Source organism: Medicago truncatula, chromosome 3 (assembly GCF_003473485.1).
Source record: "Medicago truncatula cultivar Jemalong A17 chromosome 3, MtrunA17r5.0-ANR, whole genome shotgun sequence".
In the NCBI taxonomy this organism is placed as follows: Eukaryota; Viridiplantae; Streptophyta; class Magnoliopsida; order Fabales; family Fabaceae; genus Medicago; species Medicago truncatula.
The window spans coordinates 44,549,490-44,693,668 of record NC_053044.1 but is presented as its reverse complement, the minus strand read 5'-3'; the positions used below and the strand labels follow the sequence as shown (position 1 = coordinate 44,693,668).

General features: G+C 32.2%; 9 protein-coding genes and 1 non-coding gene across 14 annotated transcripts; 4 read left to right on the top strand and 6 right to left on the bottom strand.

Moving 5' to 3' along the window:
- Positions 1-3,469: 3,469 nt before the first annotated feature.
- Positions 3,470-3,541, top strand: TRNAH-GUG (transfer RNA histidin (anticodon GUG)). The gene has a single exon. It is a non-coding gene; the product is annotated as a tRNA-His (tRNA).
- Positions 3,542-6,615: 3,074 nt separating this feature from the next.
- On the bottom strand, positions 6,616-11,445 carry LOC11425187 (mitochondrial carrier protein MTM1). 2 transcript variants are annotated; one of them, XM_003602143.4, is made up of 10 exons: positions 11,043-11,445; positions 10,660-10,749; positions 9,845-9,973; positions 9,659-9,718; positions 9,388-9,558; positions 8,725-8,827; positions 8,010-8,101; positions 7,777-7,929; positions 7,520-7,578; positions 6,616-7,234 (listed from the first exon to the last, which is right to left on the bottom strand). In XM_003602143.4, the coding sequence occupies exons 1-10, from the start codon at positions 11,235-11,237 to the stop codon at positions 7,102-7,104; spliced, it is 1,185 nt and encodes a 394-aa protein (XP_003602191.1). In that variant the 5' UTR covers positions 11,238-11,445; the 3' UTR covers positions 6,616-7,101. The 2 variants fall into 2 exon arrangements, with proteins under 2 accessions (XP_003602191.1, XP_024633365.1); XM_024777597.2 differs by lacking the exons at positions 10,660-10,749; positions 11,043-11,445 and adding an exon at positions 10,432-10,510.
- A 29,017-nt stretch (positions 11,446-40,462) lies between these two features.
- On the bottom strand, positions 40,463-42,381 carry LOC11418481 (pathogenesis-related genes transcriptional activator PTI6). The gene has a single exon (XM_003602138.4). It carries the CDS (start codon positions 41,859-41,861, stop codon positions 40,794-40,796), a length of 1,068 nt encoding a protein of 355 aa, XP_003602186.1. The 5' UTR covers positions 41,862-42,381; the 3' UTR covers positions 40,463-40,793.
- Positions 42,382-73,318: 30,937 nt separating this feature from the next.
- On the top strand, positions 73,319-77,894 carry LOC11427828 (myosin IC heavy chain). Its single transcript, XM_003602129.4, has 4 exons — positions 73,319-73,570; positions 74,115-74,433; positions 77,112-77,170; positions 77,350-77,894. The coding sequence occupies exons 1-4, from the start codon at positions 73,468-73,470 to the stop codon at positions 77,379-77,381; spliced, it is 513 nt and encodes a 170-aa protein (XP_003602177.1). The 5' UTR covers positions 73,319-73,467; the 3' UTR covers positions 77,382-77,894.
- Positions 77,895-78,562: 668 nt separating this feature from the next.
- LOC25489776 (probable inactive receptor kinase At4g23740) lies at positions 78,563-80,632 on the bottom strand. Its single transcript, XM_013605948.3, has 2 exons — positions 80,206-80,632; positions 78,563-79,533 (listed from the first exon to the last, which is right to left on the bottom strand). The coding sequence occupies exons 1-2, from the start codon at positions 80,630-80,632 to the stop codon at positions 78,917-78,919; spliced, it is 1,044 nt and encodes a 347-aa protein (XP_013461402.1). The 3' UTR covers positions 78,563-78,916.
- A 1,762-nt stretch (positions 80,633-82,394) lies between these two features.
- LOC11414335 (probable inactive receptor kinase At4g23740) lies at positions 82,395-86,162 on the bottom strand. Of its 2 annotated transcripts, XM_003602128.4 has the most exons (3): positions 85,964-86,162; positions 84,093-85,418; positions 82,395-83,438 (listed from the first exon to the last, which is right to left on the bottom strand). In XM_003602128.4, exons 2-3 carry the CDS (start codon positions 85,312-85,314, stop codon positions 82,810-82,812), a joined length of 1,851 nt encoding a protein of 616 aa, XP_003602176.2. In that variant the 5' UTR covers positions 85,315-85,418; positions 85,964-86,162; the 3' UTR covers positions 82,395-82,809. The 2 variants fall into 2 exon arrangements, with proteins under 2 accessions (XP_003602176.2, XP_039687597.1); XM_039831663.1 differs by lacking the exon at positions 85,964-86,162 and having other exon boundaries at positions 84,093-85,513.
- Positions 86,163-90,120: 3,958 nt separating this feature from the next.
- On the top strand, positions 90,121-94,816 carry LOC112420408 (uncharacterized). The gene is made up of 4 exons (XM_024779568.2): positions 90,121-90,282; positions 90,648-90,698; positions 91,997-93,628; positions 94,165-94,816. Coding segments are annotated over exons 2-4 (2,043 nt in total). The 5' UTR covers positions 90,121-90,282; positions 90,648-90,697; the 3' UTR covers positions 94,575-94,816.
- A 1,547-nt stretch (positions 94,817-96,363) lies between these two features.
- Positions 96,364-99,441, top strand: LOC11422212 (uncharacterized). Of its 2 annotated transcripts, none has more exons than XM_013605944.3 (5): positions 96,364-96,640; positions 96,718-96,767; positions 97,019-97,186; positions 97,392-97,493; positions 98,972-99,441. In XM_013605944.3, the coding sequence occupies exons 1-5, from the start codon at positions 96,487-96,489 to the stop codon at positions 99,104-99,106; spliced, it is 609 nt and encodes a 202-aa protein (XP_013461398.1). In that variant the 5' UTR covers positions 96,364-96,486; the 3' UTR covers positions 99,107-99,441. The 2 variants fall into 2 exon arrangements, with proteins under 2 accessions (XP_013461398.1, XP_003602173.1); XM_003602125.4 differs by having other exon boundaries at positions 96,368-96,640; positions 96,715-96,767.
- Positions 99,442-117,757: 18,316 nt separating this feature from the next.
- On the bottom strand, positions 117,758-124,615 carry LOC11411516 (hydroxyproline O-galactosyltransferase HPGT1). 2 transcript variants are annotated; one of them, XM_013605940.3, is made up of 12 exons: positions 124,390-124,615; positions 124,250-124,313; positions 123,252-123,301; positions 122,916-123,109; positions 122,282-122,339; positions 122,095-122,167; positions 121,430-121,553; positions 119,265-119,352; positions 119,128-119,178; positions 118,642-118,713; positions 118,455-118,567; positions 117,758-118,249 (listed from the first exon to the last, which is right to left on the bottom strand). In XM_013605940.3, the coding sequence occupies exons 1-12, from the start codon at positions 124,500-124,502 to the stop codon at positions 118,227-118,229; spliced, it is 1,023 nt and encodes a 340-aa protein (XP_013461394.1). In that variant the 5' UTR covers positions 124,503-124,615; the 3' UTR covers positions 117,758-118,226. The 2 variants fall into 2 exon arrangements, with proteins under 2 accessions (XP_013461394.1, XP_003602169.2); XM_003602121.4 differs by having other exon boundaries at positions 122,282-122,345; positions 124,390-124,614.
- Positions 124,616-133,273: 8,658 nt separating this feature from the next.
- On the bottom strand, positions 133,274-134,572 carry LOC11414826 (protein MKS1). Its single transcript, XM_003602104.4, has one exon. It carries the CDS (start codon positions 134,192-134,194, stop codon positions 133,448-133,450), a length of 747 nt encoding a protein of 248 aa, XP_003602152.2. The 5' UTR covers positions 134,195-134,572; the 3' UTR covers positions 133,274-133,447.
- Positions 134,573-144,179: the final 9,607 nt, after the last annotated feature.

Sequence of the window (144,179 nt, the reverse complement as noted above, 5' to 3'; positions counted from 1 at the left end):
TTGTTTCACATTTTTCACCTAAAATCCACATGTTTTTTTTTACTGAATTTTAGAGTTGTATCTAAGTGTGCTACAGATCTACATATTTTACCTTTTCTGAAAGAACAATCCACCGATAATGGGTTTTCTTATTCCAAATTAGACCTATAAACTGCAGATCTGAAATAAAAACTCTTAATTTGATCGATGTCCATGAATTTCATTGCAAGCTGATAGTTTCACATATCTATTCTCAATGAAATTCGGGTTTAGTTGTGCTAACAATCAATAGAAGATTATAACAAATTTATATCTATCATTTTTCAATTATTTTAGAATAATGGACGATAAAAAAAATTGAAAATGATGGGCACATTCGGCTACAATGTAGGTCATGAACGTTGCAATGCTTACGGCAACCGCTATCCATGAATGTTGCTCAAATTTTATGTTATATATTTAAATACGTACATAATTTCAAAAAAAAAAATACTAATTGCTTTAATATTGTGTATATTATTTAATATAAACAATGTAATTTAGGCCACCCATAATGAATGTAAAAAAAAAAAATTAAAGAAAAAAATTATTTTATGTCACATACAATAGTACACATGATTTAATTAATTTACTGCCACACGTTATTGATATTTTTAATCAAATTTTGAAAATTTATTACATCCTTCTCTAATTCAATTTAATATGACAGCATTCTATGAGATCAATTTAGTTCGAATTTTTTTATTGAAATCAATAAGCCCAAACCAAACTGATAAGGCACATGAATTCATACAAAAAATAAATTAAAACAAACAAATGCTAAATTATTATTTAATTAATTGGTGGGATAGGAATTTTTGTTACACAATGTCCAACAAGTTGCAACAATTACCACTTCTTCAATCTCAGCCATTCAATTAAAATACTATTAAATCTATGGTTGTAAAGGACACTTTCCCATCATGGAAAAAAGAATCATTTCCCATACTAAACGTTACCCAAAATACTCCCCTCTAAAATTCTTAAAAAACCCACATTTATTTAAATAACAAACACGAGATTTCTCTAGTCACCTTAGATACATTCTCGTTTACGTTTCCTCTCACCTCTTTCCTAACAACAACATGAAATAATTTTAGTCACCACTTTTGAAATCCACCGTAAACTTTCGACGATCTTCTCTTTCATAATCCACGATAACATATTCCAAATCAAGATTCAATAGGCCAATCATTCTTTCCTTTTCCATTAAATGCGGTACTTTGACTGTAACTTATTTTAATTTGTTCAACCCTTTTCTATATTTGAAGTTGTTTTGAACTTGTATGCATAAATGTTTATGTTAATTGTTCTTTATGATAATGTGTTCACATTTTCATTTATTTTTAAATTGGTTGTTTTTATGCATATAACGTGTTTGTAGAAATGCAAGCTTGTTTTTTACCATATGAATTACAAGTTTTAAGTCTTGTATGTGAGCAAATTATAGAATGTTATCACTGTATTTTGTGTTCAATGTTATACGGATGCATACAACGTGTTTGTAGAAATGCAATCTTGATTTTTAACGTACGAATTATAAGTTTTATGTCATATATGTGAGCAGAAAATCACTATATTTTGTGTCCAAAGTTGGCTAAAGAAAACCTGTCATTGGGGGGTGTTCGTAGGTGGGCTTGGGAAACCCAAAACCAAATCAAATAGGGTACTTCGATTTGGGTGAGGTAAAATAACCACTTGTCATACTATTGGGTGGGTTTGGGCAATCCCACTAATTTTTGGGTTGGGTTGGATTGGGTAATGGGTTATCCAAGTTATTTTTCTATTTTTTTAATATTAAATGATTAAATGACATGTCCTCATAATTTTGTTTTAAAATAGTATTCTACTTTTTAATTTTCTTAAAAAGAATGTTTAACTTATTTTACTATAATTTTATGCATCATAGAATATCAAATAATAAACTCCATCATAAAATACTTGCAACAAACTAAAGTTGCATGACATAAAATTGCAATAGTATTAAAATAAACAAAAAGTGTAACATATTAATTTGTAACTCTAATATGTTTTGATTTTCAATATATAGGGTACAATGTGTATGTTTGAAAATATAAATTTCTTCTACCCTATGAAAATAAATTTCTTTTACAATCACTAAACAACATACATGAGTCACTAAACAAACTAAAGTTGTAAAGTGTGTCATCTCTTTATAAAACTTGTGTTGCACCTCTTTATAAAACTTGTAAAGTGTGTCTCAGTGATAACTATCAAGGGCTCTTTGCTTCAATGTTTAGTAAACAAAAAAAAAAAAAAACATAACATTACATAAATCTTAAAACTAGATCACTGATCATCATCCTCATAAAGAACATAGTCTTAAAACTTGATCACTAATCATCATCCTCACAAATAATAAATCACTAAACATTAGTTATGTTGTTTAGTGATTTAATAAAAATTATTTGAACTTTTCACACACATTAAAAATTATTTAATCAATATATATGTATATCAAAATAGTTTTATTCTATTATTAATTATTTAAAAAATATCTGTTATTTAAAATATCTGTTATTTAAAATAGGTTAATTATATTTTGGATTTCTAAAATATCTGTTATTTTTTAACAAATATAAAATATTAAAACTATAATAAATTTACAATGGACAAAGTAATAATCATATAACTAATAGAATAGTTATCCAATATGCAAACATTAATAGATCAACTACTTAGAAATTTGAATATGTTTGACAAATTCCATTTTTGAGTTTACAACGTATGTCTTATGGCAGCTGAAACTATAAGACATAAAATCAGTGGTTGAATTAACTTATAAATATGAAATGACATAAAATGATATATTTAATATATATTAAATTTATTTCAATAAATGTTACAGGGATAAAATTGAGATAAATAATGATAAGTTAAAAGTTTTAAGATACGAGATATTTGAATTAGCTTATCAAAGATGATATAAGCAAGTAAATAAGCTTACTCCTTAATGCTATTTTGACATAAGCTTAAGTAAGTCACCAACATAATGAACAAAGGGGGGTAGCAGACAGTTGAACCCCAATTCAAAGTTCAATCTGTCTAGAGATCAATCTTTTAAATAAATCTCAGTTACTAAGAGCGGATAAGTCTACATAATTACTCGGGAGAGTACCTTTACTTTAAAAATAAAATAAAAATTGAAGTCAGTCATGATGCTTCTTCTACAACGCAAGCAGAAGGATTCTATTAGTTTTTTTTTAATGCAGATTATTTGCAGTGCATAGAAACTTTTTAAAGGATTTCAATTGTCGATAGTTGTTATAAAAAAACAAACAACACAAGATAGAAACCAAATTTTTGTTGATTTTTTTTTTTTGGATGTGTATATTTTTTTTCCCCTCAAAACAGTAATATGTCTATTTAATCCCTCAAAAAAAAAGTAATATGTCTATTTAAAAAGGTATGTTCGATATAAGAACATCAAGTGGCTGTAGTTTAGTGGTAAGAATTCCACGTTGTGGCCGTGGAGACCTGGGCTCGAATCCCAGCAGCCACACTTTTTAAAAATCAAAACAATTTTTTTATCTTTTTATATTTTTGGTTTAGTAAATGTGTTTTATTCATCCATTAAAAAAATACCCATCATGATCATGGTTTTGGTGTTTCTATATAGAAGAAAACATACCCAAAAAAGTGCAAAAGCAAATATGAGTTGCCATTGAAAAATATTATTGGTTAAATATTAAGTAAGAACAGAAAGAAAATCTCATGTTAGTATATTATTGTAGATTCTCCTAAACATACGGGTACACCTTCAATTAACATCTCAACTTAGGTGGCTTATGAAAACTTGCATTGCCATTATAAAAGGAATTCCACAAAGCTAATTCATTTTCACCACCCCGAACATCTTTCTCCTACACAAGTCTTGTTATTATTTGGATTAATTAGTTAATTTCTCTCTCCTTTCTTTCTCTCTAAAAACTTGAAAAATCAAGAGAGAAAGAGAAGGAGAGAGAGAAATAAAACAACAAGAAGAAGAAGAAAGAAAATATTAAGAGAAACATATATGGCTGTTTCATGTGCTTCATTCAGGGTGGTTGCCTTCCTTGGCCTCATTTATGCTACACTTATTTCTGTGGCTTGTTCACAATCCATTGCACCTGCCCCTGCTCCTACAAGCGATGGTAAATATTCTTAATTTTCTCTCATTTAATTTTTAGATACCATTGTTGATGTTTGATCAATTTTTATTTGATTAGTTAATATATTCATATAACAAATATTTTTCTAATGATTACAAAACAAATGTGAAAATCGTTTGGAAGAACTTGAGTTTTTTTTTTTTTTGTTACAGAAGAACATGACTTTGATGGAACAATCTTTAACCAAATTTTACTTACCTTTGTCTTAATTATGGATTGCCAAGTCCCCTTCCCCAAAACTAAAGGGTTGTGGCCAAAAAATTCATCATATTTAATTTTCAATTTTTTATTTTTCCATGCTATATTCTTTATGAGCATTATTGAAAGGAGAGTATGTAGTGAGTATTGCTAATGAATTGTTGTTGTTTATAATATGCAGGCACCAAAATTGACCAAGCGATTGCATGTGTTTTAATGCTTGTGGCTTTGGTGTTGACCTATATCATTCATTAATTTAACCACCAGAGAGAGACTCCTTATTCAGCTCTAAATTCATGAAGGGTTACAGAGCCTAATTTTAAAGGCAAAGATAGTTATTCATTCATGTCATAACAGAGAGGAGGATGAGATTTTAATTGGAGAAATGAGTTGTTGTAATTCTCCTATGCTCCAATGAGAATTTCATTTTAATTTATTGGTTGATCTATAGATTATTGTGTTCTGGTTTTCAAATAAAACTCCTGCGGTTTCTAGACCAAAAAAAAATAAAAAAACATGTTAAAAGACTTATTTTTTGCTGTCGAGTAGCTATTAAGATTTACCAAATATTGGAATATAATTTCTTGGATTTAATTTGTTGTATAGGTAAAAATAATATGTATTCAATTCCAATCAAATTACATTATGATGTTATTTTATTACATTAGTTTGAAAGTGTATAAAATTTAATCTCTATTCTTCAAGAGATTTCTCTATCTTATGCAAGGCTATGGGAGGGAAAATGACTTGCGATCAACACCTTTGAACCTGTTAATCACATTTGAAAATTTGACATTACGACGGCGTTTGGTAATTTATGCAGAATTGCAATTGTGTGCTGTTTAATTACGTATTGTTAGCGTTTTCAAAGACCAGCTACTATTTCATATGCAAGTATTTGAAGGATAAAAACATTATATAATTCAATGGAATTCATTTATTTTATTTTTTGACGAGATCAATGGAATTAAATTTGTTATTCCCACATTCAACACCAGTACATTTTATTCATATGATATAAGTATTGTTCTTTCATATGGTCTATTTATCTCTATAGCAAATGGTACTGGAAAACTCTAAGTCAAGATAGAAAAACAGGTCATCTTTTTATTGGAAAAGCTTGTGATTAAAAAGATATAGCTAAAGGATTTAATAATGTCGCTCCTCCCTCCAAGACTTCGGAATTTATTTTACTCAATGTCCGTGTGAAAAGATGAAATCTACATTTCACAAAGGAAGTATGCAAGTGACATACTCGAAGAAACAGTTAGATTGTAATCTGTACACCCGTTAAAAGTCCCGGGTTTCCAAAACATAAACTTGCAGTTCTACCTAAATCAAGGAGATTAACATTTCTTTTATGACACGCAATCCATTTATATGCTTATATAAAAAATGCAATCCATTTCTCTTCTACGGCAACAGAGTCGTTAGATCTTTTACGGGTATAAATATTCTACGGCAAAAGCACAATGCAACAGAGTCGTTAGGTAGAGAAATTCGTTTATAACTTCACTCTCTGAAAATAATGGCTTGAAGCATGCTGAATCGTGCAGCCAACGGAGGAGATCCAAATCCTTCTCATTAAGTCTCTCTTACTTTTCATCATGTCCATTCTCTGTATCTCTAACAGACTGACAAAATGATCCAAACTCGTATTGTCTATACGTAGATAAAAACATCGTCTCACTAGAAAGTAAAAATGTAAAATACTAGTCATTGATCTAGAGTATAAGCCATATACATGACTATGGCTACAGCCACTTACGCGCTCACTAGTTTAAACGACTCCAACAATTGAAGCTATGAGCCCCCAATAGATGAAGCTATATTGTGATATTAGAAACTTTGTATAGCTTTCAATCCAATGTTTCGTGAAAACTCTAAATATATAAAATAAAATAAAAATTATAATATCAAGTAGTTCAAACTTTAAACATCTAAATTAACTACCGTTTTCTTGTACATAGTTTTGCCTAAAGAACTCCTTATCAATTCAAGTTTGTCGCTTCAGATGATCAACTAATAGACACCTTGACAAAATCTTTCCAGAAACCCCAAATTTAGTACATTCATCCTAAGTTTAGAGCATTTGACTTCCATATGTTACAATTTGAAGAATATTGGGAGAAAAAAAATTGTAACTATTAGAAATAGTATATGCATGTAAAGCTTTTAATTCATGAAATGTGATTTAATTAATTGATATGCTTAAAACTTAGGAAGCTAATGACTCAAGCACCCAACAATTCATATTTCCTTTCTCTAAGTTCTCAAATCTCAAGTGGCCGCACAAATTATCCAAATACACCTATTGTTTCTATCAATAACATAATAGTAGCTTAACGAAAAGTATATACAGAATCAACAATTAAGTTAACATTCCCTGAGTGTATACATAGCCAAGTGCAATGCTGATGTTTTCCAAATAACTAAAATTTTATTCAAAATTTGCTCTTGGGAAGAATCCCAATTGTAACAAAATTGACCTCTTTTAGTCAAAGGCAAAAAACCCAAAAAGGCTCAAAAACCTAAATTAGGAGGTGTTGTCCTATACTGGTTATTTTTTTTCCTATTCATGAACGTTGATTCATGATCAGAAACAGACTGGAATAGCTTCCTTTCCATCAAAAAACTAGCAGTGCAGTATCCAGAGGTTCTCACAACAAAGCCACTTCGGTAAAAAACAAAAATATCCACAATATTCACCTGGTCATGATGTTGTTTGCCGGTGATTTAGGACAAACTTTACAACTTCATAAAATGAAACGACAATTCCAACAGAGGGGCCGGCTCGACCAACTCGCGGACCAAAACCGGTAAAAAGTCCTTTCAAACCTCCATCTCTGAGAGAAGATGGTAAACAATCAGCTAAGATAGAAAATATCAATAACCAGTTATATCACTATATTGATAGATTCAGACAATGTACACCTAGATGACATTAGTTCAAGAGGCAGAGAAGAAAAAACCCTTGAGCTTAAGAAAATCATCAATTATCAATTATATGTCACGTAGATGGAGCAGACCATGGAGATAAAAAGAAATTCACTTAGAGCCCTTGTTATCTAAGTTCTACCATAAAAGGGCAGATAAAGTCAAAACTATTTGGAATCCAAATTGTGGCATACCTCCAGATCTCCATCAGTGTCTGTCTCGTGGTCATTTTCAATGCTCTGACATGATCCATCTACGAAACATTTTGCAGAAAACGTGACAGAGTAAGACCAAATGTGCAGATGCATGCATATAAAAGGTATCTCCAGAGAAAAAAAATAAATCATAATGAGCTGAGTAAAAAACCTTCTGCACCACCCCTCCTTTCCCTTTGAAACTTGAACAAAAAATACAGGAAAATATGACCGACTCAAAACCTAATGAAACAAACCTCTATCTGCCTACGAGTTTTTGCAACATCTAGTGGACATGTAGCTCCAGCCGCTAGAGTTCCTGCAACAAAACCAGCTGAAAAATTTGCGCCAAGAACACTCAATATACCGGCATCGTCTCCTCCGACCAAACTAAGAAGTTTTCTTCTAGTCTGCAAAGCAAAAGAAGTTGACATAAGAAAATAATATTAAGAAAAGGACACTTAATCAAAGGATTTAGTACGAAACTCACAGGCTCAAGTGTTGACCAACAAATCGCAGAGAATGGTACATCACGGGCAAGTTGTGCACCCATGCCAGTCCACAGGACACGATAACTTTGCACTGTAAGGAAATAACCATTACATAACAATATTGATACCTTTGCTACATTTTTAATTTATATTTATCTATACATAGTCTTGCACTGTTATACTAATAAATATTGCAGCCTAGTCAGTGCCGCAATTGATTATCAAAAAATAAATAAAAATGGGCATCGTAGAATCAAACCAAAAAGATCAGAAATATAAAAATTCAATCACCATGCTAGCGTGACATATAGAAGAATTATGCATTGATTAGCCATTCCTATGAATTTTTTTATAAAAAAAAAAAAAAAAAAAAAAAAAAAAAAAAAAAACCTATTTAAATTATCAGTTCATTAACAAGCTAAATCCCCCCACTTAGTGGGATAAGGCTTGATTGTTGTTGTTGTTGTTGTATTAACAAGATAAATCCAATTATTCAATCGGCCTAAAATTAATATTTTGACAATCATCGTTGATCTATCTTGTGCTTGTGCAAAATTTTAATTATAATATATTATACAAAAAAGAAAAAAGCCAGCCAACTCAACAAATTTTAAAATTCATATACAGTAAGTAAACTTCAAAGTAAGCAAACTCCTTCAATGTACATTAAATTTTTTTATCTCTTGTTTTTCGTGGCAAAAGCTGTGCACTTACAACTGTTCGATGGAATATTTGTGCCCTTGCCATTGGAGACAACACCTACCAAAGTCTGGAATACTCCAGGTGGCTTCTTGCCAACTTGAGTCTCTTTAAATGCCTACACAAACCAAAGATCCTAACACCAGTAAAAATCTAGACTGTGGAATAGGAATTATAGCTGGAAAACACAGAATATGATAACACAGTTTTTCAGAAAAACACTGACTAAGAGTCAAGAAATCAAAAGCTGAAAAACACTAGGGCAAAACCAAATAAAATCCATAGCAATACCAACATGATCAATTAAATAAATAATGAAGAAAGCAAACCAAGCTAAGCTATTTGGTTTCCCAGAAAAAATCAAAAGAATCTTTTACCACAATGCAGTTCTTTAACTAAAAACATGTGACCACAATCATCATAATTTGAATATAATGCTGCCCATTTGAATTAAACTGTGATAAATCATGACAGCAATGACTTGGTATTTCTGAATTAAATTATGAAGAAAATAAAACATGCACTCTCAAGACCAGCAATAGCAACTGTAAGGCTAAAATCAACCATGAACTGAGATGACATACACGGATTCAAAAAACATGAAACATAACTGTGACTTAAACAACGTGGTATTTCAAGAATAAAAGAAAATATTTTGGAAAGATTTTTCTTAAAAACCTGCATACGAGTTCGGGCAAGTTCAATAGGATAACAAGTTGCACAAGCCAGTGAGCGTGCCAACGAACCAGCCACCAAAGGTACATATGGTGTTGCAGTTGGAGCACTTTTGGCTGTGAATTCCTCGAACCAGTTCCGGAATATGTCATAGCAAGGAAGGTAAATTCCAACCTGATGGGAACATATAAAAGAATAGGTCAGCCAAATTTTGTGTGATGCAATGTCCAGTACTTGAAACAGCAAATCACGGTTAATTGACTAGTGAACCTACAGTTGGTACTGCAAGAGCCAGACCAGCATTTGTGCCCCTCCATAGCCTAGTAAAGCCTTCCTGAAATAAATACCACTGGCATTGATTAACAAATGTGCGTGTAGTCAAGACATACATATGTAATACAAGTAATTGACTGTTTCGATTCGTCTGAGTATGTATATTCTATAGTATTAAACTACCAACCTGTTGTATAATTTTACAAATAACATCGAGTGTTCCTTTGTACCGAAAACAATCGGGAGGACAAAGTGATACTGTTCCATGGAGTCCAGCCCGAGTACATGATGGAGAACATCTTAAATCAGCAAACATCTGAAAAACAATATTAGAAAGGTCAAATTAATTGCTCGGCTATCCTTGTAAAAAGACAAAATTTTCTTTTTGTCTGTAAATAACAACTAGACTGGCTTCAAAATGACACACGCTGTCATTCAACCATGCAAACTCTTGAAAACAATCCCGCATTACTACTTTATTTTGCAAGGCCAAACTGCTAGCTTATAGCAGATGGTTTATAGCATATAAACTCGTACCGTTTTTTCACGAGCCTGTAGCATTTCTTGAGATGCAACTTCAAGTAATAGCTTAAGTGTCCCAATTTTATCACCACTTTTATCACCGTTATCTTAATTGAAATTTTTTAAAGTTGATTAAAAGATTGTCATTTTACATATATATATATATATATATATATATATATATATATATATATATATATATATATATCAACTAGTTCAAGCACTAATTTTACCATCTATCAACTAACTTACCTGTTAACAACTATCAGCTAGGTTATCTGCTATCCGCTATGTTTTAGCGAACACTTCAAATTCGATCAACTAACGTATTGGCTATCTGCTACAAGGTCGTCAGCAAATAGCTAAGTTATCTATTATCCGCTATTAACAACATGACATTCTACTGATACGGTAGTTCAATGAAGGCAATAACAACAATTTTCATATAAGATTTTGAAATTGAATGAAAGGACAAAATACCATATTTGGACCAAAACATGACATTCTACTGATGAGATTACTGAGAGGATGAGAATAAGCAACCCCTGCAGCTTGTGCTTGCAACCTTGTCTGATAAATGAACAAAACAAATAAGAACAAATCATAAGAAAACAAACTAATCCAAACAAAACAAAAACATTAACAAAAAAACATACTTTTTTTTAATCGGCAAATATTATTAAAGCTTAACCCATAAAAGAAAATAGTAATGAATAACACACATAATTAAAAGCATTGAAGAATTGTCATAAACTAAGTATTAATATAAACCAATATTGAAAAGCGAATATGAAATAATCTGAAAAGGTTTAAATACAAAATGAAATGAAATTAAAAAAAGTGGGAAGAGGAAGAAAGAGGACCTTGGCAACATCGAGGGGATTGACAATGACGGCGGAGAGAAAGGCGGCGCCGGCGGCGGAGAAAGCGCGTTCAGCAATCCCTAATTTGTCAATAGTTGATGATTTAGGATTATTATGATTTTGGATAATTTGAATTGGAGTTTGTTGTTCGGAAGCCATCCATGGGTTTTGGATTCGGTCTGAAGAATCCACCATTGTTTAACCACCCCGATGAAATTGATTGATGTTCTAATAAAAGAAAATTTTATAGAAAAATGTGAAAAATAAAATGGGTCGCGAATATGTGGGAGGGAAAAGGAATAGCGAACAAGAAAAGCGTACGTAAGTGCTGATGCCACGTTTGTTGACAATAGTAGCGGTGAAAAAACCCTAGATGGAGGGTCAGTGTGGTGAACTCGAATATTCCAATTTCATTACATCTCATAAACCTCGCTTAAGACATGGTTAATGGCAATTGATGTGTTATAATGGAGTACATTAATCTAGAGGTTAATAGTATTTTTCACTCTCTAATATATGTCATTTTCAATTTTTATTTGCATCTTGTAAAAAAATTATTTTCCCTAATAGGCTATTTTCAAAAAAAAATTCAAATTTCAAGAAATTTTGGTTTTTGAATGGCCTGTTAATGTGTTTTACGGAAAATAAAAATTTTATGGGATGCAAATCAAACCGAAAAATTTCTAAAGGTGAAAACCAAAAATAGCATATATTATAGGGGTGAAAAACACTATTAACTCTAATTTATCTATATCTATATTATATAAATTTGAGACCTATTTCAAGTCCATATATAAAAATGTTTTCCTCACTTTGGCACTTTAAACCAAATTTCCTCACTTGGCACTTTAAAGTCCCTATGATGAATTAAACTAATTTTTATTTTAAGAATAATAATATTAATGTGAGACGATTTGGGAATTAATTAAGTTCCCAAATAATGCCAAAGAAAAAGGAAGAAAATGTTTGTAAGTTAATGCAAATACGTGACAGTGTTATAATGAAAAACCTATAAAGTAGACCTATAGTTTAGCAAATTTTCACATCACAGACAACTCATCCATTTGTTTTTCTATTTGTTTAGTTTTTCTAATGTTTCTTCTTCTAACTTTTCAATTCATATGGCACCGAAAATCAATTTCGTTTCTCATATCTCTTTTAAAAGAACATTATTTTTTTTTAACAAATGAAAATGATATTAACACACAACGGTAGACTCTCCCGCACAAGGTGTGCAATAGGAAAAGCACCGCTAAATATTTACAGAGTCAAAGTGCTGCAAAGAAGCACCAACCAAAAATAATTAAGGTTACACCCTAACACGAGTGCATAGAAGCGGCTGGTTACACCAGTCGTGGTAACTATAAACAAAATTAACCTGTTTAGTTTTCAACCATAAAAATGACAAACGCTGAATTTTTTCAATAGACGTTAAAGGATTAGAAGTCGAATTATGGAATACACGGCTGTTGCGATCCTTCCATATCATCCAAGCAGTTGCGAACCAAATAATGAGAAGGTAATGGTGTGTAAAGTGAGGCATAGCCGCCATCTTGGTGAACTGAATAAAGTGATGTCGAGGATCACCTGATAGCACTGATGAAATACCTAACCAATTCCACACATTAAACCACAAGTTACTTGCAAGGGTGCAATGCAAAAATAAATGATTAGTTGTTTATGATGAATCACAGCCTATAGAGCAAGCCAATTCCGTCGACGCAAGGATACCCCGTCGTCCCAAGTTGTCTTTAGTCGGAAGTCTATTTCGGAGAAGACGCCACACCATCAAAGAGACTTTTGAAGGAATCTGCTTATGCCAAACGTTATCAATCGAAGACCTATCGAGAGTGTCGTCTGTGTTTGTCAAGTAATTGTAGGAACCCCGAACCGTGTAACCATGCTCAGGGTCTAACAACCACTTCCACGTGTCAGGTACATAATCCTGCAAAACAATATTATGCAAAAAAACAGAGCACTCCCTCACCAACTCCTCCTCCCATGCAAACAAACGATGTCTCCACACCCATACCCTCCCTTCAACCGCCCACCCTAACCTCTCCTTATCCACCACCAAACAATTTTTGTCCATCGCTAACTCGAACAATCGAGGATATTTAAACCTTAAAGGAATATTTCCAACCCATTTATCGTACCAAAAAAATGTGTTCCCACCATCACCAACGTCACGCCGAATGTTGTCTTCAAACCAACTACCTACACCCTCACGGACCTGACACACCGCTTTCCACCAAAATGAGGAATTACGACCACCCTCCCCTAACCGCCCCCCCATTTCACCATAACGGGCTTTCAGAACTCGGTACCACAACCCCTCCTTATCTACCAACACCACTTACCTAACAAAGATAAATCAAAAAAACTCCCACCCGCCTAACCCCCAAACCTCCATCCTCCTTAGGTAAACAAATCGAGTCCCATTTAATCCAGACTATTTTCCTGCTATCCTCACTACCCCCCCCCCCCCCCCCCAAAAAAAAAAAAAAAAATTCCAAAATGAGATTCAATAGAAGAGATTATACCTGCAGAGGCTTTGAAAAAAGAAAGAAAGTAAACCGGAAGGGAGGGCAAGACAGACTTCAGAAGAACCAAGACAAGAATTTATTATTCCATGATAACAATCGTGACACAATTCGATCAACAACCGGTTTCCAAAAGTTCAATTTTCTTGAATCTCCACCAATAGACAAACCCAAATAAATAAAAGGGATTGTCCCTTTTCTACAATTCATAACCGCCGACGCTTCTGTTAACCAAGAGTCAGAAACATTCACACCAGTCAACATATTTTTATGGAAGTTCACCTTTAGACCTGACACCTCCTCAAACAACAACAAAACAGCCCTCATAGAACGAACATTCAACCAAAAAATTTCACCAATAATTAGCGTGTCGTCCGCAAATTGAAGATGAGATAAACGGACCGCGCTTCCATCTCCTACACAGTAGCCATGAAACATCTGCGCCCCCACCACCTCTTGCATCAGGATATTAAACCCTTGGGCTGCCAATAAAAATAAGAACGGTGATAGAGGATCCCCTTGTCAGAGGCCCCGCTCAATAGAAAACTGATCCGTCGGACTCCCATTAACTAGGACGGAAGCTGTGGCTGTCCCCACACATTCAGATATCCATTACCGCATCAAGATATTTTAAATCCACCGAGTCATAAGCTTTTTCGAAATCCACCGCATCAAGAACATTGTTTTGTTATTATGATATAGGTTAATCTTCGTTTAACATTTGGCTGACATTATTTTATAATTTTATATATCAATTTTCAATTTCTCAAGGAATCTTTATTTTTAGGAGTCAATGATTCGTTTTTTGTTATCTATAAAATATTGAATGTGTATCCCTCAAGGAATCATATTTTTAAATTTTCTTGGTTTTATTTTTTTAGATCTTTTTTGATAGGAAAATGCTAGATATCAAGAATGATTTATCAAGAAATATTCAAGAATGACATGGCACAATAATCACCCTTAAATTTCAATCTCATTTATTTCTTTCATAAAAAAAAAAAAATACATAACACCCACCACCCCATGATTTCCGACCCAACAGAGATTTTATTAGCTAACATTAATTTCAATACAATTTCTTAATAAAATTCAAGGGTGATAATTCTACCATGTCATTCTTGAATTTTTCTTGAGAAAATCTTTCTTAATATATAGCAGTGCTCCGAAATAGTAGATAGTTTGTTTGTCTGCTTTTTATTTTACTATTTATTTGTCTCAATCAAATATTACATCCAATGAATTCATTCCCGATATCTCTCATTCGTAGAAAGAATTTTGGAGTATCATTGTTATTTGAATCATGTGCTTAATATTTTTTAGATTTTTTTTTATTTAGTTTTTTATTTCTTAGTTAAATCAAATATGACAATAACTAATTGAATTTGTTTTCGATATGTTTGTAAGTCAATGCGAAGGCGTGACAATGCTATGATGTGCTATGATGTCAAATTAATTGTGGTTATTTTACTAAATTAATCAGTGAAAAAACCTATAAAGTATAACTATAGTTTAGCAAATTTTTCACATCATAGATAGCTCCTCCATTTGTTTTTCTATTTGTTTAGTTTTGACTTAATTGCACTTTTGGACCCCTATCTTTTTAAAAGTTGTGGTTATGGACCCCTAACTAATTTAAATACAAAACAGCCCTCTATGTTTTGATTCTTTAGCAGTTTTGGACCCCCAAGGCAAAAAAAAATAAAAAATTTTGACACGTGGCACCTCACTTAGGGTGCCACGTCAGCGTTGACCGAGTCAACAATGGACTGGGGTCCAAAACTACCAAAGAATCAAAACATAAAGGGCTGTTTTGTATTTAAATTAGTTAGGGGTCTATAACCGCAACTTTTGAAAAGATAGGGGTCCAAAAGTGCAATTAAGCCTTTAGTTTTCTAATGTTTCTTCTTCTAACTTCTTTAAAATTCATATGGCACCGAAAATCAATTTCATTTCTCATATATTTCTTTTAAAAGAACATTGTTTTGTCATTATGATATAGGTTAATCTTTGTTTAACTTTTGGCTGTCATTATTTTACAATTTTATATATCAATTTTCAATTTCTCAAGGAACCTTTTTAATTCTTCGAAATTTTATACATGTGGTAGTTTTTTTTCTCTTTTGATTCAATTTCATTGATCCGTTATATATTTTTTTAAGTCAAATTTTATAAATATGGTAGTTTTTTTCTCTTTTGATTCAATTTCATTGATTTGTTCTATTTTTTTTAAGTCATCTATATTCATTTAAAGATATCGGGTTCGATTATCAGGGAAACAACGTTTGGCCAATGCGCATGCCTCTACGCATAAGTCTGATTAATCGCCTATCTTTAATGGATCGGAAATCGGTGCAAAAACAAAAAAAAAAAAAAGATAAAAGCACGAAACTTCAAGAATTGAAATTAGATACTAGGGTGATTTCCCATAAGAAGAAAAAAAAGTGTACAGTTGTATATCTTTGCATTTATAGAGTTGTATATGTATTAATGTACTAGATATGTATTAATTCAAATCATTATCATTTTATATAGTCAATCACCTTCAAATCAACATAAAAACAATTCTCTTTTCTTTTTACTAAAATAAAATACATACATTAAATGTAACAAAGAAATTAAAGTAGAGTAAATAGGCAATTATCCTCTGAAATTGTAAGTTTCATTAATTACTCTCTGAAATTAACAAAACTTCAATTACCCCCTGAAATTGCACAATGTTAATCAATTTACCCCCTCCGTCAAATTTTTCTGTTAGTCAACATGACATTTTGCAAATACCTCCCTAAGTTTTGCACTTATGTGCAAAATGCCCCCCAAACTTAAAAATATCTATTTTTTTCTTCTTATCCTTCGAAATGACTGCATTACTCTGGAGCATAAAATAAGTGCAAAACTTTCACTACCTGTTTGATAAGTTTTTGAACAATGTTTACATTGGCATAAGTTCATGTTATTCACGGTAAATCTTCATAAATCAAGTTACTTTTAGTTCCTGATTTTTTATTAAGGTGGTCAATTATTGACAAAGCATGAATTCCTATAAACTAAGAAAATTCTGTTTCATTTTTCGGTTCAATCAATATGAAATTGTTTTGCATTTGCCTTTCGGCCAACATGAGCTTTAGTGTACAATACGCTAGCATGCCATAATATACACAACTAGAGTTTTAGAGTGGTTTATATTGTTATAGTATGATTTGAAAGCATTAACTAAGAACAAGAACCTGTAAAATCAAAAGAAATGACAAATTAATAGTCACTTACCCCTTTCTCATCCATCAAAATACTAACATTTTTGAGGTCTCTATGTATAATGATGTTTTGATGCAAATAAGGAAGAGTAAGTACAACCTTTTGTACATGCTGAAAGTCATAGATATTTCCACCAGGGAAAATGACAGTAGAGTTCTTAATATTTTTTGTCTGTAAACAAACAATAATGTAAGTGTCTTTAATACATGGTTAATGTTTGATCATTTCAGGGAACATATATGGTTGTATATAAATTTTTAAGTTCAGGGGGTATCTTGCACATAAATGCAAAATTTCAGGGGGGTATTTGCAAAATGTCATGTTGACTAACAGAAGAATTTTACGGAGGGGGTAAATTGATTAACGTTGTGCAATTTCAGGGGGGTAATTGAAGTTTTGTTAATTGAAGTTTGAAGTTGCTCATCTTCGATGAAGATAATAATGTTTGCAAGGAGACCACATATGTTGTGTATCGTGAAGTTTTTCAAAAAGTATGATCATTGGTTATGTTTTAGAATTGTTGTTGCTATAATTTAGAAAATCAAAGTTGCGTATTGTTTGGAAGTCGTTTTTTTTTTTAATTTCTTTGTAAGGTGTACTGGTCATTACAGGACATGCAATTTCTATATAAGCAGATCCTCCTGCCATTGACTTTTAGTTGATGCACTTTTCAGGTATAACAATACGCGAAACTTTTTTTTTAATCGTTGTTATAAATATAGTTAGACCATTGGTTTTGTAAAATATAAAAACAAATAACAATCGGCGTTTCTGTAGCCCAAACTATATTTATACACACCCTAAAATATTTAACGTTTGCATTACTATGTGTATACATCTGACATTGACTATTATATAAAAAAATACAATTTTTTTAGTTTTTATGATTAATAAAATACATTATGTCAAAAAATAATAATATATAGTACGTTCGCGTATTTTTGCAAAAATATTACATATGTTAAATTTAACAATGAGTACATCTTATACTACAAATAATTAGTTAAGTATAAATCCAAATACTTTAATATTTATGTGCAATGTTTAGGTATTTCAAAATATATACAAAATTAATAAAATTAAGATGATATTTTTTTCCATATCAAATTTAAATTATAACCGCACTTATAACTTTAATATAACATAATATAAAATTTATACATTTGATTAAAAAAGTTTTTTTATTTCTCGCGCTGGCACAGATCACTATACTAATTCATTGTTATTTGTCAACTTAGTTATGTTCATTACTAGACTTTAAAAAATATTTACTTGATTCTATGTGAAAAATCTAAATATGGGAGATGGTGAGAAAATAAATGTTTGCTTAATTTACTTTATCATTTAAAAAAGTTCACTGTGGTGTGTGTCCAAAATGTTTATTTTATGTTTGTATTTATGTAAGATTATTTCGAAAGATATGTGACAATTCAAGATATTTAAAAACGAGGACTCAATTAGGAATAGACCTAAACAAATTGTACAAAAAATATATATATAAAATAATAAGTGGAAAACAAGAGCCACATAAGCTTATTTTTTAACAAAAAAAACCACATAAGCTTGCTGTCAGCCATAGGCTACATACATGTGTCGTTTTGTTGTGCTGCCAAGTGTCTGCCTTTTGCTTGAGAACCATAGGTCTCAGACCAGAAAAAGCTTGTTTTCAGTTAGATAGATAGATAGATTATTGGTCGACATACATATTTTTTTAGGATTTTTTTAAGTAATTAGTCGACACTCCTTAAAAAAAATAGTCGATATATATGTTATTCCTTCTTAAAAGGGAAAAAACATGCAGTTTTTTAAAATAAATAAAATAAAAATATAGTTTTTTCGGGTTGGAGTGGGGCTAGAAAATCCATCTTCGAAGGGGTTGGGTGTTCAATTGTTATCCTCCGACAGAGTTTGGGGGCGGGGCTAGTATTGGAAGTGGGTGCAAACCGGTAATATTTAAACCCACCTCCGCTCCGTTGCCATGTGGTTCAAATTAGGACTTTAGATTTCAAAGGCTTGACTATTAATTATAAAAAAATAAAAATAAAAGATTAAGAAAAAAAATTCAATTTAGTTATTGAGTTATATATAGAGGAGAATGTGTTCTAAACTCTTTGAGGCTTCTCAAACGGCTTCTAGAAGCCTCTAGAATGCGGTCTAAATACCTAAATACTCTCGTTACTCATAGCTTAAGTAACCACAAATCAGGTCAATAGAGGACTATAAATACAACCCTTGAGAGTCTTCTCAAGGCATGACCAATACAATACAAACCCTAATATGATTATTGTACTTGTGCAAGTACAGAGAATTTTAAATAAAATGTATCTCGTGCTTGGCACGGAGTGGTTACACTTGTTTATAAAAAAAATTAGGTTATTTTTACGCAGTTATCCCTACAATTAATCGTATCATAAGTGAGAGATTTTTGTTTTTTTTTCTTTTCGCTTTCGCACTGGTTTACGATCCACCAAAGGTGAGTGATTAATCCAGCTCGTGCGCAGAGGCATACGCACTGGCCAAACGTTGTTCCTCCTGAGAATCGAACTTGGTATTCCCGTATACGTCCTTAGAAGGAGCTCATTGCAACGGGAGCCCAAGCAACTTGGTATGCTAAATTAGACATGGGTATTTTTATAATTAAGGGACAAATAAAAAGTGGAAAAGGATCTTATAATTACTAGGGAGTAATTATTTCACAATGGAAAAGTGTGTGCCTAAAATACATCTTTGAAAGACCCGGGTGTGGTAGAGAAAATGATGGTGTTAATAGCTGCATATGTCAATTATTTATAGCTCAACAACCTGATTCTTACTCAATCCAATCTGGACAGGTTAAAACTTAAAAACCTACGGACATGAAATTTTCTGTTCTCACATTAAAATTGCTCCCGTACACCCCAAAAATACCAAAACGTCTCCAACTGTCATTCACTCTCAACGACAGTCAATTGCCGCTGCCGTTACAAATTTTTATTAAATTTTCATACGGCACTTAAGTGAGTGCCGTGATGCATGTTATTTCTAGATTTTCACTTCTACTACCAGTGAAGAATAGCCAATGGCAGATATGCATTATCTCATTATATAATCTACCCCATTCTAGTAATGAATACCACAGTCATACATATCATAAGGGCTATATATATATATATGTTTCATTTCCTTAATTTTATTTTGAGCTAGTGTCTATTGCTTTGGACTGGATTATTGATGCTGATCCAATATAGATAGATGTGTTCTCATTCATGTCGTTAAACTTTGGACTGACATAATGATTCTCTATGTTATTCACAGAAGCAAGGGTTAGTAAGCGCTAAATCTAAAAGATAAATAGATAGGTTGTAAGCGACAAACCTATCAAATAAGGCTTTCCGGAATCCACCAGAATTGAGAGAAAAGTCTCGAATATTATTATTGAATAAAAGTGTGTCTCTTAGGCTCCATAAGTTCTGCTTAAATACTAAAAGAAATAACAAACTTGTATGGGCCGAAAATAATAAAACGAAACAAAATAGAAAATTCTAGAAAAGTGTAGAAATATTAAAAGGCGGTTTCCGAAAATGTATAATTCGGGTCAGGGGCGGAGCCACCCCCCAGCTAGCCTGAGCACTAGCCCAGGCTCAGCTCCGACTTTCCTTGTAGCAAGCCCAGCCATTACTAGAACTTTTAGCTTTTCCTGCGGATTTACTTGCGCATTTTTGTCTAAATTCCGCAGGAAACACATTTCCTGCCGATTTTGCCAAGAATTTAGGTTCTCATGTGAGGTAATACCTTAGGATTTTAGGATCCGCAGGAAATGTAAAATTATCTGCAGGAAATGTGAAATTATTCGCAGGAAGGAAGTAACGTTTTGCGATAAATTTTTTGCCTAGACTCTATAAAATTCCTGACTCCGCCACTGATTCGGGTCAAACGGGACACGAGATGCAAAATCTACACCCTTTTGACTGAACATTTCTTGTGCGCCACTTCATCCTCGATCCGTGCTTCTAGCTTGTCTACCTCAGAAAACCAAGCACATGTCTTTTTAGGTTTGCTTGGAATCATGTGTCTGATGGCTTCCTTTTGTTAACTTGTTATTAATTACTAGTGATCTTGGTTGTAGCAGACTAGCAGTACAGCTCTGCAACATATACTAGCACTACCCTTATATTATATAATGAGATAAATGCATATTTACCATTGGCTATATTATTCACTAGTAGTAGAAGTGAAAATCTAGAAATAACATGCATCCACGACACTCAAGTGCCGTTGGAAAATTTAATAAAAATTTACAACAATAGTTAACTACTGTTCAAGACTTTTTGGTATTTTAGGGGGTGAGGGAACAATTTTCGAAGTGAGGAGAGCAGTTTTCAAAACACAATAGACATGTACAAGGGCCCAATAATACTCGTTAGAAAATTCCCTCCATATGAATGGTAATTGCTGCGCTAAATCATTAAATCGATATAGATGAATCTAGTTTTTACTTTAAAATGATCAAACATTTTATTTAACTTTTCATAAAAATATATATTTTTTGGTACAAAAACATTTTATTTAATTATTACTATTATTTGAAAGGTGGAAAAGCAATTATTCATTTATTTATTTTTAGTCAAAGGGCTTGAGAGCCGTTGAACTTAGCCTTGGAAGATATTAACAAAATATTAATATTTGAGCATTGCTATATATCCGAGAACTTCTACGGTACACTCACAAAATAAGGTGTATTGATACTCCTGCTTCTTAATTTTATAAATGAATGATCATTTTTTATGTAGTAAATGACTATTTGTCAATATTTATATTTTATAGAACAACATTTCATAAGAAAAAACATCATTTAATTGTTTATAAGAATCATAGTAACTTTTTTTACATATTATCGTAAAAAATAATGAATGTTCTCAATTATGAGTGATAAAAATTTAAAAAAATAAAAAATTATTTCGTTGACACTTTTGATGAATAAGATTTGTTATTATAATTATAAATGATAAAAAAATAATATTTTTTTTTTCAAAAAAACAAATCATTTAACTTTGAATTTAAAAAGTAAGTATATCGGTACACTCAAATATAGTGGGTGTACCATAGAATTTGCCATATATCCGAAGGATTATATAGCGAGAGTGTCCCAAAAATTTGTTCAACCAATTACAGCAGTACCTGGCCGAAAAACATGGAGAGGCAGGTTCTTAATTTTTTATTTTTGTATCAAACAGTCAATTAAAAATGAATCCAATGGTCATTAATCTGCCAGCACTGTCGGGAACAATTCACGAAACTACTTTTCGCTTGATTTATCATTTCCCTTAATTATTAGGTTGAATTGAAAGAAAGAAAAACTAACATTTTTTTTTTACAATGAACAATTTATTGTAAAATGTATGAATGGAGTATAATATACAGATATACTAGTACTAATTAAATATACTCCATAATTTTAGTAAAAATCATTTTGAATGTATTAATCAATGTTGCTATCATTTGTCTTTCTGTTTGACCAAACATTAAAGGTGACAACTAGAGTACCTATGGAAGAATAGTGGGTAATTTATCCCAATTAATACACATTAGCCACATAAGCACATTTTTAAGTGGTATCCATGAACTATATTAACCCCACCAACAAATTGCTTATTTTCATTGGTTGATGGATAAATTACCCACCATCCTTTAAAGGTAATCTAGAAAAAACCAACGTTAAAAACATACGCAATTTATGTCGATCCATTTAGTACTACTGCTTGCTACAAACAACTAATAACTTGATGAAAGGAATGTCGGAAAGTTTTCGGCTTTTCCTTTCCTAATTTTGTTTTTTTGGAACTTTTTGACTCTGCTAGTTTGATTAGACATATATTAATCCATGATTTACACCTATGCTTAAATTCTTCTTTTGATTTCCCATTGGATATATGGAATGATTAGAAGAATTCACAACATGGTCAAACATTGTGTTGCATGGAAGACATTTTATTTTGCAACACCAGCACTAACTTAAGATATAATAGACATTGATTAGACAACAACAAAATTTTCTTCTTTTTCATCCAACTTTTAGCAACATTCTCCCTTTATCCCGTGCCTTTAATTTGTTATTAATAGTACTAACTTTTTAACTAATGCTTTTTTATTATGGACGTCAAAGATTGTCTCTCTAATGCAAATATGCAATGAATTTGTTGATAAAGACAGTACTAGTATCAATTGTACAAAACCAAAACGACTTTCGCACATTATTTATATTTGTATATACTACTGTATAATGGTAGTATACTGTTCCTGAAAATTATTTATTGTGCTGTTCGAGATTTTGTTTCTGGTGCTTTGTTTGAAGACATAACGGTCTTTGTTTCTTAGAGGTTTTTTTGGCCGCCTGTCTTTGTTGTTTGAACTTTTTATATTAATATTAAAACAAAATTTAGTTTATATGTATTGATATTCTAAGGCACTTAATCAAGACTGTCATGTATCAATATAAAAGTTTGACATTTAACTTAACCATCTTTGAAGTTACTTGTATGATTGGTTGTGATTGATCTACGGCGTAAAACTTTACATTGAATTGAAATTAAACTCTTCATAAAATGATAGTAGTTTTTCTCTTTAATTTTCTTTGTCGATACATGAATTAATGAAAAGATAAATAATATCATGATACACAAATGGTATTTACACTTTTTCTACCAAGGATTTTTACAAGCTTTGACCAAAAAATGATGTTTTACAATCTATAGTATATGTAATTTAGAACTTCCTCACATATTAAATCCGAGATATCTCAAGACGGCTAAAATACCGACTTAATTAATAGGACGATTTTTAATGGCTTAAAATTCATTTTACTCTATTGCGATTCAAAGTGTGGTTCAAGAAACAACTCTACTAACTTAAGTCCAACTCTTACCTTTTTACCTTTCATTTTTCTTAAAGTACATATTCGAATGTATTCGAGAAATGTGTCATACATATTTGGCGAAATATTATCCAGTGAGTTTAACTCAATTAATAGAGATATTGCATATTATATGTATGAATTGGGGTTCAAACCCCAAACACACCACTTCTCCACATTTAAAATATACGAGTTTTAACTACTTACTCAAAAAAAAAAAATTGATGAAATATTTAAAATAAAAATTACGAATTGAATACATGTCAAAATATCTCATATGTATATAAGTTTTATTTATTAACTTAAAACATACGTAGGAGAATTAAATTTCTCTTTTATAATTATACAATTGAGATCAAGTGGTTAATGAACTCCACCAAATGACAAATTGTTCATAAGAGTATGAGTCTAATTTTGGCTAAAATAATTTTTGTGTAAATTTTATTTGACTTTCGGCTAAACTATAGATTACTAGAACTCTTCTCCTGTAACAATTGTAGGGGTTAACACTAAGATAATTTGTATTTTATCATACTCTAACTTTTTATAATTTCATTTTGTTTTCAAATTAATATTGTGTCACGCGTGCTGTCATTTTTCAATTTGAACATCTTCTCCCTTTTTGTTGTTGCTGAAATAAATCATTATAATCTTTCTTATGAATTTAATAGTTTATCCTAATTTTATCTTATAAAAATACATCCCATACTCCTCATGTTTAAAAGTTGTATGAAAGAAGGGTGAGGCCAAAATTATAACGATTCATATTGATTCCTGATCAGCATGCTACAAAACTTTCATCATCGCCACGTAGATATTCATGATAATAACAAAATTGGAGGACAGAATGAGTTTGGGGGCACAGAACGCAGTATGTGTTTCACGTGCTCATCCATTCGGTTTATCTTAAAAAGTAATCCATTAAAATTTTTTCTTTCTGAAAATTGAAAGTATATACACATATCAATTATCAAGTATCAACGAATAAATAATAAAAATATATTTTAAATGTTTGTAAAAAAAAAAAAAATTAAATGAAAAAGAAAATTGATTTCATAACATGTGATGGTCATTGAAAGGAGCTGATTTTGTGGGCCATAGGGTAACATAAGTCAGAATTGGACAGTTATCCGTACAATGAGGGCACGTGTATTGGGCGTTGTTCTTGCTCCTGGACGTAGTCTACTCGAGTATCACGACTTTGAGATTTTTTTTTGGAATACTTTGAAGAATTTATTTTTTACACATTTAACTGGATGAATATATTTTGTCAAAAACCATATGAATATATACATTTTTTTTAGGGAATTACATGAATATTTTATTTTATAAAAAAAAATACAAATATTTTTATCCGATAAAAACTATGACTATAATTTATGTAGATTTTTATAGTGAAAACTAAAAAAATAACATTTTGTTGTGATTCAATTAGTTTTTTTTAAAAAAACACTGTCAGATTTCAAGGTAATATCATTCGGACAACCCAAGTGAGTTCGCAATCATGTATATTACAACTAATTTCCTACAAATTATTATTTTTGACCATTTATCAATTATGGTGAAAACTTAATAGACAAATTTATACAAATTCATATCCTTAGGAAATTAGAGTTGCTCACAAAATCACAACTACAAAAGTTATATTTTAATAATGGTTATCAGAAGAAATCAGTGGACATATAATTTAGTTGCATTTTTTTAGAAGATTTTCATAATGTTTGTTAAAATAAAATAAAAGATCCATAATGTATATTTTACAAAATTACTTACAATCAGAAAAGTAAATTTTAAATTAAGACAATACGAAAAAAATACATCTAAGTTTGTCTTAATATAATCCATTTTGAGTGTTTGTGTTCTGGCATTAATTTTCAGCGTTTTAGAATTTAGCAAATAACAACTCATATATGATTTTATTTTTTTTCAAAAAGAAAGAAGGCATATATGAGTAATTTGCCTAAAATTTGATGTCTGTATTTGTTTGTAACTGAAGCCCAGCGACATAAATTTCTGGCATGTAGTACTATTAACTACTAATCCGTGCACTGCTTTTTGTTGATTATGGAATGGCAGAGTATTCTTTTCTTTTTTTTTTTGACAAAATGGTGGTGTACGATGCTAATGGCCAGAGTATTCTTCATTATAATTTAGCAATAAACTTTGTTTGTAAAAATAATAATCCTCGGAATAAAATCGAATTACTAAAAAAATGAACCTAAGCTCTAACAAACACAAAAGAAAAAGGAGAATATTAAACTAGTACCCAAGGGGTAAGGTCATATATTAATGAATTTCTCAACCATTGTCCCAAACACTTGTTAACAAAACCAAAAGAAAAAAAAGGAAAAAAGGTCATAGAAAATCCACATATTTCCTATCTACCAATAATATCATGAAAAAGCCAATCATAAATGATATGAAAAGTTCTATCTAAAACTAACATTTGTAAACCATACTCCTTCAAAAAATAAACCATACTCCTAAAACTAACATGTATAAATCATACTTAGCAAATGCGTGAGCCGCTGTTTAATAAAAAATGCGGGTCAGAGTTTAACCGACAAATGATATCAATGATTTGACCAATCACGAAGAAGCACATACGAGTTGTGATGCAGTCATTCAAGATTAATTCCATCGAGACTTTTGAGTCATACTCAATATCAATATCACTGAATCCACTTAATAAATTTTATATCAAGAATAATTCATTCTTACAAAGGTGACTTATAAAGTTAGGATGCGACTCTTTACTTCAATGGCACATTATCTTTATTGTAGGTATTTGAGATTTTTCCAATACACCCCTTGACCAATCAAGCAATCCAACAAATTGACGATTGTTTAATTAAGTTGGGTATATTAAATTAACAAGACGTGGTAATTAGTATTCCTTCTCATCCTTTTTAAAAGAGTCAAAGATGTCAATAAATGTTGATGTATTTAGTCTATATTGTGATTTAGATACATTAACTTTTGTTGACTCGTATATTTGTCTCTTATAAAAGAATCAGAATTGATTATAAAAGACTAATCACTAATCACCTTGAACTGAAGAAGAATACTAAGAGTATCCACAATGGAGACACCTATTTTTGGTACTTAGATGAGTCTCACAATACACATAACTCATTTATAATTTTGTAATAGTAGTACCTAATAAGCAGTAAATCCCTCCAATCGAACATCTCATACAAGTTTCTTAAATGAGACATACTAATCAACTATCAATAACTTTATATCATTACATTTTAATTTTTAATATTAAAAAGGTGCGAGTCACACTTAAGGTTAGGTCTTAAGTGAGACCTTGAGTCTTATAAGACCCAAAAAAAAGGATTAGAATTGATTATAAAAGACTAATCATTAATCATGTAGAACTAGAAAAGCATACTTAGAGCATCCACAATGGAGACATCTAATTTTAGGTACTTAAATGAGTTTTACGTGTATACATAATTTATTTAATAAATTATCATTAACTTTATATCATTACGTTTCAATTTTTTAATATTAAAAAAGTGTAAGTTTCATTTAAGATTAAGGGTTTTAAACGAGACCTAAATGCCATAAAACTCTAAAAAAAATCTTCCAAATGGAGATATCCAATCCAATCAAATCCAATGGTATCAAATCTTTAAAATTTAAGAGTCTCATTGAAGATGGCTTTATTGAACGAGGAGGGAGGGGAGGACCTAACCAACCATTGTCACAACTCACATGTCAAGGTGGGCTAGCGACAGTACTGTTATTGTAGGCGAAAGACAATGCTGTATTGCTGCGCAATGTTTTTGTTCAATAAATCAAATTAAAGTACCCCAAAAGCTAAAGCTACCCCTATATGGTAAAATAACTGAATAAGTACTAGCCAATATAGTGCCGCAGAGTTTATGTGCAAGTTGGGGAAGATTGCGAACAACATCTTTCTTTTGTAGTATTTGCTTCTGCATGCGATCTTTTGCAAAAGCCTGCAAACATAAACATTGCTAGTGTTTTGACCGCAGCTTCAACAAGTGGCATCACATGTCACTGACCAAACATTTTTATTGTCACTGACAAATTTACCTAGATTTAGCTAAAATTCAAATAAATACAAGAGGAAGTATATGATGAAATAGACTGGACATCACGTTTTCTAATTTATGCGATCGTTGCTTTGTCTTTGTTTTACCCGTCAATATCATAGTATCTTTTCTTCTGTTTTTACTTTTTAGTCACAAAGCTATCTATCGTCTAAGAATTAGTAGCTGTTCAACTTTTTTTTTTTGTGTTTCAGTTATAATAAAATAATTCTTGAGTAAAAAAAAAAGTTATTATAATTTTTTCTTAAACCAAACCAAATTCAATATTCGCGCTTCACTGGTACCTTTGAAGGAAGGTAAATATAAATACCTTTATAAATGTTTTTCGAATCCAAATGTTTTCTTTATATTATAAAGGAACTTCATTCTCTCACCCTAAATTTAGTGTAAGAAAAAAAAATTAAATTCAATACGATAAAAATTAATCAATACCATTTTGATATATATATATTTTTTTATTTTGTTACTAGTCCAATGACCAAAACAAACTCGAATAAAATCAAGTGTGGAGACCTAAAATCAAGTGAGGGATTCCATATCAAATTAGGCAAACCACTAGACTATAACAACATGGACAAAAGGAAAATATAAGTTCTTGAGTATACATTCATTTCATCAAGAAATAGATTTATTAAAGGAAAAAAAAAAGATACAAAGAGTTGTATGTGATATGATAAATTTTGTAATTAAATAAAATAATTACATTGATAAAAAAAATTGTCTTAACCCTCGAGATTTCATAAGAAGCATGTCTGTAAATTCAAAATTTGATAGGCTAAAACGTGTATATAGTCTCATCAATAATTATTACAACCATAATTCGAAGTTGGATTCTCAAAAAAAATATATTACTCTTAACATGAATTTATTAACTATTTAAATTTAATCACTTGATTTATACATTAATTTTTATTATCAGTCAACAAAACCCAATTTTTTATGTCTTAGAAAGTTACTGGCAACAAATACTCTACATTTTGCCTTTATTACTCCACATCTCTATGCCCAAAATTTCAAATACTCTGTATTATGGTTTACTATACGGAGTATTATATTACTTGCTCTTCAGACTTTGTCTGGTTAATTACCTCGGGCATTCCTATGTCAGGTTTGTAAAAACAGACATGAATTGTCAGCCGAATACGTAAATTATGATCCTTTATTATTATGGATGGACAATATGAATAAGTCACAGTAATTGCCACCAAAATAATTCTAGAGTTGATGTCACAAAATTAATATAAGTACCAAAAATGTCTCGATTATTTTTATACATCGTAAAAGTGGTAGACAGAATGTAATTATTGCCCCAACTTCCATACATAGAATAATAGAACCAACCTATGGAGATTGGTGAAAGAGTTGTTCAAAATCTGGTGAACACGAAGTAAAATGAAGTAACTTCTGAATTTTATACTATAAATATCATGTGATGAAAGGTGATACCATCAATGTTTGACAAGAAAAAAGGTACATAAATTAATATTGCATTAAACACTGTAACTACATCAAATATTTAAACTTCCAGCAATCATGAAGTAATTATTTGGAACAGGTGCATTTCTCCAAGGATGTTTTGTGATACTTTCTCTCGTTTAAAATACAGTACTAGTCTTCTGAGTGTTTTGATTAGAGCTGTCAAAACGGGCCGGGTCGTACGGACCAGCCCGTTTAACCCGATTAATTATAGGTTTGGGCTTTAAATATTGAGCCCGAATTTTAATAGGGCTTTTTAGCCCGACCCTAAAAAGTCCGGTACCCGTTAGGGCTAGTCCGTTAGCCCGCATAACAAAAAAATCCTATAAATTATATATATATTTCAAATAATTCTTTACTTAGTTGATTATCAAAGTAAAAAATAAAAGTGAAAATTCAATGAATTAACACATATGAATGTAATATAAAACTATATTCACTCGTTTCGTTATTTATAATTTTAAAGATCAAATATATAAATATCTATAACTTTTTTTTTAGAGAAGTAAATATCTATCTATAAACATAACGTATCTAATTTATTTAAAATTGTTTTCCTCGCCGTTTTAGTTTACGACTAGTGTATGAAAATGTTTACAATTTATTTTTGTGCTAGACATTATTTAAATATATTAAAAATTTATTTATAAAAAAATCTATAGGAGTATTTTATAGTACTTTTTATATAAAAAAAATGTAATTTTTAATATAGGCCGACCCGTTAGCCCGCGGCCCGTGTAGGGCCGGGCTCGGGTAGTATATTTCAAGCCCATTTTTTAACCGGGCTTTTTGGCTCGACCCGATAAAGCTTGAAACCCGTTAGGGTCGGGCCGCCCGTTTTGACAGCTCTAGTTTTGGTATCACTTTTGGATATTTTAGAAGTGCTTTTTAAATGGTAAAAACTAGGCTAAATTGCATTTTTAGTCCCTTAACTATTTAGGTAGTATCGCTTTGGTCCCTTAATTAAAATTTGATTTATTTTAGTCCCTTAACATCTCTCTGTTACACATTTTGGTCCTTTCCGTTAATTTTAATTCAAAAACATTATATTTTCTCATTTTCTTCAGAAATTTTTCTGCGATTCTTGTTGTTGAAGGGTGATGGAGATGATATGAAGATGAAAAAGAGGAGAAGAAAATGAAGAAAACCTAACGTTTTTGAATTAAATCTAACGGAAATGACCAAAATGTGCAACGGAGAGAAGTTAAGGGACCAAAATAAATCAAATTTTAATTAAGGGACCAAAGCGATACTACTTAAATAGTTAAGGGACCAAAAATGCAATTTAACCTAAAAACTATTTTTAACTATAAAATTATGTTTGATATTTTTTCGAGCAATCAACTTAGGGGACTATAAGCAATTTTATTGAAGATACTACTTGTAGCTTTTCATTTTAAAATTGACTTTAACACACAAATTTTTAATTTAACTCTGTTTTTACATGAATGTATTCAAATACAAACCATTTTATATGTAAATCATTTTTAGTCAAAATCGATTCACTCAAAATCAATTATTGTCAAAACAGAAGCAAACATACACTGGTTTGACGAGAATTTATTTCGAGTGAATTGATCATGTAAAATTTATTTCGACTAAAAGTGAAATAGTTGACTAATATGAATTAAAAAAGTACATAAATGGAAAAGACAAGAATATTTTTACAAAAATATCATTATCGGATATTGATGTGATCATCTTTAAGAATGATGGTATCATTAGAAGCATCAGATTCCGTTATAAGATTAAAAAAAAACACATGTCTTTAGCAAATTTCAACCCTTTCCGCATTGCTAAAGTTTCTGCTGCCTCTGAAAAAAATTTGTACTGTAATAAAAATTGAAACGGGTCTTTGATTTTGAGTTTTTCTTTCGTAGATATTAAAAAAGTATTTGTTCCTTTATAATTACATCAATTGCAAGTAAAATTGATGGTTCAACTTCCGTTGTCGATGTAAGAATTTTTCTGATAAATAATTTGTAAATATCATATGAACTTTCTTTGAGTCTTGAGATTTATTCTAAAGGACATCCGGTGTCCTAACTCAGACATTTTTTTTCCATAAAATAAAGATATATAATTACGCCCGTCGACTCTTTATAATTTGAACAGCTTTGCACCGGGTGTACCTTTACCTTAGGTAACGGTCATACCCTTCAAATGTTACCGGGACCCAAAAATCCCACATTAGAGACCAATGCGTTGTTACAGTACAAAACGTGAACCCGCAGGTGACCATATTCAGAGATGTCACATGCAATGAGACACTAATGACCTAGACCATGCCCATAACTAAGATGTTACTAATATGAATAGCTTGATTTTCCCTTTTACCAACCGGCAACCACAATAGAAACTAGCCCAACTTCTTCATAACCATTCACAATGGTTGGAAACAGCTTTTCATTATGTCCACACACATAACTTCATGTAAAATTTGACAACCAAATCCAAAGCAATGCCTTTTGCGGTGTACATGGGTATATGGACCCCATTTTGCAACTTTATATCAAATATTTGTGTACTAAAGATTTTTATAGCATAACTGAAATAATTGTTATTAATTTACCCCGCTGACTTTTTTTTTATATGTTCCAATCAGATTTGAACTTACATCAGCACCAATTTGAGAAGGAAAAATTGGATTTGAACATCCTTTGATTAATTTGCTTGAATCATAGTGACTAGTGAGCTAGTTTATCTTTTTTAATCTGTTAATTCAGAATAGACCTTCAATTTTAGTTCATAAAATTTATAAAGTATTAGTTCTTAAAATATATAAATCTTGTAGCTTGATCTCTATTTATTGTTTTAAAGAGAAAGTTTAGGTGAGTGAGGACATACATCAAAAGCTCAAAAAGCGATTATAGATATGTTTACAGACCATCTATTAAAAAGTTTTCACATGATAATGTAGTTGAACCTACAATTTTGTGGGTGAGTGAACTCCTTATCAACTGAGTTAATATTTATTTGAAGATTTAATCTTTATTGTTAAGATGTTATGGACTAAATGAAAAGTTTATTCAATTGTCATGTTGTTTATGACTTGAGACAAAATCATTGAGATGAGCTTATCCCTTAATTATTCCCTTTTCTATCGATTTTATTCCCCGTCGCTCTCTATTTATACATCACACATGTTGTGGAGTAAGAGTCAAGCAAATAATTAATACTTCGATCATTTGATACTCAGAGTCTCATGAGACTTGGCCTCTCTCCTACCATGCCTGTCACTGTGCCCATCACATTTACACTACTTCTTTTTTTGGGTACATATAGATACTGTTTCTTTCATATGACCACAACATAAATTCTTTCTTTGCTAAATTGTAAATTGCGTAAGGGATATTTCCAGCAAGATAGATAAAAATGATTCCTTATGTTGTTATTCTCTACGTGTGCTTAGCTTAAAAACAAGTTGACATAGAAATTTAAACATTGATAATGTGAAAATTATGCTCAACACATTCTCTTGGTGGGAAGAAAGTACGTTTAAAAGATACCGTGGTGTAAATTCCAATTATAACACTGCTATAACAATCTTCTCGGCACAAAATGTACCGAAAATACTGCTAAAAAACAAGCGGTTCACAAAGACAATCCCATTAATCTTCATGAACAATGGTGATTCACAATTTACTCTATAAATATACCTTCTCGTTATAAACAAATGTAAAACCCACTCACATTTTCATGAAATAATTAAAATAAATTGAAAACTTATTGGTCATCACTCATTGAACATCCTTAAACTTGACATCATGGGCAGGGTCTGAGGGTCGTAGCAATAATAAGGCCACTAAGGCAATGCCTTTCTGTCTCACTTATTGGCCATTGGCAAATAAAATCAATACTACTATTTCTTTTGACGGAAAAAAATCAATATAAAAATATATTGAGGTCCAATACATTTTAATATTCTATGCCCAATAATAATATTGAAGGGAATTTTATTCATTGCAATACGTCACTTCACTCTATGAATGAGAAGAAAGATAGCAAATGGTTAAAGGAGAAAATCTATTGCATGAGGTAGTACCATTGAGCAACAGTTTCCAAATTAAGTTTGTAACTAACTACTATTATTATTTACTCTAATCTAATTATTAAATAAAATATAATATTTTTCTTTATATTATTATGTTCTCTCGTTTTGTTCTTCTCCTTACCTCAACATTTTCTAAGTACATTTAAAATAACGTCGTACATGATTTCGCAACTATAAACACCGTAAATAAGAAAGAGCATCCACAATGCACTTAAAAAATGTGAGTTTCACCTATAGCATGAAAACATAAACGCGATGAACCTTGTGAAGGACCGGAACAAAGATTATCATTTTTATACTTCAAATTATTCAAAATTTTAAAGAGCAAATGAGTTTTAAATTGATACTATAATGTTTGTTCTTATACACCGTTTTTTTTTAGTCATGCAGAAGAAGCTGCATGTCCTGATAGAAATTATCGAACATAAATCTGACCCAGTGAAAATAAAAACAGTAGAAAATTAATTAGTCTTTAAATGAAAATATATTTATACTTTGAATTTATTTGCTTAAACCAGTTATACAGAAAAATAACCGTCTTTTCCGTTAAAAAAGTGGGACATCTAATATTATTTTAGATTAAAAAAGTTTTTGTTTCCATAAAGTAGAGTTCAACCGACACTGTCGATATTTGTTATAGTTTGAACATCCGAAACTTCATGATTGTGTACGTGAGTTTTAAATGATGTTTGTTATTTTATCTATCGACGAAAATATTCTTTTATAAGTAGATTAACAAAGTGTTTAGAAGTCTTTATAAAAAATAATGATACAATGAGTGAAAAAAATATCACTTAATGATTCATCTTGAAGTGTCATTTCGATTTTTAGTTCCAATAAAATATATTACTTATTTTCTCTGAAAATTTTCTTTACCTTTTTCCAAATTTTATTTAGGCCGTTTAAAATATGTTTTAAACAAGCTTTTGCATGAATGTTTAAAGTATTATAATAATCTCTAAAAAAAATAGAATTTTTTAACAAAACATAAATTTTTATATGAATTTTTAAGCGCAAAAAACATAAAAAATTCTTATATAATTCATATTATGTTAAAATAATCTAATTTTTTTTAGGGATTCTTATAATATTCATAACATGATTATGAAAAGAAATTTATTTTTTTGAATGATACACATGAGTTGACTTAAAAATAAGGACCAAGGATAGTGATATAAATTTTTTAGAGAGCTAAAACGAAAAATTGAAATATTATAGCGACTAAAAAAATTTAACTTAAAAAAAAGTCTAAAAATTACCCTTAGATCATTTGTTTAAAAATTTACGTACTTGTCACTTTTACATTTGTTTTGACTTTTTTTAAACAAAACTTTTAGGCTGCGTTTGGATCGCAAGAAAGATTAAGGATGAATAGATTGTGGACAGAAAGCACGTTAACCATGAAAGTTTCCATTGTTTGTTTCAAAGGAAAGATAGGAAAGGAAAGAAAGAATTGTGGGACCCACCCATGGAATCTTTCCACCCACTAATGCCCGGAAAGGTGGGAAAGCACTGAATTCTCCATCTTTACCATATAAATAAATGTCAAATAGTATAATATGATATTATATGTATCTCTTAAAAAAAGTACTGCATAATATTATATATGATATCATATCTACAACTATATAACATATTTACAATCAAATATTAATTCTCAAGTATATATTAACATTACACATAAATTTTTATTTATTAATATGTAAATATAAACATATTATATTAAATAAATAATAACAAATCATTAACTGATTTTATCATAAGTATATTTTTGTCATTTACTAGATATACATCTTTCTTTCCTTTCACTTTTTCACTTATTCCAAACAACCCAAAAATCAACTTACTTTCCTTTCACTTTCCATTCACTTTTATTCCTTCATCATTCTTTCCTTCATCAAAATTTTCTATCAAAGAAAATCATTAGTTCCTTAAAACCATTTATATATTTTTATAATCTAGAACTTATTAATGTAAATGAAACAAATCAACCATTGAAAGCGACCCAGGACAGATACTAGGAATCTTAAATTGTGTCAATTTCAAGCTTCCTTTTTTGTCTTTTATATTAGTATGTTGTACCTAGGTATTTCTTCCCCACGTAGGCACACGTACAAGTACTCATTCTATTTTTATTTTTTATAGTACGATAAAAATATATTTTTTAGTTTATTCTCATTATTGCATTTTTATGTTTCTCCTCCAAAGTTTTAACCGTGACTTTTATGGTAGATTTTGGTCTTTAGTTGCTGGTTGGTTAGACTTCTCAACAACAATTTATGGACATTTATTGGATCATTTTATGCGGTTTGATGGGTCAGGGGATACTCTAAAAAAATTGGGTTGGGTTTCGATATTACTTGGCTTTCGGTGGCTTGAGTTATATGGAAAGCGAGAAATATGAGTATTTTTTTCAGCACATGGAGTAGAGCTGTCAAAAATGGATTGGACCGGGCTTAAAAAACACTCGGGCTTTTTTGGCCCATACAAAAATTGGGTCAGGCGGGGCTGGCCCATCAGGCTTTGGGCCCGTCCATTATTACTATTTAATTTGATTGTTTGTTAAAAAAATAGTATATTTTTGAAAAAAATTATCAACTATTTTAAAATTTATCAATAAAAATATATTTAAATACATAAATTTAATAAAAATGAATGAATTTAGTTTAAAATTTTAAAGTTTATAAACTATTAATTTGATTTAATTGAATGAATAATATAGAGTTTCATTGATATTCAATGTTAATGTAAAAATTACTTAGACTTTTATGTTCATCCAATCCTATTTTACGAAAAAAAATAGTGGTGGGTGACTAATATATAAAAAATTATATATAAAAAAAGTGAATAAATTTTAAAAGTACAAAATAAACGGGTCGGGCCGGTCGGATCATGTGTAACACCCCGTTTTCCCAATATGCAAATTTCTTAAACATTTATCAGAGTAAAAACCATAAACGGGATATCACATAGAAACGTAATAAAAAAAAAACAGTTAAATAATAATTTAACTTTCACATAATATCTTAACATAGCAGCGGAATATTAGTTCATAAATCATAAATCAGTTTGGCACGCAGGCCCCAACAAAGTATCTCAAAAGAGTTAATCAAAACAGAAATTATCATAGCAGTTCACGTAAAAGAATGAAGCATGTTATAGCATATAACCCCATCCCGTTACGTATCAGAGCGACCTAGACGACACAGAGAAGGCAAGGCCACTCACGACGGCAACTGCACACTAAGCACGATCACCTGCAAGTTATCCATACGAAGAGCAACATTTTCAAGCAGAAGGGGTGAGATTTCATAACAAAATAACATTAATCAATGTAATTGTGAATCATAAATTAACATCATAATCATTTCTTTAACAACATTGCATAATTGCTAAACAGTTATTGCGTAATCATATATCCAATTATCATGAACAACATAACATAATTGATAAACACTTATCACGTAAACACATATTCAATCATTATCAACAAGGCATCTTAATCATGACAATGTGACAATGCTCTTAAACTCCTTATATGCATGTGGTACCAATCGTCATCATAAGTATTAATATACTTTAATCGTGCGGAGGACAAAGCTCCTATAAAACGTGCGGAGGACAAAGCTCCTAATAAACGTGGTGAGGACTAAGCTCAATGATATGCTATGCATGGACTCTTAACAACAAAACACCGTAATCAACATATCAACATGCATCCAATAATTTGGAGCTAAACTTCATCATATACCATATGCACTTAGTTAAATAACGGAAGCAGCATAAACAAGTCACATAACAAGATGATATCATTATATCAACAGCAAATCATTTACATCATAATTAACTTTCAAATCTTACATGATTGTACAATACATTAATCATGCTTAATTAACGACAACATGTCTTAAAGGCTTTACAGATTGCATTAAACGTCATCATTAGGTTTCATTACCAATTAGGGGTTCACTCTTGATCAACACGTGCGACACAGATCGCACAAACACTCAAGCATCTAAATTCTGGTTGTGCTCGCGAGGCGAGAGTTCTTACTCGCCATGGCGAGTACCACTCATCTCCCAAACTAGTGTTGTTCTGGGTTCAATCTGATCCTACATTCATTCCTAATCAATACTAGGTATGTTCAGGCACTCTAAGGCATCCAAGGTCCAACTAAAAAGGTTGAAACACAAAATATGACATGCTCTCTGCCTAAGCTCGCGAGGCGAGGAAGGGTTGTTCGCCGTGGCGAGCGATGCCAGAAACGCTCGCGAGGCGAAAGGAAAGGGCTCACGAGGCGAGCGATGAAGTTCATCCCTCGCGAGGCGAGATTCATAGCTCGCCGTGGCGAGCGATGAATGTCGCTACGGCCAGTTTTCCTAAAATCACAAAAATCCGTCGATCCACATGGTTCTAAGCTTGCTTTTGATTCCAAAGTTCGTCCTAAACATTATCTAAGGTCTAGGAACACTTTCTACATCAATTAAACCAATTCTCACCGTTTGATCATCAATTCTAAGGTTTTGACCTAGTTTTCGTTTTTCTCCAATTAATCCTAATTCTTGCTAATTAATCATCAGAATTACAACAACCAATATTACTGAGTTATTAGTCTCACCCTTACCTTAAGTTTGCAGAAAATCGCAGCCCTCTTGGTCTCTTGCTCCTCTCTAAGCTTTTTCTCCCTTTTTCCAAAAGTTTTCACGTACAATCAGTTTTTCTAACAATTAGGTCTTCCCTATTTATATCTCTTCTTAATTACTTATCTTATCTCACTTTCTCCCCCAAAACTATCTAAAATATCAAAACAGCCCTTAACTAAATATTTTATATTATTTTCAAATCTTTATTTTATTTAACAACAAAATAATTCTCATATCCTTATCAAATCTTCCAAAACTCATAACTCATCACGTCATCGATCAAATCATCATAAATCATCAAAACATATCAAAATCATGCATATATTATATAATTATAATATAATCACATAAACTCGATTAAATAAACGATTAAACGAAAGTGGGCGTTACACCATGGCCCACACAGGCCGGGCTGGGTTCTAGAATATGCGGCCCAATTATAATTGAGTCGGGTCGGGCTGACCCATTTATGTAGTCGGGTCTCTTGGGGCCGGACCAGCCCATTTGACACCTCTAACAAGGAGGGACCTTTACATTTTTAAGTGAAAAGGTTAAGCTTCAACTTTTTTGGTGAATAAAATCGAATTATTTTGCTTTCTATTTTGAGTATGAGTTATGTAGGCTTAATTATATTCCTTGTTTAACTGTTGTTTCCTAGTTTCTTGCGTGCTCGTTTTCCTTTGTATTTGTTTGGAGATTTTTGCAATGTAACTTTGTACTTTTAATAAGTCGTTCCAATACTTGTTGTGTTGGAGGGAGTTATTCTTGGGGTGTGTGTATTTGACCTTAAAAAAAATTAATAAATAACATAAATGTCTCTCTATAACAATGGTTCATGGATTTGGAGCACCTAAATCGAGTAAATATAAAATAAATAAAATTTACAAATTGTTTTAAAGAACTTGTGATTTGCTACAATCAGGGGCGGAGCCACCCCCCAGTTAGCCTGAGCACTAGCCCAGGCTCAGCTTCTACTTTTTTTGTAGTAAGCCCAGCAATTACTAGAACCTCTGCCTTTTCCTGCGGATTTTGCCAAGGATTTAGGTTCCAAGGTAAATGTAATACCTTCGGGGTAATTGTTTCCTTAGAATTTTAGGATCCGCAGGAAATGTGCAATTATCCGCAGGAAGGAAGTAACATTATATGGGAAGTCTATAAAATTATATCCGCATGAAATATGCAATTTTTGCCCAGGCTCTATAAATTTTTTGGCTCCGCCACTGGCTACAATGTACCTATGATGTACATGTATGATTTGTTATTTAATGATTGATATTATCTACTTTATATTATATAGTGAGTCACGTTTGTTTCTTTTTTCTTCTTTCAAGTTGCTTAATGACTAAAAAGTCACCATGATAAATATGTTGAAATATAGAGTTCGAACCTTAACCCCTATATATATATATATAGTGACATCTCTACCAACTAAGTAATACTCATGAAAACAGTGGATTGCTCATGTTATTTCTTTAAACAAAATTGGGATAGCTGTCTTATTCATCTCTAGCTCTTGAATAAATATGTATTTTAGTTTTGATGTTACGATAATCGCTCAGTTTAGTCCTTTGAAAAATACTTATAACTACCTTTGATTTTCTCAAAATTTATTATAACCACAACAAGTGACACATAAATGAAAAAATACGCTCTTCACAAACCCCAATCATATAAAACTAATATGCTCTTCTGCCGTTCAGCTTTTGATATAACCACAACAAGTGAATTTCTATATGAAAAAATCGAGGTTGAAACCCTAATCACAAAATCTAGTCTACTGATTTCAACATTTGAACCATTTATCTTGATATTTTAAGTTTTGTATTTGAACTTGTGGACCATTTTTTCTTTCTTAAAAAAAAAAACTTGTGGACCATTTTTAAATATATCGGCAGACTACTTGTTGTGTACGGTATGATTCAGTATAATACAGTTACAGTATGACTCCCTTGTTGTATTGTAGTTGTAAGATATCTCAAGCCAAGGCAGACAAAGACGGAAAATAGACCAAAACAAGTCTCGTGCAATGAAAAAGTCCAATCCCGACAATTAATACGCTCTTCTGCCGTTCAGCTTTTGATAGTACACTATACACACGCATTTCTTTCTCTTTATACACTTTCTTTTCTTTGCAGCATGGGACTCACACTTGTTAAAGCTTCCAACATTTTTATTTTATGCTAACCCCGCGTGCACTAATACTATAACGTTTTAAACATTATACTATTAGATTCTCAAATTAGAACAATTAAAGTCTTTAATTTCACATTATTATTTCATACCGCTACCGTTTTTGTACTCACCGACTGACCGGCCACAACCGCAATCAGCGCCCCCACACAACAAATTTCTATTCAATATTTGACATTTTTATGTTTTCTTCAACAAAACAAAATTGATTAACTCTTAGTTGAAAAATTCAATTAAATTCAAACTATAACAATAGGCTTCTCAAAGAACAAGATGTGGTTCTAATTAAACCTTCCAATCAATATTAAACCTTCTAATTAGCATTACCAAATTGTAAAGAACTGGAATTGGAATATTAAACCTTCCAATCAATATACATTACATTTCTCAACCATTCTAATTATTAGGTAAAAATAACAACTATTACAAGTAGAATCTAAACAAAACTTCACTCAACCATACACTCCATTAGCATTTTCTAAACAGAGTGTACAAAACAAATAATAATAACCAAATAAACTAATTAATATTAATTATTTTTGAAGTAACTTTTATTTTATATTTTTTGTTATCTCACCGGAACCAAAATCATGGTACAAAACCTCAGCTTCTGTTCTCAAAGCACAACAAGAGGATCTGAACCTAACAATATGTCTTGAAAGAAATCATCCACTTGACACAAAGATGTAGTAGAAGAAGAAGAAGGTGAAGGAAAACATGCTTTTTCAAAATCTATGAGTGAGTCAGCAAGAACAATGCTGTCACTTAAATCTTCATCAAACAAAAAAGGCGTTGTATTTTCTTCAAACATCATTTTGTTACTGTCTTCTTCAAACAACGTAGGAAAATCTGGTGTTTGGAAGTTGAACACATCATCCCAACAAGGCATATCTTGTTGAAAAAATGACGCAGTTTCATCAAACAAATTTGTTGTTGTCTCACCTTGACAATCTCTGAAAACCTCACAAGCTTCACTTTGTTCCTCTTCGCCAGAGTTACTCCGGAAATTTAAAACTGAAGTTGGAGAAGAAAGTGGAACACATATTTCTTCACCGGAATCATAACCGGAGTTACCAAGGCCAGAAGCTTCACCTTCAACATCAGCATCAACAACAACCTTCATTTCTGGTTTCACGGTGGAAGGTTCTACCGGAATATCTTCTTTCAGCGGCGGTGTGAGGAAGTTTGTTAAAGCGTCTGGTCCACGAAGCTTAATAGCGGCATTGTCATAAACCATAGCAGCTTCTTCTGCAGTTTCAAAAGTACCTAACCAAAGACGAACCCTCCGTGCAGGATCTCGAATCTCTGCAGCCCACTTACCCCATGGTCTCTGTCGTACACCACGGAACTTTTTACCGTTGTTGACTGCCGGAATCTTCGCCGGCCGTCGTACAGTTGATGTTTCTCCGGCGGGTCTTTTTCTGCTAACAACAGCTTTTGTAGTGGTTTCAATTTCAATACGGTTTATATAACGTTTTGTTCTGTTTCTGAAGGTTTGTATTTGTCCTTCTTCATCACTTGATGAGTCGGTTGCATCTGGGTCGGTGACAGATATTCTTACAACTCTTGGGTTTATGGTTGTATTGTTGTTGTTGTTACTGTGACCATTTTTCTTTGTTGTGATGAGTTTTTTTGTAACAGTTTCATGTTCTGTGTATTTGCATAGGATACTCTGTTTTTCCATTGTGTTTGACTCTTATGACAAAGAAAAAAGAGTGTGTGTGGTTAAGGAACAAATAGGCCCGGTTTTAGAATATAAAGAGAACCGTGAAGAAGAAGGGTTATAGCCTATAAACCTTTAGGATGAGTATTCCAAAGGCTTTTTATGAAGAAATCTTCCAAAAAGATATGAAAAGGTAAAGATTTAAGAGGAAAAAAGATCAAGAAAAAGAAAGTAAAAGGGTGTAAATATTAAAAACGGAAAGGAGTAGAGAGTGATGAGAATAAAGAAGAAAGAAAAGCTTTTAACATCATGGGTGGTGGTGATTCTTGTATTGATGAGTTTGTGACTGGAGGAGACTTTCGTTGAAACTTCTCTTGAATGAAAAAGATGAAAAAACTATGGATTCAAAGAGAATAGAAGGAAGAAAAGGTATAGATTCTGTTGGGTGAAGAGTGATATGTGTTGTTGGTATCAGTGAATGGGTAAAGAAAGCTAAGAATTGAAGAGAGTAATAGTTCAGTGTTTATGAGAGGACCAAAACACTAAAATCCCGTTTTATAGGATTCAACAGCCGAAAAAAGAAATAGAAAAATATCATTCTTCATTAAATTAATTTATATAAATACCTTTTTGTTTTTATTTGTATGTTTTAATATTTTTATGTTACAAATTTATTTTCATTAATTTCAATTTATTGTTTCCTTTGAAAAAAGGAAGAAGAAGAGAGAGAAATTGAAAAGGTTTGAGTTGATAGTGAGAAGACATAATTCTACGACTCGCCGCATTTAATACGAGATTTTAACACGTTGGTGAGATGTTTTCACATAAGAGAGATCTAGACCAATGAGACAACATCTAACGGTGTTTACTTGAGCAATAATATACCACAATCTTTGTTCAGTAGTATTGTTGTGATGTGAGTCACGTGAGGCCCAAGATACTTGGTCAAATTCGTTTGACTAATAAAACACAATATTTCCTTCATTTTCTTATCCTCCGTCGATTATGCTCAAAATTAATCACACTGTCCCTTTGAATACAGAAGTTTACTTTGAACAAATTTGAGTTTAGATTTTTTCAATTTTTATCATTGTGCAAAAAATAAGCTTTTTTTTTTTTACTTTAGTCCTCAAATAGATTTATGATTTGAAGTTCACCCTTAAATCGAATAATTATGGAAAATATAGTTTGAATTCCGACACATACCTATAAGGATTTTTGTGTAAATATTTTCTTTGATTTCTTCTCAGCATGGTTACAAAAAAGAGAAAAATTATTCTTTTAAATACATATTGAATATTAATAAAAGTTTATGAAAAATTTAAATGTATTTAATTGTTTTGACTAAATTGAATGAATTGTTTTTTTATCACAATTGACGTATATATAAACAAAAGAAAAATGTTAACTTGTGTAGGACACAAGTATGAAATCAAAAGTAGAAATAAAATCTTAGAAATTGTGTATTTTTAATTTTAAAAACCTTAAATTTTACTTTTTTAATTTGTACAGTTATTGATTGATTTAATTTTTAATTTTTTAACTTGCATCCTTAAGAATACAAGTTTTTTTTTTTTTTTCAAAAAAAAAATTTATATCCTTAAGACACACATTTACATGACCTTTAAAAAAATATGTTACCAAAAACATGCAACAAAGGTTAAAATTCTTAAAATGATGAGTTTGTAACATCTGTAATTGTGCATGAAGATATCCAACGTACAACAATAAAATAAAAACTCATACAATTATTTTCGAAAAATGTATTTGACATTGCATAAAGACAAGAGGGTAATTTGATAATGTGATTCTCATGGTTGTTTTCGTGAAAACACTACATTTTGAGCTGGCATGGGGTGGTGGGTAGGTCATGTGTATTGGTGGGTTAATAATAGTAACTTGTTTTAGCAATGTTAAGGTTTTTATTTTTTGTTTTCTCTTTTATGTTATTTTTTTTAATAGAAACTTTGTCAACAAAAAATACAATAGTAACTTTGTCTGGTGGATTAAACACTAAGTTGTATACTATATTTTCTTCTTTCGTCCGTCAAAGTGGTAAGCATCACCTGAAGTTCAAACACATAATTGTGATATCTTGAGTTTGAAATCGATGAAGATGTACGATCTACTAATATTGACGTCGTCAGTTGAATTAGATCTTACAAACGTGTAACTTTTATTTTAAAAATATTTAAAATAATTATTTTATAAAGTAATAATAGGTATATTTCTTTTGTAATTTAGCAATTTAGAAATAAAGAGGGTGAAATTGAGTTAGAGTTTATGATGCTAAAGAGGGATTTGGGGAAAAAGGTTGGGAGCAAAAGGGGAGCTTAGGGTTTTGCATCATCATCGTCGTCATCTAAGAAATAGGATAGGAAGAGTTCCCCTTTTCCTCATCCCAAATGCATGAATTTACATTAGACTAATTTGAAGTTATGAGACCTTGGATTAGTTAAAGATGTAAAGTAACCATATTGTATGCATTGTACCTTAGAATTTGATGTCGTTGCCTGCAGTGGCCGATACCCATGTTAAACATTTAGCCCCCCCCCCCCCCCCCCCCGCAAGATAACTATTTTTTTCTTTGATAATACTACCAGTGTATCTTTAAGCCCCCATAAAACTTACTAGGTTCACTAAGTAATACTTTTTTTTTTAAGCAAGGTGCACTAAGTAATACATATCCCAATTATAACCAACATTTAAAGGTTAGATTTTTGAAGTTCATAAATTAATTAATTCGTGTAATTTGAGTTTGTTTTGTTATTATAGTTATGTATTTTGCAAAAGTTCGTAATAGTTATGTATTTTATAATCCAAACATCCCCTATAGTATTCATCTTATAAGATCCGATTAGGCGAAAAAACATTTTTCCACAAAAAATGGGGGGAAAACGTTTTTCGAGTTATATAATCCGAAATCTCAATATTATATCCAAAACTGGTAGGTCGCATGAGACGAGAATAGGATGAGAAAAATAAGAGTTTTACTTTTCCCACCCTGCTGCCTTCTCGCGCGCCCGGCAAAATTTACTAAAATATTTCTGGTCCGGATTACATAATCCGGACCAGATTGTTAGTGATTTCCGGAAAACGAAATCAGGACCAGATGTTATGTGTTTTTATGTGTCTTTCTTTGATGTCAAGGGTCTCTGTTGACCGTTATATGAACCCCACACAAGCTGCAATGCATTGCAATTACAGGGTTCCCATGAACGATCAACAATGATCATGACACCACCGACACCCCTAAAAAACTAAAAGCATTTAAAGAAAATGGAAGAAAAGAGGTGAAGTGGAGAATGAAGGTATTTGTTGAAGATGGAAGCATATTTATAGCCTAAAACAAGTCCTAGGTCATTACTACAGTCAATGAAAACGTGTTAGTGGTTGTAACCGTCCAAACCCACATTAATAGCTCTCTTTCAAAAGAATCTAATGCTGAAGCTTTCCGAATTTTACATTCCGAAACTTCCTTAACCCTACAAGAAGTGCCAACTTTTTCCTCGTTCACCAATATCGCATTAATCCGGAATGCATCAGTCATAACCGGTAGTCTGCACCACACGTTTTTGTCGGTGGTCAAGTAAAAAAAACGTGTTTCACCACGTTTTTTGACTGCATTTATGACCTCCTAACCGTTTTTGACTCAAGCCTCCCTATAAATAGCCTTCCAAACCCCACCATTTCTCACACCATCCTCTCCCACCCTCTCCTCCTCTTCTTCCTTCTACAACCATGGTTTTCCATCGTTGGCCTTTCATTGATAAGCGCGTCGTTGAAAACTTTCAGGGTTTGTATGAACGGTCAATGAGGATGGAACCGCACTGCAACGATGTGCAGTTCATCTGAGGGTCATGTGGGTCAGTGTGCTTCTTAGCTTGACCTGTCTGTGCGTAAGTTTGAGCACCCCCTACCTCTCTCAGGGGCATTGTTCTCTTCTTCCCTCTTCCTCCGGTTGCCCTCGAATAGGGAAACTACTGCTATGTCCTATCACATAGCAATGGTTAGGCTCTTAGGAGATTCGAATTAGGCTCTTAGGAGATTAGAAATAGATTTAGGATCTTACGTAATAAGCTTAAGAAGCTTGAAAATTATTGTAATGTATTGTTCATATGTTAATAAAATGAGTTGTCTCTATGTTTGTGTCTTTTTATTTCTGTTTTTTATTTTATTCGCATTTTATTTTACGAATTGTAAAAGTTCTGGAAAAACATTATTCCAAATTTTAAAATTCGGAGACATCTGCAAAATTCTAACAATGCAATTCGGAAAACGAAATCCGGACCAGGGATAAAATTGAGAATAAATAGGGCGCGCGAGGAAAGGCATAAGGTGGGAAAAGTAAAGCTAAAAAAATAATTGTTTTTTTTCATATCTATATTGTCTCAATGTTTTTTAGCCCGATATCCGTCAACCCGGTCTATTTAGGGTCGGGTAATCCCTTTTGAAAGCTATATCCTTCAAGTGTATTTCACCAAATAAGATAGTAAGCAGAGACAGAGCTAGAAATTAGATTTAGGGGGGACCGATTTAAAAATATAGTTTTGTGAAGAAAAATAAATTTTTAAATGCACAAAATATGCAAGATATTTAAGAAATTTTAATTATATAAGAAAGTTGAGTACCTTGAGGTTTGCCAAAGAATGATAAAGACTAAACCGATTTTGGAATAGCTGACACAAGCATATGAAACAACGAAAATACAAACGTACGAGAATGGGGAAAAGTTATGGTGCATAAGTCATTTCCTTATGCACCGTACATAAACACTTCACAACCATTGGATTTACATAAGAAAAGGCAGTATAAAAACAACTTCAAACAAAAAAAAAGTCATAAACCAACACTCTTTCTCTCTCTAAGTCTGAAACTTAGAGAGAGATGCTCTGCAAAAGAGGTTCTTCTCCGACCTCCTCTTCAAGCGCCGGCACCTCGCTGGAGATAGCAAAAACCTCCGTTTTCAAAAAAATAATTCAAGAATCCGACATCCATTTTCTTTTTAAACTCAAATCCACCTTTAAATTTTTTGAAAAGCAAACACATATGCCTAGATCTAGCTTCAAAGATTCGAAAAAAAGGACAAGGAAGAGAAGAATTCGAAATTGATAGAAGAGAAGAATTCGAAATTGATAGAAGAGAAGAGAAGAATTCAAAATTTGTAGTGTGTTATGATTCTGATGATTGTTTGCTGGAAAAGTGTTTGATGGATTTGTAGTGAAAGCTCAAAAAATGAATTGTTGAAACCATTCCCACAACAAAAATTTCTGGAAACCATTCCCACATCAAAATGGTTTTGGAGTACAACACACAGAAACCATTTCCACAACAAAATGGTTTTGGAATACAACTCACAGAAACAATTTCTTTCCTCCTCCTCCAATTGTGTCAGTCCAAAACTGAATGATGACAATGGCTCTAGGTCCTTAGTTTTTTTTCACCTGCTGGAAACCATTATGTACATCTAATGATTTTGGAGTACAACTCACAAAAACCATTTCCACAGCAAAATGATTTTGGCATAATTTTATACAAAACATACTATAATAAGGACATTTGTGACTGTCATTGAACCAAATCAATACTCTGAAATCATTATTGAACTAAAATGATGATTTCTACGGTTGTAGTGTTGTTTCGTTTGATTTCGCTTGGAGGTGTAGGGAGGCAATTATATTTCAAATGAGATTTATGCACGGTGCATAAGAATTTCCCTATGCACCATAACCACTCCCAGGGGAATGAACTCGTGATGAAATCACGATTAATGAATCGTTGGTAGTGGTTAAGAGTGCCAAATAAAACCACATGTAGTGATTCAATATTTAATATTTTTACATGAAATTGCAACGAGGAATCATAAATTGGAATTTTAGTTAAAGATTAGGGTTTGCTATAAGCTGTAGATAAAACAACACTTTTTTTTTGCTATTAAGGATTAGTGTAATTAAACTTATAAACTTAATTGTTTAAGGTACAAAGTTCAAATAATGGGTCATTATACATATATCAAATAAAGTTAACAAAAAAAATAAATATATTTTGTGACCTTTGTTGATCCTCTTCTAGCTCCGTCTTTAAGAGCAAGTATGATAGAAAAAAGGAATATTAACATGTTGCTAAAGCTTACAAATGAATTTTTTTACCTCAATTAAAAGTAGAAGAATATAAACTTGAAATGTAAATTCAAGGGCCATGTCCGGCAAAAAGAAAAGGACCCAAAAATACGTGGAAGTCTAAAACAGGACATAAAACAAAGTGGGCGACTGTTTTTTTTGGTTTTATTTCATGAAATAAATAATCCAAATAAGGAAAGACAAAAATATTTGTAGGCTTATGTTACAGTCAAAAATAATTTGTACACCGGAAAGGTTGTTGTAAATGCCTGTGACCTGGCTTTATATATAAGTCCAGTTGTGACTTATGTCTTTATATGTCACCTACTGATTGGTGGTAATTATATTTTCAAATAAGAATTGAAATTTTTGATAAAAATAAAAATAAAAATAAAAATAAAAAACAAGTATAAACAAGACTGTGTTTTGCCGTTTTAGAAAATAAAAAGGCTGTTTTGGTTTATCCAGCATCCCTTGTGGTTGGATATATATATGATGTAACATTACATTAATATTTTTGCTGTTATCATCAGGTGAATTGGCGTTAGTGATATATCCTGGTATGTGTCAAAAGCTTTCTACCACAAAAATATTGACTATGTGAAGTTAGTCCACTTATTAAGGATTCAATTTTTTTTTTATTTTTGTTGACATCATTAAGGATTTAATTTTGTTCTATGAGCTTTGAGACATTTTTAATCTTGTATGGAGTTAAGATTTTCAGGAATGCTCATGTTATTACTGAGAGTTGACTAGGATGTTCTTCCACTTGTCTTGTGCAGTTTATGAAGAAAAAACTTTATATTTCATTTTTTCTATTAACTTAGTGATCAACACATTAAAATAAACACCGAGTGAGAAAAATGTGATGACCTATGTTTGAATTTGTAACATCATCATTAATATAAAACGATCTCACAACCAAGAACCATTTTGACTATAAATACATACATAGACAAAATTGAACTATATTTATTCTCATAAAAAATCAACGCGGATCTCACACTTAAAAATTAAGATCCGGATAAAATGGTGGGACACACATATATGTTTCACCAAATGAAAAATAAAGTGTTTGAGTGAGCATTAAAAGGTTAAAAAGAGAGTACTGTTAACACTTTTCATTTTCAAATAACATTCCTACGGTTTTTTTTGTAAGAGTTATGATACATATACATCCTTAGGTGGCAATACATCATTTGACACCCACATAAAAATTTGACACGTGGCCACATGGACCCCGCACAAGCACACTTTCTCTTTTCTCTCCTCTTCTTTCTTCCTAATGTATGGAGTGTACAAGAGTGTATGGAAATAAAGGGTGTCTATGTAACATTTTCCTTTTGTAATGGACCCACATTCTTACTAGCTTTACAAAATGTAAGTAAAGAACACAAAAATTGAGTATGAGACAACGTACGCTATATCCCTTGGCATCATGTGATAGGGATAAAAAGGTATCGATACAACTTGTTTTGGACAAGTGGGCGCACTTGATATTTCCCAAAATATTCCGACAAAACAAAGGTTTCTCATCTGTGTATTACACACATTTCCTTACTTGTAAGGCTTTTTTAACTTTACATATGTTCTTTTTTTTACTCAACTTTACATTTGTTCTAACCTCTTTTATAAAAATAAAATAAAATACAAGAACAATACTTATAATAACATACAAATGAAAATAATATCTGGTCTACATTTTCTTTTTATTTGAAAGAAGTTCTTGAATGTTTTTGAGAAGCTATATTGTTCTTCATTTTTGAATTTTTGAGTCACATAAAACTAAACCATCAAGATGTTGCGTATGTTTTGAAAGATCCCATGACATAAGAGATATAATTCTAAGCCAAGCCACACCAATTCAAATGTATATGGATCGTGAAAAGCAAAACCAATGTTTTGAAAACTCTTGGGAAGTGGTCTATTCACCATTGACATTGTCACATTGAGCCAAGTAATACACGGACCTTGGACCAAGGTAGACACACAGCCAAGAACACCAAATTCGACAAATCACAAGGAAGACTACACTGCGTACAAGTTGGAGGTTGAATAAAAAACAATAATATTTTATAACAATATTTGTCTTTTTGTTAATATGATAATACTTCAGTCACTACTTATAAACAAAAATAACTACCTTTATTGTGATTAAAAAGTTCAGCTCACTACAATTGATTTTCTAGTTTCGTACAAGTTAAATTTACTATATTGTTTTCTTTGATAGTAGAAAACTTACTCAACTATCCATATTATTTTTTTCTTAATAAAATAAACAATGTATTAGGAATAATAACATTAAATACTTAAGAAATATAGTTAACTTTTATTTATAATGACTAAAATTTGAAATATTTTTGTTATATTAATGACTAGATGGAGTACTTAATATAAGATCAAATAGTACTTTGATCTCGACTTTAATTATAAAAAAACTTAACTGTTAATTTTCTTTATTAACAATCTGGTTCTAAGAGGTAAGAGACCTTGATAATCAAGAGTTCGATTGTAAAAGATAGTTTATCTAAAAATTGTTTCATCTATGAATAGAACTTATGTTCTCTCAAATTAACTATTGATTGAGGAAGACCAATATCTCTAATTAATACTCTCAATCACATTGAAAATTAGTTCTAGCATCTGAGCACCATAATATATATCTTAGTTAAAAAAAAATATTGCACATACAAGACTAGTTACATGTTACCGTAATAAATCCGAAAACATAAACTATTGAATAGTAAGATCTGTTCTAAAAAGAAGGGCCAGTTATCACATACAATTTGAAGCTTTAACTAGTATTATGTCGGTCTTAATATTTGTGTTGTGTCATGTTTGAGACAAAACAATGCAGCTCGTATTTCCATATAAGATAGATAATTTAACGGTTGCAAGCAAGGTTACAGCAGAGTGATGAGGTTTAAAATAACAACGGTAATAACACAAAGATGGAGTGAAATTGAATTTTCATTCATTCCTTAGTCTTCACTAGAAATTAACGCAACCATAAACTTCTGTCCGAAGCAAGAGATGTTGGTTTTGTGTGTGTCATAATTTGAAGTTTGAACCATATAACAAAGAACTTAATTAAATTACTAACATAAGAGATAACTAATGGCTTCCACTGTTTTCCTCAGTAATAAGTCAATTAAACAGCTAGCAGTATTGTCTGTGAAAGTTGAGAACATTACGGTGGATGCAAGGACTAATTTTATTTCTGTCACGTGATTCTAACTTCTATGTACGTATAATCAAATAAATAATATCACTAATAAAATTAAGGGTTAAATATGTTTTTGATCCCTATAAATATACCAACTTTTTGTTTTAGTCCCTCTAAAATTTTCCTTCAACTTTTAGTCCCTCAAAAATTTTCCATCTTCACTTTTGGTCTCTCTTAAAGTAAACTCATATGTAGAATACATAATTTTGAATAAAATTGTGCAGAAAAATGCATAATATTATAACAAACTCTCCCAAAAAAAAAATTAGAATTTTTTAACAAAACATGAATTTAATATGAATTTTTATATGTTTGACGGTTAAATATTCATAATTAATTTATGTTTTGTTAAAAAATTCTAATTTTTTGGGTTAATATTTTTTACAATATTCTACATATTTCTGCACAATTTCATTAAAAAATACAAAAATTAACTTAAAAATAGGGACCAAAAGTAGTAATTGAAAATTTTATAGGGATTAAAAGTTGAAGGAAAAATTTAAAGGGACTAAAACGAAAAGTTTGTATATTTATAGGGGACCAAAAACATATTTAACCCTAAAATTAAATTGCACAATTTTTGGGAAAAACTTTTTCGTCAAGTAACTAACGATTGGTATTTGGTGACTCACAACCAAATACCAATTGTTGGTCACTTAACCATCTATGAATTACTTCTCAAAAGACGTCTAGAAAGAATTACTATGTAGTTTTTTTAACATGTACCTTTGAATGCAAGTACATTTTCCTTTAGATAAACCAAAGTATAGTTGCGCCATTTGTAATTTTTTTAGCTAAATAGCCGAGATTCACTTAAGAAATATATATCTCCATAAATGTATTTTTCTGCACCAATTAGGTATGGAATCTTTGATCAAATGATTAATGAATCCAAATATCATCTATGTGTATTTTTGTCAAGTAGTTTTGTGACTAGAAACTTAGTATATCTCAAAGTGAATAAGTCGGAAATCTAGAATTCGAATCCCAACTTTTACCGAATATAAAATATAATGTTTCTGTCAACTGAGCTAAGTTTATCGAGACCACCTAAGTAATTTAATAAAATCACACATAGCCAGTTGGTTCCTTATAGGTTGTTAAATGTATTTGAAGTATCCAGCCGATCACGTGCCTCTCTATAGAATTAGAGTTACATATAAAAAACAGTATCTTTTGAGCATTGCAAAGAGACGTGATGAGTCGTGCATGAATATGTCAATTGTGAATTAGAAGAAACTACTACTATCATCAGGCAACATTCAGTGCAGGCAGTCCCACATAACCATGCACGCATATCAAAATATGTGAAACTATTATATCCTTTTTTATAATATATAAAATAAAATGTTTGTATGTATTATGTTTTTTTTAAATCAAGGTGGAGGAAGCCCTCCAAAACAATAGAAAGAAGAAAAAAAAGCATGCACAATACACAAATGACATGAGATAGAAAAACTGTGAAATCTAGATCCAGCAGTTCCGAAATGTTTATACGTATACCTCTAGTTACCTATACAAATTTGTCTAAAATGTATAGTAGAGAAACATTCACAATGTTGGTTCCAATTAATAAAATTTTTCTTTCTAAAAGGTGATGCTGTTTTCTTATTTTATTTTGTCTTTTTTTTTTCTTCTCATTATTTTATTTTGTCAGACCTAGAAAAGATCGCGTTTGTTTTAATTATTTACCATACCAAATGATCTTGATACTACTTCGTTCCTAGCAAAAACTCGAAAAAGATGCAATAAAAAAAAGAAGCTAAAATGACTTTAGTTTTTATGCACATAATAAGATTTCACTTTATTAGTACATCTATTTAAGACTGAACGTTTTCTATTACTAATATCTAACATGTAGTAATGCGGTTTGCAAAATATCTTGTGTTAATTTAAATGTAGCAGCAAATGTGGCTGTAATGTATACAATGTGGAAAAGCCTGCAAATCTGCAATTACAAAACAAAGTCATGAGGGATTTTATCTCGAGAAGAAAGAGGAGGGTTAATGTTGATCCTGTTGGCCCCTTGAATGGCACTGTTTTTCTTTATTTAACAAATCGGCACCGCGGTTTATATTGACCGCGAAATAGCACTAAAATGCGATATAATATTTTAAGTGCATGTTTTAATTGACATCAAGTTTTCTATAATCACGGTAGCTGTCATGGTATTGATAAAAACTACACTTTAAAGTTCAATAAAATCACGATGCTACCATGATTTTGTTAATAAATTTTTTTTAGCCTAAATTCCAAAATTGAGCCATACTTTAATAATGTATTAGTAGAGCTTTGAGCTTTGTACTAGTAATATTTTTATGCTGACAAACACTAAATGCGCTAATTGCTTGGGAGTTTGGAATCTTAATTTACTCTGAAAGTTAGGCAGAATGAAAGGATTTAGTGGCAACTCAAAAAATTTCTGCATCAAAATGAGGGTGGTGGAAGGAACATGTTTTTGTTCTTACTTCTTAATAAACTTCAAACCCCTTAAATCAATGTAATAACGGATATGTTAGAATTTGGGTTTGGTTATAGACATAAAAATAATGTGTAATGTACTTTATGATTAATTAGGAGACGGTGGAAAGGAGGGGGAAAAAAATTAGAAAAGAAGAAAAGTAGTAAAGAACCAAACAAAAGAAAGACAAAGCTAAACTCAGAGAATAAGGGGGTTTGGTAAAGAAAAAGTTCAATTCCAAAAACCTGTCCTGCAAAAGCATAACTCACTCGTGCTTACTTACAAAGTATTTGGTTTAATGTTTTCGTAATAATTAAATTAAATTAAATTGTTTAATAAAATAACATAAGCTTTATTATTGTCATATAAACAACGGCAAACTATATGCCGCAAGCTTCATGTATTCTGCAAGACATGTGATTTTTCTTATCTTGTCTCACCCAAAATAAAAAGTTGGTATCCACTTCAAAATTATCATAGATCATAATACATTTGGTCAGTATTATTAGAAATTTTGAGTGGGTAGCATGAGAAACTAACACCGTTAATTCCTTAATATTTTCATTAACTATATATAAAATTGTACTTAGATACATAGTATTAAGGTACTAAAGTACATATAATTGTATATATTAAGTGTTAATTATATATAGTTGTCGACAGCTACAGCTAAGGAATTGCATTGACTCAAAGTAGTGACCTAAAATTGACATGTAAAATGCCACTAATTAGGTTATTCAGGTGATATATTCAACCGTGCATTGTGGGTTTGTCATCACAAGAGACAAGGTCACCAGAAGTACATGGAACTGAGATTAGGTAATTGGGTTTTACTTAATTAATGAACCGGATTTTAAGGGCCATGCTTTCTAGCTAAACCCCAGTCGTGGACACGACCCATTTGCAAGATTTTAAATTTTGTTGAAAAATTGTTATATATTATTAGTTTTTAAATCAAAGTAGATTGTCTAACAGATCCACGTTGGATACATATGCTTGTGAATATAAAAATGTGATCAAAGTACAATAGTCAAATAGAAAATATTAAAACATACACGACATGGGTCACGATGTTCCTAGATATTTACCGTTATTGTAATATATCTGTTACAAAATTATTGAAAAGGCATTCAAATTGAATAACTATATGCATCATGTTAATTTTGATTAATATGGTTGAAAAAACACGGACATTATAAATTTTAATTTTCGTTCTGTTCTAATAAAAATAAATTTCGTCACTCTAAAATTTTGGTCCACCGGTAAAAAGAAAAAAGACAAGTTTCACTCTAAAATGTTCACTTTGTACAACTTGTCTTTTGTCTTTTTACTAGTTGTACACATAAATTTTACCTAGCTTACATTTGAGTATCCGACTATGCTATACTTTTCTTAGACTATGTGCAATGGGATGTTGAATTTGCAATTCAACGTGTTGAACCATTGCAGGGGTTGATGAATTGGAAAAAATATGAGTTGGAGGAGAGAGGTGTTGAATAAATTCAACATGTTGAAAGCCTGGTCCACAGAGACATTTGACATGTTTTGATTGGCTCCTTGAATTTTTATCTTCTCAATAATTTGGACTCAATTATTTCATTGCAAAATTTAATTTTTTTTTTACCAAAATTCGTAATTTTTTTTCTCTATAAATAGAGACTTGGATCATTTGATTTGGACACAGAAAAAAAAATCAAGTTTTTCACTCTCTTAATCTTATTATTAGCTTTGTGTTAGCTTATCTTTTGAAGTTTTAGTCTTTATTTGTTGTATTGCATTTTATTTATGTTAAGAAAATAAAAATAAATTATTTAAATAAATTTTGTTTTTACAAAAAAAAAAAATTGTTCAGTGTTTCTTCATTTTAATTTAATTATAATCGATAATTGTAATTTTATGTAATTATAAAAACAAAAATATAAAATTAAATAAGAATAAGAAATAAAAGGTGGTGGGGTAGGGTGTTGAATGAAAAAACCATTGGAGAGGTAAAAATTGTATGGGTGTTGAATTAAGAGAGAGAAAATGATGTGGAGTGTTGGGAATTGAAAAAGTGGGTGTTGAGGGTTGTTGAATATTTGTGACCATTGTAAATGATCTAACAAAAAAAAATGCTCAATGCACTTTTAGAAGGCTGTTTAATGAAGAAAAAAAACCAGCCTACAAACCACAAAAAAAAAAAAGTTTTTCAGCCTACATCGTATCGTTCTCCGCTTCACTCCATTGTGACATTAACCCACAAACTTGTCTTATAAACTAAGCAACACTTCATTGTGAAATAGAACGTCATATAAAGTAATCATATTTTCTAAAATCTCAAATTAAAACTTAATTTCGTGTTTGTTTATCATCACATATGTGATGGGCTTTGATTGCATGTGTGAATCAAGCCTGAGGAGAACTTAATTGTCTAGTGTTGCATATTAGATCGTAGACTATAATTTTTCCCATTCTATGTCTTTCCTCGCGCGCTCTATTTTTTTTCTTCCAATTTTATCCCTGGTCCGGATTTCGTTTTCCGGATGGTATTGTTAGAATTTTGCAGATGTTTCTGGATTTGAAAATCCGAAATAATGTTTTACCAGAAGTTTTGCAATTTTAATCTTCAAAATTCGTAAATCTATTTCTAATCTCCTATGAGCCTAATTCTAATCTCCGAAGAGTCTAACCACTTGTATGTGATGGGACATACCAGTAGTTTGCCTATTGGAGGAAAATCGGAGGAGGAAGGAAGAGGAGGGTGGGAAGAAGAAAACAATGCCCTTGAGGGAGATGGGGGGTGCTCAAACTTACACCTAGACATGCCAAGCTAAGAACCACACTGACCCACATGACCCTCAGATGAACCGTGCTTCGTTGCAGTGCGGTTCCATCCTCATTGACCGTTCATACAAACCCTGAAAGTTTTCAACGAGACCCTTATCTATGAAAGGCCAACGATGGAAAACCATGGTTGTAGAAGGAAGAAGAGGAGGAGAGGGCGGGAGAGGATGGTGTGAGAAATGGTGGGGTTTGGAAGGCTATTTATAGGGAGGGTAGGTCAAAAACGGTTGGGAGGCCATAAATGCAGTCAAAAAATGCGTTTTACCATGTTTTTTTTACTTGACCACCGAAAAAAACGTGTGGTGCAGACCACCGGCCATGACTGATGCATTCCGGAATATATAATCCAGAAAGCACATCTGTTTTCCGGAATATATTTTTCAGATTAATGCGATAATGGTGGTGAACGAGGGAAAAGTTGGCACTTCCTATAGGGCTAAAGACATTCCAGAATGTAAAGTCCGGAAAGATTCAGAGCCATTAATGTGGGTTTGGATGGTTACAACAACCACTAATGTAACACTCTAATTTTTATTTAATTATTTTTAATTGTGTGGTGTCATTTATGTGATTTTTGGTGATTTATGTAATGTATATTTATTTATTATATGATTATTTTATTAAATAATTAAAATAATATAAGAATAGGATTAATTATTATTTTGGGGGTTATGAAATAATTAACATAATTAGTAGGGAGTTAATTTCTAATTAGGGAGTGGGAGGTTACATTTTGGGAGTTGAGAAAAGGAAAGAAAAATAGAGAAAACAGTTTTACGTGAAAACAGTCTAGTTTTGGGAGAAAAGCTAGTGCAAGGGAGAGAAGCTTAGGAACCATTTGCTGCTGTATTTTTTTCTGCAAATCTAAGGTAAGGGTGAGGTTTACCGCAATTATATAGATTCTGAATGTTGATTGTGTTCTAACAGGTTTATGTGAGGATTTGGGAGAAATTGGGTTTTGTTGATTAAGGAGTTTGGGGTGTAGGAATCATAGAATTGAGGGTAGAAATGGGTTCTGGGTGCATAAAACCTTTCATTTCATATCTGTAAACTAATTTGGGGAGTGATTTGAGGAAAAATGGGATTTTTGGGAAAAACCTGCATTCTGCCCGTACAGAAGTTCATCGCTCGCCTCGCGAGTAGCCATTACTCGCCATAGCGAGTGAACAACTTCATCGCTCGCCTCGCGAGTGATACAGCTCGCCATGGCGAGTAGCCTTGTGAAAATCTGGATTTTGAAAAAGTTGTTATAAGCCGTAATTTGGGTAGCTTCGTGTACCTAGATGATTCTTAAGAGGACTAGAGCAAGTTTTAAGTGTAAAAGATGATTAGGGAGCTTAGAATTGAGGTTTGAGTGAGAAAAATGTCATTTTTCCCGAGAGCACCATATTTCTGTTCGCCTCGAGTTCGCCTCCAACTCGCCATGGCGAGTACCTGTTTTTCTGAGCTCGCCATAGCGAGTAGATGAGCTCGCGAGGCGAGCTGCCCAGTATTTGGTTGGTTAATTTCTGTTGTTGTTTGGATTGTGTATTTTGTTGAATTATTGCATGGCTTGTATGCTGATATATATTTCCCTGGATGCTTGGTTGGTTTTGATGAATGGATGCTGACTGATGTGTGTTGTATATAATTAAATTCCCTTAAAGGTGTAAGTTGGTTGGTGAATCATATATATGTATATGTCTAGGTTGGTTGGTATGTAGATATACTCTATGGGGATTAGTTGCATTAACATAACAGTGGGAGAGCTTCGGCTCTGGAATGCTTAGTCGTTCAAAGTGGTGGAGTACTAGTTACTCAAAGTGGTGTAGTGGTGAGGACTTATGTCCTGTTGAGAATGCTTTAACCATTCGACAGCGGTGTGGGTCACGGCCCTGATTTATGGTACCACATGCATGGGAGTTTAGAGGAGTCTTAGTGGAGTGGTGATAAGTTGCATATATTGTTGAGAGGTGTATGAATTAATATTATTAATAATATGCGAAAATGATGTTATGAAATTAATAATAATGTGGATGAATTATGATAGGGTGTTAGATTCAATTGATGTATTCTTTATCTATATTTTGTTGTGAATCTCACCCCTTCTGCTTGAAAATGTTGCCCTTCCTATGGGTAACTTGCAGGTGATCCTGAGTAGTTGGTGGTGGCTCAATGTGTCTAGGACTCTGATGCGTGGGATGGGATTTATAGTTTAAATTTCTACCTATGTATCAAATTTTGGAACAAGTTAACGTAGTCCATGTTTATCGTTGATTTTTATGTTGCGGCTTAATGCCAAGATTATTTTGGATAATGGAGTTTAATTTAAAGAATTTTCCGCTGCAGTTTAATGAAGGATGTTGTTAAATAGTTTTAATCTATTTAAGAAATCATATTTTGTAGTGTGACATGCCGTTTAATGTGGAACTCTGATTTTATAATTATAATTAAATTAATTTTGGGAAACGGGGTGTTACAATTGGTATCAGAGCAGGTTGGTCCGTCCGGCCAAGTAGTAGAGTCGTGTTGAGCCACCTAGGATAGAGTGTCAACTCTAACATTGTTGTGTTGTTGTGTTGTTGTTATTGTTGTTCTGAACTGTTGTTCATTATGTAGAATCTTAAGATGGCTGGTAGGAACGATGCTGCTATTGCTGCTGCACTTGAGGCCGTAGCTCAAGCTGTTCAACAGCAACCGCAAGCTGGTAATGGAGAAGTGAGGATGCTGGAGACCTTTTTGAGAAATCATCCCCCAGCATTCAAAGGAAGGTATGATCCAGATGGTGCCCAGTCATGGTTGAAGGAAGTGGAGTTTTCAATTGACCTTGTTCCCGGAACAAAGCCGGTGTCGATGGCACCGTACCGTATGTCAGCTTCTGAGTTAGCTGAATTGAAGAAACAGTTGGAAGATTTACTTGATAAGAAGTTTGTAAGACCCAGTGTTTCGCCGTGGGGAGCACCTGTGTTGTTGGTGAAGAAAAAGGATGGTAGTATGAGGTTGTGCATTGACTATCGTCAATTGAACAAAGTTACAATTAAGAATAGATATCCGCTTCCGAGGATTGATGACTTGATGGACCAGCTAGTGGGTGCAAAGGTGTTCAGTAAGATTGACTTGAGGTCAGGTTACCATCAAATTAAGGTGAAGGATGAGGATATGCAGAAGACGGCCTTTAGGACACGATACGGTCATTACGAGTACAAAGTGATGCCTTTCGGTGTTACTAACGCACCCGGTGTGTTCATGGAGTATATGAATCGAATTTTTCATGCTTTTCTGGATAAATTCGTGGTGGTATTTATTGATGATATTCTGATTTATTCGAAGACTGAAGAAGAGCATTCAGAACATCTGAGAATTGTGCTGCAAGTTTTGAAAGAGAAGAAGTTGTATGCCAAATTGTCGAAATGTGAGTTTTGGCTAAGTGAAGTGAGTTTCCTTGGTCATATTATTTCTGGTGATGGTATAGCGGTTGATCCATCGAAAGTTGATGCAGTATCACAATGGGAGACTCCGAAGTCGGTGACTGAAATCAGAAGCTTCTTGGGTTTGGCTGGTTATTACCGCAGATTTATAGAAGGATTTTCAAAGTTAGCATTGCCGTTGACTCAGTTAACCTGTAAGGGTAAGTCCTTTGTGTGGGATGCTCGGTGTGAGAGTAGTTTCAATGAATTAAAGAAAAGATTGACAACTGCTCCTATTTTGATCTTACCTAAGCCGGAAGAGCCATTCGTTGTTTACTGTGATGCGTCTAAGCTGGGTTTAGGAGGTGTTTTGATGCAAGATGGCAAGGTGGTAGCTTATGCTTCTAGGCAACTGAGGGTGCACGAAAAGAATTATCCCACTCATGATTTGGAGTTAGCTGCGGTGGTTTTTGTTTTGAAAATTTGGAGACACTACTTGTATGGTTCCAGATTTGAAGTGTTCAGTGACCACAAGAGCTTGAAATATTTGTTTGACCAGAAGGAATTGAATATGAGGCAGAGGAGATGGCTTGAGCTGTTAAAAGATTATGATTTTGGGTTGAATTACCATCCGGGAAAAGCTAATGTAGTCGCGGATGCGTTGAGTAGGAAGACACTCCATATGTCTGCTATGATGATGAAAGAATTTGATTTATTGGAACAGTTTAGAGACATGAGTTTGGTTTGTGAGTTGTCGCCTCAAAGTGTACAGTTGGGGATGCTAAAGATTAACAGTGATTTTCTGAGTAGTATCCGAGAAGCACAGCAAGTGGATGTCAAGTTGGTTGATCTGATGGTTGCTGGTAATGGCGTTGAAGATAGTGACTTCAAGGTTGATGAACAGGGTGTGTTGAGAATCAGAGGTAGAATTTGTATTCCTGATAATGAAGAAATGAAAAAGTTGATCCTAGAGGAAAGTCATAAGAGTAGCTTAAGCATTCATCCGGGAGCTACGAAGATGTATCATGATTTGAAAAAGCTGTTTTGGTGGTCTGGGTTGAAGCGAGATGTTGCTCATTTTGTGTATGCATGTTTAACTTGTCAGAAGTCTAAGGTTGAACACCAGAAACCTGCAGGATTGTTGACACCATTGGATGTACCGGAGTGGAAATGGGATAGCATTTCTATGGATTTTGTGACGAGTTTACCAAACACTCCGAGGGGACATGATTCGATTTGGGTTGTGGTTGATAGGTTGACGAAGTCGGCACATTTTATTCCTATCAACATTAGTTATCCGGTAGCTCAGTTGGCTGAGATTTATATACATAGTGTTGTGAAGCTACATGGAGTTCCTTCGAGTATTGTGTCGGATAGGGATCCGAGGTTCACTTCTAGGTTCTGGAAGAGTTTACAGGACGCTTTGGGTTCGAAGTTGAGGCTGAGTTCGGCTTATCATCCTCAGACAGATGGTCAGTCGGAGAGGACGATCCAATCATTGGAGGACTTGTTGAGAGTGTGTGTGCTTGAACATGGTGGAGCTTGGGATAGTCACCTACCATTGATAGAGTTCACCTACAACAACAGTTATCATTCGAGTATAGGAATGGCACCATTCGAAGCTTTGTATGGTCGAAGGTGCAGGACTCCGTTGTGTTGGTTTGAGTCAGGAGAAAGTGTTGTGCTGGGACCGGATTTGGTTCAGGAGACTACAGAAAAAGTCAAGATGATCAGAGAGAAGATGAAAGCGTCACAGAGTCGACAGAAGAGTTACCATGACAAGCGGAGAAAGGCCCTTGAGTTTCAAGAGGGTGATCATGTATTTCTAAGAGTGACTCCGATGACGGGTGTAGGACGTGCTTTGAAATCGAGAAAGTTGACTCCGAAGTTCATTGGTCCGTATCAGATTTCAGAGAGAATCGGAACGGTGGCATATAGAGTTGGCTTGCCACCACATCTATCGAACTTGCATGATGTGTTTCACGTGTCACAACTTCGGAAGTATGTAGCAGATCCTTCACATGTTATTCCGAGAGATGATGTGCAGGTTCGGGACAATCTCACAGTTGAGACTTTGCCGTTGAGGATCGATGATCGGAAAGTAAAGGCATTGAGGGGCAAGGAAATACCCTTGGTGAGAGTCGTTTGGGGCGGAGCAACTGGTGAAAGTTTGACTTGGGAGCTGGAAAGTAAGATGAGGGACTCTTATCCTGAGTTGTTTGTTTGAGGTAAGATTTCGAGGACGAAATTCAGTAATTTGGGGAGAGTTGTAACACTCTAATTTTTATTTAATTATTTTTAATTGTGTGGTGTCATTTATGTGATTTTTGGTGATTTATGTAATGTATATTTATTTATTATATGATTATTTTATTAAATAATTAAAATAATATAAGAATAGGATTAATTATTATTTTGGGGGTTATGAAATAATTAACATAATTAGTAGGGAGTTAATTTCTAATTAGGGAGTGGGAGGTTACATTTTGGGAGTTGAGAAAAGGAAAGAAAAATAGAGAAAACAGTTTTACTGAAAACAGTCTAGTTTTGGGAGAAAAGCTAGTGCAAGGGAGAGAAGCTTAGGAACCATTTGCTGCTGTATTTTTTTCTGCAAATCTAAGGTAAGGGTGAGGTTTACCGCAATTATATAGATTCTGAATGTTGATTGTGTTCTAACAGGTTTATGTGAGGATTTGGGAGAAATTGGGTTTTGTTGATTAAGGAGTTTGGGGTGTAGGAATCATAGAATTGAGGGTAGAAATGGGTTCTGGGTGCATAAAACCTTTCATTTCATATCTGTAAACTAATTTGGGGAGTGATTTGAGGAAAAATGGGATTTTTGGGAAAAACCTGCATTCTGCCCGTACAGAAGTTCATCGCTCGCCTCGCGAGTAGCCATTACTCGCCATAGCGAGTGAACAACTTCATCGCTCGCCTCGCGAGTGATACAGCTCGCCATGGCGAGTAGCCTTGTGAAAATCTGGATTTTGAAAAAGTTGTTATAAGCCGTAATTTGGGTAGCTTCGTGTACCTAGATGATTCTTAAGAGGACTAGAGCAAGTTTTAAGTGTAAAAGATGATTAGGGAGCTTAGAATTGAGGTTTGAGTGAGAAAAATGTCATTTTTCCCGAGAGCACCATATTTCTGTTCGCCTCGAGTTCGCCTCCAACTCGCCATGGCGAGTACCTGTTTTTCTGAGCTCGCCATAGCGAGTAGATGAGCTCGCGAGGCGAGCTGCCCAGTATTTGGTTGGTTAATTTCTGTTGTTGTTTGGATTGTGTATTTTGTTGAATTATTGCATGGCTTGTATGCTGATATATATTTCCCTGGATGCTTGGTTGGTTTTGATGAATGGATGCTGACTGATGTGTGTTGTATATAATTAAATTCCCTTAAAGGTGTAAGTTGGTTGGTGAATCATATATATGTATATGTCTAGGTTGGTTGGTATGTAGATATACTCTATGGGGATTAGTTGCATTAACATAACAGTGGGAGAGCTTCGGCTCTGGAATGCTTAGTCGTTCAAAGTGGTGGAGTACTAGTTACTCAAAGTGGTGTAGTGGTGAGGACTTATGTCCTGTTGAGAATGCTTTAACCATTCGACAGCGGTGTGGGTCACGGCCCTGATTTATGGTACCACATGCATGGGAGTTTAGAGGAGTCTTAGTGGAGTGGTGATAAGTTGCATATATTGTTGAGAGGTGTATGAATTAATATTATTAATAATATGCGAAAATGATGTTATGAAATTAATAATAATGTGGATGAATTATGATAGGGTGTTAGATTCAATTGATGTATTCTTTATCTATATTTTGTTGTGAATCTCACCCCTTCTGCTTGAAAATGTTGCCCTTCCTATGGGTAACTTGCAGGTGATCCTGAGTAGTTGGTGGTGGCTCAATGTGTCTAGGACTCTGATGCGTGGGATGGGATTTATAGTTTAAATTTCTACCTATGTATCAAATTTTGGAACAAGTTAACGTAGTCCATGTTTATCGTTGATTTTTATGTTGCGGCTTAATGCCAAGATTATTTTGGATAATGGAGTTTAATTTAAAGAATTTTCCGCTGCAGTTTAATGAAGGATGTTGTTAAATAGTTTTAATCTATTTAAGAAATCATATTTTGTAGTGTGACATGCCGTTTAATGTGGAACTCTGATTTTATAATTATAATTAAATTAATTTTGGGAAACGGGGTGTTACAACTAACACGTTTTCATTGACTGTATTAATGACATAGGACTTGTTTTAGGCTATAAATAGGCTTCCATCTTCAACAAATACCTTCATTCTTCACTTCACATCTTTTCTTACATTTTCTTCAAATGTTTTTTAGTTTTTTAGGGTGTCATGGTCATTGTTGACCGTTCATAGGAACCCTGCAATTGCAATGCATTGTAGCTTATGTGAGGTTCATATAACGGTCAACAGAGACCCTTGACATCAAAGAAAGACACAAAAAATTACATAACATCTGGTCTGGATTACTATTCTGGAAATCACAAACAATCTGATCCGGATTATGTAATCCGGACCAGGGGTATTTTAGTAAACTTTACATGGTGCACGATGTAACATCCCGTTTTCCCAACTTGAATTTTTTTGCATAAATCAGAGTAAAACAACTAAACAGGATGCTACACTTCTTTCAAATCTGAATATAGTAAAATTACTAATTATCTCAATCATCAAATTAAATCTTATTGAAGCGGAAATTATTTCAACGTTTAAAACAACCTTGGCACAAAGGCCGCAATGCAAAATCTCATAAAATTATTCTAATAACATGTTCATAAAATTCATAAAATAATACGTAAGGAACAAAAAGCAACAACCAAAATTCTCATCCCGTTACGTATCAGAGCGACCCTAAGACGACGACACGTGAGAGAGTCGACTCACTTCATAGCTAATCTTGATTACCTGCAAGTTACTCATACGAAGAGCAACATTTCCCAGCAGAAATGGTGAAATTTGACATTCAATAATAATAAGCATATAATTCATCAAAAACATTTAACAACTTATACTTCATCAATTAATGACACTAACTCTTCGCAGAAATACTTCATTAATTAATAACATTAACTCTTCATATAAGACTTCATTAATAACTCAATTAACTTCTAATCATCATTAACTTCATATTCATCACATTATATACAAAGTCATACATCACGTAATAATCGAATCATAAACATTATCATATAACAACATAATCATCACATCATGAACATCATCTTATAACATCGTATACTTCACATCATAAACATCATCATATAACAACATAAACATCACAACATAAACATCATTTTATAACAACATAAACATCTCAATATAACATTATCTTATAACATCATATACTTCACATTATAAACATCATCATATAACAACATAACATCACATCATAAACATCATTTTATAACAACATAAACATCATCTTATAACATCATATACTTCACATCAGAAAAATCATCATATAACAACATAAACAACAACGATTAATAAATATTAATACTTCACATAGTTCTTCATTAATAACTCGTTGACAAATGACAACTTAACGACAACGACAATGCGACTTCTACAACTTAAACTCAACATATGCAACTTCAACTTCTTAATCATGCATGTGGTACCAACCAGGGCATCAAGCCCCCAACGTATTGAGCGTAAATAGGCTCACAGGGCATCAAGCCCTCAACTTAGAGGGCATCAAGCCCTCAACATAATGTGTATAAATATACATTACATGGCATCTAGCCCTCAACGTAAATGAGTATGCATGGACTCAACGTCTTACAACTTAAACAACTTAGACATCTCATATGACTCCAATAATTTGGATCAACATCTTACAACTTAAACAACTTAGACCAACATATGCAACTTAATGATTTAATAATCAATACAGCAGAGACAACAACATACAACAACTTCACAACATAGCATCATTAATAATAACAACTTGAATGATATAACAACATTATTTTCTATATCATACATTTTCCACATAAATATATGTAACTCAAATTCTTCAACAACAACATTCACATAATATATGTATTTCAAATTATCCAACAAAGATATTCACGTCAAACCAAATTACATCCATCACAACATAGGTTAAATACTCTTAAACCCCCTTAATTAAACTCCTAGTACTTCTAGTTTTGAGGTTTGAAATTATTCTCTAAGTTTTGGATTGACTTAGAAACGGTTATGCTGAATTTTCATAAAATTTCACTAAGACCTCCTTGGAGTATTTTCATCATATCTCAAGAACAAAAAATTGTTTTCACGTCAAACGAAAGCCGCTGGAAAGCTAACTCAATTATCTACAACTTTCATTTTTACACTAAAGGCCAATTCAAAACAGAAACGTGTGAAAAGACGCAAGAACATGAAACAGGACGTGCTGTCAGAGAGCAACTCGTGAAAAACCCACTTTTCATCCCAAAATTCCAATTTTAACTTCCCTATGCCCAAATTTGATCCAAAAACTTTTCTAACCATTTCTATACATGTTAAGGCACTCAAAACCATATAAAACATTGCACTAAAAATAACCCATGATCTGAAAATCAATTCTACACAAATTCAACAAATTTTCTACTCTATTAACAACCAATTACAACTTCAAAACCTAATTCCCTAATTCCCATAACTACAACCTACAACATGCTAAACTCAATTTCAGAGTTATACAACTTATAAGTAGAGAAAGTTAGTCCCACCCTTACCTTAAATTAGATGATCAGACTCTACAAGATTGCTCATCTTGTCACAAGATTCTTCTCTTCTCTGACTTCTCTCTTCTCTTGGTTTTCTCCCTTTTTCTCCAGAGACAGGTTTCACATAATCCTTATTTTCTAATTCTAACTCTCCCTTTTTATATAAATCCTTAACCTACTTATTTTCTCTTATTTCCAAATCTACCCTCAAAGTCTCAATATTCTATCCTAATATATATATATAATATAAAATATTTCTATAACAAATAACAAATATATCTCTATAACAAATATATTTCTATAACATATATATTTCTACACCAAATAAGAAATATATTTCTACATCAGATAACATATATTTCTACACCAAATAACATAATATTTCTACACCAAATAACATATATTTATACACCAAATAACATAATATTTCTACACCAAATAACATATATATTTCTACACCAAATAACAAATATATTTCTATATCAGATAACATATATATTTCTACTAATGAATACCAACATATAACATAACAAAATATCACTCATCAAAATAAATCGACTAAATTATAAAACGACATCTAAACTTAATAAAATAAATAAATAATAAAATAGGGCGTTACACACGAGAAGACATCAGGGTGGAAAAAGTAATAGTCTAGATTGTATTGGCTGGCATATGCAAGCAAACATTTTAAGTGAGATATAGCGTTTTGCCGCGGTTTTGAACCTCCACGAAATGGTTTGCGGGAGTTTTAAGTTATGGAGTAAAATTTATTTAATATAACCTTTTTTGTATCGTAGACCCTGTAATATCCTTTGTATTTCCTTTTTTTTTTGTTACATGAGAAAAAGAAAAAAGAAGGGAAAAAAAGAAGAAGAAGAAAACTAAGTCCTTGAAAAGGACACGTCTAAAGTATCCCCTAGTAAAGCATATGATAAACACAGAAGAGACTCATCAAATGTAATAAGATGGTTTGAACTTTTAACTCCCAGCTTCGCAAGGATATCAACACAAGAATTTTCTTTTCGAAGGATATGTTGAACAGAAATAAATCAATCCTTAGCAAGATAATTCTGGATGAGTTCCAAGAGATTTGCATAATGATGAAACCTCGAGATGTCTTTCATCACCAACTGTACCACATGAAGAGAGTCGGAGAAACACATAAGCTTTCTATAACCTGTTTTCCAACATAACTTTATACCAGTCAAAAACGCTTGAATCTCAGCATGTAAAATATTCAAGATCCCCATACTACCAAAGAAACCACGAAGGAAACTTCCATCGTGCTTGCGTATTAAGTATTAACTCACCATAGCCCGCCTTTCCTTGATTGTTCAAAGCACTTCAATCAACATTGAGAATTATGGTGTCCTCGTCCCCATGCTGCCAACTCACCATCCTTGGAGTGGGAATATGAGTCACTAATGAGTCAGTACCAAAAGCTCTGTGTGCAAGATGAAGTTGGGAACCTTTGTATTTCCCATGATAATTCTTTTTTCTTATAAAAAAGTTACTATAATTTAGAGGAGTTTGAGCTAAAGAGGAGTGCTATGAACACTCTCTAACACTCACTCTCTTGTTGGGTGAGTGTTAATTTACACGTTTAATTAATTATATGCTCGAGTTGGCTTTTCAGGTTCATTGAGCTTTATCATGTTTTGTTACTAATATTTTATTTATACGTTTAATTAATTATATGCTCGATCAAAAATGATGGGAAGTGTCAGGTTATCTATAACATATATCCTAATGTCTTTGATTTAACATAAGAACTTTTGAGAATTCTTATACAATTAATGTGGTAATATTGATAAGGATATAAGTTTCTTATTAATTTTTTTATTGAGGAAAATTTAGATCATGCAAAGGCCAAGAGAACCCCAAACTTTAGAAATGGTTTACAATGAAATTTACGTATAGCTTACCAAAGATAAATTCTAGGTTTGAACTTATGTTACAACTAGATCAAACGAAATATTCAACCATATATATAGGCTGAGAAGGCTTGTTAAATTGGTGAACAACATTTTGTTGCATAGAAGGAGATGACGGTACCTAAAAGTGTACAACGTACCTACAAGCACTTCGATGGTTAAATTGGCGAACAACATTTTGTGTGAGATGGTTTGTTTGGGTTGGGTCACATACGTGTGATGGATCGAGTTTCTTCTGTGTTGGTAGATGTATTGGTCCGTAGTTAGGTCTAGTCCAAATCATCTATCAACACTTGTTAATTTTTTCTAATAATTTCTTTTATTTGGAATTGCCGAGTATAACACATATTCACTAGTGAAAATCAGATTCATTGATAAGTGGGTAGACACTGAAATTGTTGAATATAATTATTATTTTTAATTAGTTTCTTACGTACTTTTATGTTTTTTTAAACCATATCTATCATTTTAATTTTATATATTTTGCTTGATGATTGAGATTGAATCATCTAATTTGTTAGATAGACCGTGATTAGGTTGGTTTATGTTGAAGAAAAATCTAATCATATCTACTTAAATAACAATAATATTGGAATTAAGATATTACATATTAACACATCAGTATTGGCGAAATTCGAACATGTACAAGGACAGTTCAACTATTGAATCAATTTAGCTATTTTACATTACCTTAATCAAATTAAATAAGATTAAATTATGAAAATAAATACAAAAATAACAGATGTTGTGTATCAAGAATAATTGTATAAAAACGTACAACTTGTTACGCCGAAACAATAAACGTATGTTTGCTTTTGGCATGCTGGTGAAGATTTCATGTTTAAATAACTGAGCTCTATAAACAGAAGATGTATAGTGTTTGTTGTGAAGAGTTAATGCAGATTACGGCCCATGAAAAGGTTCGTTGGCCAATGCATGCATTTCATAATATTGCTGCCAGAATGTGTACATGTATAAAAAAAAAAAAAACATCAATTTGTTCAATAGTCGTTTGGAAATTAGGGGCATTAACGGTTCCCTATACTTGTATAAAATAATGGTATTGTCCCCTTGTTGGTGATATAACATATAAGTATAGCAAGTTGGCAAAAATAGCTATTGTTAGTCAACCGATTTTGTGGAACATATCATGACAGAAAATTACATATAATTAATAATCAATACATTAAAAAAATTGTTGAGATTTTCTCAAAAGATTTTTTATGAAGAAATACAAAAACGGTACTGTTTAAGTTTTTTTTTTTTAATAATGATCTTACGGTTTTTTAGTCACCCTAAAAAGACATTTATATATTAAAAAAAAAGTGTATCTAAACTGATCAAATAAATTCTCAGAACATTGATTAAATTAAATAAATAACATCCAACTACATGTATAATAATGCATAACTACTTCCTAAAAAAAATATAATACATTCCGTTCTTTTTTAATTGTCACATTTTGACATTTTACACAAACCAAGACAATCAACAATTGATACTACTACTTTTGATGCAATAAGCTATACTATAATGACCTTATTCATTTAATATCTCATTTCATATATTTCTCTCTCCGCAATAAATAACTAAAGATAATATTGGTAAAACAACATTTATTGTTGCATTGAAGTTTGAAAATGACAGTTAAATAGGAACAATTTTTTTTTGCAGAAGTGACACTTAAAAAGGAACGGATGGAGTATATAACAACTAAAAAAAGTGTATAATATCTATGGAGTACTTTGTTTTACTTATAAAAAAAAAAAACGTATATCTATAGTAACAACTGAGAAAGAAGCATTTTATACGTTTCTTTAGAAACAAGAAAGAAACATTTAATATTCACCAATTTTTTACAGATTGGTACAGACTATAGGGATTTACCGCTGTTGGTTGCTGGGCTCAGTTTTTCATTTATCTAACCTGACAGTGCCATGCATTGTAGCTCATGAATTTAAGGACCTTGTTACGGAAAATATACATAAAGGAGTTCAATCTTTCTTTAGAATTGAAGGGTGAAATTGTTTGGTGTGGAGGAAAGGAAGTAGGACCACATATGAATTCATAGGAAATAAAAGGGAGACAAAGTTTTTCGCTGCATTTTAAACGTGTTCTTATGTCATAAAAGAGTTAGAATTATCTTTGTTTCTTAGGACTCCGTTTGGAGTTTGATAAATATACAAATATGAAAATTTATTTTAAGAATTATTTCCATTTTCCAAAAGAGAATGATGGTTGTCCTCGTAAGCTTAACTCGGTTGATAGGAACAATGCATAATATATACAAGCTCCAAGGTTCAAACTCCGACCAAAAAAATAAAAATTGACGGCTCAATGTGTGACATATTTTAGGCGGTTCTTTGAAGGATTTTGGATAATTTATCCAACATCCAATAAAAATTAACCGCATAAATAAATTGGTAAGTGGAGTAAAAATTACATTGTCTTTAAAAAATTATTATTATGAGTTTGTGATCTACATTTAACCAACTTTTATCAGTATCGGATCAAATAAATTTTGCATAATTTTTTAAAGGGCAACTTAGATCTCACCATCTAAGAATAATGTTACAAATTTAAATAGGTCGTCTTTGATTTGAAAGCCCATTCCTTTTGTTAAAAAAAGATTTGAATGTTTCTCTTTAGATTCCTTAATATTTCTATCCGATAAATAACTACTAGATATGTATTTTGGGGTTCTTAGAAATATTAAGGGGGGTAAAGAGAAACGCCAAAATATTATTGGGCATTTGCGCCATCATTTTGATTTGGTTATTAAAGGGGTTTTAGGACCGACTAAAATGCTGATGAGCCGCTTGGATGTTTAAGAATTTTATTTTCACAACAAACAATTGCTTTTCTTACTCTCACATTTGATTTATCTCAAATTCAAATACCACCCTTTTTCACTTTTACTGTATTTGGTAAATTCAAATTTGAATTTGGTGAAATATTTTTTGAAAAATAAATTATATGCCGTAAAAATCAAATGAAAGTTTTGCGAGATAAGTATATATTTTGTAAAACTCATAGAGATTATAAAAAAAAAACTAGTTTATATATTCCATAAAAGTAAAATTTTGAGTTTACAAAATATGGGAGTATGATAAGAAAAAACATTGCGATCTTTGAAAAATATTTACGGGTATTTTTCTCTAATTTTTATTGTGTGGGGCGAGAGTATGAATTGCAGGGGATATGAAACAAATTCCAGGTCCAATATAAATTGCAAATCAGTGTTCATCGGACCTGCAAAAAAAAAGTATTTCTCTTTCCACCCTCCGTTCTTCTTGAGAGCCGTCTGTCTTACCAATTTTATTCTCATTCTAATTTTATAATCTAAAATGTATTGTACGTATTTCAGATTATAAAATCCGAATTGAATCATTTTTCCATTTGGATCCCTAATATTCGTGAAGTTTAAAAATAGTCCTTGTAATATAAAAAATGCAGATTCTATCATGAAATTTGAGAATCTTTTTATTTGGTTATTCAAGAGCTTAATCACATAGAGAACGCTAACATGATAGATGATCTTGTGAATCTTTTTTGACATATTTTATTTTTACACAACTATTATTCCCTCACAATATATTTTTTCTAACATTAATTGAAGACTTAGAATAAATAAAAAATGTACCATTCTTTTTGCATACACATAAGAACGAGAAAAGTGATCTTGCATCCAAATGTTTTTCTTATCATTTTTTCTAGATAATTTAGGACGTTTAAATAAGGTCCCTCACATAAAATTAGAATTTTTACGTGGAACTAATTAATTATGAATTTTTAAAGCGTGGAAAATTCAAACCAAAATAACGGAAACCTCAACCTAAAAATAGATTTTTGAGTAGTTTTATTTTCCAGACCCCTCTATAAAAATTAAAAATACAAAGAAGTGTGATTTACAAAATTTTATAACATCTCAAATACACCTCAATTAATTTTGACTATTTAACTAAAACGTGTAAAATCGTAATTTTATTTCGAGTAAGCCTATTATTACGAGTTAAATTTCTTTCCTTAATTTTGCAAACATATTTAGAATGTCATAAGAACCTCTACCAAGACACTTTTTAGTTTTCAAACCAGAGATTAATTAATTATGAATTCATTAAGAAATTTAATAAATTCATAATTATGAGGAACAAATATTCATAAATAATATGTCCCTCGTTTAATTTAAAAACTCCAAAATTTTGTGGTAGATGTTCTAAATATGTCTGTAAGATTGGAGAACAAAATTTGATGAATGAGTGCATGTTTACTCAAAATAAATTTGCTATTTTGCATGTTTTATTCAAAAAGGCATCTTCGGAAATGTTATGAAACTTTGTAGATCTTTTATATGTCTTTTTATAGCGGTCACGACAAAAACTTAGCTAAATTGTAAAATATAAGTAGAAAAAATTAAAATAATATAATTTCTTTTTATTGAACAAACATATTTTAATTGATTATTTTTTTGGGTTATAGAGAGTAGAAGGAATAAAATAAGTTAAATTACATCGAGGTTTTTTAAGATTATGGTTTATAATAAATTGATCTTTATGTTATTTTGGTCACACATAAGTCATAAATTATTTTAATCACCTAAGTTATTTAAATTTGAGGTTTGTTATAAATTGATTCTTTAAGTTATTTTAATCACATAACTTAATTTAAGTTTGTAAATATTTTCAATTTAGTTTGATTTATAAAATATTAGACAAAATTTTGTCCAAGTGGACCTCTAAAACAAGTTTTGTCCAGCTAGATCATGACAATAATGCAAGTTAAAGCAAACAAGAGGCAGCTGGAGAGGGGGTCCACTCGTCCACCTTGACGCTAAACTGAGCGAGCGAGTTGGCTCATCTCAAATCAACTCATAACTCGTTAACCATTTTCATCACATCCCAACCTCTTTCCTTCCCTTCGCCTGTGGTTGAGGATGGCGATGAAAGATCAGATCAACGATGAACCGATTCTCTCAAAGAGAGATTACATCAACATTCATTCTCACCCCAATCTTATCAAGATTTTGCGCAAACAAGGTTCCTACCTACCCTCTCCTTCAACATTCTTATTTTAATTTCTCATTACTCTTATTATTATTATTTTTTTTTTATTTCTCAGTTCGTCCTAGAATTGTTCCACCAGAAATTGAACCCGGTTCGGGTTCTCCCAAACATTTCTATTCATTTCATTTTATTGTGATTATTAATACTTAACCTCGTTAATTATAATGTAAGTAGTTTAGGACAAATTTGCAATGCTGAATGTTTTAATTCATTTCATGATCTATTAAGGTTATTCAACCCTGTCAATTAAGCCATAAGCGCTTATCATATAAACACTCATGAATAAGCTATTTCTATTACACGAATTTTTTTCGTATAATCTATAAGCTATTATTGTAAGCTATACTGGAGAGCTTGTGTAAATAAAACTAAAAACATCTAATGAACATGTCATAAACTGTTTTAATAAGTTTTTCCAAACATTGTCACAAGTTCTTATGCCGGTAGATAAGTTCAAATAAGCTAATCCAAACAGGTCTTTAGTTTAAGATTGGTTTCCATTTTTTATTGTTTACAGGGGACCAAGAAGTTCTATTTGCAGATAAAGTTTTGAAGTTCACTAGTTCAGGGAAAATGAAAAGCCGCATTCTTTTAATTACAGATTTTGCCATTTACATTGTTGACCCTGAGCTTGATTCTCTTAAACGGAGGATAGCACTTGCAGCTGTTGACAAGCTTTGTCTAAGTAAACTCAACGATAACTTTTTGGCTGTCATAGTTCCCAGTGAGTATGATTTACTACTTGCAAGTGCTCGAAAGATGGAAATTGTCATTGCATTTAATGAAGCTACTATGAAATCATCTGATTATGAGCTTGAGGTGGTTTCTTCTAATAGGTAACTGGAATTATGCCCATTTCTATTACTTTATTTCATCCTTTGCTGCTGAAGTATCTGTCTTCCATATAGCATGATATCAGATTAATGCATTAAAACTTTTGTTATGCTTCCTTAACGATATCTACAGACTTTTTAGAACTTTATTTCAATACAAACACTCTAGGAAATATTAAATAGCAAACACTTGAATTTTCTAACAGTCCATCATTTTTTGAGCTGCATTCTTCTGGTATGTGCTGCTGATTGGAGCTTGTGCTATGAAAAAAAAAATGAAGAACCAAAGATCATATGTTGTGTTATCCCATTTACTTTACAATTTCTGGTTATTTATCTATGTGAATCTTGGGATTGTAAGATGGGTGCTTATACACTGGACTGGACTACTTTGAGTGTAGTTCACCTGTGCGTCATTAGAGCAACCGGGAATACCCAGTAACAATAGGAAGTGGAAATGGAAAATTGCAAAATGCTCTATCTCTTCACCCTCTGTGTTATCTTCCTTTCCATTTTACCTGTATCCCTCCTTCCCCCTCAAGCCATGCCCAAAGCTCCCATTGTCAGACCTGCTATGTTTCATCTTGCTGCTTCAAAATCTCCTTATCCGTTCTCCCTCTCCTCTCCCACTTTGCCTCCCTGTGATAAAATGAAGCAGAAAATACATATTGCCCTAAATCAGAGTTTTCAAGCTTTAGGGGATTTCAAGAAAAAAGGGGCAGGAACGGATTGGAGTATGTATATGAAACTCGCAAATCGTAAGTAGGAACCGTTTTTATGTAGATCCTTCCATGTAGAAAGGGTGACATAGGTACTGGTTGTTGTGTGGAATGGGGTCTGATGGAGCTTCCTAGTTTGCAGTGGTTTCGGTGGATAATTTTCGGCCAACCTGTCGTGATTTCCAGTGATAGCTTGGTGATCGATTGAGATGTTGGAACGAACAATAAACTCACACATCTCCCTCTTGAAATTATGCATTTTGGTGTAGTGGATGAGAATGACCTGTTCCACTTATTCCTTCCTCTACACATGCTAAAGGTCGCTGTTGTCCATTCGAACACAAATCTCACCAATAAACTTAGATGCATTGAGCAAGAGTCAGAAACAACCAATTCCAAAGCAGTCTCATGCAACAATAACAACAAACCTAGCAACTAAGCAAACTCACAAGCATAATCAAAGATTAGAGATAAGAGAGTAGAAGAATCAACACACCAATATTTGTTTACCTAGTTCGGCCTAATATGACCTACATCTAGGGGAGGGAAGCTCTCTAATCCACCATGAAATGAGTGATACAAAGAGGTTCCAAAAAATTAGATCCAAAAGCTCATAAAGAACAAACCCTAATTTCGACCCAGTTATCAAGTCACTCAAACCCACATAGAGATCCTGAGAGAAAACAAGAGAGAAAGCTTTGGTCCTTCCTCTAATGAGATCTCAATACTCAAGGTGTTTGGAAAGTGTTCCCAACCCACGAATATCATCTAGACACTAAACCCTTAGCCTCTAAGTTTCCTCCTTTGGTTTTGCAAGATTAGTCACAAAAGAATAAGAAAAAGTGAATTTACAGGCTCTGCAACCAAGGCATACGCCTCACACCCCTACAGACATGCCTTGCGCTTCCTGTCGATGCAGATGCCTCACATCTCAGAGAGGAGGCCTGGCGCCATCCATAGAGGCGAAAATCATTGAAACAACACTGACAAAACGCCTTGCGCTGCTAACCAAACGCCTCGCGTCTCTGGCAGTGGAAAACCAAATTTTCATGATTCAAACATGAGATTTTAAGGCATAAACAACAGTCACAAATATGACCATTAACAGTTCACCACATTACTTCCTCTTTGATAATATGTATGCTTAAGCCACCGTCATGTTTTGTTGTCAAAAGCCCCCTCACCTTGTGTTCTTTGAATGAGTAACGGATTAGGATCGTATCTGCAATTTTCCATAGGTAGTGCAGTTACAGGTTTCCAATGACAAAACATATCCATCCAATCAGAATATATTATATCCAATGATTAAAAACACCATATGCACCAGTGAACTCTTTTCTCACTTGTCCATTGTATACGTTGCCTTGTAAGGTTCTGCCCAGTATGACTCTTCTGAGTGATTCTTGTATCCGTTCAAAATTATTTGTTATGTGTGAGAATTACGGTGGGTTGTTAACGGGAATTCCAAGTAATTTTTAAAAGATCTTCTTTAACTTCTTCCATTTCCTCCAGCATATTGCATTCCCAAACTCGTATGGAACTGCATTTGGTAAGAGAATTCATTTTTAGCCCCAAATATCCATGTTTAGAATGCATGTCACTAATCACACTATCCCACCTTTGTCGTCATAAAAATCAGAAGGTAGGCCCTAATGTAGAGGCGACACCTGGAGTATACCATGGTGTTTCTGCGTTGCAGATGTCTCCAACACCTCTGCATTCTCGCTTCCCTTAACTCCATGAATTTTATTAGATGAGTAGAATTGTAATAACTAAGGGTTTATGGTAACATTTCCTGAACCCATGTTTAAAGTGGGCTGCACTTAGTTTGATTAGTGTTTTGTGCTGTTTTTGTAAAAATGTAGTACTCTAAATTCTGTTGAGATTCTTATAAGCAGTTATCACGAAACTTTCTAGAGTTTTGATCTATCATTAAAGACATGTTTTGCGATTCCTTTGTAGGTTTGAGTATAATGCAGCATCCGACTTGGTTAAGGAAATTGAATTTGAGGAAGTCGAAGGTATGTGCCAAAAGTTTTGGTCTGTCTTTCATTTTCCTTTAATTTATGAATATAGGGGAAAGTGCGTGGATGGAGAATTATCATCTACTTATATGTCCCATGCTATGTTATTTCTGTTGTGCATAGTACTTTCTGTTACATTTTTCTGAAGCTTCTTTTATTTCTGTAATAAATTTCAGGGGGTGTCAAAACAAGAATTTTGAGGAAGTGAATTTCATTTTGTATTTTTGCAATGATGTCTGTACACTTGGTAGGAGGATTTTTTTATTGGTTGTGTGGGAAAGGTTCTTATGGGCATAGCTTTCCCTTTCCCAAAGGTTAATAGTATCAGAAATTGTAAAAGAAAAGAAATGTATATGTGATGTAAGTTTTCAGCTTAAAACCAGATTCAGCTGTGTGTGTTTGGAAGAATGAAAGTCTCCGTGACAACCTACATATCCTCAACTCTCCAATTTGTAGCTTTGAAAATTTTATGGTGGGAGAGCTGGAATCGTGCGGTCGTGGTGAGGCACCATACAACCAAACACACGCTATGTTAATTTTGATGTTAATATACTTCAGTCTGTGGCACCGCCACATCATAGATGGTCAGTCTCTATTCATCTCATCTGAGTTGAGTTGCCCACTGGAATGATATCCCTGTAAGTCTAGAGGGAATGCTTACCCTATTTCTCTTTACAAACTGAATGCACAGGGTTAAATAAACTCGTAATTTTATATCCAACAGCAAAGTGCAAAGTTATTAAGTGGATGGCAAATGGTGAAAGTATCAAGTACTAGTAAAATAGTCCACAATTTAGTCATATAATAAAAGAGGGATGTTAACATCTAAAAAGTTGACAAAGTATTTGACATCATATAAAAATACATTCCTTGCACGAGATTACATAAACAGTATCGGTGAAGTTGCTGCCATTTAAGGGCCGATGCCTTCAGATTAATTTTTCCCAGGTTATTTTTACTTGGTATACCAGTAAAGTAATAACAGAAACGTTAAGAACTGAAAACTTATGAGGAACGACTTTGCCACCAATGTAATGATTATTCAATTTATGAGTTGCAATACTCGATTTATACTACAGAAAAATGATATTATTTTCCAACAATTGAATATAGGATATTGTTTTTCCCACAAATGAAAAATGTCATTATTGACGGTTTAGTTTTATTCAGCAGAAAGAATGTGAATAGGTGAGATCTTAGCTTAATGTGCAGCTTCAAAAGGCAGTATCGATAAATAACCATAATCACGACATAGGTTTTAACTTGAAATCTAAGAAAGTATATGTCAAGTATATCAAAGATATAAGCTTATTTTCCCAAAAAAAGGAAAAGAAAATACAATGTAGTATAATCTGTTGCATTAGCTAGTTTAAATAAAATTTTGATGTCTTAATCGATCAAATAAGTCCAAGTCTGAATCACTGAACAGTAACTTAATGGTATCCTGTGTGCAGCTCAAGACAATACTTTGACTTAAGAATGTTGTCCGAACTTGGGTTCCATATTCACTGGATCCCACATCAATAACACACCAAAGAGTCCAAGAAGAATACATGCCCACAAAATACAAAAATAAAAAAAATAAAAAAAAATAGTACTACAGTCAAAGGGACGAAATCTAGTAGCTTAATTACCCAGCACAGCACAAATTAATAGTTGAAATTGAGCCACTGATAACACCTTAAAAACTATTGACCAAAACAAAAGAATCTCATACTGTGAAACAGAAAGTATTTAAGTTGCTTAAACAGTTGGAGTAGAAACTTGTGATCCAGACTCGGTAGACGATGGTCGATTTTCATGACGAATCCCTTCCATCATTCTCACAACTTCAGCCATTTTTGGTCTCTGGTCTGGCATTCTTGCTGCACAAGCCATCCCAATTTGTAGCATCTCCACCATTTCTTCCTCAATACTTGAATACCTCAAAAGCTCCGTATCGAAAACCTCTGCAGTCCATTCCTCTCTGACAACAGATTTCACCCATCTAACCAAGTGAACAGCCTGTTCACCTTCTGTAGAATATACAGGTGGTTTCCCAGTTAGAAGCTCAAGTAGTAGAACACCAAAACTGTATACATCAGATGAATGTGTTGCTTTACGTGTGTCGATTACTTCTGGTGCACGGTATCCTGTTGCTCTTGCTCCTTGTGATGGTATTGAACTCATCAAAGTTACCAAACCTATGTCAGATACACAACCATACCCTTGTGAGTTGAGGAAGATGTTTGAGGCTTTTATGTTTCCATGAACAAGTTTCCCTCCTTGTTGAGTATGGATGTGAGCAATGCCTCTTGCTGTACCAGTTGCGATCCTTAAACGGCTGTCCCAGTCTAGAGTTCTTCGCTCCCTTCTTTTTCCTTCATGATTTAGATAAAAGAAATTATGTTTACATTAGCCACTTCCATATGTTGGAAAATTGATCAAGTAAATCGAGATAATATAAAAAAGTGACATTTATATTTGTATGTCTTGAGATTTTGAATATAAGTATGAGGTATAAACTTCAACTTAGTGGTGAACTGGATCAAACAATGTTAATTTTCGGCTCTAATATCTACTAGGGGCATGTTTGGATTGACGTATTTGATTTTATCTATCAACGTAAGCACTTATGAGACTATTTATATTTTCAAAGAGTTTACGGACACGTCCATAAGTTATTTTTCAGTGTCTTTTTTTCATAAACTCATCATGATAACTAATATGAAAAAATTGACTTTATTTTATCTTTAGTTATAGGAATAACTTATACATAAGCACTTATACGATAAGCGTTTAATTAAGTTGGTTATCCAAACAGTACCTAAGTTAGATTGAGTTGTGACATGGGAGACACTACACAAAACATATCATTGTAAGTGCACCACATGACTTGTGGTTAAGAGTTGGACATGCTGAAAAAATAATTCTGGTTATGTGATTGCAGAAAACTGATATTTCATTCTGTAAGATTCTGAGAAAAAATTAGAGAAGCTAGAGATGATGTAACTGCAAATTTTTGTATATATAAGAGAAAAGGTTGAACATACCATGTAAGATGGAAGAAACACTGCCTTGTTGATAATAATCAGAAACTACTAATTTATCATCCTTTGAATAATAATAAGCTCTTAATCCATCCACATTTTCATGCTTAATTTTCCCTACCACTTCCATCTGCTGTTCAAACTCCCTTTTTCCAACAGTAACCTCTTTCAACCTCTTCACCACCACAGTGGTTATATCCTCCAAAGCAGCCTTGTATGTTGTACCAAAATTACCTTTTCCAAGAATCTGAGCAGAAGCTCTCAAAAGGTCCTCTAGATCAAATGCAAGATTGCAATCCTCAAAAAAGACTATTTTCTTTTTATCTTGATCACTAGCAGAAGATTCTGCTTTCATAGATACTTCTTTTTTCTTGGATTTCTTCACAGGTTCCTTTACACCTGCAGCATGGTCACAGCAGCACAAAACCATGATACCTGCAATCCAAGTGCACAAACTTCAATGATGATTTCCAATCTTTGATTTTATAAAATGATGTAATTTTTTTTACACATTCTTCCATATTTTTGGTCAATAGTTCAATACATTCTTCCATATATAACTGAAGAAAATATGTTAACTCGTTATTGTGTTTATTAGTTTTAATGAATATATTATGTTACTACTATACTATTGTTCTAATCAATTTGTTTGAAAGATATTGTTTTTTTTTTTTTTTTTGGTGATTAGAAAGATATTGTTCTAATCAATAGTAATATTTTTCAGAGGCAATATATAAATTATTATTAGTTAATAGTATAGGTTTGACTCAATTAATATATATTGATGGTGCTAATATATTATTTTTATTTTAAGTATATACATACAATTTTAGTAAAAATATATTACATTTTAAATTACTAAAATATAATATTTGTTTGTTCAATAAGTAATATAATATTGTTGGTCAAAAAATTAATATAATATTAGTTTTCATAAATATTTATTTTCATGATTATTCAATAATATATTTTTGATAAAATTGTATGTCAACTCGAATTTGAAAAAACAACCTTATAGTGTTGGAGCTGGAATTTGATGTTGCTGCCACGCATGGAATACAGCCTTTGCTTGCTGCAAGACTTGTCATAGATGAACATTTCTTTTCTTACAAATGCTCCAAGAGACCACAGCAAAATTGATTAGCAGATCTTGTGAAAGATGCTGCCAAATTTGCACAAAAATTTCATCAAAACCTTTTACATTATGCATAATGTTCTCCAAAGTAGGCCAAATATGAGATTTCCTCCAACATTCAACACTTGCAGCGTATAGCAAAAATAAATGTCAATTCAATTCGGTGTATGATTGACTAACAACACAATTTTCTGACAAGTCCACTCGCGTATCACGCAACCTCGCTCTATTTGGTAGGCAATCCCTCCGAAGACGCCACATAAAATGCTATACCTTTGGAGGAATATGTTATGCAGGGATCAAAGTTTATTCCATTCGCCTTCAACACGCTATTCATCTCTATTAATATTATGAATCATATCAAGTGCTTCAATGTATATGGAGTATTCATGGTAAAGAAGATTTTCAGATTTTTGTATATTGATAGCCTGACCTGAAGCTTTTGCGTAAACATCAAGTATACTTTGCAAAGCTCTGGTCTCATTGTGAGTGGCCCGAAAAAATTGACAACTATCTTCAGCAAAAAGTGTATGACCGATAACAGGAGCTCGCTTACAAACCTTAATACCATACAATGTTCCTCTTCTTTCTACCCGTTGAATAAGAGTGGACAAACCTTCGGCAAAAATAATGAATAGATAAGAAGACAGAGGATCTCCTTGGAGTAAACCTCTTCCCGGAAAAATAGGTTCAACTCTATCGAACTTACTTCAAACTTAATTAGTATGTATGTATCTGTAAAGTGACTGTAAGTATGAGAAAAAATATATTCTTCTTGAGTTCCAACCCTTGAAAGGAAAAAAGGTTAAAACACTTAGAGGAAGAGTTTTGCAAACAAAAGATGTTAATGTTCCCAACAAATAAAAAATGTCATACTAACAGTTCAATTTTTAATTAGCTGAAAGAAATTGAATTGGCAAGATCTTAGCTTAATATGCAGCTTGTAAAACCTGTATCAGATAAACAACCATAAACATATCATATGTTTTAACTAGATATATGAAAACATTTGTGAAGTATTAAGAAAAAGATATTTTTCCTCAGGAAAAAAAATAGCTAGTTTAAATCAATGTCTTAATCAATCAAAGTTTCCAAGTCTGAATCACTGAACAGTAACTTAATAGTGTCCTTTGTGCAGTTCAAGACAACACTTTGACTTTGGAATGTTGTCAGAACTTGGGTTCTATATTCATTGTGGATCCCAAATTAAGCATAAATACACCAAAGAGTCCAAGAAGAATCGCTACCCGCACAATACAATAAAAGAGTAACAGGCAAAGGGACCCAATTTGATTTAGCCATCAGCTAAATCTAATAGCTTAACCACCTACCACCAATTTAATTTAATTTTCTGCCAAATCCAATGCCCCACAAATGAATACTTGAAATTAAGCTATTGATTACACCTTAAAAACTATTGACCAAAACAAAAGAATCTCACACTGTGAAACATAGTTATAAATAGTAAGTATTTAAGTTGCATAAACAGTTGGAGTAGAAACTTCTGATCTAGACTCAGTAGACGATGGTCGATTTTCGGGACGAATCCCTTCCACCATTCTCACAACTTCAGACATTTTCGGTCTCTGATCCGGCATTCTTGCTGCACAAGCCATCCCAATTTGTAGCATCTCCACCATTTCTTCCTCAATATTTGAATACCTCAAAAGCTCCACATCGAAAACCTCTGCGGTCCATTCCTCTCTGACCACAGAATTCACCCATCTAACCAAGTGTATATTTTGTTCACCTTCTAAAGAGTATATGGGAGATTTCCCAGTTAGAAGCTCAAGTAACAGGACACCAAAACTGTATACATCCGACGAATGCACTGCTTTACGTGTGTCGGTTACTTCTGGCGCACGGTATCCTGATGCTCTTGTTCCGGGTGAAGGTACTGAACTCATCAATACTGCTAAGCCCGTGTCAGATACACAGCCATATCCGTGTGAATTGAGGAAGATGTTTGAGGCTTTTATGTTTCCATGAACAAGTTTCCCTCCTTGTTGAGTATGGATGTGAGCAATGCCTCTTGCTGCACCAATTGCGATCCTTAAACGGCTATCCCAGTCTACAGGAGTTCTTCTTTCCCCTCTGTTGCCTTCATGATTTAATATATATAAAAAAAAAAAGGAACATGTATATACATTAGCCACTTCCATATATGTTGGAAAACTGATCAAGTAAATCAAGCTGATATAAAATAGTGACTCCTATATAAGTGTCTTGAGATTTTGAATATAGATATGGCATATCAAGTTGAACACAGTGGTCAATTAGACAAACTATGTTAATTTTAGGCTCTAATATCTACTTGGGACATGTTTGGATTGACTTATTTGAGCTTAACTACTAACACAAGCGCACTTGTAGGACTATTTTGAAGATATTACGTGAACAACATATCTCGCGTCCATATGTTGTTTTCAACTTATTTTCATAAACTCTCAAGGATAGCTTATTTTTGACTTTATTTAATCTTGTGTTATAGAAATAACTTACACATAAGAATTTATACAGTAAGCGCCTAATTAAGCTGTTTATCCAAATAGTACCTAAGTTAGATTGAGTTGTGATTTGTGAGACACTACACCAAACTTGCTTTGGGTTAAGACTTGAACATGAAGAAAAAAAATAATTCAAATGATATGGATTGCAAGAAACAAAATTTCCATTTGGTAAGTTTGTTGGAAAAAATTAGGGAAGTTGAAGATAATTAAACTGTAAATTACATGAGAGAAAAGGTTGAACATACCATGTAAGATGGAAGAAACACTGCCTTGTTGATAATAATCAGATACAACTAGTTTCTCATCCTTTGAATAATAGTAAGCTCTTAATGCATCCACATTTTCATGCTTAATTTTCCCAATCAGTTCCATCTGCTGTTCAAATTCCCTTTTCCCAACAGTAACCTCTTTCAACCTCTTCACTGCCACCGTGGTCGCATCCTCTATAGCAGCCTTATATGTTGTACCAAAAGTACCCCTTCCAAGAATCTCAGCTGAAGCTCTCAAAAGATCCTCTAAATCAAATGCAAGATTACAATCCTCAAAAAAGACTATCTTGTTTTTATCTCGACTTGCAGAAGATTCGGCTTTCATAGATACATCTTTTTTCTTGGATTTCACAGATTCTTTTACACCTGCAGCAGCATAGTCATAGCAGCACAAAATCATGACAACTGCTATCACTGCAAATCCAAGTGCACAAACACCAATGATGATTCCCAATAATGCAGTTTTGCTGAGTCCTTTGGTTTTCTTTGGTGGAAGAGTATAAGGTGGATGCATAGGAAAAGCCGGAGAAAGTGTACTATTTTCTGATGTAAGGTTGTTACCAGAAAAAACCCAACTTGGAAATCTAAGAAGTGATTTAGGCACAACACCACTAAGATTATTGTTTGCTAAATTCATCTCTTTTAGGCTTGGAATATTAAGATCAGGAATCTTACCAGAAAGAGAGTTATTAGCAAGGACTAATGAATAGAGATGAGTAAGATTTGAAATTGAAATAGGGATGCTACCATTAAAAGAATTGTTGGAAAAATTAACAATAGATAGATTACTCCAAACAGAAAAATCCAATGGTAATGGTCCGGAAAACTTGTTAGATTGAAGATAAAGACTAGTCAAGTTTTTCAGCTCAGAGAAACCATCAGGGAAATCACCAGTGATACCATTTGATCTAAGACTAACAGTCTCGAGAGCCGAAAGACGATTGAGAGTGTTTGGTGGGATTGGACCGCTTAACCCGGCTCCAGGTAATCGAATTGCGATAACTCGTGATCCATCGGTGTTGCAGGTAACCCCTCTCCATGTTTGGCATACAGAAGAATTCTCATCCCAATTGAAGTGTGGAGAGTGGTTTATGTTGTGAAGGAAATCAAGTAAAGCTTGTTTATCTTCCAATGGTTCAGCTTCAATACAAACCAATACTGCTGAAAATATGAACAAGAGAAATAGTTTCTTGTCCATTTTTTTTGACTTGAAGAGAGAAGAACAACACTAGATGTAAAGTAACAAGGTCTCTCTCTCTGTCCCCTCAAGATATCAGTCACTTTCGCATGAAATTAACAAAACTGAAGAGGTAACATAATAGGATTAGATAATCAAACAAAAATTGAATAATCAAAATAAATATACAATTTGCGTATGAGACTTTGTTTGAGTGTAAATACAGTATGCATTTCACCAAGACTATATACAGTCTATATATTTTTTTAAGGTCAAATTAAACAGCTAATCTTTGAATGGAAAATAACCTTATTATTATGAGACTATTTTTTGTGTTTACCTACTCTTTTGGTTTCCCTAATGACTATAACAAAAATCTATTCAAATTGCTAACCAAAACTTTGATACTAAATTTTTTATTAAACAGTTTAATAGGTAGTCAATAATTAATAATTCACTGACCAAGTCTTAGAAAGCAGAATTAGAAACACAAATATACCTATATACAAATAAGACATACAGAAAAGCATAACAAATATTATACCCTACAGTTTATTCTTTTCTTGCATTTTGGAAAAAATACAACCAAACAAAATTAGTACTAATGCATAAAGCTAAAAAATAAACATAGTATTTGATACAGTTTCATAAAGAGAGAAAAGTAACACACCTTTAATTCAGGACCATACTATTGTTTGAGAAGCAGTTAGAGATTGGATATTCCAAAATGGGGTGTATTGCTGCAAATTGCAATGAAATGATGGTATATTGGTAATGATGGAAGATGAGCTGTATATGCTTGCGGGAACAGCGGCATCACATGCAGATGAAGTAAGACAAACTCATTCCATGTATTATCATCATTTTGAACCAAATGGCTAACTATATATTATTTTATGCCGTACAAATTGGAGGTTGCATATGTATGGAGTCTTATTATATTAGTATACGTTATTTTGTTACACCTGTATTTTTAGTTGTTGTAAACTTAGAGAAGTAATTGAGACAATATGGATCAGCTTGAATTTGGAAGAGAGGGGAGGATTTGTAACGCAATCGAAAGCCTAGGTTAGCAAACGCTAAACTTGGATGGAAAATAAATAAATTTACAAGCGACAAATTTGTGAAAATAGTGTTTCAGAATCCACAAAAAATTGAGAAAACTCTTTAAAAATATTATCGAATGAATAAAAGGTTACCTCTTAGGCTACTATTAATCTTAAATAGGGAATGGGCCGAAAATAACAAACTAAAAACAAAACAAACAAATAATAAAATTAGGCTGAAATAATATAGAAATCCTCCTACATCACTTTGAAAATATGAAGGAGAAAGTGGTTGGAATCGAGAGCTTTGAGGATTTTAAAGATTTTATGTTTCGAGTAGCAATATAAAATATTATATTATATTTATTTTTTTTTTTTACAAATAGTATTATTATTAGTTGATAATACATATTTGATTCAATTAATGTTGATGGTTCCAACAGATATATTGTTATTTTAAGTTTATATATATAAACCATTTTAGTATATACAAATTTTTATTTTTTTTACATTTTACTGTTTTAGTATATACAAATGATAAAACATCATTATTGTTATACTCCACCATAAATATATCATTTTATATTTATCTTTAATGATAAATATTAACGGTTAGTTTGCTAAATTAATACTTACTCTTTAGTGGGATTTACACTAAAGACTTCTAACTTCTTTTCATTTAACTCAAATCAGTTTAGTTTTCCAACCTTTCAAAAAATATGTGGTTATTGTAAAGGAAATAACTATTAGAATGAATATTATTTTAATAAATTATCAGTTTGGAGGTAGTCAACCAAACATGTGGTCTCTGATTGTTTATTTATTAGGATTTTTCTATCATGTGCAAATTTACACATGATAAGAAGTTTAAAGTAGTAATTTGAACTTGGAACTTGTATTTTTTATTTGCACTTAAAATAAAAAGCTGTTATGAGATGTTATCGTTAAGAGGATAGTTGACATTGGACTCCTCAAAAGTCAAAGAAGTTGCAATAACTTGTTGTAAATGTGTAATACTAAAATAAAATGTTTATTTTCATAAGGGTCTAACATAAGTGTTGTTTTATATTTCAAATATAGTTGTAATCGTATTATTTATTTTTTGGGTGGTGTCCGGAGTTCGAACCCCAGATTTAACATATATTATGTATTATTTTTACCAACTGAGTTAAATTCAAAGTGTTATTTTGAATCAACTAATAATCTCCCACATTAATTCGCTTAGGATGTGCGATTGGCAAGTTGTTGTATCACACATTTATAGGGTATCCACACTTATAAATCACCCCCACAAAATTGTGTTGACCTTTTATGGCCAGATGTGACGGATTTTTATTTTAGTCGTCGTGTTTGGTTGTAATCTGACTTAACAATATCTAATTTATTAAAAAGAAACTAAGGAAGAATTATAAATGAAAACAATCCAATAACAATTTTATTAAATTAACCATATTAATCACTAGTACTTAGCATTATCATAAATTACATCAAACATGAGAAGTGCCATTTTTTTTACCGGGTTAGAAGTGGCATTTTATTTTAGTCAATATCTATTTTATTTATAGATGCAATCAAATTATTAATTTTTGGATGAGGTCAAGGGAATACGATAGATATCACTCACATGTTTATTATATTCGATTATACATTTATGAAAACCCCTAAAAAAAACTCGACGTTGTAAAAAGTCTATGTAAACATAACTCAGTTGATAGAGATATTATACATGCATGGATCGATATTCGAACATTGATTCCTCATCTATTCACGTTAAAATGGTGAAATTCTAGACACTAGAATAATTTCTTTAAAAAAATATTGTAAAATTATTATACGTTTGTATTTATTTATAACTTTTCCTAATTTTTGCAAAAATACACATAATGTCGCTTAACATGAAAAAAAGATATTATTGGTCTCGTGGTAAGAAAAGATAGGTGTGTAACTTCGTTGGTCTTCCTTTAAAGGAGGTAAATATAGATTTATTTACGACTGTATTTTGAATCCTATGATTTTTCTTGTCTTGGAAGAGGACATAATCCCTCACCTTAAATTTCATCCATAAAAAGAAGACGAATATTAATGAATATTTTAAGTGTTTTTTTTTTTTTTGAGAAAAAATATTTTAAGTGTTATCGTTTGACAATATTAATCAACCTCGGTGGTTATGTTTGTCAAAAATAATAAACTCAGTGGTTATGTGGCTTTAATATATCAAGTTTCTTCACCATCCTCCTAAAGAAAGTTTCTCTACCGCCCATTAACAACTGAACTGTAGTTATGCGACAAAATATAATTATTTTAGGCAGAAAACTGCAATTTTAAAATAGCTTATATGACAATACAACGAATTGACACAGAATGTGAGCATATACTCTTATTAAAATAATTTATTTATTTGTCCATTAATTCTAGCTTATTTGAAAAAAATGTCATAATTATTAAATAGAACGTTGTGATCAAAGTTTGAATACTGATTTTTCATTCATGGGTATGAGTTTTTATTTTTATTTTAAGGAAGGAACTTATAGGGGGAAGGGAGGGAGGGAGCACAAACAACATAAGAGAAATGGTAGAAGAGGATCAAATTCAAATTTATGCGAATTTGTAATTATCATTGTTGTCTATAAAAAGAACACTTATTTTATGAGTGGAGCCGTGGTAAATGCATGGGACAATGAAACATGCGGTAGGGGTCAAAAGCTTCACTGAGTAGGTAGCGTGTTGCATGTACCCCCTCCCCACATATCTGTATTATGTGGTTCCATAATTTAACAGGAAAAAAAAAAAACAAAAGTATGGTCCCATGCCATAATTACTAGGAATTTAATGGGTACCCACCAATTCAAATAATAGTCCTTCAAAATTGGCCGAATAATTTTTATTTTTTTTTGTATTAAATAAAAATATTATTTAATATAGAGTAAACCATTAAATTTAGTCCTTAATTTTGTAGAATGCTTTCAAAATAAATTGTTGAGATTGTGATTATTTCAAAAATACTATGATTTCATTAAGTTGTCAAGTTGATCTTTATGTTAAATTGCTTACTATTAATCAAGTGCATATATCTTAACCACAATTTGATCATTGTATTCAATCACTTTCTATTAGTTTGGTTTCTAATTACCCTCAGAAAAATTAATATTGATGACACAACTCTCTTGCAACCTAATTTCTTCACAAAAAATAATACTCAAATTAGTGCAATACATTTTTATATAAAGGACATATTTATCAAATATAGGGTAAAATCTCGTCTTAAAAAAATAAGCAAACTTTGTTTTTCGTCCTAAGAATAAGATGTGTCATATTTTCATTCCTACAAATATTTCATGCATGGAGTTTTAATCTTTGCTATTTTTTAAAGTTGTTTAATTATCCATACTTTTAAATTTTTGAATAATTTTTTGTCATGTTTATAATATTGTAGTACAAAGTTTCTTTACAAAAATTTTAATTTTTTTTTACACGCGATGAGTTAAATATAAATTTTATAAAATTTAAAATTATATTGTTATACACATTTCTGCGAAAAAAATTATTCCAAAAATACACATTAAGGTAACAATATGGATAAAAATTGCGTGTAGGAAATTTTGTTATCATATCATTGGTTAAATAAAGTATTTTTAAAATAAAAAATTTCAGTTAGTCTTTACATTCGCGGTTTCTTGCTTTTCCACTCACGAAATCCGACGTGGCTATATCTGATTGGTTAAATTCGTAAAGAGGTACCCGATATATCGCCAAAAGGAAATAAAAAAAGAAAATGAATACGAGAAAACAGTACAAGAGAAGATAAGAGAAGAGAAGAAAAAGAATGAAAAGATAAGAACGGAGAAAATACACAAAATATAAACCCTAGTTCGAAAATATCGCGAGAAATTGGATCTGCGATCTCCGTTTTTCTCTCCGTCGGGAAAGATCAATCTCTCTTCCTGTAAGCTCCAATTTTGTCGCTGTCTTAAATCTCATAATTTCTGCACTTTTTATTTATTTTAAATTTCGATTTTTTCTATATCTCTGGAATCTATATATTTCCGCAAGTGTTTTAATAGTATAATTATAATTCAGTTATTCAATTGCCTTAATTTGTGATTGGTCAGAAGATTCAATTGAATCTATTCGTTCTTAGTGTTTTCCAGAAACGAGTAAAAATGCAACATTAATTGAATTTGATAAGTTTATACATATTTTAATAAGATGCTATGTTACATCAACAAAGTTCACTAATCTACTTGAGTTTATACACATTGCTTTAATCACTGTTGTGTTTCTCATGAGATTCTGAACTTTTTCTTGTAGGTTGTTTAATTCTATTCCACATTTCCGCGCGACTTAAGTTTCTGCATCTAAGTAAGTTGAAGTTTATTTTCCAATATAAATTAACATGTAACAATGTTGGTATTATAGTTTCTGCAGCTATAGTTAATTTAGATGCACTCTCGGTGTAATTGTAATTATTTATCACTTTAGAAATAATTAAAGTCAAAACATTTTAATGATAAGTTTAATTAGTATGCCAATTATTTTACACACACATCTAATGATGTGTTGACACGTCATTGGATGCATACAACGACATATTATATTATACTAAAAAAATTCTTTAAGAATTTGGTGATTATTATTGATTAATATTGTATAAAGAAAAATTACACTGACAGCATATATGAAAGAATTGCGACTGAATAGGCAACTTATATCTCGAATTTGTAACCATCATTCAATTTAGTCCCTGAATTTTTTGAAATAGCACAATAGTCCCTGAATTTGTTTTTCAACAATCAGTTTCATCCCTTCGCTAATTTTAGAGGTTACTTATGATGATGTGTAATGATAAGGATGACATGGCAATGGCAATCCACATGGGTTTTAAATCACCTCCATGTTGAATCTAATGAATTGAAAATGTTGAAGTGTTTGATTGGAATTATGTGTATGTTTGAAATCTTTTACCAATTGTTGTAGCTTGGTAGGTGTGTTTGAGAGTGAGTATGTTGTGTAATGTTTACAAGTTAAGTCCACGCACACGTTGAAGTGATTTGAAACCCACGTGGACTTCCACACCTTTGTTTAACATTGCACGTCGTCACGGGTTACATCTGAAGTTAATGGCCATGGCACGGGCACGACACCGATCAAAATTTGAAAATTGAATTGATTGAACGTAATCACATGTGTCAATGTCGTGTTGGTTTTGGACACCGGTTGGTGTCTTGTTGGTTTCAGACACTGGACCCACCTTCCATCAGCAGTGTCTGTGTTACAGAGGTTAACGGAGGGATGAAACTGACTGACACTACAAATTTAGGGACTCGTGTGCTATTTCGAAAATCCAGGGACTAAATTGAACAATAGTTACAAATTCAGGGACCAAGTTGCGTATTCACCAATTAAATCCATTATATTTATTTAGACAAGCAGTTGTTTTTTACAATTGCTCAATCATAACATGACAAATGAATTTTAATAATTTTGAAGACTAACATCCACATTTTTTAAGTCGATCTCAATCTATGTGGCTATGCAACTGCATGTAAGTTTTGTCTATCTCTTAATTTGTGGAATGCAAATGTAATAATTTACATAATTAAAGAGCAGATCTTCATACGTGTTGACAGTAGTTTTTTTCCCTTTTAAAACACTGGCAGTGGTCCGAGAAAAAGATGTATGTTGGGAATATGCAGAGAAATTAGATGGAAACAAAGTTAAATGTAAATTTTGCCAAAGAGTTTTAAATGGTGGCATTAGTAGGTTGAAGCATCATTTATCTCGATTCCCAAGCAAAGGAGTGAATCCCTGTAGTAAGGTCAGAGATGATGTTACCGACAGAGTGAGGAATATAATTGCATCAAAGGAAGAGGTTAAGGAAACCTCTAGTGTGAAGAAGCAAAAAGTGTCAGAAGTCATATCTCCTGGTAGTCATTCTGCAACCAAAGCTCTTATATCTTTGGATACAACACTCCCTATTGGGAAGATGTTCCCTTCTAGCAATCCTATGACCCCTTCCTCAACAAACAATCAAGAGAATGCAGAAAGAAGTATTGCTCTATTCTTTTTTGAGAATAAGCTAGACTTCAGTGTTGCGCGGTCTTCATCCTATCAATTGATGATCGACGCCATTACAAAGTGTGGTCCTGGATTTACAGGTCCATCAGCTGAAATTCTGAAAACAATATGGTTGGAGAGGATAAAATCAGAAGTCGGGTTACAATCGAAAGACGTCGAGAAAGAGTGGGCTACTACTGGTTGCACCATTATTGCAGACACATGGACTGATTATAAATCAAAGGCCATTATTAATTTCTTAGTCTCATCACCATCCAGGATATTTTTCCACAAGTCAGTGGATGCGTCTGCATATTTCAAGAACACAAAATGGCTTGCGGATCTTTTTGATTCTGTAATTCAGGAGTTTGGCCCTGAAAATGTTGTACAAATTATTATGGATAGCAGTTTTAACTACACCGGCATTGGTAATCATATTGTACAGAACTATGGAACAATATTTGTATCTCCTTGTGCCTCTCAGTGTTTGAACCTAATTTTGGAGGAATTCACCAAGATTGATTGGATTAGTAGATGCATTTTACAAGCACAAACCATATCAAAGTTAATATACAACAATGCTTCATTGCTTGATCTTATGAAGAGTTACAGTGGAGGCCAGGAACTTATCAGGACTGGGGCCACAAAGTCTGTATCCACCTTCCTGTCTTTGCAGACTATGTTGAAGCTAAGAACAAGATTGAAGCATATGTTTCACAGCCCTGAATATGCCTTGGACACTTCCTATGCAAATAAACCGCAGAGTCTTTCTTGTATTGCAATTGCTGAAGACGGTGATTTCTGGAGGACAGTGGAAGAGTGTGTGGCCATCTCTGAGCCATTTTTGAAGGTGTTAAGAGAAGTATCCGAAGGGAAACCAACTGTAGGTTCGATATATGAACTAATGACCAGGGCCAAAGAATCAATCAGGACATACTACATAATGGATGAGAATAAATGCAAAACATTCTTAGATATAGTAGATAAAAAGTGGAGGGACCAGCTTCATTCCCCTCTACATGCAGCTGCAGCATTTTTGAACCCCAGTATCCAATACAATCCTGAAATAAAATTTCTCTCCTCTATAAAAGAAGACTTCTACCATGTTCTCGAGAAGTTACTTCCTGTACCAGACATGAGGCGCGACATCACCAATCAAATCTATACGTTTACAAAGGCACATGGAATGTTTGGATGTAGCCTAGCAAAGGAAGCAAGAAACACAGTTGCACCATGTAAGTTTAAATTAATACTCCTTAATCCATATTGTTTCTCAGAAATCAAATTTTATAAAGACGGTTTGTTTTAAGCAGCATATTTCAACCCAACAGTTAATTCAAAGATATTAGAGAATAGGGATTGAATTCAGCATTGATATTTAGATAAAGAAAACCATATATTTTGAGGATAAAATGTGTGCATCAAGCTTTCTCTAGTTTAAGTGGATTCTTCTTTTGTAATTCAATATATCGGCAGAAAAGTTTTAAGGAAACTTTGGAATTTGTTTCGGTCAGGTAAAGGGAAAACTTCAGTTGTCTGGGATTACTTATCTAAATTTGGCTTCATGATTTACCAAAAAAAAAAGATAAAAAATGGCTTCATGATCATCTGAGAAGACTTGTTCAGTAAATCATAATGAGAATGCATTGCAGTTGAAAAGCCGTGTCACACAAAACTAATTTGTTATTTAAGTTTCAGTCCTAGGAACTGCTCCTGTTTCGTTTGGGTTGATTGTTATTGATTCTTCATACCCATTGCTTATGAATTGTAGGGCTTTGGTGGGAACAGTATGGTGACTCTGCTCCCGGGTTGCAACGAGTTGCCATCAGAATACTAAGTCAAGTTTGTAGCACTTTCTCATTTCAGAGGCAGTGGAGTACGTTTCGGCAAATTCACTCTGAGAAGAAGAATAAAATTGATAGAGAAACACTGAATGACCTTGTTTATATAAACTACAATCTCAAGTTGAATAGGCAGATGAGTGCCAAGTCTTTAGAAGTTGATCTGCTTCAATTTGATGATATTGACATGACTTCTGAGTGGGTAGAGGAAAATGAAACTGTGAGTCCTCCAACTCAGTGGCTGGATCGTTTTGGTTCAGCCTTGGATGGCAATGATTTGAACACGAGACAGTTTGGTTCTTCTATATTTGGTGCAAATGACCCCATATTTGGATTGTAAATTTGTAATGATGTTGCATAGAAAGTGTTTGCAGTTCTAGATTGTGTTTGGCCTTGCTGAAATAGGTCTCATGTTTTCCTTGTAGGAACTATGTATGTGAAAATGATGTAAAGACGAGATTTATAACCTTTATGTAATCTTAGCCAACTTCACCCCATCCACGTGGGAGCATAGGATCAGTTTATCATCACTGGTTAATGTAATATACTTTTGTTGGGTTCGAATACAAAGATTTTTTTTAACATGAGATGTATTTAAAGGGATACAAGGGTGCTCAAATTCAAATACGAACATCCTAAAGTGGAAGGGCAAAAAAGAAAAGAAAGTCCACAGGTACAAAGATTACACCATGTCAACTCAAATCTAGATACCTAATGTGCAACCAAGCCTACTACCTTATGATGCAAGTTATCTGATTTACATATCATTCATTGACAAGATTTAAATCTTCTGTATCTAATACACAATATCAATTTGCTCTAAGATTTGCGAGATGAGTCACATGATCTGAGAATATATAGTAAGTGTTTGGCTCCACATCCATTGAATAAAAACGCACGTTCATGGCCTTTTGTACCGTGAAAACAAGAAGCTACAAAGTGTATCTTCTAAAAAAAATGAAGTCTACTACAATTTTCTCACCATGGAAACAAACGCAAAAAAAAAAAAATATTACTCGTAATGTGTGTGACGTTTAAGAGACAATATAAATGTGGTTAAATAAGTTTTTTTACCCTATAAATATATCAAATTTTGTTTTTAATCTATACTATATAAAAGGAATATGAGATTTTGGGCTGCCTTTTTCTTTATCTTAATTATACCCTTAAACAATTTCTTCTATTTTAAGTTGATATCATTAACAAGGATAAGAGTTATATTTGTTATATTGTTGGTGTCATTGAAATATATATACTTGATTGATTAGGTATGTTATAACTTGAAATTCACAAAAATGTATAATACTTTTAATCAAAGTCAAAATTTCATAAAAAACACTAATTATAATTTACAAATGTAAGTGCAATAAAAAAGCGGAAAATACATACACGTGAGTGGGTCATCTGTCTCTAAAAATAAGTGGCCATATAAAAAATTTTAACATAAAGTTTTAGTCCTGCTATCTGGACTTAAAAAATCATATTTTGAAAGAAACTTTTATAATGTTCTAAATATGTTTGGAAAAAAATCATTAAAAAATTTAAAAATTTAATGATAATTAAACGAATTTAAATTTAGCAAGGACTAAAACTCCATGTTAAAATTTTTATAATGACTCAATCATGCCACTTTTGTTTATGATGACTAAAAACAAAATTTGATATGTTTATAGGGACTACAAACTTATTTAACCATGTGAATATTTTAGAGATAAATGACGAAAATCAATAATAATATATAAAAGGGAGACATCAATTTGCACAACTTTTTCTTAGTTAGAAATACACTTAAACTTCATAAAAAAAAAAAAATACACTTAAGCAACTTTTCCTTAATCTTGTTGTCAAAAAAAAAAAAAAAAAACTTTTCCTTAATCTTAAGAAATCAAACAGAGATGACATAAGTGTCCGTCCAAACACTATTAAATTAAAAAAAAAAAGAGAGAGAGAGAGAGAAAATATTAATTTGAAAAGCATTCGGAAAATATTAATTTGACAAAATATATTATTATTTTTTTTGAAAGAGAAAATATATTCTTATGTTCCTATTTATTTGTTTATTTAAAAATACATTTTTTTTTGTTAAAACAAACTTGAGAAAATTATGGTAAATAAATGGAGCTAAGTTTTGAATAAAAGAAATTGTCATCAACGTCCTGAACTCTTGGCTAAATAATTTTTTGTTCGTCTTGTTGCATAAGAAAGAGACTTACCGGCACCGCAGCTTCCAATTCTTCACGCAACGCAGTACGATGGAGTACGAATACAATAGAAGCAGGTCGGGCCCACAAGTTCCGATGTACCGTGCTCCGCCTTCTATCTACCCTAAGATCGGCCCTCATCCCCATTCCGCCGCCCCTCGTCCCCCACCCTTTCAGCACCAAAACCCCAATCCTTCACCATCGAGTAACTCTCTCTTTCTCTCATGCTTCCATTTTCCCTTCCCTTCTTCTCAATAACTTGTTTCTTGAATTTTGCAGTAGGATTGGGCATTAAGGTTGCCATCAAACCGGAATACAAGATCGCACCGCCGGTATGATTCAATCCCTTTTTCTGTTTCCGTTATTCTTCTGAATTCTGAATATTGTGTATTTTACTTTCATCATCGCTATGTTTTTACTCCTCAAAATTAGGGTGCTTTAATTATAGACTTGATGAATTAAGTATAGGCATTCTTTTCATAAATCTGTGAATATAGCGTTATGAGGTTCCTTTTTTTTTTTAGATTAGTTATTAGTATAAGTAGCTGGACCAGAAGATAATTTGGTTTTGACAATTTTGCAGCCTCATTTGTTACCACATGTGGGAGATATTCCACGCAGCAACTTTCAATTTGATTTTGGATTGGAGAGGAAAATTTTGGCTGAAGCAGAGAAGGAGAACCCAAATTGGACCAAATTTGGGGTAGAAAATCTTCCAACCAAGGCTTCTGATTCATCACCGTCATCAAAGGTGATTTTTCATAATTTAGAGCAAGAAGTTCCGATTTATTCTAGTTTGCGTTTATGTTTTTTTTTTCTTTCTGATTCATTATGCAGATGTTGTGACTTACTATTTGCTTTTTCATGTTTAGTGTATTAATTTTCTGTGTATAGATAAAATTCTTCTGTTGTTTGGTTTCCAACTCATATGGTGTAAAATGAAACTATATTTGCAGGTTACTACTGCAGATCCAATTGTGAACAAATATATAGCCATGGGACTCAGCCGAGACGTAGTTCCTATTGCTGTTAAGAATTATGGTGATAATCCTACCAAAGTATGTTCTCTGTTCCGGTAACTTATAATGAACATGATGTTCAGATAATAGCATTGCTCGAAGTATGATTGTTATTTTTCTAAATAATAAATTTATGCACATCATCTCTCCATGTACTGACCATACAATGATCGAATAATTCAATGATCTTGATACTGGAATTTCTCCTCCAAATTATTACAGTGAATTTATTGTTAGTTGTCAAGTTCATAGTTTTTCAAGCATGCTAGAAAGTGGTCAGTCAGTTTCTATCAAAAAATAAATAAATGGTCAGTTTGATAGTTATTTAACTGATCCGTACAACATTGCATGCATGCTTTGATATGATTGTTTTCTGCTTCTTGCCATCCCTCCGTTTGTGTTGGGAAAGAGGAGTAACTTTGGTGTCCTATGCAGTCTACCGGTTCTTTTCTTGATATTGGAATTTCTCCTCCAAATTATTGCTGTGAACTTATTGTCAGTTGTCAAGTTTATAGTTTTTCAAGCATGCTAGAAATTGCTCAGTTTGATAGTTATTTAACCGATCCATACATTATTGCTTCCATGCTTTGATATGATTGTTTTCTGCTTCTGGCCACCCCTCCCATTGTGCCGGGAAAGAGGAGTAACTTTGGTGTCCTATGGAGTCTCCGGTTCCTATTGTTGACAAAATTCAATTTTCAATAGGTTTTGCTGTTTGAACCAAAATGGAAGAATTTTTCACAAAATATCTATACAATTAGACAACTTATTGAGTTGATTGTGTTACAACTTTTCTACCTCTCATCCAGAGTCGGCTTCCAGTTATAATTGCTTGCCAATGTTTAACTGTAGGAAAGGCTCTTCCAGTTATAATTACATGGCTCTTACTTCTCAGCCTTTCACTTTGTCACTTTTATAACTTATAAGGAGTGGGTTTTTAAAATACCCAACCATATTCAGTTGTTAAACATTATTTTGTTTAAGTTTTGAAGCCAAACCACATTTCCATGTAAGAAGCATGGACACTGGTGTTCAATATATAGGACACTGACACACATCACACATACTGGGTGGGTGAATTGATGGGACGAGTTGCAAATATCCGATTGCCAGTGGCAAGAGAGACTAATTCTAAGACGAGAGCGAGAATCCAATTTGGATATGGATAGGTGTGGTTTGGGTGTTGCGAGTTGCGACCAGATATTTCGATCAGCTAAATTTTTTTATGAGCACTGTTTAAATGCCCTAAAGCCATACTGAAAGTTACACGTACTAATGGGTTATTTGGATTGTTTCTGTTTATCACATTGAATGCATGTTTATGATTTTCAATTATTCATTTCGTGGTGTTTTCTGTGAGTTGTGGGACCAACTTAAGATAATAAGAGATTGTTTCTATTTAGAATCATGTTAACATCCTTCTATGTTGCATTTGCAGTCACAGCATAGCAGGCAGATATGTTGTTGTCTTTACTGATTAATTTGTTTTTCTGATTGAATGTATTATTCATTTGAAGGTTCAAGAATTTGTCAAGGGATACACCCTTCTGCATGAAATGGGATTTTCATCAAACAGTGTTGATGAAGCCTTGCTTATGTATGACAATGATACAGACAAGGCATTGGCATATTTCCTTAATGGCTCATCATGAGATTGCTGAAGCATATATGTTGTAGGTATCATCTGTTGATAAAGAAATATGGAAGTTCCTTTTGTATAATATAAATAATGGTCAAATATAAGGTAGAGTGATATTGGCAATCTCTTATTGTCAGTTGTGGGACGTTGGCAATCTCTTTCAGTGATTTGGAGTTTTTAGAGATAGACCCGATTATTATCCATATGATAATACCAGCCATTAGGTTATATTTCATGAAGGCCATTTTTTTTCGTCAAAATTGTTTATTGTGTTTGCTTTTGGTCAAGACCTTAACTTGCAGGCATGTTTGGTTGTGATTATATATGGTAGATTTGCCTTTTATTTTACTTCCTGCTAGAAATAAGTTAGTCCGATAAAGTACATGTGCTATCTTCAAACCAAACTAGAAGAAATTGGTTAAATTGTTCAACTCATTGGAAAGAAATTTTTAAAAGATGCATGAAAGAACTGTTATGGTTATGGTACATGATCTCAAAATTCTTGGCTTTGAAAAAGGAAGACTCATGTACATTTCATCCTTAAAAATCAAGGAAATGGGTATCAATGACTACAATAGATGCTGAATCATTACTTCAATTTTTTTTTTTAATTTTTTGTGTGTTTTCGTCTAAATAGGATAGGTAACAAGGACCCTATTAACCTTCCCCTGTTATCTGCTTCATTGACCCTTCCCCAGTTTGAATTTCTAACATCAATTTGAAAATACTACAAAACAAATTAAACCTAGTGATCTCTTGGCAGATATGTTTGAAAAATAAAATCAATTTATCACTTATGAACTGTTAGGGTCAATGTTTTGATGGGTTCGACAAGTTTCAAGACTAGCGTGAGATTACTAATTAAAGTGAAAAAGTTAGGTAGAGATCGACATTTTAGGTGGTTGAATTTGGTATTGTATTCGTTGAATTTGGTTTAATTTAGTTTCACATACATCAATTTTTCAACTATCCTTTATTGATTATATTTCATTCTAAAAGGAGTATGACTTTTTTATACGCATTAATTGAAAAACCCTAATCCTGAGGATTAGGACCGTTATTTTATTTTATTTTTGGTATAAAACTGAATTTTATCTCTATATACAAAAAAGGGATAGATTGATTTGGTCTTGCCTAACTAGAGAAGTATTATATAGATTTTTAAATCTATATAGCAAGCAGAAAGTTTTTTTTTTATTTTTTTTTTTTATTAAATACAGCAAGCAGAAAGTTTTGTGTATATGTATATGCTTCGAATTTTTATTAAAATTCTTGAGATTTTTTGTTGAGCGGATCAGATTGTAAATCTAACTATACAATTTGATAAATCAATTAGAAAAAGCAATTCTATTAGTTTTATCAAATTGTAAATCTAACCATACAATTTGATAAAGCAATTAGAAAAAGCAATTCTATTAGTTTTATCAAATTGTAAATCTAACCATACAACTTGATAAAACTCATAGATAAAAGGAAATATAGGCAACTCGAAGCATTTCACTCATGGGAGCCTTCCAAGCTCCGTATTCAACCCCAAATTGTTCCTAAACATCACCTTAAGATTAACTTAACATTCGAACACTAATTTTCACATAATCCACCTAATTACAACACTATAATAAGAAATCCAAACTGAACATAGAACCGAATAACTGAATTATTCTTGAACAAACTTAATTAGAATCAAATGTTTTTATATGAAAAAAATGTTGCTAAAAACTTCATTGAATAATTGATGAATCGAGAAAATGCTTGGTTGTATGGCGTGTAGCTAAGCAACCGAACAACGATTTGTGAGATAGGTTAATATATAGGACAGTTGTACGGTCGTGTCATGTGTGGCCATGAGAGAGAGAGAGAGAGAGAGAGAGAGAGAGAGAGAGAGAGAGAGATATGAATTCTAGGATAGGAAAGGAGGGTACGCGGATGAAAAAAGGGAAGTGGTGGTTGTATGCAGGGGCTCTTGCCTTACTTGTGATTTTGTTGAAAAAATTTGGTTGGATTTGGTTGTGTTTTTTTAGAGAGATTTGTGAGAGAAATTTGAAGAAGATGAAATGAATAATGGATGAGAGAGCTTCTGCCAGATTTGTAGCAGAAGATCCTCGGTAGTTGTTTTCCTCGGCAGTTAACTGCAGCCGGATTTCAAATTCCTCGGCAGTTAACTGCTGATGGAGCAAAAACATATTTTACTAGTGTGGCACAACCTTATCAAATGTGGGAACAACAATTCTCTACTTACTTACCCTTTAAAAGTGAATAAGTAAGAAATTTGAAGTTAAAACTCCGTCTTGACATTGCAATGCATTGTCCTATCAATTGAAACACTTTCAACTTATTTTGAATATTGAATAATTTGATGAACTATTACTGGTTAGAATAAATAAATTATATCAATTATTTTATCAAAGTTACTTTTTATTAATTAAAAAAACTTAGAATCAACTTTTACACTCCGTTTTTTTTTTTTTATATATAAAAATTAGTTTTCTAAAACTTAGTTTGTGCCTTTTTTCTTTAGATCATTTTTTTTTGAATAATTCTTTTGGATCAACTTGGTATGTACCATTTTTTCGGTTAAAACTTGTTATGTACCATTGAGAAATCATTCATATAAACTAGTATAAGCTAGTAGAGTAAATAGAAAGTAAAAACATAGTTAAGTCGAGCACAAAAAAAATAAAATAGTTAAGTCATTACTTACGCTAAAACAAAAAGAAACGGGTGTATATATAAAAGTAAGAAGTAATAATAGTAATATTTAGAATTAGGGCTCAACATGCCATTAAAATCAAAAGCCCAGTAGAAAAGCCGATAAATGGAAAACACTGCGTTAAATCTAAAATAATTCAAAGAATCGAAACATGAAAATCAATACCGTTCCGATTCAAAGGTTTCGTAGGAATCGTTGCCGAATTCTTTTTTCTTCAAGAAAGCGACGAAACACGCTCTGTTCTGTCCCCCTTTCATTTTCAACGGTACATTTCTAACTTTATCTTGATTTTTAGATTTTGATTCTTGAATATTCATAAACCCTATATTCTTCCTTATTCAACAACCTTCAATTTTCTGCTTTAACAACAACAGCCCTGTACAATTTAACAAACCCCATAAACGTGTGAAACTCTGCAAGATCATTCTTTTTCACAATATTTGAGCCTAAATGTTGAAACCGTTAGGTTTCCTTGACTTAAAAAAATTCATAATGTAGAGTTGGATGATATCTTTTATGACATGAATTTAATTCTTTACTGTGATCGCCTCTTTGAGTTGAAATCAATTTTGGTAATTTGAAAAGGATGATACAATCTTAGGTAATGGATGGAAACGATGCATATTACTTTTTGCTCCTTAAATTTTGTAAATGATGCCTAGGTGATTTTACAATCTTGAGTGCAATTCTAGACTAGAATTGTCACTCATATATTATATCTGAGTCTGAGTTTTGAAATTATTATAATGTCTTGATCGATGACCCGAAAAGAATTGACGGATATTATTTGTTCCATTAAATTTGTAAATGTTGGGATGCCTCGGTGATTTTACAATCTTAAGTGCAATTCTAGACTACAATTGTTGATGCCTTGATCGATGACCCAAAAATAATTGACGGATATTATTTGTTCCATTAAATTTTGTAAATGTTGGGATGCCTCGGTGATTTTACAATCTTGAGTGCAAATCTAGACTAGAATTGTCTCTCAGATATGATATATGAGCTTAAGTTTTGAAATTATTATGATGCCTTGATCCATGACCCGAAAAGAATGATATTATTTGTTCCATTAAATTTTGTAAATGTTGGGATGCCTCGGTGATTTTACAATCTTGAGTGCAATTCTAGACTAGAATTGTCACTTGGATATGATATACGAGCCTGAGTTTTGAAATTATTATGATGCCTTGATCGATGACCCAAAAAGAATTGACGGATATTATTTGTTCCATTACATTTTGTAAATGTTGGGATGCCTCGGTGATTTTACAATCTTGAGTGCAATTCTTGACTAAAATTGTCACTCAGATATGATATATGAGCCTGAGTTTTGAAATTATTACGATGCTTTGATCGATGACCCGAAAAGAATTGACGGATATTATTTATTCCATTAAATTTTGTAAATGTTTGGATGCCTCGGTGATTTTACGATCTTGAGTGCAATTCTAGACTATAATTGTCACTCAGATATGATATATGAGCCTGAGTTTTGAAATTATTATAATGCCTCGATGACCCGAAAAGAATTGACGGATATAATTTGTTCCATTGAATTTTGTAAATGTTGGGATGCCCTGTTGATTTTACGATCTTGAGTGCAATTCTAGACTAGAATTGTCGCTCAGATATGATATACGAGCCTGAATGCAATTCTAAATTGTAAATTTCCACATTGAGATGGAATATAGGATGCCTCGATGACTCGAAAAGAATATGAATCATGAATATTATTTGTTCCATGAATTTTGAGATGGGATGCCTCATTTGACCCTAAAAGGAACATCATGAACACTGCAATCATAATTTAAAGTTTGACGATGTCTTACATGCGAGCGATATTGATATGAATTTGTATTCATAATATAAAGCTTTGTATTGCATGTCTGTTTTCATGGTAGAATCACACCAAACACACATCTGTGCTGAAGTTTCATTTTGTAGCTTCTCAGAAAACGTGGCATTGGGACGTGCACCCAGTTGTGGAAAAGTCAATCCAAACATACTAGTATTTGTTGTGTTTTTATGGCATCGAGTTCACTTTTAGACTGCGATTTGTCATTGCGTGCTATATGGGATGCCTCATTACTTCTCTTACTTCTCTGCATTCCTCTTCAGAGGTTATGATGTGTTTAAATAAGATGAAACACATTGTTCCGTCCTTTCATCTTCTTTAAAACATGCAATTTAAAAAATTTGCAGTCTCACCTTCAATGGTAACATTTATACCTCTCTTGCTTTTCAGGTTTTAATTCTTGAATTTTTTAATAGTGGAATTGGTAGTACCAGAATGATTCAGCAAACTTTGTTTTTGTATGGAGACCCTTTTGGTACTGATGTTTTGAAAGACAATTTGTTTGTTAGTCAAGGTAATGAAATTTCCACAAATCCTTTTGGTTTTATAATATTTGGTGCATGTTGTTAGGCTAACTATTTTCACAAGAACTTTCAATCTTCTGCTTTATACAAATGTAGACAAACCCTTCATATATGAGCCTAAATTTTGAAATGTTTAGGGTGCCTTGACAACCCTAAAGGAATGAATATGTAGAAATTTTGTGTATGAGAGATGAAATATGAGACTTAATTTTGTAAGTGTTGGGATATATCGAAACTTCAGTCACACTTAACTTATAATGTGAAGGCTAGATAATGCCTTAAATGTGATATTGGTGTGGATTTTTATTCATTACATAAGGGATGGTACCTGTTGCACTTTTATGACTCAATAAAATTTTAAGACTGTGCTTTTTGAGCCTACAAGTCGGTCAGCATAGGATGAGGGACTTTATAGTTTAAGTGACTAGCCATCTAGTGTTAGTCTTGAGGAATAAATTATACTCTTAGCTTTTGGAGTCGAGGTATATTTGAATGACTCTATCGAAGGAGTTGATGAAGTTCTTGGTTCTTCAAAAGTTCTTCAAAGGCATAAGTGATAATATTCAAAACGTTTTATACTTATATGTTGCAACAATTTGAAAATCTTGCAATTTGGAGGTATTCTCATTATTCATATTTCCTGATTCATAATTTTGATTGAGAGTTGTTAAGTTTATGCAAAATATGGTATAGGCATCTCAAAGTTTACGTATATAAAAGAAATTGAGATACATTTAAAAGGAAGAAAATAATTTATATGAGCCTGAGTTTTGAAATTATTACGATGCCTTGATCGATGACCCGAAAAGAATTGACGGATATTATTTGTTCCATTAAATTTTGTAAATGTTGGGATGCCTCGGTGATTTTACAATCTTGAGTGCAATTCTAGACTAGAATTGTCACTCGGATATGATATATGAGCCTGAGTTTTGAAATTATTACGATGCCTTGATCGATGACCTGAAAAGAATTGACATATATTATTTGTTCCATTAAATTTTGTAAATGTTTGGATGCCTCGGTGATTTTACGATATTGAGTGCAATTCTAGACTAGAATTGTCACTTAGATATGATATATGAGCCTGAGTTTTGAGATTATTATGATGCCTCGATGACCCGAAAATAATTGACGGATATAATTTGTCCCATTGAATTTTGTAAATGTTGGGATGCCTTGGTGATTTTACGATCTTGAGTGCAATTCTAGACTATGAATTGTCACTCAAATATATGAGCCTGAGTTTTGAAATTATTATGATGCCTTGATGTCCCGAAAAGAATTGATGGACATAATTTGTCCCATTAAATTTTGTAAATGTTGGGATGCCTCGGTGATTTTAAAGGAAACTATTTTCTAAATGTTGAGATGTCTCAGTGATTATATATGATCTTGAGTGCAATTCTAGACTATGAATTGTCACTCAAATATGATATATGAGTCTGAGTTTTGAAATTATTATAATGCCTCAATGACCCAAAAGGAATTGATCGATATTATTTGTCCCATAAATATTGCAAGTGTTTGCATGCCTCGATGACCCATATGATATTTGAGCCTGGGTTTTGAAATGATGCCTCGATGACCCGAAAGGAATTGATGGATATTATTTATCTCAGAAGTGTGACAAGATGCCTAGATGACCCTGAAGCAAACATTATGAACACTTTACCCATACTATAAAGGTTGGATGATGCCTTAAATGTGAGATTGTTATGAATTTTTTTATTCATTCATAATGCATCTATGACCCGAAAAAAATTAATGGATATGATTTGTTTCATAAATGTTACAAGTGTTTGGATGCCTCAATGACCCTAAAGGAAATATTTTGAACACTTCACTCATAGTGTAAAAATCGATGACCCTAATATCAATCTTTATTCATAATATAAGGGATGGATTCGTCGTACTTTTATAACCCTGAATGCAATTCTAGACTATCGATTGCCACTACGAGATGAAATGTTAGATGCCTTGATGATCCTAAATGAATCAATGGATATTAAATGTTCCATAAATGTTGCAGGTGTGTGGATGCCTCGATGACACTAAAGGAAACATTACGAATACTTCACTCACAATGTAAAAGTTGTATGATGCCTTAAATGTGATTTTGTTATGAATTTTTATTCGTAATATAATGGATGGATCCATTGTGTGCTTTTATGACCCTGAACGCAATTCTAAATTGTAAATTGCCACATTGAGATGGAATATAGGATGCCTCGATGACCCGAAAAGAATATGAATCATGAATATTATTTGTTCCATGAATTTTGAGATGGGATGCCTCATTTGACCCTAAAAGGAACTTCATGAACACTGCAATCATAATTTAAAGTTTGATGATGTCTTACATGCGAGCGATATTGATATGAATTTGTATTCATAATATAAAGCTTTGTATTGCATGTCTGTTTCCATGGTAGAATCACACCAAACACACATCTGTGCTGAAGTTTCATTTTGTAGCTTCTCAGAAAACATGGCATTGGGACGTGCACCCAGTTGTGGAAAAGTCAATCCAAAAATACTAGTATTCGTTGTGTTTTTATGGCATCGAGTTCACTTTTAGACTGTGATTTGTCATTACGTGCTATATGGGATGCCTCATTACTTCTCTACATTCCTCTTCAGAGGTTATGATGTGTTTAAATAAGATGAAACACACATTGTTCGGTCCTTTCATCTTCTTTAAAACATGCAATTTAAAAATTTGCAGTTTCACCTTCAATGGTAAAATTTATACCTCTCTTGCTTTTCAGGTTTTAATTCTTGAATTTTTTAATAGTGGAATTGGTAGTACCAGAATGATTCAGCAAACTTTGCTTTTGTATGGAGACCCTTTTGGTACTGATGTTTTGAAAGACAATTTGTTTGTTAGTCAAGGTAATGAAATTTCCACAAATCCTTTTGGTTTTATAATATTTGGTGCATGTTGTTAGGCTAACTATTTTCACAAGAACTTTCAATCTTCTGCTTTATACAAATGTAGACAAACCCTTCATATATGAGCCTAAATTTTGAAATGTTTAGGGTGCCTTGACAACCATAAAGGAATGAATATGTAGAAATTTTGTGTATGAGAGATGAAATATGAGACTTAATTGTGTAAGTGTTGGGATGTATCGAAACTTCACTTATAATGTGAAGGCTAGATAATGCCTTAAATGTGATATTGGTGTGGATTTTTATTCATTACGTAAGGGATGGTACCTGTTGCACTTTTATGACTCAATAAAATTCTAAGACTGTTCTTTTTGAGCCTACAAGTCGGTCACCATAGGATGAGGGACTTTATAGTTTAAGTGACTAGCCATCTACTGTTAGTCTTGAGGGATAAATTATACTCTTAGCTTTTGGAGTCGAGGTATATTTGAATGACTCTATCGAAGGAGTTGATGAAGTTCTTGGTTCTTCAAAAGTTCTTCAAAGGCATAAGTGATAATATTCAAAACGTTTTATACTTATATGTTGCAACAATTTGAAAATCTTGCAATTTGGAGGTATTCTCATTATTCATATTTCCTGATTCCTAATTTTGATTGAGAGTTGTTAAGTTTATGCAAAATGTGGAATAGGCATCTCAAAGTTTACGTATATAAAAGAAATTGAGATACATTTCAAAGGAAGAAAAAAATTGACGGATATTATTCGTTCCATTAAATTTTGTAAATGTTGGGTTGCGTCGGTGATTTTACAATCTTGAGTGCAATTCTAGACCAGAATTGTCACTCGGATATGATATATGAGCCTGAGTTTTGAAATTATTAGGATGCCTTGGTCGATGACCCGAAAAGAATTGACAGATATTATTTGTTCCATTAAATTTTGTAAATGTTTGGATGCCTCGGTGATTTTACGATCTTGAGTGCAATTCTAGACTAGAATTGTCACTCAGATATGATATATGAGCCCGAGTTTTGAAATTATTAGGATGTATTGATCGATGACCAGAAAAGAATTAACGGAAATTATTTGTTCCATTAAATTTTGTAAATGTTGGGATGCCTCGGTGATTTTACAATCTTGAGTGCAATTCTAGACTAAAATTGTCACTCAGATATGATATATGAGCCTGAGTTTTGAAATTATTACGATGCCTTGATCGATTACCCGAAAAGAATTGATGGAAATTATTTGTTCCATTAAATTTTGTAAATGTTGGGATGTCTCGGTGATTTTACAATCTTGAGTGCAATTCTAGACTAAAATTGTCACTCAGATATGATATATAAGCCTGAGTTTTGAAATTATTACGATGCCTTGATCGATGACCCGAAAAGAATTGACAGATATTATTCGTTCCATTAAATTTTGTAAATTTTGGGATGCCTCGGTGATTTTACAATCTTGAGTGCAATTCTAGACTAGAATTGTCACTCGGATATGATATATGAGCCTGAGTTTTGAAATTATTACGATGTCTTGATCGATGACCCGAAAAGAATTGACAGATATTATTTGTTCCATTAAATTTTGTAAATGTTAGGATGAGTCGGTGATTTTACGATCTTGAGTGCAATTCTAGACTAGAATTGTCACTCAGATATGATATATGAGCCTGAGTTTTGAAATTATTATGATGCCTTGATCGATGACCCGAAAAGAATTGACGGAAATTATTTGTTCCATTAAATTTTGTAAATGTTGGGATGCCTCGGTGATTTTACAATCTTGAGTGCAATTCTAGACTAAAATTGTCACTCAGATATGATATATGAGCCTGAGTTTTGAAATTATTACGATGCCTTGATCGATGACCCGAAAAGAATTGACGGATATTATTTTTTCCATTAAATATTGTAAATGTTGGGATGCATCTGTGATTTTACAATCTTGAGTGCAATTCTAGACTAAAATTGTCACTCAGATATGATATATGAGCCTGAGTTTTGAAATTATTACGATGCCTTGATCGATGACCCGAAAAGAATTGACGGTAGGGGTGGGAATAGGCCAGGCCAGGCTTTGATAGGCCTGAGCCTGGCCTACGAAAAAATTTACAAGCCTGAGCCTGGCCTGTGGCCTATTATAGGCCGTTTTTCTTGGCCTGGCCTGACCTATTTAAAAGCCTGGACTGGCCTGAAAGCCTACTTACAGGCCTACTTTATATTAAGGTCATCAAATAGTTCATTTGGCCTACTAAATAAGCTAAACATGCCTTAAAGCCTACTTAAAAGCCTATTTAACTACAAGTAAATTTTAACTAGATTAAAGTCTACTTAAAAGCCTATAACAACAAAACCTATTTAGGGACTAATAGATAGAGAAAAAGATGTTTATATTTTTAATTTATGCAATTATTTTAATATAAAAAATATTTTTTAATAAATAAGTATTAATAGGTCGGCCTATTAGACTTAACAGGCTTTTCTGAAAGCCTAAGCCTGACCTATTTAACTAAACAAGCTTTTTAAAAAGCCTAAGCCTAAGCCTATCTACTAAACAGGTCAGGCCAGACCAGGCCAAAACAGGCTAGGCCGTAGGCCCCTGTATGCCAGCCTGGCCTATTCCCAACCCTAATTAACGGATATTATTTGTCCCATTAAATTTTGTAAATGTTGGGATGCCTCGGTGATTTTAAAGAAATCTACATTTTGTAAATGTTGGGATGCCTCAGTGATTTTACGATCTTGAGTGCAATTCTAGACTATGAATTGTCACTCAAATATATGAGCCTGAGTTTTGAAATTATTATGATGCCTTGATGTCCCGAAAAGAATTGATGGACATAATTTGTCCCATTAAATTTTGTAAATGTTGGGATGCCTCGGTGATTTTAAAGGAAACTATTTTCTAAATGTTGAGATGTCTCAGTGATTATATATGATCTTGAGTGCAATTCTAGACTATGAATTGTCACTCAAATATGATATATGAGCCTGAGTTTTGAAATTATTATAATGTCTCAATGACCCGAAAGGAATTGATCGATATTATTTGTCCCATAAATATTGCAAGTGTTTGCATGCCTCGATGACCCATATGATATTTGAGCCTGGGTTTTGAAATGATGCCTCGATGACCCGAAAGGAATTGATGGATATTATTTATCTCAGAAGTGTTACAAGATGCCTAAATGACCCTGAAGCAAACATTATGAACACTTTACCCATAATATAAAGGTTGGATGATGCCTTAAATGTGAAATTGTTATGAATTTTTATTCATTCATAATGTCTCTATGACCCGAAAAGAATTAATGATTATGATTTGTTTCATAAATGTTACAAGTGTTTGGATGCCTCAATGATCCTAAAGGAAATATTTTGAACACTTCACTCATAATGTAAAAATCGATGACCCTAATATCAATCTTTATTCATAATATAAGGGATGGATTCGTCGTACTTTTATAACCCTGAATGCAATTCTAGACTATCGATTGCCACTACGAGATGAAATGTTAGATGCCTTGATGATCCTAAATGAATCAATGGATATTATATGTTCTATAAATGTTGCAGGTGTGTGAATGCCTCGATGACCCTAAAGGAAACATTACGAATACTTCACTCACAATGTAAAAGTTGTATGATGCCTTAAATTTGATTTTGTTATGAATTTTTATTCGTAATATAATGGATGGATCCATTGTGTGCTTTTATAACCCTGAATGCAATTCTAAATTGTAAATTGCCACATTGAGATGGAATATAGGATGCCTCGATGACCCGAAAAGAATATGAATTATGAATATTATTTGTTCAATGAATTTTGAGATGGGATGCCTCATTTGACCCTAAAAGGAACATCATGAACACTGCAATCATAATTTAAAGTTTGATGATGTCTTACATGCGAGCGATATTGATATGAATTTGTATTCATAATATAAAGCTTTGTATTGCATGTCTGTTTCCATGGTAGAATCACACCAAACACACATCTGTGCTGAAGTTTCATTTTGTAGCTTCTCAGAAAACATGGCATTGGGACGTGCACCCAGTTGTGGAAAAGTCAATCCGAAAATACTAGTATTCGTTGTGTTTTTATGGCATCGAGTTCACTTTTAGACTGTGATTTGTCATTGCGTGCTATATGGGATGCCTCATTACTTCTCTTACTTCTCTGCATTCCTCTTCAGAGGTTATGATGTGTTTAAATAAGATGAAACACACATTGTTCGGTCCTTTCATCTTCTTTAAAACATGCAATTTAAAAATTTGCAGTTTCACCTTCAATGGTAACATTTATACCTCTCTTGCTTTTCAGGTTTTAATTCTTGAATTTTTTAATAGTGGAATTGGTAGTACCAGAATGATTCAGCAAACTTTGCTTTTGTATGGAGACCCTTTTGGTACTGATGTTTTGAAAGACAATTTGTTTGTTAGTCAAGGTAATGAAATTTCCACAAATCCTTTTGGTTTTATAATATTTGGTGCATGTTGTTAGGCTAACTATTTTCACAAGAACTTTCAATCTTCTGCTTTATACAAATGTAGACAAACCCTTCATATATGAGCCTAAATTTTGAAATGTTTAGGGTGCCTTGACAACCCTAAAGGAATGAATATGTAGAAATTTTGTGTATGAGAGATGAAATATGAGACTTAATTTTGTAAGTGTTGGGATGTATCGAAACTTCAGTCACACTTAACTTATAATGTGAAGGCTAGATAATGCCTTAAATGTGATATTGGTGTGGATTTTTATTCATTACGTAAGGGATGGTCCCTGTTGCACTTTTATGACTCAATAAAATTCTAAGACTGTTCTTTTTGAGCCTACAAGTCGGTCACCATAGGATGAGGGACTTTATAGTTTAAGTGACTAGCCATCTACTGTTAGTCTTGAGGGATAAATTATACTCTTAGCTTTTGGAGTCGAGGTATATTTGAATGACTCTATCGAAGGAGTTGATGAAGTTCTTGGTTCTTCAAAAGTTCTTCAAAGGCATAAGTGATAATATTCAAAACGTTTTATACTTATATGTTGCAACAATTTGAAAATCTTGCAATTTGGAGGTATTCTCATTATTCATATTTCCTGATTCCTAATTTTGATTGAGAATTGTTAAGTTTATGCAAAATATGGTATAGGCATCTCAAAGTTTACGTATATAAAAGAAATTGAGATACATTTCAAAGGAAGAAAATAATGTATATGAGCCTGAGTTTTGAAATTATTACGATGCTTTGATCGATGACCCGAAAAGAATTGACGGATATTTATTCGTTCCATTAAATTTTGTAAATGTTGGGATGCCTCGGTGATTTTACAATCTTGAGTGCAATTCTAGACTAGAATTGTCACTCGGATATGATATATGAGCCTGAGTTTTGAAATTATTACGATGCCTTGATCGATGACCCGAAAAGAATTGACAGATATTATTTGTTCCATTAAATTTTGTAAATGTTTGGATGCCTCGGTGATTTTACGATCTTGAGTGCAATTCTAGACTAGAATTGTCACTCAGATATGATATATGAGACTGAGTTTTGAAATTATTATGATGCCTCGATGACCCGAAAAGAATTGATGGATATAATTTGTCCCATTAAATTTTGTAAATGTTGGGATGCCTTGGTGATTTTACGATCTTGATTGCAATTTTAGACTAGAATTGTCGCTCAGATATGATATATGAGCCTGAATTTTGAAATTATTATGATGTCTCGATGACCCGAAAAGAATTGATGGGTATTATTTGTTCCATTAAATTTTGTAAATGTTGGGATGCCTTGGTGATTTTACGATCTTGATTGCAATTCTAGACTAGAATTGTCGCTCAGATATGATATATGAGCCTGAATTTTGAAATTATTATGATGCCTCGATGATCCGAAAAGAGTTTATGGGTATTATTTGTTCCATTAAATTTTGTAAATGTTGGGATGCCTCGGTGATTTTAAAGAAATCTACATTTTGTAAATGTTGGGATGCCTAAGTGATTTTACGATCTTGAGTGCAATTCTAGACTATGAAGTGTAGCTATTAATAAAGGCAATACTTTTCTTTTTTTTTTTTAGCCTATTTTACATTCCAATTCTACCCTTTACAATTTTCTTTAATTACTTTTTTTCTTTTCTTTTCTATTTAAGCTGTGCGGTTTTTTTCCCTCAAATGTGCCAATATTACTTCTCGATGGTTTTTTTCTTTCTTTCTGGAACAACATTGATGGTAATAGAACCACCACATTTGTATCCCAACAAAATAAAACCCACCGCATAACCTGTTTCTTTCTTTTTCCATATGCAAAGACGAACTTTTGTATAGAAGAGTCAGAATATGTTATCGGAACAACACAATCAAGGTTTCAAACTTGGCTCTAACTTAAGTTTCAGTTTTCGATTGTAGGCTAACACATACAGTCACTTCTTCATTTAGTTTCCTTTCAAGCTTTCAAATCACACAAATCAAAGAAGAATAGATATAGATAGTATTTGTTTGTTCTATAAAAGAAAAAAATGTGCAATAGAAAGAGGGGAGGAGAAGTGCAGGAGGAAGAATGGTTAAATAATGCTCTCAATCAAACACAAACTAAAGAATTAACTACCAAAAAAAAGGAAAGGAGGGAACCTCCTGGGGAAATGCTGAGATCTGCATTGCAGTCACAGAAATTTCACTGTGGAAGCAGAAAAGAGCGGTGCGTAATTCAAACTATATAAGAAGGAGCGTCACATTGCTGAGGTTTGCGACAACATGATAACTGTAACGCCCTCTTTGAATTATTTATTTTATTTAATTATTTAATTGAGTCTATAATTTATTAAGAAGAGTTTATAATAAATTTATATGATTATGTAATTTATTAAGTGGCTTATTATATTATTTAATAGAATAAGATTTGAAAATAAAATAATATTGAGTTTAAGGGTTGTTATGAGATTTGAGAGAGTTTTGGGGAGAAAGAGAAATAAGATAAAATAGAATAAAATGTTATAAATAGGAGAAATCTAGTTTAGAAAAAACAGAACGTACGATCAATTTTGGAGAAAAGGGAGAAAAAGCCAAGAGAAGGGAGAGAGACCTAGGAAGCTGCGATTTTTATATTCCAAGGTAAGGGTGGGACTAACATTCAATAATCTTGAGTCTATGATTCTGAAAATTGTATTTAACATGTTGTAGGTTTAGTTTTTGAGAATTTGAGAATTAGGGTTAAGAGTGATGATTGTGATGATTTTGAATGAAAGTGAAGTTGAATAATATAGGTTGTTTTTTTTTATTTTTCTTTTTATCTCTGCCCCGAATTTGAAATGAAAACTGGTATTGATTGGTAAAGAATTGGTCTTAGGTGTAAACACAAAAGTTGTAGGTATGAATGTTAGCTTTCTAATGTCGTTGGTCTGACGTCAAAACGATTTATAGAACTTGAGTTATGATCAAATTACTGCACGTAGGTCACAGTGAATTTTTATGAATTTCAGCACAACTTTGTCCGAATGTGAAATGAAAACTGGTATTGATTGGTACAGAATTGGTCTTAGGTGTAAACACGAAAGTTGTAGGTATGAATGTTAGCTTTCTAATGCCGTTGATTTGACTTCAAAAGGATTTATAGAACTTGAGTTATAGTCAAATTATTGCACGTAGGTCACAGTGAATAATTGAATATGATTGATGAACTAGTATATGAATGTATATGTTTATGAGTATGATGTTGTTTATGATTGATGAATTAGTATATGTATGTATATGTTGTGAATACGATATTGTCCATGATTGGTGAAGTGTTATATGTATATATGATGTTTTAAGATGTTGATTATTATTTGATGTTGTTATATTGTGATATAATTGTATATGCATTACTTGAATTATATGTGAATAATTGAGACGTTGTTGACTTGCATTTGATATTATTATGTCATGCTGTTTTTGTATACTGTTGTGTTGTTGTTATTTAACTAAGCTGCATGAGTCGGTCTAAGTTGATTAAGATGATAAAGTTCCAAATTATTGGATTATATAAAAGGTTGTCGATTTAAGATGTTAAGAGGTCGAATCCATGCATTAGCATTTCATTGATGGGGCCTTAATGCCCTGGAGCCTTTGCTCAATTAAGTTGAGGGCTTGATGCTCTAGGAGCCTTTTTACGCTCAAATAAGTTGAGGGCTTGATGCCCTGGGAGCCTATTTACGCTCAAATACGTTGGGCTTGATGCCCTGGATTGGTACCACATGCATATAAGAGGTCTAAGTTGCATAGTCAAGGAGTCGCATTTGTCGAGTCAAAGATGTTTAAGTTGCCAAGTTGTTGAAGCTGTGATTCTTTATATGAACTATTAAAGATGTGATATATGATATATTATTGTCTATGATGAATATTATGATGATTTTAGGTTTTTAAATAGAATTATATGCTTAATATTATTGTTTTGTGAAATGTCACCCCTTCTGCTTGGAAATGTTGCTCTTCGTATGAGTAACTTGCAGGTGATCGAGTTTAAGTTACTGTTAGATTGCTGTCGTGAGTGGATTATCTCTTATGTGTGTCTTTAGGTGCTCTGATACGTAACGGGATGAGAACTTTATTGTATGCTTTTCTATTCCTTACGTATTGCTTATGAATTTACATGATTAAGTTGTTAATTGGATTTTTATGAGATACTTTGATGAGGCCTTCGTGCCAAAATTATTTTTAGATGTTCGAATAAATTTCACTGTGAAGTATTAAATATTATGTTATTGAATTTTGATGGATAATTAGTTAATTATTCCGTTTATGATTTTAAGTAAAGAATATGACATTCCGTTAAAGTGAATACTCTGATTATTTTTATGAAATTTTTATGTTGGAAAAACGAGATGTTACAATAAACCCCGTCTTATTTTTCTCCCTCTCTCTAAATCTCTTCCTCTCCTTTGTTTGTCTCTTTTTACTTCCGAAATTTAGTTGACAACAACTTTGTAACATGATGAGGACACCATGCATGAATCAACCACCATCAATATTCAGGTTTTCTTTTTAATTGATTTTTTTTCACGTTGAAGTTTTTACTTATTTATTCAATTTAGTTTTGATTCTAAATCTAATTAAATGTTTTTTGTTATTTTCTTCTTCTTTTGATGTGTCTAGATTTTTGTTTTTGGTGTTTAATTATATGTGAATTTGTGGAAAGTTTCCCTTTTGTAACCACCGTTTTTTGGATAATACAACATTTGTGATTTGAACGGTTACGTACACCATTAATCTCACCCTGTATACTTCTTTTTCATTCCATTATTATTTAACTTCTTTCTCCGCTTCCATGTTTCTTTGTTATTCTTTTGTCATTAATTGACTTTTATTCTTTAATTCGGTTTGGTTTTTACTATACATTATATGTTTTCATCTTCCACATGGTGTGAACCTAAAAAAGGCATAAAGAAAAGGACTGCATTTTTGTGGTAGTGATGGTGACTAAGTTGTAGGGATAAACGTAATACTTTAGCAGTTTATACTTTTTTCTCTTAATTAATTGACCGGTTTCATTGAAGAAAAAACATTGAGCGGCTTCATTATTTTTTGTCAAGGAAAAAAATCAAACGACAGGAGCAGAGAGATGACAATTGCGATGCAATTTATCATTTACTTACAAGTTTTTAAATGCAAGTCTTATTTTCAATTACATTGAACCAATGATCATGGATATGCTAAAGATTAGACCATCATGATGAAGATACTTCTATCATTAGCATATTGAACCAATGATAGAACTTGAAAGATTAGACCATCATGATGAAGCTAAAAATTGAAATATAATACAAACAACAAATGCAATAGTCAAGATTTAATGTGACCTATTAGTCAAAGTAAAATGGCAAGAAGCATGTTAAATCTTAACCATTGATTTTTTTTTTTGGTTAGATAGCCTAGTGGCTAGAATTGATTACCTTATAAGGTGAATAAAGTGGGGTGTCCGGGGTTTGAACCCCGACCTCTGCATATAATAATGCATTGTCCTACCAACTGAGTTATGCTCACGAGACTTAACCATTGATTTATTGTATCAATAAATTACAATAAATCATATAGTTATTTTTAACTGCATGATGATCCAATCTTTTAAGTTCACCCCACACGTCACCTTCTAGTATAAGCATAGTTGTGATTATCCTATGGAGGGGGTCTAGCTCCTACCAACACATTAGGAATTGCAAACTCAAACCACCAATTATTATGATGCCGTTCTAATGTTGGGATGCCTCAACACATTAGAACGGCAACCAAAGGTTGGTTTAACGATTGGTTGGAACTACCATCTTGTAGATCAGTTGAGTGTTGGTTCAATGAAGTGAAACCTCAAATTGGACCCGGCGTACATATTTCACAACAGCCAAGTCCACGGCCGTGGATGTGAGCTTACTGATCTTGATTCTCCGACAACCTTTGCCGTTAATAAGAGGCAGTGCACTATCCATAGCACCGAGTCTCTTGTGCTTCACTCCTTTCAAGACGAGTTTCACCGCCAATGAAGCCACCTCTTCTCTATCTTCTCTTCAATCACATCTAACAATGATAACAATGACAACAGAGTAGGAGCCGTCATTGCTCACACAGATCAAGTTGAAGGCAAATATAGAGGGAGAGGGGGATAGAGATTGCGGAATTAGAGTTTTTGAGGTGGGAAACATGTAAATTTGAAAAAACAAAAGCACTTCACGATAATAATATTACAAAAAAGCCTTTGACCAAGGTGGACCACATGGAGCACTTGTCCACCCTAGCTTTTACCTAAAACATAATCATCACTCAAAATTCCCAGCAGTATACAATGTACAAAAAATACAAAATCGCTCCACAGCCCACCATGTCACTCCTAAAAATATTTTTTATTTTTTTTAAAGTACATTTAGGAAGTTCTGCCAAGAGAAGAGTTATCTTCCTCTCCTATACCCATGAAAGAACCATAAAGTGGATTAGAAGAACTTGTACGTAGAGGTAAATCTTTTGTTGTATAGTATGTGTGATGACTTGAACCAATGAATTTGCGAACTGTGCTCACAAGTTAATGTAAGGATGGACTTCTGTATCAAGAGACAACTCTCAAGGAACCTTGTATATTACATTGATAGTCTTCTTAAAACAGTGCACTGGAATCAACTCAAACACCCGCACAAATTGCTCCTGAAAAACAAATGCATATTGTAAAGTAAATTTGATGTGCATACCAAACATTTATGTAAGTAAATTCCGAATATAATTTCTTAGATACTCAAAGTTGGGATATCTTTTTGGTGGTTACAAAACTATGTCATGAACTTGAATTTTAAACTAGAACATGTATACATACAGCACAGACATAGAGAAAAAAAGAGATAGCCAGTGAGACCTGTCGACCAAGACGAGCAACAAAACTTTGCCTCATCAACATGCTTCACATCAAGTCCAATAAACCAGGATCCAGCGCTCACATCATCATGGGCATAGGTACGAAGAATAGATCTGACAACTCACAGATTGATGATTGATGCATAAACAGTTGCTAAAAATATTTGTGCAGCAAAAACAGACCTGACCTGTTTATTGATATGAATTTAGCCAAAGCTCGAGATATGACATACATCTCTCCTGATGCATGACGAAAATATCTGTTCCACAAGAGATTTAATTATCATTTCAAGAGGAGATAAATAGTTTGAAATGACAAAAAAATGACATGATTCAACTTGGTGCACTTGTACAGAGTTGTTGTACAACTGAAATATTCAACTTGCATGCAAGCTTTGCTTGGTTATTATCCTCACTAGCACATGACATAATTGACTAATCCTTTGCAATGAGCCAACAACTACGGATTTTGATATAATCATGTATATTCCACATCATATGATAAGCTTCTCCATTAAAATTAAAATACCTATTGCAATTTTTATTTACGGGATCAACAAACACAGCACTAAAGAATACCAAGCAGCTATTCGAAACTAAAGAATGAATGCTGTGCCATCCAGTAAAATTAATGCAATTGTTTAATCATATGAATAACTGGTTGGTTGGCTTACGATTTTTTGTCACCAAACTTCCACCATTCTGGTTCATACCATTTGTGGTTCCTGTCAACATTCACAGACAAACAGTCTGAGAACCATAAAATTTATTCTACATAAGCATATGGAATTTTAGCAGATAAGGGGCTCACTGTTCGGAGAAAACTTCGCCTGATTTCATGCACCCCATGTAAAGACGAGGTTTGTCCAAATGAGTTGCAAGCGTAGCACCCAAGGCATCTGTACAGGAAAGAACATGTAAGTAGTAAAAGATAAATAAGTATAAAAATTTGAATTCTTTTTGGAATTTTTTAAATAGGGCCATGAGGCACAAAATAAAGTATTATCTTGTAATCAAAACAATAATGTTAACTAAGTGGGAAGAATGATTGCCACATTCATGAAGAATGATAAGATCGATTGCGGATCCGCCACAAGAATACGGATGTTCTAGATAAGGATCTAGAATTGGTTCATCCAAATAACCTAGAGGAGCAAAACTAGCTCTCACTTCAATCGAAGATTGAATATCAAACTTTCCCTAAAATATGACAACAAGATTGTTATTTATACCTACACCTACGAATAACGTGACCCATCACCTATAAGGCCCAATATACAACTCCAATATAAATAAGGCAGTCTAAAATTTAAAGCAGTCTAATAAGAAACTAGAAAAACAAAGGAGCATTATACAACTCCAAAACAAGGAAATCTAAATTTTAAACTAAACATATTATTACAATCAAAATTCACTAAAGAAATATTAACATATCGGTCCTTATTAGTTATGCGTTATGAGTCATTAAATCAAGTTACACTAGAAACATTGCTCCATTTCACCCACCTTGGTTAAATCCTATGGTTGACATCATTGTTAATTTCACCATCATCACCATCATTTTATATGGACTCTAGTTACTAAGATTGTGAGACTTGTGAACAACTATCATACAATTTTCTATCATGCTCATTACTTTTAGAAACCTTTAAATCATAAATTTTTCCAACAAAGCATCAATGTGTCCTCTTAAACCAAACTGATTTCATGTTATTTTCGAACCCAACTAAGGAAAGTATCCAATGAGCATGTGCATTTTGAAGTTGATAACTGGATCATCTAATTAAGGGCCTGATTGTTATAAATTTTAAAAAAATGAATTTTTCTTTGTATTTCTAAAATTGGATTTTTTAGATATTTACTCAAAAATAGTAGAAGTTATTTCAAACTCATTTGACAAGTTAAAAATGAGATTTTGACATTCACTAACTTAAAGATTCATTGTTATTTTACGTAGTAAAAATCACATTTTTTCAAAATGACATCTCCCAAAAATGATTTTTATGAAAAGTTATTTGAAGTAGTTTTTTTTATAGAGATTTTTTCAAAATTTTAGCATCCAAAAACATTTATAACAAAATGATGAAATACTTAGAATTACATTTTAAGATAAGTTCTTCAAACGAATTATGGCAAAAAGATATTACACTAAAAATCTATTTTAAAAAAACTTATAAAAAACGGGTCCAAAAAAATTGGATGTTATCTTGAAAGGTATTTGTTTCTTCCATTATTTGTCGAAAGAAGACAACAATTTTAAAAACAAGTGTGTGCCTTTTTATTTGTTTTCTGAAATTTGTCTGCAACTAAACAAAAGAACCAAAAAACCGAAATCAAATCATACCTATTTGTGCAACAAGAACAACAACCAGAACCTTATGTCACTAAAAACTTAGCACCTAGACAAATAAAAATAAGGAGGGGGCATGACCAGTATGAAGAATAAATACCCCTAGCCATGATTCCAAGTTGAGATGGAGAGAAAATTCTGAGAGAAATGCTAGGAATGACATGGGAAAGGAAGATTGAGAGAAGGATACGGGGGTAGTTATGAAAATTCAATTGATATCTTTGTCCATAAAAGTTTAAAACCTGATTTGTGATTCCCTATCTTCTGTCACAGTGGGTTTCTTAAGAAGCTAGAAAATATAGCTTTCAAAAAACTTGATTTTTTAGGGGCTTCTACATTTATCTAGTAGCCCATCCAAACACTAAAGTCGACCTAAAGTGCTTTTATTTGGGACTATGGTTATAGGATTCAAAGAAAACAGTAAAATTATCCATAATTTATTAAAAGGTCATTAAGATTCACTGCAAGCTCAAAGTCATATGATCATATACCCATTGGTACAAACAGGGATTTCTCTAATGCATAGAGTGGTTTTTCCGTACAGAAGAACCATATAACAAAAAAGTGACATATTAGGTAAAATGCATTATAGAAAAATCACTTCATCCAGTTAAAGAAAAACTAACCAATATTTACATAAACATCATCATTGACTTTAGCATAAAACTCCGCATCCCATTCGTCTGCAGCGTGAGCAAAAAACAATTTAGCCTTCTCTGGGTGTCCCTGGCTTCCTTCTACGTGATCATCCTGACAACAGAAGTGTTGAAGGTGATGAGTTAACTAGCTTATGTTGTTTACTTTATGCTCTACTCACAGGAAGCACCAAAATACAAAACAAATGTTATAAGAACCAACCATATTTAGCAACTATGAGTGCAAATGTGTTACTTTAACCTCAAATTTGCCTGCTTATTTAAACTACTGACTGAAAAAACATAAAGAGTAAAGCATTCAAATTGATGTCAACTCAAGATTGGAGTAGGCACAAATATATATTAGTAAATTGTGTTGCCGTTGTTTCAATACAATATGTGATTTTAACCATTGGAAATAGAAGAAGAAAATAATGAAGTACTCATTGCAATACTATTTAGTAAAATACAACAGTGATTGAAATCCAAAAGCTTTATTTCCAAATTCAGAATGAGCAAATTCAATTGGATTTTTACAGAAAAGTTATTGCCAAATGATTACGTAAAGAAAGAGATCCAATAAATTTTTCTGTTGTAACAAAATAGAAATTTTCTAAGCAGATAAAGTATGAAAGCCTTGATTAAGATATACATACTAGAATTAGGAAGTCATTCGTCAACCTATTCTCACGATCAATGTCTTTATCCTGACTGTCTCCACGATTTGGACTGCAAAGTTATATGAAATTCATAAGAACCACTTCCAAGTTACAATTGATCCCCCCCTTCACCACCCAAAAATAAAACCAAAAACCCTGACAAGTTAAAACTAAGAATTTCAACCTTCTACCAATAACAAACCGCACAATAATGCCCTTTCCATCTTCTATTTTCTTTAAAGCTGCACCTACAATGATAATGCTTTTAAATTAAAACGTTTCTGAAGCACAATGTTAGTGCAAAAATTGTAACACATTATATAAAAATCTGGAAGAAAATTATTCAGATACGCTAGAGCACTAAATCTTTCATGAAAACTCGAAATAACTATGCTCAGAATCGGTCAATAAACAGTTACATACGATAGTACTATAAACCAGTTACATAAGAGTTTTCTCATTATTCATTAGCAATAGCAGTTGTTAAAGGAATTAAATATATATAAGGATTGTCCTTTCTATGTCAAAATGTAAGAGATGATCGTTTTTCTCAGAGGCAGGAAACCGAAAAGGGAAAGTTTGTCATACACTCTATGTGTACATTAACTCGTTATCAACTTATGCAGGAAAGAAAAGGCTATAATTTCATGTTATTGAACTCATACCAGCTCATGTTAAAGCCATACATTAGAATTCAGACTTCACAAAAATTCTTTACATCAAGTGCATACTCAGCTAAAAAAAAGAGATATATTTATGGCAAAGTCAATGGCACAAACTTGCAGAATTGAGCAAGAGAAAGAAAAGAATAATGTTACCACTTCCCATCCAAGCTTTACGAATGGCATCTCTATTCTTCCTTCGCCCAAACTTTGTGAGTATACCTATGACTACCAAGGGTCGTCTCTTAGAGTAAGTCCCATTGGTCTCAATCAATCCCTTTGAAACAAAACCCTCTTGTTTAGCTGCAGCAAGTTCCATCTCTAGCGCATCAAGCTTCTTATGTTGTTCCCTAAACAACACATTATCAAACTGTATAGTCACAAAATGAAGTTGAGAAGCTTACAAACACCAAAGTAAACCATGAATAAAATTAAACAACAATCAAATCGCCAACTTTTTGCTAATTTTTGTAACATGTAAATTTAACTCACCTGCAGGCTATGATCTTCAATGTATCGTCCACTGATATAGCAGATTGCCCCTAGAATGAAAAAACTTTTCGTTAACTTAGCCAGAATAAAAAATAGAAAGGCATGTCCAAGTCCTAGTGAGTCAAACTCTCTGCGTGTGTGTCTCTGACAGAATGGTCTCGATAAATCACATGTATGTTTTGTTTCAATTTTGGAAGGGCCAAAATGGATTCTAGAAAAATAGAACTGATTTTGACATGTTTGGATGTTTTAAAGTAGAATTGATTTTGCTTGTAGAATTGATTCTACTTGAAGCTAGAATTTGTAGCTTTTGGCTTCTACAATTGATTTTAACCTTGATTTACTGTTCAAATCACTTTTTACATAGACATATCCAAACATAAACCATTTTACATTCAACTCATTGTTAGCCAAAATCAATTATACAAAATCAATTCATTCATAATCAATTCTCGCCGCCACAAAACCAAACACATGCAAGCCTATGTTTGGTTCTATGTTTGGAGCAGGAAAAGTTGATTCTAGAAGTGCAAAATTGATTTTGACATGTTTGGTTACTCAAGTAGAATTGACTTTGCCTCCTAGATTAATTCAAACTTGAAGCTAGGATTTGTTGCTAATTATTGCGTCTAAACATGATTTTTACACTGAAACTTATTGTTTAAGTCACTTTTATGCAAATGTATCCAAACATAAACCACTTAACATTCAACACACTGCTAAGTAAAATCAATTCATTCAAAATAATTTTTTATCACCACAAAACTAATAAAAATTTGCATGCGATCAAATAGTTATCAAATTAAAATTACATAAAAATCAGATCAAATTCATATGCAATTACATAAACAACAAAAATTAAGATCCCTAACTTCATTGAGAAGCAACTATTAATTCCGAAATAATAATAATAATAATAATAATAGTTAATTAATAACAGTGAGAATCGATCGATAACACAGTAATTGAAATTGAAGTAGAAAAATGAAGTTACTGACCTGGCCAGTGATTCTATCAAGCTCTTTGATGAGATAAACGCGATTTTGTGCGTCTTGCCATAACCTGATAAAGGAAAAATGAGATTAACAGAGAAGAAGAGAAGCGATAATGAATGGATAAGAAGAGAAGAAAGAAGAACCTTCCGGCGACGTAGATAGAAGCGAAAGTGGCAAACATGGAGATGAAGAGTGCAGGGATTCGAGATCGATTCGCCATAGTGGAGAGTCTGTGACTCGATCCCTTGCTCTGCATTTTGAATTTCGAATCCAATTCTGTTCAACAATGTTGTTATGCGAGAGAGACTCTTTCTTTGCTTGCTTCTGGGAACAAAGTCACCAACCTCTCACTTTTCTTTTTCCTTTTCATTTTCAAAATAAATCCAATTATTCAACTTTTTTCTAAATTTTGTTTGCCTTATAATTTTATTTGTGACCAATAAAGGAGTTCAATAAACTAAGACTAAGAGTGGTGCTAGTCACACCCAAAAAAAAAAAAGTTACATTCGAATTTATTTAAAATTTTACAATAATATCAAAATTATCCTCTTCATGTAAATTTTTAAAAATTTATCTTTTATGATCATTCTGAACCCTTACCCCCTTTCATCCACAAATCACCATAGATGTGCAATCAATATCTAAATCAACATCTTTGTTATTGTTCTGTACTATATTTATAAAGGTTGGTGAATTTCATGAATTTTATTTTCGATGAGTTTCTATTTGTTTATTGTTTGTTTTGGTATGAGATATGTTCAATTTAGGTTTGTGTAAATTAAGTTTACTTATGTCAATGTAAATTAAGTTTACTTATGTTCAATTTAGGTTAATGTAAATTTAGTTTACCTATGTTCAATCTAGGTTAATGTAAATTTAGTTTACTTACGTTCAATTTAGGTTAGTGTAAATTCAGTTTACATGTATATAAGAGGTTAGTGTAAATTCAGTTTACTTACGTTCAATCTAGGTTAATGTAAATTCAGTTTAGTTACGTTCAATCTAGGTTAATGTAAATTTAGTTTACTTATGTTCAATCTAGATTAATGTAAATTTAGTTTACTTATGTTCAATCTAGATTAATGTAAATTCAGTTTACTTACTTTCAATCTAAGTTAATGTAAATTAAGTTTACTTAAGTTCAATTTAGGTTAATGTAAATTAAGTTTACTTATGTTCAATTTAGGGATATATTAATCATTCTGGGGTGTAACTTATTTTTTTTGGGGTGTGACTAGCACCACTCATAAACTAATTATACAAATTTTTAACCAAAAAAACCTACAGATATTAATGCTATTGTATTTCTTTTTTACCAAAATAAACTAAATTAGCAATAAATGATTCAATACAATTAGGAATATTAATAAAGATGAAAATCGATTAGAGACGTGGTTATGTGAGTTTTTTTTTTTACCTTCTGCGGTGTTCGGTATTCGAACCCCAAACCTTATATATATTATGTATTATCTCTACCAACTAATAGTGAGGATATGTTGACAATCCGCAAGAATTGAACCAAAATATGAGACAATATTTTAGAAGTTATGAAAAGCATCCGCCAGTCTTTTTGCCATCTAGTTGAAAATCAACATTGTCTAATGGATTGAAGATAATGAATGAATCCACCTACTAGCAAATATAAGGTTAAGTGTTTCTCCTTCCAACATCAAAGTTTCGGCCTCCAACTATTCTGTTTTGTGAAAAACAAAATACCATTGATAATGCCGAAAACAGACCTCAATACCAACAAAATTTTGCCTAAAGAAAAAAGAGGCATCAACATTGCATTTAAATCAACCAACCATCGACTTAGTCCCATGCATTTAGGGTCGGCCTCCACACACTTTTGCATTATAGGTTGGATGTTTTGCGTTCCTCTCCAATCCTCCAAATGTAATATTCCTCGCATTATGATCTCTCATATTTTAATGGCGTGGCTTTTCCAAATGCTCTAAAGAAGAACACTAAATTAAGCCACTAGGAACCATACTTAAAATTCGAAGAACCATAAGCACCAAGTCATTGAGCGAATTACACCAAGGAAGCAACATATGTAAGTCATCCCATAGGCCCTCAACCTGCCAACTAGAGACACTCTGCTCGCACGAGATAAGAGAGATGCATATTTTCTTCCTCAACTTGGTCACATAAGGCACATGTTGTAGGACAAACTACTCATTTGTCTTGAAGTCAAGATCTGTTTAGCACACAATATTTGCAGATACGTCAAAGAAGATTCTTCACTTTTAGGTTGGAACTTCAACTTCTAAACTAAGCTGCCAATCCCTAGTAACATGCAGGCGTGAAGCATCCACCATGATATTGATGGTATATACTCCTAATTTAAGTTTCATAATTGGACGTTTAGGTCTTCTAGAAAATGTACAGTAATTTTTTAGCATGCGATTACATTGTCCTATTGTTTCTCCAACATTTAATATTGAGGTCATAAATATGAAAGTAGAAGTGTGATATCAATACTACCATCGAGTCTTTCAAAAAATAATAATACTATTATCGAGTAGAGAAATGATATTTGTACAACATTTTTGTACAACTTTTTGATAATTTTATCTCTCATACTCACATTATATCTTTATTCTCTCTCTTCCTTTTTCCCTCTCCATTGTTTTTGACCAATGAAAAGAGAGAGAAAAGAAGTTGTTAAAAAAGTTGTCTCAAATGGATGTTCAAATATCACTACTCTATCGAATATGATATTGTGTTATAAATATACTTATGATTAAATGTAATTATTTTGTAATGAGCTATGTTTCTGGCTTTGACTTGTATGATTTATTTTTCCTATCAAATACAATTTCTGACGTGTTGAATTTAACTTTTATTTTATTGGACAATTGCTTACCATTGATTCAAATTCTAGTATTAAATTCAAATTATTTCAGCAATTGGTTATTATCATCCAAAGTGAGAGACCGCTAAATTAAATATACAATCAATTATGGACAGGCATAGAAAATTATTATTATTAATATAAATTACGATCTATTACACTAAATACTGATTAATAGATGAATATATGTCGAGTTTTGTTTTTGAATGAATCGTAATGAGTTAAATCATTCTATTTAGCTCAATGATAGATATATACCCTCGACCGTTTAACTATCTAACCGTTGTTCCACAAAACAGTCGGTAGATTGAAGAAACCTAATCGGTAATAATGAAGGTATCTTCATATACTTGTTTTCTTATTTTTCCTATCAATTCTCATTGAACGTTAAGGTACAAAATTCTTGATTCATCTGTATTATAGGTAGATATGCTGTATTATACATCTATGGTTATGCTATTAAAATTCAATCATGATACACACTCTTTAAATAATTGCCAAAAGCAGTAAATTTCCTAACCCATCCTATCCTCACGGACCAAACTAAAAAGAAGCAGACCAGTAATTTTATCCACCGTATAGAGGGAGAGGGAGGTGAGACTGTCCATATTCTACACACCAACTCATGTCAAATGAGACACCCTCAAAGATGCACACACTTGATTTAAGTTCGAAGGTGGCATATCACTATCACCATCTAACAACTAGCAACCAAACTTTGTTCCAAAATGGGATATTGTGACCAAATCATTTGCTCTATTTACAAAGTACTTCTAGAAAATCACTTGCTCAACAACTTCCACCCTTGCATGGCAAGATTAAAAGCATCGAGATTTTTAGATCCCATACCTCCATGTAGTTTGCTCATAACAAGTAAAACTAAATTATCCCCTCAAAGAAATAAAAAGTAAAAACATATTATATAAATACAATATAACCAACTATACGTATTTTGTATCAATTGCTTTTTCTTTTCACAATTTTTGGACAATTTTTATTAATTTTTTTCATTTTAAAACTGGGTAAACAATTTATAGTAAGTTGCATCGACATAATTGTCCTAAAATAGTCCAAAGATGATAGATTAAATATACCTAAAAAGACAGACAATTGCACTGGATCCTCAGTTTCCCCAAAAGTCCCTCAAATTTATGAGGTCGTAACTTCCAATTACATGAAATCTATTGAAAAATACAATCATTGTTTTTGTTTAGCATCAGAGAGTAGCTCCCGATCAACTTATTTTAAGGGTGTGTTTGGATTGAGGGTTTGTGAGGGGAAGGGAGAGGAAGGTTTACTTTTCGTTTTTAAATTACGGACTAGATAACATGTTTTTCGAAAATAAATTAAGTGTGATTGAAGTATTATATGATTGTTTATCATGTTAATATGTTAACTTTTTATAAAATATTTCATAGTGTCCGTAATTTAAAAATGAAAAGTAAACCTTCTCCTCCCTTCCCCTCCTAAATCCTCCATCCAAACACACCATAAAGGTGGAACAATCTAACAAACAAACACAGAAAAATTTCCAATAAAGATATGCAGCATAAAATTCCAGTGCTTCCACAAGAAGACCATTGTCCTGCACAAAAATAAATAAATAAGCCCACAAATAAGATCTTGCTATGATCCATCATACATGATATTCAAAGTTTCAAAGCGATCATGGACTTACATTCATAGCTTGACCCACACCATTGGTGGTAATTGGTAAAGACTGTTGAGCGACTTATAAAAGGATATCAAACTGAAAAAGAAAAAAGAACTAATCTCACTTTCACATCGGTGGGTGCATCAGCTAATTTTCAATTCAAAAACATGACTAGACTTATCTATCTATAGGTTTAGAAATGATTATATATACAACTCTAACAACACACACTCCAATCGAATATACTTTATTTTATTGGTTAGAATTTACCTTAATTCCACCAAATTTATATGGAATTTACATAATTAAATGAGATGTGTATAAATTTCAATCGATCAAAAATGTATGTTAAAGTGTATATGTTGTTAATACTCATCATATATCATATACAATGATTTTCAAAATCGGACACAACCAATAATTGCTCAACCAATAGTTCAACTATAATCGAACTAGTGATAGTTTAATACACGTTTTTAATATTTTACAGTATATATCAAGGAGCAATATAGTAAAAAATACAAATTAACATAAAATGATAAAAAGACAAAACTTAGGTCTTGTTTTTCTTTTTTTGACAGAAACTTAGGTCTTGTTGGTGATGTTCACATTAAAAATAGACTGAAACAATATACTATAACTACCATTGTTTACCCCTTTTATAGGGGTGATTCTTTTACACCATGGTGTTTTTTAAACAGTTTTCTCTTTGGGTTTTAGTCTATTTTTAGTGAGGAACATGACCATCGGTGACCTAAGTTCCTTTTTTTTTTTTTTTTTTGAGGGAGGTTAGTTACTATATGTTTGTACATGATTGAGTTTTGTAAGATATAAATGTCAATAATCAAAGAATTGAAGCTCATGCATATGAATTTTTATTTGATTAGACAAATATTTTTTAATTAAAAAAATGACCATTAAGCTGACTATAGTTGGTTTTCATTAATTAATTTTGGATCTTTTCTTTATTGGTTTTTCACTGGTTTTGAAATAATTCAAATTTTATAAATTTAAAAGATCAGACAAGCTATTGTCAAAAAGAAAAAGATCAGTTTCTTGTTCAACCAGTCAGTATAATCTGGTTTTTATAACCATGATAATAGAGTATTTTAAGATTTTTTTTTTTTGATGCAGCATTTAATAAGAATATAAAGTTACAAATAAAAGAATTACACTTTTAGTTTCAAAATTATATGATTTGTATTGATTTATTTTTGAAAAATATTTGTTTTTTTTTTTTAAATACAATACTTTAATATGAAAAGTATTTATTTGTAAGGAACGTGGGAAGAATATTTGAAAAGTCACTATAGGTTGATATATAAAAAGTTTGGGAATCTAGAATCCAACCTCTTTCTAATTGATGCCAACCAAAATCTAACATCTTCTTTTAATCATCAATCAATTTGCTTTTAATTATCTATTTCGTCTTTCAAGCACTAGTTATTGCTTATTATTAAGATAATGTCAATTTCATCTTTTGATGGTCGTGTTTACTTACTTAACTTGCTTTATTTTTCGATCGCTAACTGCTCCCTAATCTTGCTGTCAAATAAATTATAAAATACACAAATGTATACCAATTTTGATTGTGTGTTATAACTTTTTTGACCATGGGACTCCAAGTCTAAACGTCTCACTTAGGGTAGTAAAGGAAAGAGACATTCTTCTTTTTGACGTTGTAAAAGTAAATACTAGTCCTTTTAATTTCTAGAAGCTGTAAAATACCTCCATTTTCCCAATACCAGAGCAATAGTGCGGTCTTGAAACTATTTGAGAAATTTCAATATCACATTGGGAGCAACTTGGATCCTTCATGTGTTGCTGTCTCACCAAAAAAGATGAGAGAAGGTAGAACATTAGAGGGAGAGATAAAGTTAAAATAAAAAAAAAAGATGGAAAATATACAATGTAGATGACTGGGAGTCATATAGAACTAGGGCGTCTAGAAAAGTTCATATATACCTTAATTTATCCCATAACATATGATGCACTTGTAAAAATAAAGCTAAATTATTTTTATCCATTTTATTTTTGTTGGTGTTTTAAGTGTGAGTAAGAGTCTCACATTTAATAGAAAAGTGAATGTTGACCACCATATAAGTGAGATTACCCATTCCTTAAAAAAAAAAAGTGAGATTACCCATAGACATAACGTCTTAAAGTTTTGGGTTGTGTCAAACTCACGTGTGTAGTTGCTTTTCGTCCAATATGATGATCTCAGTGCTCCCCTCATGGCGATGCAAGTATATATGGATGGACAAACTTTTGTCTAAGGATGCCCATAAGAAAGAATGAACTCGAACTTGAGTGGGATATGTTGGTGTTTCATGTGTGACTAAGAGTCCTACATTGAATGAAATGTTGTTGGCGTATCTATAAACTTGACCCAGTGTGATGTCCATAGGGCTACCCTCATTACCTAACAATTTTCCAGCAAAACAAATCCCTTATTTTACTTTTAGATTTCACTTTCAGAAAAGATGTCACTTATGTGATTGCTCTTGAGTAAATGTGACGATTCCTGACTCCCCTCATAATGCAACAACTTTTCATTAAAAAAATCCATTAACATATTGTTACACATAAATTTTGAATAACCATTTCCTAGCAAATTAGGCTCATTTTCCTTGAATACCAAAAGAAACAATTATGCTTCAAGTGAGAGTTTGAAGGCTATTATTTCGAAGACAATGTGAACAGATTCAAAGTTCAAGGGCATTCAAAATTTGAACTACTTAACTTCTCAAAATTGTTATATCAAAGTGTATTAGAGAAGCCTTTTTAGTGACTTTCGATGATTTTCAGCATTCAAAATTCAAAGTACATGAAGAAACGTGCATAAGAAGACTCCAAAAAAGTTAGAAGACCCATGTCACTCATCAATAGGGATGTCAATGGGGCAGAGCGGAGGTACTTCCCTCTTCCTTGACATGTAGTTGAATTATGTTCTCCATCCCCGCAGATCCCCATTAGAATTGTAATTTTTTATTTTTTGGTATAAATCACAATAATTATTTTAATTAACAAAATATTGATAAAAAATTATACATTTTTAATTTCTAATAATTATTACTTATATTTAGTTTTTTTTTTCTTTCAAAAAAAGTTTATGTGAAAAGACAAAAAACCAACCTATAAAATTAAAACTATTTATATAATAACGACATTAAAGTATTTTTGTTCGGGGCATGGGTACTTCCATGATCCTCGTCCTCGATGTGCTCTTGTGGGAACATTCTTCCCCATCTCTGTCCTTGCAGGGGAATTCCCACAGGGGTCCGCTATGGTAAATCTTCATTGACATCCTTACTCATGCATTGCATGATTTAGTTTATTTGTCTTTTATATAAATAGTAGAATCAAACTCCATGCAAAAGAGTTTATTTTCATTTCAAAAAATTTCCTACTAGACAACACATCTATCCATCCAGAATAATACATCTTACTATTGTTGAACGAACGATGTAACTTACTTATATTAATACTAATATAATTTCTCTTTTTTATCTTTGTTTTTTGCATTTTTACCTTTACATTTCCACATGTATTCGAAAATACATATCTTGCACCACAACCGCAAATTAATCAAGACTTGTGGCCTTGAGGCTCAACAAAGAACCCCCTTAAGGATTTAACTTAAATCCTATATTGATGTTTCGAGTTCATTTGTTGAAAGGAAAGATTTTTACGCCAACACTTATTTTTAGATTTTGCTTTGTTTTCTTGAGTTTATTCCGTTCCATTTAGCCCTTTAGAATTTCTATATGAAACAAATAAAAAAATTGCTTTCATTGTTTACTACACACGTCTTCAAATGGAGGAAACAAAATAAATACAAGATGACAATTTTTTATAAGTAGATAAATTTGTTTATTAGACAGAAGACAAATGCAACATTAAAATTGTGAGTACTTTTAGTTAATTTTTTTTTAGGATCTTTATACTTTTTCTTGAGGTTTTTTGTTTGATTGTTAGTACTATTAGTTAAAAAACACTGGTTTTCGGCAGTCATATGATATGCTACTTCGTACTGGTTTTGCATGCACTGTTGATTCATGTTTATGGTTATGCCTCTTCCTTCCTGCTGTTTGATTCAGCCACTGCAACTGGTTTATTTTCTGCTCTTTATTTTTCTTTGGAAAAATTATCTTTCAAACTTATAGCACTAGAATATCAATTTATCTTTATCCAAAAAAACAAAAAACTCTCAAGTCTTCCTACTTTTTCAAACCCTATTAATTACTACATATCATATACTATTAATGGTACACCTAATACGCCGGCCACACACATGTATAAAATATATACTCCTATTGTAGTATGCTGACTGTAAAACCTTTAAAAAAGTCTTGGTACCTTTCAATTATCAAGGTTTGCCAGATGAGATTCTGATCATACAATAATTTAAAAATATGGAATTGAATGTATATTGCCAATGTTTCAACTAACAAATTAAATGCAATATTGCAAATGGACAGTACATGACAAAGAATTATGTCAACGGTAAAGGTCATAAACAATTTGAGCAACAAAATTGCCCAAAAATAAATCCAATTAAATTATTTCAAAATTCCAGCTCTAGAAAATAACTCAAGGTAAGAAAAAACCATATGCCCTATCTAAAAATATTTGTATATAAAATGAAAAATATAATCAAACTTAGCTACAAATAAATGGCAACCATTTATTACCCTAAGAAATAGTTGAATAAATCAATAGAAGGAGTAATAGGTGAAACAAAATTTGAAGGACTAGGTAATAAGAAATTAGCACCACCTTCCATAAAATTTCTACCACTATGAAGTGCAGGACTTAAATCATGAAGGAAGTTGTTGAACATGTTTGGATCCGAAGATGGTGGCGAGAAAAAATTAGAAGGAATTGGAGATAGTGAAGCCGGTCCCGGAGACAAAATCCCTTGAAACATCATGTTTCCTCTCTCTACTCCATGATTCATCAATTGTGTTTGTTCTATCCCTTCCATGTCACTTATTACATCACTAGTAAAACTTGTTATTGGTGCTACTATTTGTTGTTGTTGTTGTTGTTTTTTCCCCAAAGGAGACATAGCTTTCTCCATGGTGGCATAACGCGCCGCGGGGGATATTGTTCCATCCCCGCGGAAAGGATCAATATTTGATGATGAAGACGAGGAGGTGGAGGAGGAGGAGGAGGAGGAGGAGGATCCGGTGAGACGTTGGACGAGGTTCATGAAGTCCCCGGGTGTGGTGTGGATTACCTTAGGGGAGACGGTGTAGATTATAATTGGTTGGCGCGGTTGTTGATATTGTTGTTGTTGCTGCTGCTGCTGTGGCGCCAATGGTGGTTTCTTGATTTTGTGAGAGTCCTTGTGTATTCTAAGAGGTGTAGGACGTGGACCTTGAAGTTCTCTTCTTGGTGATCTTCCTGTAGGAATGTCTGGGAATTGATTCATTTTGTTCTATAATAAAAATTGTATTGTGATTAGATGAGGAAAAGGGGTGTGAGGAGTAATATAATTATAGTATAGATAGAGTATAGAGGAGTTCGTTGCAGCTAGATAGAGAGGGTGATGAATGGAATTAGGACTAGATAAGCATAATTCTTATAAACTTGGGGGATTAATATAAGGGCTGACATGAAATATATGTAAAGAAGGATCTGGTCAATGATGAAGAGAAGAATAATTTAATGTAAAAATGCATTTGTTGGGAAAATTTGGCTTATTCCAAAAGAGTAAAATAAACATTTTAATCCTACGGCCGGTTTCGTGTGATGTTATGGTTGTCTGAATATGAACGCGTTTGAATGAAAATAGAGTTGGAAAAGGTCATGCTAATGTCATTGTAATGTAAGGACTAGGGCGATATGATATGAGCAAGTAAAGAAGAGTGGAGTACCAAGTTGCAAGTGGATTGGATTACATACATGTCTTAAGTTGACAAGTTTGACACTAGCTATAGTATTAATTATATATATATATGCGTCATTTAATTAGAATTAGAATCTTTATATATATATATATATATATATATATATATATATATATATATATATATATATATATATATATATATATATATATGTGTGTGTGATGGTTTGTATACGGTGAATCTAATGGAAGAAACGACCTAGAATTAGAATTCCTCCTCATGGTTTAAAATCTGTTCGTATCTTCTTACATAAGGTAATCCTTCCAATTGGGCAAATAAAGGCAAGACATATCTTCAAAAATGAAAAATCAAACCAGTGACTATCATTGATGTGTATTTCTGTACTCATTTTTCACACTTTAAATCAACCACTCTTCCATTTCGTGGGATACTTAATTACGTATACTTATTAAAAGTTGATTACAAACTCTTTTATATATTATAAGTCATTTTAGTAAAACATTATTTCATTTTATATGCGGTTTTTTCTAGATCACCATCTCTTATTTAGAGGGTATTTTACCCTCTCATGATATCAACAAATTAAAATGTAATATACATTGGCAACATTAAATGTCATAAATGAGTCAATTTTTTTCTAAAAAAAGAATCAATTATAATCATAAGGTAACTTTTAATACTTTTAATTTTTATTTAATTATAGACATGATTACATTAGAGATCTTTTATGTTATTTATTTGTTACACTTGGGTCATTTATCTTTATTTTTTTCCGCTTAGGTCTTTTATCTCTTCTAAAAGCACATATACATCTTTTTTCTCATTTTTTTAATTAAAAAAAATACATAATTTTATTTTTAAAATATCTTTTTATTAAAAATGAAACAAATCCAGAAATATGATGAAGATGTTCATCATCTTCATCTTCTTCCTTTGAATCTTCATCATCTTCATTGAATCAAAAAAATTTCTACACAAATATATCTCCAAATATCATGAATTAATGTTATATTCACCTCAAATCTTCTTTTAAACACAAAAATCAAACCCCTATAGAGAAAGAGATTTAGTTTCATCACAAAAAAAAATTAGTTATATAAATTGTCACGCTGTATATTATTATTATTATTATTATTATTATTATTATTATTATTATTATTATTATTATTATTATTATTTTCTAACTCAATATTCAAGCCCGACATAAAAATAACCTCAAAATTGATATCAGCTTTGCACATCAATTTTGTTGTTTCCAGAATAATCTTAACTTTCGTAAAGTCTAACCCTTCCGCCAATGACTAAGTCTCCACCATCCGCCTTGGAACATTTGTGAAATTAAAGTTTTGATTTTTGTGTTTAAAATAAGATCTGAGGTGAATATAACATTAATTCACGATATTTGAAGATATATTTTAGTAGAATTTTTTTTTATTTAAAGAAGATGATGAAGATTCAAAGGAAGAAGATGAAGATGATAAACATCTTCATCATATTTTTGGATTTTTTTTTTTTTAGTTTTAATAAAAATATATTTTTAAAAATAAAATTATGTATTTTTTAGTAAAAAAAAATACGAAAAAAGATGTGTATGTGCTTTTAAGAGAGATAAAGGACCTAAACGGGAAAAAATAAAGACAAAGGACCAAAGTGTTACAAATAAATAAGCTAAAGGACCCATAATTTAATATTGCCTTAATTATATTTAGCTGTTCAATCTTAATTAATTTACACTACAGGACTGACAGAACAATTAAAATTTCACATCAAATTTGTTTCATCTGAATGTCCTTAAATTTATCGGTTATATTCATAAAATTTATTCCTCCCATTTTGATTGTTCAATTTTGTCGTTCCCAACTGCCACATTTTTCAATTTTCGTGAGAATCATCATGATTTCAAATATCGTGAGAATTGCCGTTATTTTCAGTACAACATCAGGTATGATGACTTGATTTTTCTTTTTGATTTGATTTTTCTTGGTTGTGAGGTAGTTAATTATAACAATTGAGTAAATCATCTATTGTACTTTCAGGGATGCTAGCAGGTGTTGCCGCTGTGATGTTGTGGGAGTTTGATAGCATTTTTTTGGTTGCTGCTGAAATGGTTATGTGATGAGGCTTTTGTTCTTTTATTTGGACTTAAAGACTTTTGCTGATAGTGAGACAGGTTTTATGCGTGTTAACAGATTTTATTAGGTTGTCTGCTTAAATAAAAAAAAATAAGTCACGATACCTGACGCGGTTCTAGAAACAACGACAATTCTCACGATAATTGGAAATTACGGCAATTCGGAACGACAAAATTGAACAATCAAAATGGGAAGAAGAATGAAAAAGAAACAAAAATTGATCAATATGGAAGAATAAAGAATAAGAAATTTGAAAGAAGGAGATGTTTTTGTTCTCACGTTCGGGGTTCTGGAATGGAAGAAATTTTATGAATGTAAATGATGAATTTAAGGACATCCAGATGAAAGAAATTTGATGTAAAATTTTATTTGTTATAAGTCTTGTAGTGTAAATTAATTAAGATTGAACACCTTAATATAAAAAAAAAAAAAAATCATTTGTTGTTTCAAAAAAAAATTAAATAAGAATTAAAAGTATTAAAAGTTACCTTATGATTAAGATTAACTCTCCTTAAAAAAAATTAAGATTAACTCTTTTATTTTTAGAAAAAATCTACTCATTTATTTGACATTTAATGTTACATATGTATATTACATTTTGATTGATTGATATCATGAGAAGGTAAATTATCCTCTAAATAAGAGAGGGTAACGTAGACCTCACATTTATATACTGTTTTACAATATCACTTTAGTATGTGTATTATTAATGCATCTTTCTTCAATTGTTGTAGTATTAGATTACTAGATTAAATGATAATTTAGAAAAATGTACAATAATTTTTTATATAAAATATATGATAATAATTATATTTTTTAATTCATGTGGAAAAATCTTAAACGACTTATAATAGGGGATTATGGGAGTACTTTCAACTTTACATAAGGTTTTTTGCATTAGTTTTTGAATGGTACAAAAGACCATGTGTTAATTATGTTATGAGGATATCTTTCAATACTTTTCTGTCATAAAATTTTATCATGTTTCTTGGTGAATCACGTGGACACAATTGAATGTATTTTCTTTTTAAGTCTGACTTTAGAAAAGCACAAGGTTTGATTAAATAAATAAAAAATTGTAAAAATTGAAAATAAAATTACATGTTGAAAATTTTGGATTTAATAAAAAAAAAAAAGTGATCATTTGGTATATATAAAGAATTAGATTGTTTATTAAATCGAATCAGATTAATAAGACCTCATTATTTTTATTAAATCTAGAAAAGACATTAAAAAGTCATCTCCATCTTTTATTTTATATTTTTTATATCTTGACATTTTTGATGTCTTTTCTCACACCAACACACTAGGCACTAGCATTCTAATGTTCCTAAGTTGCCCCCATTGATCCCGAAGATTGAAGATGAACCACTGCTTCGAGTGCTTTCTCTGAACTTTGTAAAGTGAGAACCATCACCCATCATCTATATCTTTGCCATTTGGGCTTGAAGAAACCAGCGAATTAAGAAATTATGGATTTCATATTTTTTAGCATCTCTTAAATCAACTAAAACGTTAGGCCCCTATAGATTTTAATTTTAGTTTTCCCACCTGCTGTAACTTGATGTTTGTGGGTGCATATGAAAACTTACGTACCACCAACTGCTACATTTCTACTTAGCACTAGTATCATGATAAAGTCAAAGTTCTATAGTGTCAATAGAAGCTACTATAACAACGAAACCGCGGAGATTAATTAGTTTGGGCCATGTGATAGATACCTCAACTCAACATATATATTAGCTAGAAGAAGACATAGTCACGTGAAAAAAATATATACGCTGAAATAGTCCCTCACTCTCTCATGCCTGAATTGAAAAAGTGTACTAATTAACATGATATCGACTCATCATCTTCTATTACAGTCCTTATATAGAAGTTGTCAATGGACTGAACTAATCAACATGTTCAGTTGTGGAATTCATGTAACAAGCAAAAGTTTCTTTTAAAAATACATTTATTATTAATTTGAAGTTGATTTAAGAGATAATTTTCAAAACTTTTGATTTAACAAGCAAAACTTTTTTGAATTGTCAAAATATTTTTCTCTTTTTAAAATAGAAAAAGGTGAAGAGAGGGGAATGCTTAATAGAAGATACAATTAAGCTAGGTTGAATAATTTTTCTCTAAACAGAAACAATTGGTATCACTAGGTTGAATGATAACTAGAAGATACTCTTAGCGTGTTTAATGATTGAATAGTGAAAAATCCTTCTAAGGTTAGAAGAGACTTAGGTTTTGTTTGCGAGTTTGAAGGGGAATAGAGGGGAATGCTTGAAAAAAAAGGAATGTGTAAGTGAAAGTAATAGAAGAAAATGAAAGGGGAGGACTTTAAGGGGTTAACTTTTCTTCACAATACAAAACCCTCCTTATTTGGGAGAACTAAAAATTGTATTGGAGGAAGGTTTTTGGAATTTTACGGGGTTTATATAAATTTTTCAAATTTAATCTATGTTGATGTAATATTTTTAAAATTAAAAATATAGTAATCATATGCATTAACTTATTATTATTTTTTTTGAAATAATATGCATTAACTAACACATATTCTCTCATATTTTCCACCCCTCAAAGCCTTCTCATCCCTTCCCATCTAAACTCCCAAACAAAACCTTAAAGTAACTATTAGGTTGATAATAAATCATCATGTCCATTGCTCTTATCCTTTATCTTTTTATTGTTTAACTAACACATAAGTAAAAGGATTTATCACTTAAACGTTGTCAATATCACTTAAACGTTGTCAATTGTTTTTAAATCAATCCTTTTAATTAGTCTAAGTATTAATTATTTGATCATTCAAAAGATATTTTTAGAAATAAGTTTTAGGAAGAGAAATAAAATAAACTACAACTTGTGTTTATTTCTCTTACTTTGAGCATGAACTAGCCCCCATTTTATGAGATTAACACTAAACAATGTCGGAAGAAAGATCAATCATCATGACATTCAGACAATGAAGGTAGCAAAGTCAATTGTCCACCACTCTTCACACTGGAAAAATAAGATCATACTAATGTTCTTCATGTCAAATCAATATGATTTTTGGAACGTAGTTGAAGAAGGTTACACCCCGATGGTTTTATGATTGAAATAAAGGAAATATATTGAAAATAGTTACTCCAATTCCATATGATGTGGTTAACGATTGTCCATTGAGAGGGAAAATGCAATCATTTTATTTTCTTTATGTTTGTTTGATTGTCTGATTTTATTTGCAATATTATTACATTTCTTTTAAAAAATAATTATCCCCTATCTTTTTATGCAAATATGATACTCAAGTTTAGTATTTTTTCTATTCTGAATACATATAGATTTTCAATTATTCTCTTTATTTAAAAAAATAAGGTCAAACTCTTATTATCGAGATGACATGTCATGGATGAAAATAGTTCAATTTAGTATCAGATGAAAAATAAGGTCATACTCAAGTTAACTTTGTAGAAATTGCCTAATTTAACGTCAGATGAAAATAGAATCAAACTTTAACTCGGTCTGGCTGACGCTATATTCGTGTTAGTGTCCGTTTTTATTTAGTTAGGGTGGGTTTTCAGCTGACGCTAAAATGCAGTTTTTTTTTTTTTTTTTTTTTGTAGTGACACCTCATGGATTGACCGTAAACTTGTAATTTACGTGATGTTTTTAAAAATCTGTGTGGTATAAACTTCTAATATGTATTTTTTATCATCAGCGTTATTATGTATGTGCCATAAACATTTTTGTATAGTCGATATTTTTCTGAAAAATTAATGAAGGGTGTTTATGAAAATGTAGAGGTATACAAAGAAGATATGGATGTATAATTGTGATGGGCCCAACTATTGTTCTTTACTTACTCTGGGCCATATCTAATTATTCATTCTTTTTTTTTGGTGAAGGATATCTAATTATTCATTCATTCTATGCGTTACTCACGCGTTCTTTTTTTATTTTTTGAAAATACCCTTGGACACTTTAGATTATATAATCTGAAAAAAGTTTTTACCTATTTTTGGATGGAGAAATAAGTTTTTCACCACTTTAGATTATAAAATCCAAAACAATAAGTAGTCCAGATTTCATAATCCAAACAACCCGTATAGACGAGCGTGTTCCTTGTTGTTTTTAGAACCATACTAACCCTCATCATTTTATTTTAGGTCATTGTTAGTTGTTTCCGCCGTGCCCCAGTCGAAAACTCAATTTTCAGACTATTTGATCAGATTTCTTCTAAATCTGCCCAAAAGATGAGGAGAAAAAATCAATTTGAAACTTCGTACCCCAAAATCCAAAACTGCATCATTTAAACCCATTTTTCATTTTTTTTCTTTATATGCTTAGAAAAATCTGAAAAATATTTGCATTAACTTTATTTTATTTTTAGAACTTTTTATTGTTTTATTATTTGACATATTTTATCATTTTTTACTTTGTCTTTATTTTTTTTAAAAGCAAAATTCACAACTGCTGATCAGAGAGATTCCGATTGTTGCCTATATATAGAAATATTTAAGATTATATAATCTGAATCATATTTTTGCTTTGGATTACATAATCTGAACGACAAGGGTATTTCGGAAATAAGCCACATGGCACGTGATAAAGTCACGAGGTGGGAAAAATAATATCTTAACTTTATAGTAAAAAGTTAATTGGGTCTATTAAGCGCAGACTCAACTAGAATTAGACCTCAAGAATTTCCTATCACCCCCTCCCTCCTAAGCTTCCCTATGTTTTCTCATTTTACCTTGTTCAGATTCTATAATCTAAAGTTAGTTTTAATGTTTCAGATTATAAAATCTGAAAACACACTTACATAAAACAGCATAAAATGAAACTTTAACCGAGATTTATAGAATGTGAGATTTGACCAACAAAAACTTAGACAATTATTTCAAAAGATCAATATACATATATATATAATATGTGTTGATTTCCCTAATTATACAAATTTTAACAAATCTAGGGCGAGAGCTAAGGTATCATCTTCAACATTCTCAAATACTATCATCTTCAACCTTTGAAAAAATCTATAACCTTCTGATCACTCTAAACTTTTTTATCATTTGATTCCTCAAATGGTATTTAACTTTCGCATCATCATCTCCAAATATAATCATCTTCTATATTCCCAACTCTAAGGCTCCATAGACCACCGCTCAAAAAATAACCTCTCACTCTAAATGGACACTTGCATTTCACGGATGCCGAGTCTTTATGTTTCAACAATATTTTGTTCTCTCTATAGGAACATCCGATTTCACATCCCAAAATAATAAATTGTTTTTTACTACTCACCAATGATCTGATTTTGTAATAACAACAATAAATCCTAACTTCTTTACTTCACCACGAACTAAATTTTCTTCAGTCATGAAATGTATGCGTCGATCAATATAAGATGTAGCTAGAGGTGAAACCTCAACGTTGGCATTGTCAGGAGGATCCACAACTAAGGGTGCAACGTCTAGCCTCACATTAACATCAATATCCACAATTGGAGGTGTAATGTCAGATGTCAAATAAAAGAGGGGATCAATAAGAGCATTCATTTTTGAAATAGTGCAAAAAATTCAGAAAATATTTATGTTTCTGTAAAAACAATGTTCAGATTGTATAATCTGAATTGAGAATTTGAAATTTTCAGATTGTATAATGTGAACGCCGCCGCCAGTATAGACTACTTAACATAAATGAAAGGAAAATGCATATAAATAGAACAAGGAAGGATTTAGAGTAATATTATTACCTTTGCATTCATATGAAAATAGTGTGTATGGAGTGCACTAATCACTGCATTGTGCTTAGAAATCAAGATTTCGTGAAAAATAAGATGTATTTATGAGGGGTTTGAAGAGAAATAAGAGAAAGTTGGAGAGAATGTGTATGTTTATGGGAAACATGATTAAGTATATATATCAAAATATTTTGGATTATATAATCCAAAAATGAAAAAACATGTTCCAAGTTATAGAACACGAAGTGGAAAATTTTGTAAAAAAAAAAAGGTGAATTAGTAGAGGAGGTGATCAAAGGGTATACAAATTGCATTCTCATTCTATAATCTGAAAAAATTAAAAACACTTCGAATTATAAAATTTGAATTGGATAAACTTCTTTTCTTTGGGTCTTATAAAACATCTCAAATGAAGTTAAACGATCCAAGAAACCTTCATTGCTATTCAAGATTCTCCTTCTTTGCAATGATGATTCAACGCATCACCCATACTCATAATTGATCATCACAATCATCATCATCTTTTTTCTGTCACATATCTCTACCTTGTTATCCTTCTACGACTTAATCAAATCGTATGATAGTTGCATCCTTGTTTCCCAATCTATTTTTGGTTGAATCTTTGTTTTCCCATTCTGTTTTGGTTGATTGTTACATCTTTTGATGTTATATCTCATCTCTCTCCTCTGATACTCATCTTTGAACCCTTCCACTTCTCTAACCTCCTTCCTCCCTAATTCACTCTTCTCTCACTTTTCCATCACCTTCCTGGTTTTCATTCATCTCCTTTTTTTTCCTCCTTTTCTTCCTGCATTCATGGATATTTCAAAAGAAACAGGTGTTTCATCAAGCACCAACACTTCATCAGATGCTCAATCTCTCAATTCACCAGCAACTGTTCGCCCTTACAAGATTCAGAAATTACAGGTTCCTCCTAGTAACCAGATAGGTCTCTTCACAAGCTATCAACCCCCCACAACCATTTGGAGAAGGTACCAGTAATCATCAATAAACTCATCATTCTTCTTAGAAGGAACCTGCAGATACACAAGATCATGGGTTCAGTCAACAGGAAAGGCAACAAGAAGATTACATGCATCAAGAAGAACAGTTAGAGGATCAAGATGATGATAATAATGACCCTTTCTTCTACTATCATGATACTCATGTTCAGGAAAGCATTGATCTATGCAACAACAGTATTCTAGGTAAAATTCTTGCAGACAAACATATCCCCTCTCCAGTTCTGTTCAACTCTCTTGCAGGAATATGGGGTAAGCCAACAGACTTCAAAATCAATGAATTGGAGGGTAAAATACTCCAATTCAAGATGAACAAAGAGGAGGATATACAAAGGATTCTGAAAGGAAGTCCCTGGATAATCAGAAATTGCTGGTTAGTTCTACATAATTGGTCTAGAAACTTAGATCTGAATACTTTAGATTTCACCAATGTGCCTATTTGGATACAATTTTGAGGTCTTCCCTTACACTGCAAGTCAATCACAATGGGGCAAAAGATGAGGGCTCAACTGGGGTCTGTCTTGGATGTGGGAATTTATGAATTCCTGAAAAATGCAAAGACATGGAAGGTTAAAATTCTCTTTAATAGGAATAACCCTATAAGAGCAGGCATGTGGATTGGTAATGAACAAGATGAACAAACTGGGAAGATTACAGGTATGAAAATCTACCC

Excerpts from the sequence above, each read along its gene's own strand:
- LOC11425187 (XM_003602143.4), bottom strand. The coding sequence starts at position 11,237 with ATGGTGGATTCTTCAGACCGAATCCAAAACCCATGGATGGCTTCCGAA. Across the intron at positions 8,102-8,724 it reads AAATATTCCATCGAACAGTT|TGCAAAGTTATCGTGTCCTG; the intron begins GTAAGTGCACAG and ends ATTTCCTTACAG. Across the intron at positions 7,930-8,009 it reads GTTGGTCAACACTTGAGCCT|ACTAGAAGAAAACTTCTTAG; the intron begins GTGAGTTTCGTA and ends TTTGCTTTGCAG.
- LOC11418481 (XM_003602138.4), bottom strand. The coding sequence starts at position 41,861 with ATGGAAAAACAGAGTATCCTATGCAAATACACAGAACATGAAACTGTT.
- LOC11427828 (XM_003602129.4), top strand. The coding sequence starts at position 73,468 with ATGGCGATGAAAGATCAGATCAACGATGAACCGATTCTCTCAAAGAGA. Across the intron at positions 73,571-74,114 it reads CAAGATTTTGCGCAAACAAG|GGGACCAAGAAGTTCTATTT; the intron begins GTTCCTACCTAC and ends TATTGTTTACAG. Across the intron at positions 74,434-77,111 it reads GAGGTGGTTTCTTCTAATAG|GTTTGAGTATAATGCAGCAT; the intron begins GTAACTGGAATT and ends ATTCCTTTGTAG.
- LOC25489776 (XM_013605948.3), bottom strand. The coding sequence starts at position 80,632 with ATGGTTTTGTGCTGCTGTGACCATGCTGCAGGTGTAAAGGAACCTGTG. Across the intron at positions 79,534-80,205 it reads TGTTTCTTCCATCTTACATG|GAAAAAGAAGGGAGCGAAGA; the intron begins GTATGTTCAACC and ends TAAATCATGAAG.
- LOC11414335 (XM_003602128.4), bottom strand. The coding sequence starts at position 85,314 with ATGGACAAGAAACTATTTCTCTTGTTCATATTTTCAGCAGTATTGGTT. Across the intron at positions 83,439-84,092 it reads TGTTTCTTCCATCTTACATG|GCAACAGAGGGGAAAGAAGA; the intron begins GTATGTTCAACC and ends TAAATCATGAAG.
- LOC112420408 (XM_024779568.2), top strand. Across the intron at positions 93,629-94,164 it reads AAGAAACACAGTTGCACCAT|GGCTTTGGTGGGAACAGTAT; the intron begins GTAAGTTTAAAT and ends TATGAATTGTAG.
- LOC11422212 (XM_003602125.4), top strand. The coding sequence starts at position 96,487 with ATGGAGTACGAATACAATAGAAGCAGGTCGGGCCCACAAGTTCCGATG. Across the intron at positions 97,187-97,391 it reads ATTCATCACCGTCATCAAAG|GTTACTACTGCAGATCCAAT; the intron begins GTGATTTTTCAT and ends CTATATTTGCAG. Across the intron at positions 97,494-98,971 it reads ATGGTGATAATCCTACCAAA|GTTCAAGAATTTGTCAAGGG; the intron begins GTATGTTCTCTG and ends ATTCATTTGAAG.
- LOC11411516 (XM_003602121.4), bottom strand. The coding sequence starts at position 124,502 with ATGCAGAGCAAGGGATCGAGTCACAGACTCTCCACTATGGCGAATCGA. Across the intron at positions 124,314-124,389 it reads TCTATCTACGTCGCCGGAAG|GTTATGGCAAGACGCACAAA; the intron begins GTTCTTCTTTCT and ends TTCCTTTATCAG. Across the intron at positions 118,568-118,641 it reads AAATTCATATCAATAAACAG|ATCTATTCTTCGTACCTATG; the intron begins GTCAGGTCTGTT and ends GTGAGTTGTCAG.
- LOC11414826 (XM_003602104.4), bottom strand. The coding sequence starts at position 134,194 with ATGAATCAATTCCCAGACATTCCTACAGGAAGATCACCAAGAAGAGAA.